This window comes from Gossypium hirsutum, chromosome A10, assembly GCF_007990345.1.
Source record: "Gossypium hirsutum isolate 1008001.06 chromosome A10, Gossypium_hirsutum_v2.1, whole genome shotgun sequence".
NCBI classification, from domain to species: Eukaryota; Viridiplantae; Streptophyta; class Magnoliopsida; order Malvales; family Malvaceae; genus Gossypium; species Gossypium hirsutum.
In genome coordinates, this window is record NC_053433.1 from 96,203,750 (window position 1) to 96,347,928 (window position 144,179).

Genomic DNA, 144,179 nt, shown 5'->3' on the forward strand with positions numbered 1-144,179 from the left:
GATCATGCGAAGGTGGTTGCTCCTATTTCAAACCATAAGCAAGACTAGCATGTAGTACATTTCAACCCGACTTTTGAAGAAAGCTCACTGGTTAATGTGGCGGTTAAGGAAGAAGTCTTGGAGGCTAAAAATCATTCTGTAATAGTGTTCAAGAATAATAACATACGGGAGTCGACTAGCGAGAGGCTAGGGGGCAGTGTCTGTTCAACTAAAATTTCTTCACCTAGAGGGGTCCCCATTGGTCTTATAAATTCTAAAGCATCTAGCTCTAAAGGTGGATGGAAACTCAACAAAACCTTAAAATGTCTGAGTAATCATTTTAAGAATACTGAAAATACTCAAATTCATTTTGCTGATTCTATGAAGAAGATAGCAGAGCTTATTGCATCAGAACTTGTTGGAAAGTCTGTTGATGAAGATTCGCGAAAGACTGGAGAGCGAGTGGAGCTCGACTCTATTGGTCAACGCTAAGATAAGTTTTTTTCTGTTGTTTTTTTAATTTTATTGTGATGAATATGTCTATTTTTTCTTGGAATGTGCAGGGATGTGCGTCTGCTAATTTTTTATGAGCTTTTCGTGAATATAATAATCAATACAAACCTGATGTAGTCAGCCTTCTAGAGCCTAGATTTAGTGGGTTTAAAGCTGACTCTATTATTGCTAAACTGGGCTGGGAAAAGTCGTATCGAGTAGAAGCAGATGGGTTTTCTAGAAAAATATGGATTGGATGGAAGAATTCAATTGACTTGGAGGTGTCAGTAATTATCTTCAATTCATTCTGACTCGTATCTCTTCCAATTTACATCCTTATCCGATATTTGTCGCTTTTGTGTATGGGAGTCCTGACAAACAGAAAAGGAGAATTTTGTGGAATGCTTTAAGTCATACTGTGCCTCGAAAATATATTCCTTGGATGGCCATTGGAGACTTTAATGCCATTCTATCCTCAGATGATAAAAAAGGCGGACATGCTAAAGGCCGAAGATGTCGGTTCTTTGGTAACTTTATGGATAGCACTCTTCTGCATGACCTGGGTTTTCAAATACCCTCGTTTACATGGCATCGAGGGTTTCCTTCTGAAAGACTGGACAGGGCCGTGGGAAATGATGCTTGGGTGGAAGCATTCCCTAATTGCCTCATTACTCACCTCCCTAGGATTAAATTGGATCATCGGCCTTTGCTCATGAAATTTTGCTACACTGACACTTGTGTTCCTAATCGGCCTTTTCGATTTCTTGCGGGCTGGCTTCATCACCAGAATTTTCCTGAATTTGTTAAGCATAATTGGAGGTTCAATGGTAACTTGGTAAGTACTATGGAGGAGCTTACGAATAAGCTCCAAGAATGGAATAAAGGTGTTTATGGTCATATCACTCATCGTAAAAGAAAACTTCTTCATAAGCTTGCCAGGATACAACATGCCTTGGATTTCTCAGGGTCCAACTCTCTTTCTCAGCAAGAAGCACTAGTTCGCGATGAGCTTGAAGATATTCTGCATCATGAGGAGATACTTTGGAAGCAAAAGTCTAGATGTGAGTGGCTAAACTTTGGAGATCGTAATACTAGCTACTTCTATAGACGTACGATTATGAGAAAGAAATTTAATAAGATTACCGCTTTACGTAATGCTGAGGGGGATTGAATTTTTGATTCTGAGGTCCTTAAGAAGGAAGTGGTTAACTTTTTCCAGAATCTTTATGGGAAATGTCCAGATCCGTCAAGGTCTTTACCTTCTAATGTTTTTCTAAGGCTCAGTTTTGAGGATGTTGCTTCTCTTGGGAAAGGTGTCACAAATGAAGAGATTAAGTCTGCACTGTTTGATATGGCGCCATGGAAAGCTCTGGGTAGTGATGGGTTTCAAGCTGGCTTTTTTCAAAACCAATGGGATATTTTAGGGGAAGCTATTTGTGAGTGGGTTAAGAAGGTTTTTGAGGAGGGCACTATTGATCCAGAGTTCAATAACACACTCATTGTGTTAATTCTTAAAGTTAAAACTCCTGAGAACTTTGCGCAGTTTCGCCCTATCAGCCTCTGCTCTGTGCTCTATAAGCTAGTTATGAAGATCATTGCAAATAGATTTAAGAGTATCTTCCCGAAGATCATTGGTCAAGAACAAGCAGGCTTCATTGCAGGACGGAGTATTATTGATAATGTTATCATAAGGTAAATTCTAGGAAAACTAATATTTTCTTCTCCTCGGGGATCACTGAGTCCGTAAAGAATGAGATCTTAGTCAGACTTGGTTTTCAAGAAGTTGATGACCTGGGTCATTATCTTGGTGTTCCACTTTTTCATAAAAGGGTCACTAATGGTATGCTTAACTTTTTGGTGGAAAGAGTTCATCGTCAACTTTCTAGTTGGGACGCGAAACAACTCTCTTTTGCTGGGAGAGTCACTTTAGCTCACTCCGTCCTGTTGGCCATCCCAAGTTACATCATGCAGTCTACTTTAGTCCCCAAAGGGATTTGTGACTCTATTGAAAAATTAGTTAGACAATTCATTTGGGGAGCTATGGAAGGGGGAAAGAAATTGGCCTTGGTAGGGTGGAATAACATCTGCCAACCTAAAATTCATGGAGGCCTTGGACTTCGACGATTAGAGGATCAAAATAAAGCTTTCTTGCTGAAAATTGGTTATAGTCTTATTACTAAGATTGAAGCCCTATGGGTTCAGGTCCTTAGAGCTAAGTATGGTTTTCATGAGGTTCTGCCAGTTTCTATCATGAGGAGTAGGTGCTCTTATATGTGGAAAGTAGTCGCTAAAACCTGGCTTTTACTGTACAAGAATATAATCTGGTCTATCGGTAATGGGAGGTCTGTTCGTTGTTGGGAGGATAATTGGGTTCCAACTGTCGGTCCTCTCAATCAGTATGTTCTTGATCAAGGTATTATTATTTCGCAAAGTAAAGTTAATGAGATGGTTTTAGATAATGGCGTATGGAACATTGATCTTTTTAGATCGTGGTTGCCAGAAGATGTGGTCAATCGTATCATTAGTATTCCTCCCCCTTCCGAGTCAACTGGGCCTGATACTCTTTCCTGTGCTAGAACAACATCTGGTGTTTTCTCAGTGAAAAGTGTCTACTTTATGCTCAGGAAGGACTCTTGGAACTCGAAGGACGCAAATTGGAACTTTGTTTGGAAAATTCCAGGGCCACAACGTGTTAGACAATTTATCTGGTTAGTCCTCAAGTAGCGACTTTTAACTAATTCAGAAAGGGTTAGAAGGGGTGTTGCGCAGGATGTTTTGTGTCAGCTCTGTGGTCATTCTATAGAGGATATCCTTCATACCCTTAGGGATTGCTCTTTTGCAAGGGAAATTTGGAACCAAGTTATTCCTCCCAATCATTCTGATAGATTCTTTGCTAGTAACATTTCAGAGTGGTTGTTCTCAAATTTGCTCCTCTCCTTCACTTAGCACAAGGGATTCAGCTTAGACCTGTCTTTTTGGGATCCTCCTTTAGCGTATTTGGAAGAATCAGAATACATTCATTTTTCAAGGGCATTCTATGAGTCCTAATGACATTATTAATATCTCTTATAGTTGGGCAAATCATTTTTTCTCTACTTTTAAAGTAGTGACAGAGCATCGTCCAAATCAGTCAACTACCTCTCAGAACTCAAGTATGTGTTTTTACCTTAATACCGATGGTGCTACTCACTCTGTATCTGGTTTCTCTGCTGTAGGGGGAGTAATATATGATGGTAAAGGATAATGGATCTTAAGATATAATCGGCATTTGGGGAAATGTAGAGCAGTGGTTGTTGAGCTGTAGGGAATTTTGGATGGGCTTATGCTCCTTCAGAAACAAGGATATCCTGAGGTCATAATACAATCTGATTGCCTTGAAAATGTTCTTTCTCTTCACGACAGCAAGCTTGATGGTCCAAGAAGTTCCCTAATAAAAAGGTTTCACTAAATCTTAGCCTATGAAGAGAAGTGGTCCTTAAATTATATTCCAAGAGAGTCTAATCAAGTAGCAGATACTTTGGCTAAAATGGCCTTAAAGATGAACGGGACTTTGCGGATCTTTGAAAAACCCCCTTTGGAAATCCAAGTGCTTTGGAAGGATGAATGTCGTTTTGCTAATGTGACTAGGAATTAATTTGTTAGTTCTTTGATGAATGTCGTTTTGCTAATGTGACTAGGAATTAATTTGTTAGTTCTTTGTTTTACTTACCAAAAAAAAAATTAACTGTACCTTATGGATTGCAACTGCTAGTAGTAAGAAACCTTGATTTTCAAAAGAAACAAATGATTTTCAGAAATGCCCGATTGTTTAAACTATTTTAAAGCTTTCGCAATGAATAACATTTTGAAACTATCGACTAAATGAGTAACACGATTTTGGAACTAATAAGATATTAAGATAAGTAATTCAATAAAAATGGTTTTATCGCGATGGCACGGTTTTCAAACACCCTATCATGTAACATTGATAGATCCGGCCATAACGTCTAAGTTAGGTTTGGGTTGTTACAAGATTTTTCTAATGAAAGAGAACTATAGGATGAAGCATGCAAGAGGGTTAAAGACTCTATGCCAACACCTGAGAGTTCTTCCGCGCATCAAGATAATATTGCATTAGAAAACAAGGTGTATACAAAAGTGTTCGGCCCTGACAAGGATGGAAAAATATAAACATGTTGAGCAAATATAAACAATTCAAGTCAAATAAGCAGTTTGAGAGAAAACTCTACTCGAAGAAGCAAAAACTCGATTCCCTAGAAAGTCGCAGAGCGAGAAGCTAGTTTGATAATTGAGGCAAAAGAAAGATTTATAAAATTAACTGAAATTCGAGAGGCAAAGTTCATGGATATGATGGATGCTCGTGAGAAGAAGTATAGGGCTCTCCTCAACGAGAATATGGGAAAGGGAATGTCAAGTAAGTATAAGGCTTTTCATAGTAAGCATAGTAAGGTGACTATTTTATAACTAGATTGTCAATAAGTTTGTTAATGATTTAATAGACATTGATTGTTGTAACTGAATGGTAGGTTCTTATTTGATGTCTTCATTGTTTACTCAACTAATAATTAGTGGATGTATTGATGAAAATTATTTATTTAGCTTCAATTTATGGGTCTTTGGCTAATACTAAAATATTCTTCCCATGTGTTCATGTTGTTTCTCATCTAACTCGTATAAATAGAAAATGTATATTGCTATTTTTACAGTTGAATTTTAGAGTAGCGGACTGATGATAAAGCCTTCAGTTCAGATGATGATGAATGAGGCTTACTGCATATTATGTATTATATATATGTTATAGTGGTTGATAAATGCAGTTGTCCCATAATTTTTTGTTATTATGGGAAACATGTTGACTACTTCTATTAGGATTTGTATAATTTTTTTTATGTCAAGTGAAACAGGTTGACAACATGTTTGTAGCTTATTGATGCTTCTATTAAGATTTTGTATATAAATTACTAACTGCATTATTTAATGGTAATTTTGTATTTATATGATCATTTTATGTTAATTAATTGTTCAATTAATATTGTCTCAAACTTTTCCAAACCCAATACATACAAATTTGCTCATATTTCGCCAAAATAGGCTCTTTTAAAAATCAGGGAAAAATGTCGTAAAAAAACATTAGACATGAGATAAAAGATCTATCCCAACCTTTCTAAGTTTGCCTTAGATGGGTTTACCCCCTAACCTTTTTAAGGTTGCCTTAGACGAGTTTATCCCAACTTGTTTTAAGTTGCCTTGGAAAAAAGTCTATCCCAACCTTTTTAAAGTTGCTTTAAACGAGTCTATCCCAACATTTTTAAGGTTGTCTTAGACATGTCAATCCCAACCTTTTTTAAAAGTTTCCTTGGACAAGGCCTATCCCAACCTTTTTAAGGTTACCTTAGACAAATCTATCCCAACCTTTTTAAGGTTGCCTTAGACAAATCTATCCCAACCTTTTTAAGGTTGCCATAGACAAGTCTATCCCAACCTTTTTTTAAGGTTGCCTTAAACAAGGTCTATCCCAACATTTTTAAAAGGTTGCCTTAGACAAGTCTATCCCAACCTTTTTTAAAGGTTGCCTTAGACAAGGTCTATCCCAATTTTTTTAAAAGGTTGCCTTAGACTGGTCTATCCCAACCTTTTTTAGAGGTTTCCTTAGACAAGGTCTATACCAACCTTTTTAAGGTTGCCTTAGACGATTCTATCCTAATCTTTTTTAAAGGTTTCCTTAGACAAGATCTATCCCAACTTTTTTTAAAGGTTTCCTTAGACAAGTTCTATCCCAACTTTTTTTAAAAGGTTATATTAGACTAGTCTATCCCTACCTTTTTAAGGTTGCCTTAGACGAGTCTATCCCAACCTTTTTCAAAGGTTGGCCTTGACTAGGTCTTTCCCAACCCTTCAATAAGGGTCTGCTTATGTTGACTTATGCCGACTCTTTTTCAAAAGTGTCGTGGAGTGTAACACCCCTAACCCGTATCCGTCATCGGAATAGGATTACGAGGCATTACTGAAAAAATCACATAAATATTACATACTTTAAACATTCATGGTCATAATTATGAAAACACAATCATATTGTCCCTTACGAGACTCTTTAAGGCCTTAGAACATGCTTAGAAGTGGTTCGGGATTAAACTGATAACATTTGCAAACTTTGTGAAACTTATAAAGTTTTCAAACAATTTAGGGTCACACGCCCGTGTGAACAGGCCGTGTGCCTCACACGGTCACCAGACATGCCGTGTCACAGACCGTGTGAAAACAGGGCATACATTCTGACTTGCACCACACAGCCGAGGACACGCCCGTGTGCCATGGTCGTGGGAAATCTGGAGAGGTTACTGACTTAGGTCACACGACTGGCCACACGCCCATGTGCCAGCCCGTGTCTCACACACGGCCAATAGACATGCCCGTGTGTCTAGATCGTGTCAAACATGTAGGGTATTCTGACTTAAAATCGAAGGGCTACCCCAGGAGACATACGGTCGTGTAGTATGACCGTGTGTCGCACACGGCTGAGACATATCCCGTGTCTCTTCCCTTGTAGACAAAAATAGGCTATTTGCATAACCATTTTGCCATCCTATTTCACAAGCATACACAAGTAATTTGTATCAATAATTCAACCCAATTCACAGCCACTTCATAACAATTTGTACACATATCATGCCATTTCATCTTCAACCATTTCACTACTCAATTCAATACATTTGTACATTCAAACACATACTAACTAGCATGATTCATTCCTCATTATTTACCTATTCAATCATATACCAAAGTACATATCATACTCCTCAATACAACCTATTTCAATATGTGTTTTTACTGCCATCAATCACACACAAAGCTTGACTCATAAATCATCTATTAACCATTCATTTATTAAGTCCAAATTCATGCTTCTCATAAGTAAATACTCAACATATACCAGATAGCCAAATGATCATCTTAAACCATCACCAACCATACCAAATTATGCCATTACACAAGGCAAATTACACATCAAACATAAGTCATTAATAAGCCATATAAAATGGCCAAATACATCACCAAAACCTTTATCAAAAAGACTCAAGCCTCTACATGTCATATAACTAAGTCACAAGTGTGTAAATCCCGAAGTCAAAAACCAGATAGTGTGATGCAATCTCCACCGACTTCCAACTCGAGTGAACGTCCGAAACACTATAAAACATAGAAAAATAACACAAAGTAAGCTATAAAGCTTAGTAAGCTCGTATGGTAATAAACTCATATTGTTAAATAACTGCATTCAAAACCATTATTCAAAACATGATATAATTCATATGATTGCACCATTCTATCTCGAATTCATGCACATAGTTAATCAAGATTTTCATGAGTTTATTCATTCAAAACACATATGGTTTGAATACTTCTTATCAATTCATTCACATCTTCATATGTATAAGCAATTGCATATATAAACTTTATTCAATTCAATTACCATCACCTTTTCTTTAGCCAAGTGAATTATGTGAGATATCATCAAATAACGGTATTCCGCATACTATGTGCCATATGTATATTTAGTTAAAACAACTATAACTCATATCTCACATATCATTCAATTCATACCTCATTATAGCCAAATAAACACATTTTTGCATGGAACATACTTATACATAAATCTTTCTCATTTCATATACATAATACACTAAAAACTTACCAAATTACCTTCATTTGATTATCATATAAGTTCTGTACGATCCTATATTACGTAATTCAATTATACTTTCCTTCTCGTCTTGACTATGCCCATTGAACCATTTGGAATCATTAAGCATACTCGGAAATCACATAAAGCTCATACAATGCCACATCTTAGATATGGTCTTACATGTTATCACATATCGATGCCACTATCCTAGAGAGGGTCTTACACGAAATCATATAACGATGCTAATGTCCCAGACATGGTCTTACACGTAATCACAATACAATGCCAATGTCCCAGACATGGTCTTACATGTAATCACATCTCGGTAATTCTAATGTCATGACATTTGTATCCTATATTATTCCTAGGGTTCGTACGAGACTTTCGGATGTCGTAACTTTGTCGATTTTTGCTCGTATTTACTCGTTCAACATTTGTGACAATTCAATGATAATGAAACATATATAGTTCAATTCAATTCAATAATAAATAAGCATTTATAACACAATTTAAATATGTTTATTAACAGACGAACTTACCCTGTTCGCTGTAACGATGAATTAAATCGACTAATTCGATACTTTGTTTCCCCCGTTCTATATCTGAATCTCATTTTTCTCAATCTATATGATAAAAAAATTTACTCATTTAATCATTAATTCATTCAATTTAACACAATTTACATATTTTGACAAAATTACACTTTTCCCCTATTATTCCATATTTTTTCAATTTAGTCCTTATTACATAAAATCACAATTTCATGAAATTAAGCACAAACCCAAGCTAGCCGAATTTTACCCAATCATATAACAGCCCATATTTTCACTTTATTCATACTTTTAACCACATAATGTCATAATTTCACAAATTAGTCCACAATTTGCATTTTCACTCAAAATGACTTTGTAAAATATGTAAAACTGTCATCTAACTTTCATATTTCATCATCAATCATCAAAAATCATGAATATTTTTCAATGGAATCTCACAAAATCTATAACAATTTCGAAAACGGAGATACGGGCTAACTAGATTAAGCTGCAACGAGCTCAAAAACATAGAAATTATTAAAAACGAGACAAAAACCGCACCTTGATTGACAGACGAAGCTTGGCCGAATGTTTAGCCCTAAAAATGACTGATTTTTCTTTCTCAAATTCGGCTAAGATGATGAATGAATAGGAAAAATGTGTTTGTTTTATTCTAATTATAACATAATAACTAAATTACAAAATTAACCTTTAACTAACACTAAAAATCTACCTTATACATATCCAAAGTTGTCCACTCATTATAAAATGGTATATTTACCATGCAAGTACCCATCATTTCATTTCATTAGCTAATTGATTCATTTCACTTTTAGAATTCATCTTTTATGCTTTATGCGATTTAGTCCTTTTTACTGAATTAACCACTCAAACGGTAAAATTTATTTACGACATTTTCACAAGAACATTCTATCATACTGTAAACCTTAATAAAATAATAAAATAAATATTTTTACTTTGGATTGTGGTCACGAAATCATTGTTCCAATTAACCCTAAAAACGGGCTATTACATAGAGCCTATGCCAACTGTACTATAGATAACCTTTTTGGAAGTGTCGGGAGAAGCGTCGTGAAACCTATGCCAACCTTTTTTGCGTCGTATTAGGTCAAAAAAAGTTTCACGGTAGGCTTGTTTTGTTGTAGTGTGACAACGAAAGTGAGCAGTTTAGATGACATTGTATAAAACACTAAAAATAGGGGACAAGAAATTGTTTATACAGTTTGGTTTTCCTACGTTTGTGAACCCTAGCTCAGTGAGTAAATCCATTATAATTAATCCCAATACAAGAAGTGATTTAAGTCTTATCGTACCCTGGTATAGCAACCTTACTTTTGCACATAAAGATCCAAATCATTCACCTCTAAGTTCTCTCCTAATTGTAAAACCAAGTAACAAACTTGTTTACACTCTTAAAAAAAATTCCTTACTATACAGATAAGTTTTCTCAACTCTACACCTTTCTAACTTACATAAGCCTTTAATATATAAAAGTTGAAGGCTTGCTAAGATAAAAATCAATTAGAACAATTTTCCACTAAAATAGCCTCATAAAAAGGCTTTACAAATATTCTCATAGAGTTCTTGTAAAATCAAATATCTACAAAATAAGTATTCAAATAAGTTAAGTCAATCTCTACAAAACAAGGGATCTAATTTGCTTGATTTGAATTAATTCAATCTTTAAAGATTTGTTGCTCCATAATATTGGATCTTCAAATATGAGCCAACACACGTTCACAAAATCATCTAAGTCGTTGCCCAATTGATTTGTTGAAAAGATTGCCAAGTTAAAAAATGGTAAGTTATGTTTCCTGTCGCAGTGTCAGTCGTAATGACCATTTCCGTTGGCACTTCGAGAGCCACTTAAAAAACTTGTTTTAATAATAAAACATCTATCAATGTTCAAAAAGCCTTTCATATTTGGAGCACGAATCCATCTTCACAAAGTAATCTTTAATCCATCTTGATCTGCCTAACTCTCATTAAATCAATTATCATTAATACTACGAAGGATCATAGAATCAACCCATATCTTCTTGGATTGCATATCTCAGTTTATAAGATAAGTAGATCACATAAGAATCATTGGAAAGTATTTTGCTTGATCCAATCTCTTCTCCAATAATAAACACAAGATTGACTGCACAAAATCCTCGAAAAGAAGCAAGCAAATAATTAAAATATTTTGATAAAAAACCAACAAATAAAAGCAAGTTACGTGTCTAGTACAATAATAATCATAATGGTAACTTTCGTTAACACATAAACAATAACTTCAAAAATTTACCTCAACAGTTTTTTATCATACAGTTTTTGTTAATAAAAATAGCTAACACTTTTTTATTTTTTCTTATTTGTTGAACAATAATACAAAGACTAAATTGAGTTACTTATTTTGAGAGGTATTAAATTGTTAATGGAATTGTCCTTATTTTTCACTTTCAAATAGTATAGTCCCATTTATTTTAAAGTGACTAAATTTCTTTTAACCATATACTACATGGATCTTTTGAGTATTTTTCCAAAGTTTTATTTTATATCCATTAAATAACCATACATTAGCATAATATGTGTAAATTTATATTTTAGATTTTTTTTAAATGTAAAATATTATCCACTTATGATATATTTATAAACTTTAAGATTATTGAAATAAAAATATTTTTAGGATAAAAAAATCATTTTTATGAAATTTTAAAATTCTATTTTGTTTAAAAGTTAATCTTTTTTAAATGTTGAAAATGAATTAGATAAACTACACAATTGATCATTTAATTTTCATAATTTTTTTTATTTTAAGTACAAATTTTTTTTTACAAAATAGATACTAATATTATATAATATATTCATTTTGATTACTCCCGTTAAAATAGATAACAAAAATCTCCATAGACTCGTATCCATTATCAAGAAAACCAAGTTTCAACTCTCACCCACTCTATAATTTTTTCCCTCACTGAAACAGAGTTACTTTTTTTCACCTACATTTGAAAAATTACTTGATATGACTTTACTTTTTAATTATTATTAAAAAAATAACATTAAGCATTTAACTAATATACAAATTTACTTAAAAAATTAAATAACAGTAAAAGAATCCACGTCACCACTTTAGTGTGCCATCCATTTGGAAATACTAGTACCAAATTATATCAAATTAGAATAGAGAACTAAATCTCAAACTTCAACATAATTGAGGGACAAAAACCATAATTAGGCCATAAATAAATAAACGGAGTCTGCTCTATCGTCTCTCTAATGAAACAGCTAAAGCTAAATACCCTCGTTCATTCTCTCACCAGGTGGCGGCTTTCTAAAGCTATCTCTCTCGTCTTACCTTTTTTTTTTATTTTGTGTTCCTTCTTTGATAAAAACCCTAATTTGAAAATGGCTTAGATTTAATAAATATCTCTTTCTCTTTTCTGGCTTTGTTTAATATAATAACAATAATGGACGATTCATCTGGGCTAAAACCCAAAGAATTGGAGTTCACTTTGGCGGCAGTTTCTCAGTTTTCTTCTTCATCGCTTTCTTCGTCTTCGTCTTCTTCTTCTTCGGTGATTGCTCGTTTCAGCGCTGATTCTGGAGTTGCGGAGCTGCGGTTTCACCGAGATTCGGAATTTATTGATGGCTTCAATGTCGATATTGGAACCTCGCAGGTAAGATAAAAGAGTGTTGTTTGGTTCTTGAGAAAACAGACATGCGATGCGAAGGTAAATAAAGGGTAACTTTGAGCAGATGTTTGTTTCTTCAAAAAAAAAAAAAACTCTTTTTTCGGGGTTACTTAAGGACTATGTTTTTCCATTGGCATTGAAGAGGTTTCTTTTTTTTTTTCTTGATTTTCCACTTTGGGTTTGTTTAAAAATTGCTACTTTTTCGTATAATTTGGGTGTTGGGGAAGCATACTGAAATGAGAATCGATTTGGGTAATTAAAGTTAACTACTTTTGTAGCCAAGCTTGTAGTTAATGACAGCTAGAGATAGACATAGTGTAACATGGTTGAGGTTCCTTTTTTTGTTGTTTTCAGCTCTTCAAGCTGGGACCGGTTCAATCGCTTTGTGTTTCAGAGATTTCTGGTGCCGGTAAAGAGGTATCGTCTTTACTTTTGCCTCATACATATATGTATATTCATATGTGTATGTATGTATGCATATGAAAATGTTAGAATAAAGAATACATATGTTTTTCTTTCTCTTCGAACTCGACTTCTTTTCTGCTGTTTTTCGGGTTTGATTACATACAATACCCTTTGTTTTGCCCATGGTAAAATTCTGGTTAGTAGTGACTGGTGGCGACTTCTTTCTGTTTATATCTTGGAATGCTGCAATTTACAGTATACATCCTTCAAAAATATATTTTGGTGAAAATTACAATACTTACTGTTGATAAGTATGAATTTACTTGATGATTTCAAAACTTTTAAACCACTGTTAAATGTTACCTTTTTTTTCACATTATTACTTTTGAATCAGAAATCATATTCACGGGCAGTGACCATCCAGTTTAGAAACGAGGATGAGAGCAGGGACTTCCATTCCGCATTTGAGCAATGGCAGAAGGATGTTATTCAAGGTGCTACTTTGAAAACCTGCTTATGATCTTGCAGAAAATTGACGGCTATATATGCTTTTGTTTGATCAGTATTTTTTTTTCCCATTTAAAGCAGGAATTCATTTACCAAATGGGGCCATTGCTGCTTCTAAGAGCAAGTTTGATTATAAAATTGAGCCATCTTCTGCTAAAATGTATTTCCACTATTATGGACAATTGCTACATCAGCAAAATATGTTACAGGATTATGTGAGAACAGGTTATATCACGGAGCTGTCTTTCATTATTCCTTTTGATTTTGTGTTATAAGTTCACTTTGAATTTCTGTGGACAACACTAACAAAGCCCACAGCTTTGAGATAGTATACCACTTTTAATTATAATTCAGGTATTTTAGATGCTGATAATTGATTAAGTACTTTTTTTCCAGGAACCTATTATGCTGCTGTTATCGAGAACCGTGTTGATTTTACAGGTCGTGTGGTGGTTGATGTTGGAGCTGGAAGTGGTATTTTGTCGTTATTTGCTGCGCAGGTATTCCTAACCTTTTTGTCCATTATGACTATGCATATGTGCTATTCCTTTTCTTGTGGTTTATAGATTGATGCTCAATTCCTTTCTTCTTCCTATTAGGCTGGTGCAAAGCATGTTTATGCTGTTGAAGCTTCAGAAATGGCAGAATATGCTCGCAAACTTATTGCTGGGAACCGTGCATTAGCTCAACGGATTACTGTATGTGCTTGTCATGTCATGTAAATGTTCTTGGTTGTATCCTGATTGATACAGTCTCTCATAGTTACAATGGCATGTAAAATATAGGTAATAAAAGGTAAAGTTGAGGAAGTGGAGTTGGCTGAGAAAGCAGATATTCTGATCTCTGAACCGATGGGTACGTTGGTGTGTGATGCTTTGCTTTGTCGTTATATGTGATGATGAAAATCTCATGACACTGATGCTTTGCTTTTGTCCCTATTTCCATGCTTTATTTCCATGGAGATGAAGGTTTTCATTGTTTTGTATTATTTTTCCAGTCAGAATATGAAAAAAAATAGAACTTCTCAGAACATGTGGTGGAATTATTTGTGAATCTTTAACTTTGTTGCTTAGTTTTTGTTGAAGCAAGATTCTTTAGTTGATTTTTTTTGTCACTTGCAGGCACCTTATTAGTTAATGAGAGAATGTTAGAGTCCTACATAATTGCAAGAGATCGGTTTCTTGTCCCTAATGCGAAAATGTTTCCATCAATTGGAAGGTAAAGTTACTATTTTGAATCTGTTTGTTTCTCTCAAGCGGCAGTTGATAAATGATTCTGATTTGCTGATATATCATCACACTTATTTTAGGATTTTCACTTTAATAATAACATGCATTTTACTCACTTGGCCTGTTGCTCATACCCTCATGCTAAACTGGTTGAGATTATAACTAGATTTATGATTGCTTTCATGCCTTAATCCTATGATACCTCTTGGTTAATATATACTTATTTCAGATGGTTTTTTTGGCTTTAACTTAACAGATCTATTGTGATCTGTTGTTGATTTCATTGATTTATATTTTGGCCATCAAGATGTAAAATTCTTAACATCTTTTCCTTTGAGTTAGTTTCATGCCATCTTAATATTGTAGGATACATATGGCGCCTTTCAGTGATGAATATTTATTTGTTGAAATTGCAAATAAGGTATGTATTTGACATTGTTTTACCAGATGCGTATTGCATTTATATCCATGCCTGTGTAAATTTATGCATCTTAGACAGAAATTAATCAAAAACGTCTCATGACTTGTTGGCGTGAATCTTTTACCTCCTTCAGTCATTAATTTACATAGAAAGTTGTCTGTATAAACTGTTTTATACCGTTCCTATTTCCCTTTGTATGATTCATGGCAGAAATTGCAAGTGTATTCTTTCCTCTTCACCCATGTTAATGTGTTATAAAAGAACCTTGTAGATTTCACAAGGTTTCAAGGTGGTGACTTATAAAATTTGGAAAAGAAAGTAAAGATGCTTATATTTTCAAGCTTTTCTTTATCAGGAGACCTTCCCTTGTTAGCTGTTTTATCAAATTACAGGGTTTGGTACCCGAAACTCACTTGAAACATGTTATTTATATATGCAAAATAATGCTGTCAATCCCAATGTTAGTGCTATCAGCCACAGAGTTCTCTTTTCATCACGCGCTCATAAATTATACGGGTTGTACGGTTGATTTTGCATTGTATGTACCTTTTCTATTCCTCCCCCTTACCCGGAAGAAATTGCAGGCTCTTTTTTGGCAGCAACAGAACTATTATGGTGTAGATCTCACCCCATTGTATGGGTCTGCATTCCAAGGGTACTTCTCTCAGGTTTGTTTTATGCATCTCTAGAGTGAAAATGCCGCTTCTATAGATTCATTCTCAAAATGCAAGGTTTACATTGGGTTTTCTTGATACTTATGTATAATATTTCTTTAGAAGTTGCAATACTGATCTTTCTTCATGTACTTATGGTTTCACGGTTTCTCCATAAATGTTGCATTCTGATGTCGTCTGCTTTCATACAGCCAGTGGTGGATGCTTTTGATCCAAGATTATTGGTATCTCCACCCTTGTGCCATGTTATTGACTTCAATGAAATAAAGGTACCAGTGAGTCATTATAAGTCATGCCTCTCTCGTACTAAACTTCATGTTGCATTCTTCAAATCTAAATGTTGTATCTTGTATTTGCATTTCTAATTTTCAACCTTAAAATGATTTTCCAAGACAAGGAATTTTTTATTTTTCCAACTGGCATCATATTTTATTCCATCCATTATTGGTCTGTGTTTTGATTCCTGGTTGCTTCATGGAACTCTTACATGGCAAAGGATTTTTGAGCTCTTGGCTTGTTGCCGACTTGTAGGTTGACTTGAACGTCTATGGGAGTATGGGACACTAAGACCATTTTTCCAAGTGATGCAATATTTTTCACTTAATCATAGCTGTTTGATTAACTTCCTTTCTCTGACTACGTTTGATGGTTATATGTAAAATGTGTAGTTGATACATTGTTCATTCTTTTGCAGGAAGAGGACTTGTTCGAAATAGATATTCCATTGAAATTCATAGCATCTGTGGGAACTCGAGTGCATGGGTTGGCCTGTTGGTTTGATGTTCTGTTTAATGGGAGGTAATAGATAATCTATTCAAATTTGCATTTTTCTTTAGATTTGCAGTTTCAAGCAATCAAACTGCCATTGAACCGCTTTTGTTAACAGTGCTGTGCAAAGATGGCTTACCACTGCCCCTGGTGCGCCTACAACCCACTGGTACCAAATACGATGTGTTCTTTCTCAGCCAATTTATGTTATGGCTGGGCAAGAAATAACTGGCCGACTTCACATGATTGCCCATAATGCTCAAAGTTACACCATGTATCTATCATTGTCAGGTTGGTTTTGAACTTGTCGTGTTCCTAATTTGCTGTTTTGTTTCTTTTTCTAATGAGATATGTATCGACTCTTACAGCGAAAATGTGGGGGCCTGGGGCAGTACAAGGAGGAATTCTTCAGACCGCTTCAGGGAAACTTGATCTCAAGGAGCCTTATTACAGAATGTCACAGCCACAATCCTACACGATGGCACAAGACCAGCAACCACAGCAGCTGCTACAGGCACAGGTACAGCTTATATTGATTCATCTCATACTCGAATTTTTTAGATTCATCTAAGATGGGCATTACATGCATGTCAAACCTTGCTATTCATAAAATAATCGGTTTGCTATCTAACAGGCTATTCCAATCCACACTGAAGATTTGGATGAAGCGGAGTTGCTGCAGCAACCATCGGAAAATACAGGTCCTCAGCTCCAATAAGTAACTGATGCAATGTATTCAAGTTTCATTGAGGAGGATTTCAAACGATTATGTGTGTGTAACATAAACTATATTATGTTAGTTGCGTTTTTAGCACCTCTGGTTAACTGTGCCATTTGATTTTGATCCCTGTAAATTAAAATGGGATCTTGTACGATTTTATGATGATTTTAGCAGTTAAATAATCAGATCGTGTTTAGTAAACTCAGTAGGTGCTGAAATATTTAGAGTTTAAGATTTTTCACATTTACCCTAAAATCATGCACCCCTTATTTAACCAAAGGGTTCCTATGGGTACTGAAAACGTCAGACAGATCATAAGTTGAAATCATGAAGCAGCAGCAGGGATTCCAAACTTCTGCTGGTTCACCACAACAATTTTGATTATCCCCTGTATAATGAAAACAGACTTTTTAAACTGCATACAAGGATAATATCCAATGTTTAATGGGGGGGGGGGGGAGCGTCCGGGTGATCGGTGGCTCTTAAGTAAGATTTTGATTTTGGTTCTTGTCATTGAAGAAAATAGGTGGATTTGTATTCAAGTAAGTTTGATGTTTTATTAGTTGTGGCTTAAAATTAGTTATAATTCTTCTCTAAAAGATAATTTTTTAAATAGAAAGGTTGTGTATTAAAATTTAGTTGCATGTTTTTTAAGTAATAATGTTTTTATTTTTGATGTAATAATTAATTTTACTTTCATATAATGATACTATAATTAATTTGTATTATTATATTATGTAATATTATAGTGTGTATATTATATTATAGGCGTATTTGTAAATTTCGCCCCTAACATTTTGATGTTTTTGCAATTAAGACTTAATGCTTTTTTTTTCAATTGCACTCTTGGATGAAACCGTTAAATTGATAATGGTTAGAAGGCATTGCTGATTGGGTGTGCCACTTGGCACTTTGTAGGATGCCATGTAGGATAATGATGTGGATTTTAAAAAATTGTTTTAAAAATTTACTAACCCATTATTATTTAATTTTATTTTAAAACTCTCAATTTTACTAAACCTATTTCACTGCAAAGTCTCTAATCTCATCCTCGTAAATGTTCTCCCCTTAATCCCCAAATTGTAGACTTTCAAATCTCTATGGTAGGTTTTCGATTAAGTCTTAACTCGATTAGCATAGGCATTATGGCTTTAAGCGTGATGAAACGCATTATCTTCCTATTAACGGGTTGGGAGGGGTTATAAATAATTCAAAGTATTATACAGATACAATCAAAATTTATAATGAGATTATTAAAAAACGGAGGTTTTGAGTTGATCATAAAAGGAGCATGTTTACGAGGTTGAAGCCATAACACGCTTCCGCAAGAAATTGACACCAAGAGAAACTTCGTGGAGTGATTCAATCTCCGGTCAAAGGTTTTATGGGTGCTCCAATTTCTAGGTAAGTTCAAGATTAAGCTTAATGTTTCAAATATGTTGTGTTTACAATTGAGGGAAAATTACAGTTCTTAAGAGGGAGCTGAAGCATTGGGTATAGGGTTCGAAGTCTGGAAAATTTTTAACGGGTAAAAGCTTGAATTTTGAATATACACATTGGGTTTAGGTATATCTAATCTTCAATTTAACATATCGGGTCTCAAGGCTCGTAATGAAACAGTTGTGAAAGTGTACAGGGATGTAGTAACAATATTTGTATTATAAATGAATTGATTATGTAACAATTTGATTTCGTAAATGTTAAAAAATTTAGTTTAAGATTGAATTTTTTAAATTAAGTCATTCAAAATTTCAAATCGAGAAATTAATGAGTCAAATATGAAATTAATAAATAGAATTAAATAGTATTTAAATATATCAGATTGTTTATAAATAGTAGAGAGATCAAATTGTGAAATAATTGGAAAGGAAGAATGTAATTTGTAATTACTCTATGTCCTTATTAAGCTATTAAGGTAAGCACCAAAGAGCTAATAGCCCATTAGTAACATGTAGTGCTCATGAATGATCATAACCATCAAATGCCATTATCTATTATCATATTAAATAATATCCATTGATTTAATTTTAATAAATATGTATATATGACTTAGTGGAAAAAACAAAACTTATCATCTCTTCCTTACATTCGTCTTTACCAAAGAAAGAAATAAAATAGATTTTCCTTAGCCTTTCTTCCATTGCTGTAAGCTACCAAGGTCTTTGGGTAAGCTTTTCTTTTAAATTTTGGTTGCATTATTAGTTAATTATCTTAGATATTAAAGACCTAAGTATTGGATTTCTTGATTATTGAGTTTTAAATAAGTTGCCAGTAAAGGATGTTAATGAATTTGGCTTGGATAGAGATGGTTCTTGAATAATGAGTTTAAATTGAGTTAGGACTGAGTTAAAAAGTGGAGAAATGTGTTGATTCAAGTTGAAATTTTGTTTAAGAATTTAGTTAACTTTATGTAATAGGGACTCAATTGTAACGAATATAAACTTTGGGATTTGATAATAAATAATGGTTGTAGGAGGTCCCTATCCTATATTTATGAGGTTGATTTTATATTTGATCGAGTATATCACGAGATATGAGTGTTGCAAGCATTAGGGATTTAAAGGACTAAATTCGGTCAATGCATTCATGTTTTATTTTTGTCAAATTTGTTTTGAATTGTGTGAATAACGATGTTTCTATAATTGTATTATCAGATGTAGCCAAAAAAAAATGTTGGACCGTTAAAAGATAAAGGAAAGGCGAAAATCATAAAAAAAACTAATTATTTCGATTTGTATTATCATAATTTGCTTTCCTTTTTGTGAATTTAATTAGGTAACAACATTGTTAAATTGCTAGTGATATGTGATTACAACTATAATTATGCGTGTTGTATTAAATGTTTACTAAATCAGTAAGTTGTATTTGTAGTGAGATTTATTATGATATTAAAATGATTAACTACTTTGTTGATATAATGAAATATATGTGATCACACATGTATTGCTATTGTTAAACTATGAACTGGCCCTATTAAACGATATTAGACATAGTTAGTGTATAGTTGGCATGCCATAGGATTCATATATGTTTTGGAGGAAGCATTATGTCATTTTAGTGCAATTCATTTTGCCATTATAGTGCAATTCATTCTGGCACTTCGATGCATTACATTTTGTGGAGTGTTAGGGGGATCAATGCATTAATGATTGATCAACACTTTGGTGCTTATTGTGGAGTCTTAGGAGATAAATCCACCTACTTGTACTTATGTCTACATCCAGTTAATAGGAACTATAAGTAAATATTTATTATGTCATTCTAATTCTGAAAAGGATACGTCATTCTAAATTGTGGATAAACATCATTCTCAATGTGATAAACGAGCATCATTTTAATTCTAATTATAGCAAGTTATTCTGAATATGATTTGTTTTAATGTAATAAGTATATTCTTGTTATTTTAATTATTTTTATGTTTAACTTTAAATTATGTTAGTACCCTAAGTAAAAAATACTCAATGTACAAATTTTTTTATTACTGTGAGTAGGTATCGTAGGCTTTTGAGGCGATTGTGAGTTGTCAACATCCAAACGATCAACACTCAACTCAATAATCCATTGTAAAGTTTTAATTATGCTTAATTTAGTATGGCTTGTACCTAAATCATTTGGAAGTATTTTAGAGTTCTTATGATATATATTTTTGTATATATATGCTCATGTTTTAGTATACTTGGTAAGGTGACCTACAAGGTTTTCAAGGTTGACTTTCAAGCTTTGTCTTGTAGCTAATTATGTATGGTTGTACAAGTTTGAATATGTTAGTTGATAAGTTTTGTCTAATTGTATTGGACTGTATGCTTGGATGATATTTGATTGTGATTACATGTGTTGAATTGATGGTTTATTGCGTTGTCACACCCTGAAAAATTAACATATCTGAAAAGATGGGTAAGGTAGGTATATAGATTGTTGGGCACGTTGTGGTAACATAATTTGCCACTCTATTAGCCTAATGGCGACTTGGAGTATTGATGCATACTAGCGTTAAAGCATCTGTCCGTTGGAGGTATCTAAGGAATTGATCGCAGGATGTTTCCAAAAGAAGAAAGATTTCATCTAAGAAAGCGTGCGTCTATGAAGGAGTACGCCTCAGAGTTTTTTTTGAACATTAAGAGCCTATCAAGTATATGAAGAAGTTGTAGGAGACTTAATTGTCTGTAAGACTACACCAAACATGAGTCTCCATCGAGATATAGTAAACCCGATTTGCATGAGTATTATTTAATTGGATCTTGTATTGGGTTTGGTTGGGAGTTGTTGGGACCTTGCAGTAACAGAAGCTGAAATCAAAGTAAAGAGCAAGATGTATGAAAGACTACTTGTACACTAAAACAAGCCAACTAAACAAATCATCACAAGTAGCATGGTTAGTCATTTTTCAATATGACTTAATTAGATTGATTTAACCCTCCTCGTGACTGGTCAACAGTAAGATAAACCTTCACCGAATTTTTTTGTACCTACCTTAGATTTGGTAGGGAAATCAGGGGGATTGAGAGTATATTTATGAGAAATGGACATTTCATATGATTTTTCTATCTGCTTAATGTTCAGATTCTTCTTTCTAACCTCAACATTCTCTTCTTCTTCTAAGTTAAAGATCAGACTAGGATCTCGTTTAATGAGTAGATAAATTTTCCTTTTGGTAAGTCTTACGCTTTGTACATTACGATTATAGAAGGGAAAAGTGTTACAAAAAAGTCCAGCATGGGGGTCGCATGTAGTTGAAGACTTAGTAAAATGCATGTAATGGGGATTCTAATGAAAATTTTATGATCTTTTAAATAGTTGCTACTATTGGATTAGGAAAGACAATTGAAATAGAAACTCCAGGTCGAAGTAAAGGTAAGTCTCTCGTGAGTCTCTAAACATGACTCATGCATGTCATGTAATTATATATATGTGTTTTTTATGGGAGGTATTTACAAATACGTAAATGAGGTAAACAATATGCAACATGATATGACATTGTGTGATATAATATGTTATTACTGGCCTAATACTTTCCTGTTATATGATTTCAATATCGAACAAATCTGAGTTATGTAAAAAGGTGAGAAAGATATAACCTACGATAGGGCAGGTATATTGTTGACCAGACAAACAGATCACTCTGAAAATGAATATTTATTGTGTAGCCTTCAGTGAGATAGCTATAGTGCTAACCGGACTAGTAGATCACTGAATAAATCTAAGAAAAGTCCATGGCCATGGAATTATATGATAATACGCCAAGAGGACGTGAAGGTATAAGACCATGTGGGAGAAACCCCATGACATCCACAAAGATGGTCTGCTAGGACAATAAACATGAATTACATGGAAAGCTTTTTTGGCATGTTATCTGGGAAATATGTAGAGTGAATTCTATAGTGATCAAGTGGTGAGATGTTAGTCTGCCTTGCATGAGATTTGGGTATGTTTGTGTGGTATTTTTTGATAGAATTCGCGATAAGAGTAAACAACTGATGAATCCGCCTTAGTGATCTGCTATGACAAGAACCTTATATATTAGAATATGGGGTAGTGTAAGTGCCCACCAAACTTGGAATTTCTTAGGTCCTGTATTGAAGTTATCTAGGATTCTATTGTTTGAATTAAAACGTTGTATTCTTCTAGGTAAGTTTGTGACTGGACTAATTTAAAGATATGATGTAACTGGTGTTCTGATAATCGTTGGGTTCTATAAAGGAATCTGTCAAGAGCAGTATCCATTAAGTATCGTTCTGAGAATTGTATCTAACTACAAACTGCAAAAAAATTATGTAATAAGATTTAAGTATGGTGTAAAGTTTGAGATCTAACAGTTGGGTGAGATGAGTATAATACGGTTAAGTGTAGAGAGTGACGTGTGGTTATCCACCAATCAAGAACCAGAAGGTATTCTCCAAGGTTTGAGAGGGGATTCAAACCTTTGAGTCTAGAAATTCTACAACACTGCTGAAAGGTAATAATAAGTGAGGCTCACTAAGTTCCTTTAAAATTATATGTGTCTTTTGGTATGCAGGTATGGGAATTAAACCAGTGCACAGGAAGGGACTAAGCCAGGGAAACACTATGGTGGTAGACCAAGGGCGATATTATGCATATAGAGGGGCACTTATAGAAATATGTTTTTCAAATGAAAAATAGTAATACATGCTACGAATATGTTGATTTTATCCAACATTTTATTGTAAAATTTTATTCTACCATTGAAAGTTTGTAGCAAACAATAAATATATTGTTCAAACCTATTGTCTTAGAAAATATTTTAAATAAATAAGAGGCACATTCAATATGATTTTTCGTAGATTGAAAATTTTAGTTAAGTATGTAAGTATTGTGACATCTTATATTCGGATCCGATAAATCAGGTCAGGTATAGGATGTTATAGTTATTGCATTGGTGCTATGTTTAAGCATGCTTAAGTATAACTTGATATGGTTGGAATGCTTGAAAATATACATTTTTGGTCATTTTTCCATTTAGTCTCAAGACATGTTTTTCCGGTCTTGAGACTATTTGAATAAATTTTACCTTATTGTTCAAGCAAAGTTTTAATGCCTTGAGACATTTCATGTTTGTCTTTAGATAAAATGGCTTTTGTCTCAAGAAAAGGGTAAATTGAAGCTAGACTAGTTTTGCCCTGTTCTAGGTCTTGAGACAAGAATTCTTTGTCTTGAGACATCAAAACTAAAATAGCAAAACAAGAGAGGTCTATCTTGAGACTTGAGAAACCATGTCTTGAGACATGAATTTCAATGTGTTGAGACATATCATCATTGAAGCAAAATTTTTAGAAATAAATTATAGACGTCTCGAGACAGGTCTCGAGACATCATGCTAAAATTTTATGAATAGAGTTTGAATTCAAATTTTAACTTCGTTTTTTTATCAAACGCAAACCTGTAACTCTATTTATAGAATCATATAACATTGAATCGTCATGTTTATGTTGATAATTGTGATTGAATGTGATTGTTAAGAATTAATGTCAAATTGTTTGATTAAATTTGTGATATCCTGAATTAGGGCCTAATCGGAATAGTGGTTTTGGGACCAAAAATACGAGATAGAAATAATTATTTTATGATTATTTTGAGGTCTATGATATGATTGCATGATTGTGTGAAAATTTTGTGAAGAAATTCTATGCATAAAGTGCTTAATTTGAAGTTAGGGACTAAATCGAATAAGTTACAAAACTTACATTCTAGAAGTTTCTAGTATGAAATTGCTTTCAAATATTAATTAGGAGGTCTTAAATAATAATTTTACCAATTTATAAGTTTATAGACAAAAATTGGACATGTATGAAATTTTTGAAAATTTAGTAAGGAAGGGCATTTTGGTCATTTGGATATTAAATGAAATTAAATGGGAAAAATAACACAAAAATGATCATCTTATCCATAAGTTGCTGCCAAATTTTTCTCTCCACCATAGCTAGGATTTCAACACTTTAAAGCCTTAATTGTAAGTGATTTCTATGCATGTTTTTAATGTTATTTACATTTTTGAAATCCTCGTAGCTCGGTTTACCTATTTCTACCAATATTTTGAGCTAGGGTTTATATTTAAAAATTTACCCATGAATGATATGCATGAATTTTGATGTTTTATGGTAGAATATGAAGCTTGAGATTGTGTTAAACAACTTTTGCTAAGTGATTTTACGTAAAAACGACTAAAATGACATAATCGGTAAAAATATCTAATGTTCATAAGTACATGTTAGAGTGAGAATTGGATGTTGCTATAGAAGGGAAAAATGATCAGCATATCATAAAACATAAGAAAATAGGATGAATTTTAATTTACGAGATTTGGGGAAAAAGTGTAAATATGTGAAAGTTTAGGGGCAAAATTGTAATTTTTCAAAAATATGATTTTGGGTTGATTTGAATAATATGAGTCCTAATTAGGCTATATTTGAAATGATAGAGCAAGGAAAATTGAAATTCGGGCTAAAATCGGCAAAATACCAAGTTGTGGACAAAATGGTAAAAATGACCATTTTTGCATACGAGGTAAGTTCATATGTAAATATTGTAATATAACCGTTATTTTAAATCATTTAATGCTATTTATATGATATTATGACTGTTATCATGCAATTCTATGCTTTGTGGTCATTGTTGGACAACATGCAAAAATTTTATGAATTATGTGAAAAATGTGAAAGACTACCGAAGTATCGTCATTGGTATTCCAAGGAGAATGGTCAAGGAGTACGAACGAGGAAAGTCCCGTTGAACCTTAGGAATAGATTAGGATATTTGGGCATCTAAGCTCGTTGAGTCAAGTCCGAGTTCACTTATGGATGCAAATGTCCAAGCTCGTTGAGTTGAGTCCTAGTTCGTGAAATACTAGGCATCCGAACTCGTTGAGTTGAGTCCGAGCTCACTTATGGATGCGAACACCTGAGCTCATTGAGTTGAGTCCGATTTCGCTTATGGGGCGGGTTACATGGTAGCTTGGCTACATATGTGGCACTTATGTGCAAACTTTCCATGTATCCGAGTTATATTCCAATGTGTTCAACGGGTAAAATTCTAATGAAATGGAAGAATACTCAAGATGCAAATGACATATTGGTAAGTGTTGTGGAATGGGCACTTTGGACAGGTATGTACTTAACCCTCGGGTTGAGACTTGATACGACAACAATAATATGGTAAGATGATGAATGATGAATAGAAATGTGATACATGTTTTGGAGATATTATGCTAATGTTGGTTGGTATAATTGCTTTGTTAAGTTATTTGTTATTTGCATGTGAACTTACTAAGCATTTATGCTTACTCCCTTCCTTCCATTCCTTGTAGTTTTGACAAGCCGGTTTGGAGATCAGGATGGTCGGAGGCACGCTCACACTATCAACGGACCATCTCGGTATAGTGGCTTGCATGTTATATTTTGGGAATATGGCATGTATAGCATTATAATCCTTTTGTGTATATAATCTTATGATATGGTGAATAAGTTATGTGGAAATGCTTGTTGATGATTAGCTATTAGAATGGCTAATCAAAATTTATATTTAGTGTTATGTATGCTTAATGTATTATCTAATCCATGGAAAACCATAAAATGGTGAAATTGGCTATAGAACAGTGTCATACAGCAGCAGTGACGTGAATTTGAAAAATCACTAAAAATATTAGAAATAGAATTAGATGATGAATAAAATATGTAATCAAATCTTGATGAGTCTATTTTCATATGGAGAAACGAAACAAGTAAATGAGATATATTTTATGAGATATTTAATTTTTGGTGAAATAGGGTCAGAGCGATCTCTGAATCCCCTGTTCTGAATTTAAAAAATTTACCATAAATTATACAAAAACAATTAGGAGTTTTACCTTACATGTATGAAATCCTAGTTTTATTAGAAACAAACGGCATAGTCATTGAAACTCTATACACGGAGATATCTAATCATAATACACAGCAGTCAGAGTAGCCGAACCCTAAAATAGGGGAGAATTTAACTAATAAACTGTACTTAATTGGCCCAACCAAAAATTCCAAAAAAAAATTTAATAAGTAGATATATGAGTCTATTTTCAGGAAAAATTTACGGAATTGGATTTCGAGTTTCATAACTCAAGATATGAATTTTTAAGCGACTGTGACGTAGTTAGTCAGCTTGTCCGGAAATTTTAAAAATAAATTGTTTGAGCTGTTTAATTAATGAATTAAGTTCGTTAACACCTCGTGTCGACTCTAGCAACGGTCTCGGGTACGGGGGCGTTACAAAATTACTTGAAAGTTTAATTTTCTTTGGCAATATAATGTGAGGTCACGCATTTGAATCTGGCGATCGGATTGGGTGTGGGGTGTCACAATTTAAGCTTAACTTTTTTGTTTTCTACCTAACCAATTGTATAAGATGGATGTTGTAGATTTTTCCAATGGTATGATGATTAAATGTGTAATAGCACGAATAAGTTACTATAAGAATTTTGGGATAGAGAACGAAAATATGACACTTCGAAAGGAGCTTAGTTACTATCATGGAAAAATGAGGAGTTATCATTTTATAATTATAACACCCTTAACCCATATCTGTCACTGAAATAGGGTTATAGAGCATTACTGTGAAAACGTAACCTAAAATAATCATTTCCAAACATTACCATAATCATAGCATAATCCAATCATACACATGTACATTGTCCCTTAATCGAGCCCTTGAGGCCTTAGAATCACTTTGGAAACGATTCAAGACTAAATCAAGAACATTTGAAACATTGAGAAAAAAGTTAGAAAAATTCAAACTGTAGGGGTCACATGGCTGTGTGGCTAGGCTGTGTAAGTCACACGGCTGAGACACCCACCCGTGCCTCAGGCCGTGTAACATTCGAAATAGAGACACACGGTTGTGTCTTAGCCCGTGTCCGTTCTCATGTAACTCTCTGACTTGGGTCACATGGCCAAACCACAAGCCCATGTGCTATGTTGTGTAACTTTAAAAATGGCCTCACACGCTCGTGTGCCAGGCTGTGTGCTAGGCCGTGTAACTGTCTGACTTGTAACCTTTGAAACCTATAGGGGACACATGGTCGTGTGTCACACACGGCTGAGATACACGCTCGTGCCTTATACCGCGTGGACAAGAAATTGGCCAAAATCAAACCATTTCTTTCACCCACCTCAAGCATGAACCTAATCATATTTGCACAACCAAGGCATCAATCCTACCCAAAACATGCACAAAAATGACCAAATCACTATACCATTAATCCATACAACCAATATGCCAATAAGACACTTCAATCACAAATCATCAAACATACCAAAACATGTACATATTTGGCCATTCATCAACCATTCACATCTAACTTATTTCCATACCAAAGTTATCATAATTGACCACATTGAAACTACATCAACACATACCAAGGTAGTCATTCAAAACATGCATCAACCTAGTCATACTAACATCAACCATCAAGGCGTCAAACTACCATAAATACATCAACCATAAAAGTATCAAACCACCATAAATACATCAACTATAATAACACTTATACATGCCAAAACAACTAGATCATTAAACACAAGTCCACCTATACATGCCATTATAACCTTGACTAAAACATCAAAATCTACCGATATAATTTTTGGATAGTGTGATAGGTCTTCGACGAGCTTTCAAACTGATCGAGCTTCTAATAATCTATAAGACATGGGAAGGAAAACTATGTAAGCACATTATGCTTAGTATGTTCGTATAACATGAACATAACTCACCATTTCAAATGCATAACCTTAAATCTAAACATGATACAATCCAACCAATACTTAGCATAAGCTGAAGCATCATCAACAACAACTATTAGTGCCTTAACACATAACTCAATAGATTCATCACATGGTAAGATAGTTTACATGAACATAAAGCCATGGAATTCATACTTTCCATAAACATAGTTATAAATGGGTATGCTCATATAAACCTTTCCAAATTTTCATAACACAATCGATTGGAACACTTACCGTTCTTTCCCTTTACATGCCCTTTGAACCACTTAGAATAATATCAGATACGCGGGAAGCTCACACAAAGTGTGCTAAACATATGGTCGAAATGATTCCTTTTCCTTTTCCTTTACATCATTGCGCACTCGAGCCATAAATGGGTATGCTTACACAAGCTGACGGTCGGAATGTAGCCACACAATGCTACTCACACAAGCTGACGAGTATCTGTAATAAGTGTCGAAACTTAGCCATCGGTAGGACATTCAGAACCAGTACCCGAAACATGGTAACCCTAATGACATGTCATTTGTATCCTATTTATTCCTAAGGTTCAAATCGGGCTCGATAGTTGTCGTACGTCGCTAGATTTCCATTGTTTCTTAACATGATATATAGCACAATACATAAATATCAAAATAACATTACAACGTTATTTAACATACGAACTTACCTCGATTACAAAGATGCAAGAACATGATCACTAATCCGAGGCTTTAGATTTTCCTCAATCTAGATCAGTACGAGGTTTATCTTGATCTAAATAAACAAATTCAGTTCATTTAATACTCATACTATTTAATTTAGGTTTATCTTGATATAAATAAACAAATTCAGTTCATTAATACTCATACTATTTAATTTAGTCTTTTTTTACGAATTTAAGAATGCAAACGACAAAATTTCTTAACAAAATTTTTATACAACACTATTAACGTACCGTAGACATTAAATTAATAATAAAATAAATATTTTCATGTCGGATTTGTGGCCCTAAAACCAATGTTCCAATTTTACTGAAAACGGGTTGTTACACTAATAGTGAAAGTGTAGGAAGCGAGAATCAATGGTCAAAAGCATATGTTGAAGATGATGACGTGTTAAGGAAAAACATGAAGATTTTAAAGAAAAATATCTAAATTACTTAAGAGGGTTTAAGAATTATACAAGAGAATGTTAATATGTTGTATTATATTTTTTTGCTTGTATTATAGTTGGTTGTTTTGTTGGCAATAGTGGGAAAATAGTATACCAACTGCTAGTTTAACACTTTAAACTATATGAAATTTATGTTTGTTTTACTTGGTACAATTAGCTTGAGAACAAAGCATATCAATTATCATGTGTCAATAATACAATATTATGTTTATTCAAAATGATTATTTGACATAATTTTCAAATGTAGTTAGTAAGTATTAATAGCTTAACAATTTGATAATTAACAATAAATTCCATAAGATTTACCATAAGTATTGACATTGAAATTAGCTAAATTTCATAAGTAATGATAAGTGTTAAAATTGAAAATGAAAGTGTAGTTGCCCAAATTTCCATAAGATTTTCAATTGATAATTAACCATTAGTTCAATATTGTAAATGTTATACAACCATCCTAAATCATAGGAAGTGAACAAAATATTTATAAGCATACTATGAAATCATTAGTAAGCTAGCAACATATACAAGTTTAACCATTAGCCTATGCAATATTAACCATATAGTAATGTTGGCTATATAAATTAAACTTATTACCAAAAAACACCAAACAACTTAAATGAATATAAACCATCATTCTATACCAAATTAACTAGTTACCTATTCCAAATTTGTGACACATACCAAAAATGTCACTATATCAAAAAAAAAAGATCAGATGACTATACCAAGTGTTTATACCAAAATAATTATACCCCAAAACAATATAACATAAAAAATCAACAAAATACTGCATAATCTAATGCAGGAATCACTTCTTAGGTGCAATAGATTCTTGAGTTCCAACCTCATCTCTAATTGCCTTTCTCTTCTTTTTTGAGGATAAAGTCTTGACTGAGTACTCTATAGCAAATAAACTACTAGCACCATAAGTGCCTTTCCTTATGGTGATACTAAACAGTAATAGAAAAAGAAAAATCTCATACATAAATTTTGAGTTACAAGTTAGTGTAATTAGGTTTTAATGCTCGCATGGAATTTGCTATCTGATACTCAAATTGGTGTAGAGACCAATGCCTTCAAATGTACTTGGAATCCTTCCCCTTATAGGTTTGGCTACAGTTGTAGGCAACTTTCCATTTTATCTCAAGCTTGTTTAAGGGTATAGGTTGAATAAGTAGTTGGAAAAATAATGTAACACCCCAAACTCGGCCTAGAGGTTATGGTTGAATTCAGGAGTGTTACGAATAAGAATTTTGAAACCCATGATACTTCAAAAAACAATGTTTAGTTGTTTGATAAAACGATCAATTTTTTATAAAACATATTCTTTTATATATATTACCGAAACCGTTACATGTTGTTCTTTAAAGTTAACCAATTATTTCGTAGCAGAAGTTTAAAACAAAACCACGCTCGTGATTTCAAAAATAACATTTATTCGTGTAAAATTGGTATTTTGTCGAATCATCGTAGTTTAGAAATCATAACGCAATCAAACCCAAAAATTCAAACCAAACAGTCCAAAAAGTCCATAGAGTCCAAAAATTATAAAACTCTCACGAAAACCAGAAATATCAGTAAAACCTTTAAATAATAATAATGAAAATATTTTTCGTCAAGTAGTCACCGTTAAGCCTCCATCGTACTGACCCGCCTATATCTTTGGATTACCTGAACAAAACAGACAAATAGATGTGAGTTTTTGTAAACTCAGTGCGTAACCCAACAAAGATAGTCATGAAACATACCCAGAATTTCATATACAGTCAGATACAAATACGGAACTAAGTCCATAACAGAAACAGATATTAGAATCAGATAAGAAATCAGACGTACAGAATCCTACCCCCATCCTCTACACACCATCTCTGTTCATCCCATCACACCATGTGGGGTTAAAAACAACCACCCATCCTTATGCACCATATAGTGTCGATGCGACACATAACAAATTATATGCAGTCGAGCTGTCAGAATATAGGCGAAAGGTTGCCATACAGTTCATGTAATGGCCCAAAATTTATGATTAATGGAAAGTGTATTATCGGGTCTCCGTTTTTGGAAAACGAATTCGTAATTATTTATTAAAAATATTTACAAAGTTAATTGAGTGGTTAATTAGAGTTTAATTAAGGTTAATTAGGTATAAGGATTAAATTGGATAAAGAGTGAAGGTTTAATTATAGATTAAAATAAAATAAAGGGGATTAAATAGACAATTATGCCTATTTCATTAGGTGAGGCGGCAAAATGGGAAGAAAAATCTAAGATTTTTCTTAAATTATATATTATATATAATAATTATAATAATTATTAATTATTATTATGGTTTTATATTAAATTATTATTAAATAAATTAAAATAGTGACAAATGTATGATAATGATAATAAGCATGTGTAAAATACATGAAAATTACACTTGTAATATATTTGTATATTTTCTTAAGTAATAAGTAAACGATACTTATTAATTATTATTATATTAAGAAATAAAATAAATTGTGACAAATGGATGGTGATGATGATATACAAATGCAGTAATATATAAGTGTACATTTGTAATATATCTATTTGTTTACTAAATAGATATTTATTATAATAATTATTATATTAAATTATTATGACACTAACTAATTAAATAAAGAAACAAAAAAGAAACAAGGAGCATTTCGAAGGTAGAAAGGAAAGAAAGAAAAAAAGGGAAATTAGGGATTTTAAAGTTTCAAGTTCAATTGGTAAGTCAATTTAGTCCATTTTCTTGTAATTTTTGAGTTTTTAGAATCCTAGAACAAAGTACTACTTGATTTAAGTGGAAATTTTGAAAGTTAGTGGATTTTCAAATGTTGTTCATGTTGAATTAATTGAAGAATTAGGGGCTAAATTGATAGAATTTCAAGTTAGAATTAAGAAAAGGATTGAATTGTGAAATATATTAAGAGTTTTGAGTAGTAAAGACTAAATTGAGACAATTTTGAAATTAAGGATTTATGGTTAAATAGTTGAAATTAGACTAAAATGGAAATTAAATAAAAATATTGAGCTAAATGTGAAGAATAAAAGTTAGTCTCGGTTTAGGGACTAAATTGGAATTTAGACAAAAATTGAATTAAAATTGAAATATTCAATGTGAAATTGAATGATAGTGTATTGATAATTTTTAATTGTTTTAATTTCCGTAGCTAACGTTGTTCCGGAAAACCTTGGCTAAGGAAGAAAAAAAGCAAAGTCAACGAGGGTTAGCTCAGAAATTACGGTTTGTATTTCTATAATATGAAATTAATATTTAATTGTTGAAATTCTTATTTAATATGTATGATAAGTGCATTGAGATGATTATTTGAATTGGAGCGAACATTGGTTGAAATTGAAAAGTGAATTTAATTATTAATTGTTGTATTTTGATTAAATGTTACGCTAAGTAATTAAGGTGAGAATTTTTTGTATTGTGTTTTACAATTGAAATGAATTGATTTGGTATGTGATAAATTTATTGAATTTATATGAATATGTGACTATTGTGGAATTTGAATGTATGTTAATGAAATGTAAATTGAATTGTATTGAAATATTAATTTATGTGATTAATTGAAATGTGTATTGATTGGAAACTGAAAATTTATTAAAACCCTATTAACTGTATCGGGTTAAGTTGGATATAGTTGGCATGCCATAGGATTGGAAGTGTTCAGGGATACTTCGACCTTGAGTCAATGAGGCACTATAAGTATCATACTGTTACTTCGACTTCGAGTCGATGAGGCACCATGTGTGTCGTACTGCTACTGTTACATCGGTTTAGTCCGATGAGGTACTGAGTACCGTACTGTTACTGTTTACTTCGGTAAAGCCAATGAGGCACTGAGTGTCGTACTGGTGTGTTGGTTGGATCCGTGTATCCGTCAATGTCCAAGTCATGTTAATAAGGGTAAACAAAGGTACTGAATGACTGATTTCTCTAATGATTGATTGTTACTGAATAATAAAGATCAATTGATTGTTACCGAAAAATACTAACTGTTATTGAAATGGATAAGTACAGAATACTGATTGAAAAGTGAATAGTTGAATATTATTTATTGATATTGAACAATGAACTAAGTATGAGTGAGACATATGAATTATGTATCTCTGAACTAGATATGAATGGAAAATATTATTATTCAAATGATTTGTAAAACTATTTTGGAAAGCTAATCGGGTTAGTAGATGAGAAAAATTGAGTGAGTTATAAAGGATTTATCTTTATAGTGAACAAATATATAATTGTGATTGTCATATGATTTTAAGTGTATGTTATATTATTAAGTGTTCGAATTATAGAAATACGATTGAGTTCATATTCAGCGTACGGTTTGTTTTCGTGCACAGGTTAGGTACGAAAGTGATTAACGACTTAGCATCCCAGCCAATCCCGAACTCAAAGTGAAGAACTCTCCGTTTTGGTAAATGGCATGTACCTTGGATGTTAAAAGTGGTTATTTTGGAATGTTATTATAAATATTGTTATAAATGATAATGGTTGATTATATAACATGTTAAAAGTTTAGAAATGGAGTTGCTTGTGGATTAAGATTTGCAGGGCTGGTAAACTTGATTTGTAAGGCTCATCTTGAGTCCACACAGCCTGGCTCACGGGCGCGTGACCAGACCTGTGAGACACATGGCTTATACAAGGGCATGTGTCATGGCCGTGTGAAAAATACACTAGATTCAAATTGAAAATAAATCCACACGGGCTAAGCACACGGGCGTGTGTCTTGGCCGTGTGAAATTAATTTGTTCATAAGTAATAAGTCATAGAGTTACATGGGTAAAGGACACGGGCGTGTCCTGGTCGTGTGAATCACACGATATGTCAATATGTGCATAACATGGAGAGATACGGGCGTGTCCCCTAGTCCACACGGGTGTGTGGGTACTATTCATAAGAAAATTTTAAAAATTTTACAAAAAATTTTATGAGCTTCCGATCGAGTCTCATTTTGTTTCTAACTTCTATTATGGGGTTCGAGGGCCCATTAAAGGGACACTAAGACAAATTACTGAACTACATAATAAATATTCTTGTATTATTAGTGTTTGAACTGTAGTGATCGGTAATGCTCCGTAATAAATATTCTTGTATTATTAGTGTTTGAACTGTAGTGATCGGTAATGCTTCGTAATCCTGTTCTGGTGTCAGAAAAAGGGTTAGTGGGTGTTACAATTCACTTCCTCCACATATACAAATCCCACCCCAAACACAGATACAGAATACAGATGCAAAAATAATAGAATAAACTTGCTTAACATGCTCGTATACAAATAAATGCATACTTAACAGTACAATCAGACATACATATCAGTACTTAACAGTACAATCAGACATACATATCAGTTTCCTACTTAGATCAAACTATCAGAGTATCTGATCACATGAAATAGGGTTTGGGTAGCCCTTACCAACCCTACAGTAGGCCCATAGTCGATCGAAACGACCCATGCGACCCTAGGGAAATTTTTAGAATTTTTGGCCCATATGCCCGTGTGGCCCCACACGCCCAGATTGGCCTTGCCCATGTGGCCTACACGGCTTGACCTCAAACCCACATTCTTGTGTGCCATGTCCATATGGGCCCACACGCCCAACCTGGCCTAACCCGTGTGGCCTACAAAGCCACACATTCACCATCACACGGCCATGTCTCATACACAGCCACACCTACGTCATTCACACGGTCATGTCTCGCACACAGCCAGCCACATGGCCTGGCACACACTCGTGTGGCATTGACAGTGCCCTTTTTCAGCTTTCTCCGAACATTAATTTTTCGTGTTTAAGATACACACCTGGTACGATTTTGATGCGAAAGCAATCTCGAGCCCTTCCAAACCTAAAAATCAATATCCCAAACATCGATTAGTAACTAGAATACAAATTCACGACAAAATTCCAACAATGCCCAAGAACTTACCGCCAATGATAAACCCTCGCTAACACGTATTAAGCCGTTGAAGTGAAATTCTCAGCCCCACCACCTTCACCTAAACACAGATTCCATCAATTAATGGCTACGATTAAACATCGCTAACATTTCCAAAAACTAAATGTTAATGATGAGCAAAACTCTACTTACCAAGTCAAAATAGAGAACCCGAAATCCTAGCAACAAAGATTGAACGAAGAATTCACCACCGAAACCAAAAAGAGTTAAAAGAAAATAGTAGAAGTAAGAGGGATATGTCCAAAAGGAATAGAAGCTGAAAAGAGAAGAAGAAAGAAACGTAAGAAGTTTGCGAAAGAGTAAAAAAATAAAATAAAGAAAATAAAAATTGAATTTAGATAAATCCCACTACATCCACATCCACTAACCACCCAACTAACTCAGAATCCCACTTCCACCGAACCTCTTTCACACAATCAGAGAAAAATTATCACATTCGCTCATGCAAGGATTTGAACACAAGACCTCTAACAAGCTAACTCCTTACCACTCAAACCAGCAAGCTTATTATGATATGGATTTATAGACAATTTTATATCAGTCCACTCAACAAGGATAAGGCTTTGATAAAAAATAACAAAATTTCCAAATGTAAGAATTGAGCCCAAACCTCATACACACACCCAGAACACTTAACCACCGAAGCAGATACACATTTGGGTCAGATTTCACAAAAAAAAACTTAAATTATTTAGGGCGTTACAACTCTACCCTTAAAAAGAAATTTTGGCCTCGAAATTTACCTAGTCCAAACAGATGAGGATATTGTTGTCACATCGAATCCTTAGGTTCCCATGTGGCTTCCTCAATGTCATGATTCTGCCACAGAACCTTAACCAATGGTATAGACTTCCACCTCAGAACTTTAATATCTCGATCCAAAATCTGAACCAATTCCTCCTCAAAAGTCAAGTCCAGTCTAACCTCAATCTTCTCAGCAGAAACAATGTAAGATGGATTAGACCGATACCGTTCCAACATTGAGACGTGAAACACATCGTGGATTTGATCCAACTCTAGAGGTAGCACTAAATGATAAGTAACCGGTCCCACACGCTTCAGAATCTGATATGACCCAATGAACCTAAGGCTTAACTTGCCCTTACGACCGAACAGCAGAACCTTTTTCCACGGAGATACCTTAAGAAATACAAACTCCCTCATGGGGTACTCGATATCTCTCCTTTTTAAATCTACATAAGACTTTTGTCTATTAAAAACTGCCTACAGATGATCCTAAATCAGTCTAACCTTATCTTCAGTCTCGGAAACCAACTTAGGACCCAAAACCCATCGCTCGCCCAACTCAGTCCAACATAGTATAGTACGACACTTACGACTATACAGAACCTCGTGAGGTGACATCTGGATGCTAGACTGGAAATTGTTATTGTAGACGAACTCAGCTAATGGCAGAAAATCCTCCCAACTACCTCAAAAATAAATCACACAGCTCCGAAGCATATCCTCCAGTATCTGAATCACCCTTTCAGACCCTCTCAGACTGACCATCGATCTGAGGATGGAACGCAATACTGAAGTCCAATCTCGAACCCAGTACTTCGAGAAGTTTCTTCTAGAACCGAGAAGTGAAGTGCGAACCCCTATCAAAAATTATCAAAATCAAAACCCCATGCAGTCTTACAATCTTAGAAATGTAGAGCTTCGCTAACCTTTGCAGAGAGTAGTCTGTCTGAACCAGAATAAAATGGGCGGACTTAGTTAATCAATCCACGATGACCCAAATAAAATCCTTCTTATTGGGCATCAAAGGCAACCCACTGAAAAAGTCCATCGTCACTCGTTCCCATTTCCGCAAGGGAATCTTAACAGGTTGTAGCAAACCCGAAGGAAACTGGCGTTCAGCCTTAACTTGATGGCATGTCAGACAACGAGCAACAAAATTTGTTACCTCATGTTTCAATCTCGGCCACTAGTACAGCTCATGAAAATCCCCATACATTTTATTACCACCGTGATGCATAGCATAAAGCCTACTATGTGCTTCCCTCAGAATCGGTTGTTTCAAATTAGAATCGTTCGGTACACAAACCCGTCTTTGAAAAAACAAAACTCTATCCTTATTTACTCCAAAATCAGAAGTACTGTTACTCTCAACCTGACGAAACCGCAGACCCAAAGACTCATCCCCTAACTATTTTTCCCGATTTTGCCAAATCCAAGTTAACTTAACCTATAACTCGGCTAACAAACCCCTATCATCGAACAAACTGAGGCAAGCGACCATTTCTCTCAAATCAATCATTGCTCTACAACTGAGAGCATCAGCCACTATGTTATTCTTACCAAGATGATACTCTATCGTACAGTCATAATCTTTAAACAGCTTAATCCATCGACACTGCCTAAGATTCAACTTCTTTTGAGTAAGGAGGTACTTGGGGCTCTTGTGAACGATGCAGATGATACACCTCTCACCATACAGATAGTGCCTCCAGAACTTTAACGCGAATACCACTACAGCTAACTCGAGATCATGTGTCAAATAATTCCCCTTGTGTGACTTAAGCTGTCAGGACAAATAAGCCACAGCCTTACCACCTTACATCAAATACACATCAAAAATTGACGTGCGACGCATCACTATATACCACAAACTCTTTACCAGATTCAGGCTGTATCAGAATAGGATCCTGAGTCAGAACAGACTTGAGCTTTTCGAAGCTCGATTGTTGCAAATCAGTCCAGGTAAAAGGAACATTATTGCATAAAAACTTAGTCAAAGGAGCTGCAATCAATGAGAACCCCTCAACAAACCTCTGATAATAACTCACAAGTTCTAGAAAACTGTGGATCTCAGATACATTTTTATGTTGTTTCCAATCAAGCACAGCCTCAATTTTTCTAGGATCAACTCAGATCCCCTCAGCAGAAACCACGTACCCCAGAAATGTTACCTCTCACAACCAAAATTCACATTTGCTCAACTTAGCGTAGAGTTGTTTCTCTCGGAGTATCTGAAGCACTACTCTAAGATTCTCATCATGCTCATCCTCAGTATTAGAGTACACCAGAATATGATCAATAAAGACTACAATGAACTGACCCAGATACGACTGAAAAAATCAGTTCATCAGATCCATGAATGCAGCTAGAGCATTCCTCAAACCAAATGGCATAACTAGGAACTCGTAGTGCCCATAAAAAATCCTAAAAGCTGTCTTATGAATATCAACTTCTTTAACCCTAAGCTGATGATACCCAGAACGAAGATCTATTTTCAAGAATACCGCAGCCCCATGAAACTGATTAAATAGGTCATTGAACCTCGGAAGTGGGTATCTATTTTTCACAGTTAGCTTATTCAGTTTCTAGTAGTCGATGTACATCCTCATGGTACCGTCCTTTTTCTTCATAAATAGAACCAATGCCCCCACGAAGACACTCTAGGATGAATGAAACCACGATTCATAAGCTCCTGAAGTTGAGCCTTAAGCTCTGTAAGCTCCTTCGGTGCCATATGGTACGAAGCAATAGACACCAGAGCTATACTCGCAGAAGCTCTATGCCAAACTCAACTTCTCGATTTGGAGGTTAACCTTGTAACTCTTCAGAAAAACATCCAGAAATTCTCTCATAGGTCTGATATCCCCAACAGAAGAGTCCCCAAAAACTGAAACACTGACGTAGGCCAACATGCCTTACACCCTTTTGGAACTAATTTCTCAGCCACTAGGGCAGAGATTACATTAGACAGGTAATCTCGTCGCTCGCCAATCACAACCACCTCCTTATCATCCTCGATCCTCAGAATAACCCTCTTAGTCATGCAGTCTAAACTAACTCAGTGATCAACTAAGTAGTTCATACCCATAATTAAGTTAAACTTCCCAAACAGTAACTCCATGAAATTTGTCAGAAACACAGCCCATTGTACCTTTAATGGAACATTCCTATATAGTCTACTAACCCGAATAGGTTGCCCCAACAGACTCAGTACAGTAATCTTAACAAAAGTACACTCAACAGAAATCCCAAGTTCTCAGAAACAAAACTAGCTACATAAGAGTGCGTATAACCTATGTCTATCAAAGAAGCATAGAGAGCATCAAAAATAAAGAACGTACCCGTGATCACATCAGAGGTGCCTTTGTATTTTCGGCGTCGAGTAGCATAAACTAGTGCAGGCTGCCTCACCTCAGTTTGATTAGCACCTCTGTTCGATGCTTTCTGTCCTCGACCCATACCATTACCACCCCTAGCTGGTCTACAGCCCCTAGGTGGTTGCTATACTGCCCTCTAAGGCTGAACAAAACTCGGCCCTAAAACTTGCATCTGATCAGCACAATGTGGACACTTTCTAATCTAATACCCTAATGACCCACATCGCAAATAAGCCCCATCAACACCTGCCCAGATGGCACCTACCACAGTCACTACAAGGCTGAATCCCAGTAGGAGTAACGTGAACTCCCACCCTAACAAGTCCATCAGGTCTGGCCCATTTCTTAGGCCTCTGAATAGAAGTAGAGGGCTCTAAATCCCTCTTATTCTTGCCTCTCTCTCGGTCTATGTTCTGACACTCCACGCGCTTAACCTCTTCGGCGATCTTCGCTTTATCTACTAAAACGAAAAACTCTTGCTCCCTCTGTGGAGCAATCAATACCCTCAGACCATCCCTCAAACCGTCTTTAAAACAGATACATTTCTCACACTCTGATGCCACTATGCCTCGAGAGTAGCGGCTCAATTTCAAAAACTCAGCCTCATACTCGACCATAGACTTATCATCTTGCGTAAGATTCATGAACTCACGTCTACGAGACTCCACATAGCTCGCGCCCACGTACTTCCCCTAGAAGGCGGTCTTAAAGTAATCCCAGTTCAAACAATCTGATTGAGTACCCTCCTCAACTGACAACCACCACTGATAAGCTTCGTCGCGAAGTAAGAGACTACACCCTTCAGTTTCTACTCAGGAGTGTAGTCAATATCGTTCATTATCCTCTCGGTGGCTTCTAACCAATACTCGGCCATAGTAGGGGTGACTCTAGTTACGCCTCTAAACAACTCAGCTCCATTGGACCAGAGTCGTTCAAGTACTGACCCATGGCCCCCAGATCTAGAATAGGGTCCAGTGACCATCTCCAACACTCTCAACATGACTTGGGATAGTGTGTTGTCCCTAGCAGAGTGGCTTTAAGACCCAGTCTCAGTATTAGGTGAAACCGGTATCTCACTCGTATCCAAATTTGGTATACTGCCCAGAGAAGAAGTAGCTTAAGCCCCCCTACGACGCCCGCCGTGCCCACGAATACCATGACTGTGAGTTCCACGAGCGCTCATTGTATTTTCAGTTTTATCTACATTATAAAATTTTATGCATCAGTTCCAGTGTTTTTTAACAGATATTTTATGCTCAAATTATTCAAAGGTTTTAGTCTCTAACTAACTGAGTACAATTTTAGGAAGTACTAACTAAAGTCTTTTCTAAATTCAGAGATACTTACAAGATCGACACCAGAAACTCATTGTACCACATACTTACTCAAAATGATCCAAATTATTTGAAAACCAGTCCTTTTTCAAAACACAATTTTGGAACCCAAAATTCACCGATCGAGTTTTGCAACTTGGCTCTAATACTACTAAATGTAACACCCCAAACTCAACCTAGACGTTATCGCCGAATCTAGGAGTGTTACGAAAAAGGGTTTTAAAATCGATGATACTTCAAAAAAATAGTATTTAGTTGTTTAATAAAACAACCAAGTTTTATAAAACATATTCATTTATATATATTACTGAAACTGTTACATGTTGTTCTTTAAAGTTAACCAATTATTTCGCAGCGGAAGTTGAAAAAAATTTTAATACAAAACCACGCTCGTGTTTTCAAAAATAACATTTTTTCGTGTAAAATCGATTTTTGTCAAATCATTACAGTTTAGAAAGCATAATGCAATCAAACCTAAAAATTCAATCCAAAAATTCCAGAGAGTCCAAAAATTATAAAACTCTCACGAAAACCAGAAATTTTAGTAAAATCGTTAAATAATAAAAATAATGAAAATAGTTTCTGTTAAGTGGTCATTGTTGAGCCTCTGTCGCACTGTCCTGCCTCTGTCTGTGGATTACCTAAAAAGGCCAGACAAACAGATATGAGTTTTCGTAAACTCAGTGCATAACCCAACAAAGATAGTCATGCAACATACACAAAATTTTATATATAGTCAGATACAGATTCGGACCTAAGTCCATAACAAAAACAAATATCAGAATTAGATAACAAATCAGACGTACAGAATCCTACCCCCATCCTCTACACACCATCTCCGTCCATCCCATCACACCATATGGGGTTAAAAACACCCACTTATCCCTACACACCATTTAGTGTCAATGTGACACATAACAAACAATTTGCAGTCGAGCTACCAGAATATAGGCAAAAGGTCGTCATACAGTTCACTTCCTCCACATATACAAATCCCACCCCAAACACAGATACTGTAATAGCCTGATTTTCAGTGGTGTCAAAAACAATGGTTCGAGGCCACCAAATCTAGCAAGTAAGCTCGTAAATTTTATTATTTAACATTTACAAGTCAAATATGGTTTTAAAAAGATTTTTGAATGGGTAATTTATGTTTTATAATGAATTACTAGGCTCGAGTGGTAAAATCCTAGGTCAAGTGGTTTTAGAAAGTGAGGTATCAAAACCTTGTTTCTATAAACCGAGCCATAAATATTTTTATAAATATTTATGGAGTGCCATTAAGGTGGTATTAAAGTTTTATTCAAAACTTTTAACGTTTCGATAGTTAATTAATTCAAAAAGTACTAAATTGTAAAATATGTAAAATTTAATCACTATTTAATTAAATGGGTAATTGATAAAGGAAAAGGGACTTAAATTGTAATTAAACCATGGTAAAAGTTTCCAAGCGGTGGTGTTCTGATTGATTCCACTAGCTTTTGGATTAATTGTTCTTTTAGTCCTAATAAGTGTGGGATTAAATTGTAATTAAGTTTATTTAGTTAGAATTTAATTAAATTGAAGGAAAAATTGTGAAATTAAACCTTTTTTTATGGTAATTGTGCCATATATTTATGTGATGGAAAAATATGGGCATAGATTTAGTGTTTTAAATTAATTATTAACTAAGGGTAATATGGTAATTTAATGGATTAAATCAAATTAAAATAAAAACATAAGAAAAAAAGGTGTGGTTATCATCTTCTTTCCCAATTACAACCAAAAGCTTCCATGAAAATAGAGCTAGGGTTTGGCCAAGCTTTAAAATTCAATCGGTAAGTGATTTTTGTCTTGTTTTTCATAATTTCTATGTTTTTGAGATCGTTGTAACTAGATGCAGCTAGCCTATACCTTCGATTTTGAAACTTTTAAAGATTTTGAAAGTATCCATTGATGAACCTTGTGATTTTTTATATTAAATGATGAATTTAAGATATTAATTGTTATTTAAAAGTATTTTATTAAGTGATTTTTGATTAATTTTTCGGTTAGGGACTAAATTATTGAAATAATATAAATACAAGGGTTTGTTGTGAAATAATTGCAAAAATGGGCTATATTGAATTTCATGAATATTTGGCTAACTTGGATTTGTATTAAAAATGGTTTATTTGCATGTTTTGGGTTCAGGGACTAAATTGATAAAAGTAAAACTTTAGAGGCAGTTTTATAAAAATGTAAAAATGACTAAATTACATGAAATGAATTATTTTATTGTATAAATTAATATATTGAATAAAATTATTAATTCAAATCAATATCAGGTGGAAAATCGAGGAAAATAAAAAATGACCAAAATGCCCCTAAATCTTGGTATTTCTACAATTTATCTAGGTAAGTCCCTACGGTTAAAAATTAATATTTTTATTAATTTGATAAATGGTATTATGTAATTATTTTATTGTTGAAAATGAATTATTTTTGGAATTATAAAATTGAATTGAATATTCGGGTTGAATGGAATGTAGGATTTGAGTACATTCGTTATTTGGCGTATGACACTATTGAAGAAAGATATCAACAAATTACCCAAGTAAACCGGGGTTCAGCATTTGTTGTGAACTCTCATGTTTTATTTTCTGTTTAGCTCTTTCGAGCTTCTGTTCAACTCTTATGAGTTTTTGTCCAGCTCTTATGAGCTTCTATTCAGCTTTCAAGCTTCTGCTGGCGTATATGGAAGGCCCAGCTCTTATGAGCTTCTATTAACGATGCACTCTTATTCGTAAGTCATTCTTCGATTTGGGAAAGTTTTGGTAAAGTGATTTATTTAATGAATTTTAAAGTTATCCAACGATATTCTAAATGGTTCAATGAGCAATGTTTTGTTACGAGACAATATGAGTTTGATATGAACGAATACAGGTATATACATGAAATACGTGGAAATGATGGCACATGATATATTGATATATTGATATATTGAAATTGATGATATATGTATATGAAGAAATGGTAAGAGAATGATATGTATCATGACATGAACATATACGAATATCTTTGATATGTTGATACATGAAAATTATGTAAGTTGAGACGGGTAATAAACTCAAGTGTGACATATTGAGATAATAAGGTTATCGATGTTGAATTTATATGAACTATGTTCAAGTATGCTAACAAGTGTTGTTGTTTAATGCTTAGGCAAATGCCAAGCTATTGGTTGAATGGTAATATGTTTAATTATAAGTTGTATTGAAATGGTAAGTGTTCAAATGAAAATATATTTGAGCTCATGAAAGAGTGGTAAGGTTTAAAGTTATTTAAAATCCTACTATGCTTGGAATGATATGTATAAGTGATGCTGTGGATTTATTCACCTTATGAGTTGTTGAATATAGCTTCATGAATCTTGCAGTACCAATATTGGATTATTCTTGATATGTATAAATTTCATATTTGAAATGAATTGACATGATTAAAGTTTATATGAGCTTACTAAGCATTCATTACTTACGTATTTATTTTTCTTTACTTTTCAGACTATCAGAAGCTTAATTGGGTTGGAAGATTGTCGGAGTTATATCACACTATCCATCATTTTTTTTTGTACGTTTGGATGTTTTGATTTTGGTAATAATGGCATGTATAGGTTATTTTGGCTAAATGTTGGCCTATATGTATTTTGTGGAGATTAGCCACTTAGTTGGCTTGTGTTTTGGCACATTTTGGTTTGTGCATATTTTCCTTATGTGGTTGATGTGTTGTTTAGTTTATGGTTGTATAGTGAAAAGGTAAAGTGTTAGCTAAATGTGCATTTATATACATGTGTTTTAGTATGCGATGAGTTGATCATAAATCGGTACCTTGATATGTAAGGTATATATAACTAAATATGCTACTATTTGAAATAAATTTTGGCATCAAATGGTATGTTTTGGCATGTAAGTGACTTAGTTTGAAATAATGTAAATTTTTTTCGTAAACCTCGGGTACAAATATGCATATAAGTTAGTTATACATATGAATATATTAAATACTTGAGTACGCATGTTATAATCTGTCACCTGAGGTGCCTAAAGGCATATTGGTTGTATGTGAAGATATTATAGTGAAAAGCTTGATTTTGGTTTGTTTTAGTGCCTAATTTTGGTTTATTATATGCATAATGTTAACTGAAGGTACATGGCTTTTTGGGTGAGAAAAATGACTTATAAAATAGCCTATTTCCGTCCACAAGGGCAGAGACACAGCATGTGTCTTAGCCGTATGTGACACACGGCCAGGTAACACGGCTCTGTGTCCCCTGTATCTTTTAAAAAGAATGCAAGTCAGCGAGTTACACGACCTTAGACACGGGCATGTCTCTTGGCTATGTGAGTCACATGGTTGTGTTACCCTTGCAGTATTGAAAATATTAAATGTTTCCGAAAAATTTTCTGAGTTTTTAATTTAGTCTCGATTTGTTTCTAATGTGTATTTTAGGCCTCAATGGGTCGTATAAAGGACAATATGTTTGATTTTGATTGGTTTCTGACATGTATATTACGTGATGTGAAATGTTTGAAATTTCTGTCTATTTGTTCTGTAAACTCCAGTAATGTTCTGTAACCTTGTTTTGGCCACGGACACGGGTTAGGGTGTTACATTTATTGATATCAGAGGTACGGTCTAGTCGGTTATCAGACTAAACATATCATATGTGAAGTCTAGAAATACATGGCATTATATAACCAGTGATAGTGTGATATCTCCCGACTCTGATGAGATTTGTTTTACTGATAGACAGAGATGTTTTCCAATCGAGCTAATTCCGATAATGCTGAAAGCGATACTCAAGTATTTGATTAGAAAGTTTCGTATGATAAATAAAGATGGAACTTATAAATTTATGAATAAATGTTTATAATGATTATGTTAATGATAAATATTATGTTATACTTGTGTATATATATATAAGAGTCAATTTTGAGGCTTTACGACCTTCACCCCCTCACCTGTACGTCTTATATAATGGAATTCACAAGATTTATATTAATTAAGTTCACAAGTGTGAAACTGAAAAGTTCAGTGGCTGAATGATTAATAATGTGGTCAGAGCTGAGAATGGGTTAGTAAGTAAAGACGATTTTAGAAGAGATATCAAATTTTTCTGAAGATCATTCAGATTACACAATATCGCTTAAAGAAGAAGTTAATCTTGACTAATCAATTTATTCATGTATGGTATTTAAAGCATGGGTTAACCAAAAATTCTTCTGAATTGATTTCTTTAGTGATCGAGATAATATGGGATCATTGGTGACTGTAGTAGCCAGTGGGATAGTGTTGAAATTGCAAAGATATATGAATGCAGCAGTTATAGTTGAGTATTTTACGGTGATCTCCTCTGGGTATTCTATATGTTCTGTTATTTTTAGAGATATATGTAATTGTTCATTTTTAGATGTGATACTTATCATATACAAAAGCTGGCTAATCATAATATTAGATGGAATTCTTGTAAGTCTGGTTGATTCATGATCGAAATTGTTCTATCTTTCTTTGGTTTTGTAATCCATTATGTTTAATAGAAGACTTGATGATAAGATTCATATGATGTTATTTTCTACTTCTACTGGTTGATGCTCTGAATTACATATATGCAATTTACATTGTCTCAATCACAATTGTTTCTAGTGCGTATGAGCGATATTATTCTTCTGGACTTTCTCTGGGATATCATCAAACTTTTTATCATTCAATTTGGTTTTTATTATCTAAAATTTAGTATAGCTTCACATCTTGGATTTCATTATCTCAGTTTTCTTATCATTCGTATGGTCTAATCTTATCTATCAAACATGGTTCACCTGTAAAAGATATTTTTTGGCTCGAGATAATTATATTTATTACTATAATAAATCCTAGTTCGATCAGGGGACCTATCATCAATGTAGAAAATGACTACTCGAGAGTGCATCAAAATTTTTATGGTCAAGCTTTGTTTGCTTATCTTTTATACATAAAGGAAATTCTTTGTTAGAACAGTTCAACGTATTTCTAGTGATGCTTAAAGGTTGCGAATAGAAGAGACAAGGATAGGTAGAGAAAGAAACTTTTCTTCATTTTAAAGATATGATGACATAAAAGTTATATTAAGGGAAAGTCATTGGGCCTTGGAAGGAGGATTGTTCATTTTTAACAAATAGAGACCCAACTCGCCATTTAAGGAACTTCATCTTGTTACATCTCTGATTTGGATGCTAGTATGGGGATACCAGTAGAGTTAATGTCTTTAAGGAAGGTTAGCTAAAATCAAGGGAGATATTGATGACATAGATTAGAGACTCATCTTCCCTTGTAATTTGAGGTATTTAAGAGTAAGGGTTTCGTTGATACCTGAAGGCTTTTGATGGCAGGCTGCTACGTGTTACGTGACAACTTTTGGAAGAAGAAATCAAAGAAAACAGAGAAGAATGAGAGAAAGAAAAGAGAGAAATTTGAGAGAGATGATTTAAAAGAGAAAGAAACTGATATTGCTTCTCATTTTTCATAACTACCTTGCCCCTTCCAATTGGTGTTAAACGAGGCAGAATAACGGACTATGACAACTGGCAAAATAACAGTTGCTCAAACCATACCATTTCATTAAACGGTGTTTCCCCCAAAACTGAATCAATTAAGCAAGTGTTAGGCCCTTAAGTCAAAACGTACCGTTCTACTAAAAAAAGTAATAAAACGCAACGTTTCTTCAGTCTGATTTACAATTAAAAGAAATAACAAAAACATGAAATGATAGTTGCATATTCGTTCCATAAAAAATACCCCTCCCCTCGAACAAGATCCTTGTACCCAAAGATAAAAAAACAAGAAACCTTTGTTGGATCTCCTTCATATTTTCCCAAGCAGTATCTTCAAGAAATGTGTCAGCTTACTTGATCAAGATCTCTGTGACAGCTTGGTTCCTTTTTCTTATCATTAGTCTATCTAACACTCGAATTGGTTCTTTAAGGATTGCACCATTAGACCCTACTGGTGGCAATACTGAGGAACTCACTGTTGACTAAATCTGCTTCTCCAGTTGTGAAACTTGGAAAGTAGGGTGGATATGAGAAATTGGTGGTAGACTCAACCTTTAAGCAACTTGTCCCACTCTTGCCTCTACTAGAAAAGGGTAAGTAAACCAAGTCTTCCATTGTAAAATCCCTATTAGACCTTATTCTATTGGCCATTTGCTTCATCCTTTCTTGAGCTCGTTTTGAGTGAAACTGAAGCACCTTTCACATGGCCTCCCTATGCTACAAGTTCTATCCACTGTTGCTACTTGAGAAGCCCTAATTAAGTAAGGTAAATGAGTAAAAGGGTACTAACCATAAAGAGCTTCATAAGGGGTGGTCTTAATGGTTGAGTGGTAGGTTGTGTTGTACTACCACTATGCCAGTGGCAAACAAGTAACCCAGTCAGAAGGTTTTTCACCAATCATGCACCTTAAGCAACCTTCTAAACACTTGTTTAAGATTTCTATCTGTCTATCCGTTTAAGGGTGATAGGCAGTAGACATTTGGAGTTTGGTGCTCAAGTGCTTAAAGATCTCTTGCCAAAAGTTGCTAAGAAACAACCTATTTTTGTCAGATACAATCGATTCTGGTATACCATGGATTTTTAGTCTATTTCCATTTAGTATCCTTCTTCAACACTCCATAACCTCTTATGAACCTTCTATAATAACTTGATAGTCTAAGGAACCTTCGCAACTCCTTCACAGACTGCGGAAGGGGCCAATTGAGAACACTCTACACTTTTTCCTTATCCATGCTAACTAACCCCTAGAAATGATGTGTACCAGATATTCAACTTGAGTTGCTCCAAAAGTACATTTATTCCTCTTAACATAAAGCTGGTTCAACCTCAACAATTGCAACACTTCCTTAGATGAGTCAAATGATCTGACCAAGTGTTGGAGTACACAAGTATATCATCAAAGAAGGATACGACTAACCTCCTCAATAACCATCAAAATATCAAATTCATTAGTGCCTAAAAGCTAGAGGGAGCATTTGTCAAGCCAAAGGGCATGACCAAAAATTCATAGTGCCACTCATGTGTTTTAAAAGTTGTTTTGTGTACATCCTTATCCCACATCCTTATTTGATGATAGCTCGATCTCAGGTCCAGCTTAGATAAAAAATTTGTTTGGCCCAATTTATCAAGCAGTTCTTCAATGACAGGTATAGGGAACCTATTCTTGATGGTTAGTTGGTTAAGCTACCTATAGTCAATGAACATCTTCTAACTATCATCTTTTTTCTTTACCATCACCATAGGACAAGCAAAGGGACTACTTCTATTACAGATTATACCATCTTGCAACATTTCTTGTATGAGCCTTTCAATCTTTGTCTTTTGCACTGTAGGATATCTGTAGGGCCTCATTTTTACCACCTTAGTTTCATCTACCAATTGGATTCTATGATCCTATAACCAAGGATAAGATAATCCTTTTGGAGTTTGGAACACATCCTCAAACTCATTGAGCAGGTTTAGTAAATCTTGAGAGCTGAGCTTATGGTACAGTGAGTGTGGTCTGGTCACATGAAGTCAACAACATTAGGTATGGGTCATGTAACCCCTAACCCGAATCCATCACCAGAACATGGTTATGGAGCATTACTGGAGTATACGAATTAATTATCAAACATTTCATTAAATCAATATTTCATGTATCATCATTTTCATGAATTTCGTGTATATTTATTCCAGAACAATTCATAATCATGAATATACACAATTATTAGGCAAGTCGAAGACTCTGAAAATTTTTCAAAAAATATTTAAAGCTTTCAACACTGCAGGGGTCACACGGCCGTGTGGCCAGGCCTTGTGACTCACATGGTTTGAAGGCACGCCCATGTCTCACGTCCTGTGGTCATTTGAAATAGAGACCACAATACTCATGAAGCTATATTTAATAGCTTACTAAGTGAATAAATCATTCGAAATAGAGACCACAATACTCATGAAGTTATATTTAACAACTCACTAACTGAATAAATCTACGGTATCCCTTATATATATTATTCCTAACATAGTAGGAATTTTAAACAACTTTAACTCTTCCAAAATTTCTTTATTTTCATTTGCGTTTCTTTACTTTCCACACTCATTCCATATGCATAACGTATCAGTTATAAGCATATCATTCAACAATAACTACAAGCTAGTGCATTTAAACATAGACTTTTTTTCGAATTAATCACATGATAACTCATTTCATAAGAAATTGCATAGCTTATACCTTACCACTTTTTCATGAGCACAAGCATATTTTCATTTGAGCACTTACCATTTCAATGCACCTTATAATTAAACATATTACCATTCAACCAGTAATTTGGCATTTGCTTAGGCATCAAACAGCAACACTTGTTAGCGTATTTGAACATATTTCATATAATTTCAACATCAGTAACCTTATTATCTCAACATGTCACACTTGAATTTATTACTCGTCTCAACTTACATAATTTTCATGTATCAACATATCAATATATTAATATATATATATATATTTCATGATACATATCATCTTTTACTGTTTCTTCATATATCATCCAATACAACTCCTGGTAACTTACCATTCAAGGAATGACTTGCGGATATGAGTACATCGTTTACTTGATGCCATAGTCCAACTATGGTCTTACACGTATTCTACCATGGCCCTACCATGGTCTTACACTCATAGTGCCATAACCTAGTTATTATCTTATCATCAGGATGACATAGCCAACTATGGTTTTACACGTATATTGTCATGGCCCTGCCAAGGTCTTGCACTCGTAATGTGATAACTCAGTTACAGTCTTATCATTAGGATGCCATAACCCTGCTATGGTTTTACACGTATACACATATATTACCATGGTCCAACCATGGTCTTATGTTCACGATGCCATAACTCAGTTATGGTCTTTTTACTGAAATTCAATAGCCCAGCTATGGTCTTACGTTTAACACTTTGCTATGGTCCAACCATGGTTTTATCCGTCAATTCATCTTGTGTCACGGAATGACCGTACTCAATCCTGAGTTCTACTTAATTTGAACTTTCAATTTGATTTTTATATTATACAATAATCATAATTCAATAACAAAAATATGAAATAATACATTGTATCATTCCTAAATTAACAATTAATACAAAAGTTTAACCATATGAACTTACCTGAATTGAATTGAAATATTTGCAGAAGTTTAGGGACTATTCTGTTATTTTTCTTTTTTCACGAGTATCTTCAGAATCCTATTCTAAAATATAAATTTTCGTACTCATTAGCATATATTTCAGTTCCAATTCATTTCACAATTTATACCATTCAATTGTTTTCAAATTTACACAATTACCCCAACTTTTATAACTTTTATAATTTAGTCCCTCAGCTAGTTAATCTATCAAATCAATTAATTTTTCTCGATTAATAATTTATCCAAATAATCTAGGCTATATACAGCCCACAATAAAAATAGAAATTTACTACTAAACCCTAATATTTTAATTATTTTCACAATTTGAAACTAACATCAATATTTAACAAAATCATTTTATATTGTCACCATATAACAAAATTCATGCTCTAAAACCCACTTAATATTAATAATTTCTTTCAATACATTAATTTAGACAAACAAAAAATTCATTTCATGCAATTTTGGTCATTTTTGACATTTTTATGAAATTGCCCTTAAAATTTTACTTTTATTCAATTTAGTCCCTAAGCCTAAAACATGCAAATTAGCCATTTTTAATGTAAACCCATGCTAGTTGAATATTCTTATATTTTCCTCCTCTTCTTCATTCCACATCCTTAATTTATATATATAATTCCACTATTTACTTGTATGTTTATATCAAAGTTGTCCACTTGAGTCATAGTCGCTAACTTATTTATATCTTGAGCTAAAGAATTCTAAATTAAGATCCGCTTGATGTGTAAGAAACTAGACTCAAATATATTTCTACCATAAAAATTTCAGAATTTATAATTTACCCAATAAGTACAGTAAAATCTTCAAATTATCCCTGTTCCGCTGTTTGACAGCTTCAACATTTCTTTACTAAAAATTAATTATCTCTTAGTACGGGGTTTGGATGATGTTCCCATTTGTTTCTATTGAAAATAGACTCATTAATAATTTAAACATATAAATTTAAACCCCTTTTCTCACAAAATTTACTACATCTCATAATTTACAATTCTCTTGCTTACATCGTTTCTTCTATGAAAAACTAGACTCAATCAACTTTAATTTAATATATTATTCAACCTCTAATTCAATTTCCACAATTTTTGGTGATTCTTCAAAATTAAACTACTGCTGCTGTCCAAAACTGTTTTAGTGTAAAATGTTGATTACCAAGTTTATAACACCCTTATTTCCTTTCTCTACAATATTTCACATCACTTTCTCTTATTTCCCTTCACTAATATATCAAGAGCATAGAACCTTATATAAGAAAACTCTACTTTGACATCATTTTCATGTTTTTTCAATAATATCAAACTTAAAAATATATTGAAATCTTGATGTTCTTACCTTGTCCTATTGATTTCAATCTTTAGCTTAATTTTCTATCTCCTCCAGCTTCTATTTCTTGAATCTAACTTGATATTCTAGCTCCCCATAGTCTCCTTGTTATTTTTCTCTCTTGGTAGTTATGGAAATTCTTTTGGTTTCTAAGTGAAAATGGTAGATTTTTGGTAAAATGGTCAAATTGTAAAGAAAAGAAAATTTTCTTTCTTTCTTTCTTTCTTCTTCTTCTCACGTTGGTGCATGGGAAAGATAAACAGAATTCTTCATCAAATTCTTCATCTTTCTCTCCTTATATATTAAATAAAATTATAATAAACTTATAATAAAATATCTTATTAAAATATTAATAAACTAATATTTATTTATTTAATCTAAAATATCACCAACATCATCATTGCCTTCTAGATTTCTTTCTCTTCTAATTGACCATTTTGCCCTTTATGATCTTTTAAAATTTCATCATTGAGTCATCACTTAATTTGGTAAAATTACGATTTAATCCTACAAAATTCTTTACATTTTCAATTTGGTCCTAATTTATCCATTTTCCTTAGTTTCTAGACTATTCCACCCTTAAAATATTTACACTATTGGGCCTTCAACTTTTCATATTTATACTTAACCCCTCAAGTTTTGAGTATTTACTCTTGGGCAACAAAACTTTTTCTCACTTTTACAATTTAGTCTATTCTCAAATTAATATATCATAATATAGTTTCCAATGTTGTCATAACTCAAAATTTCTCTTTTTGTCACTTTATTTCCTTATTTTGCTATATCAAGGATAATATCTTACTTTCTTATTGTAGAAATTTTTGGGGTATTACAAGTCATACCCTATCATACTCAAACATTTAGATAGTTAGTTGTTAGGAACAATCTATAAAGAGCCTGGTATAATACCTTGAAGAATACAATTCTGCCCATGTGATCAAATTCCATGGTTAGAGAAGAGAAATTCCAAATAATGGGGCCAAGGGAAAAGAGCCACTAGATTCCCAAGATCAGGTCACACCCTTTCACTGGTAGAATCATGAAATCATTTAAGAAACTATAACCCTGCTCTTTCCATTAGACATCTCTACATAGCCCTTGAGATGATAATCAAACACCATTAGCCACCATCACTCTCAATGTGTTTGCCTTCTCTACAGGCAAATTCAACCTCTTAGCTATTTTAGAGTCCACAAAACTGTATGTACTCCTTGAGTCCACCAAAATAATCAACTTAGTCTAGTCAATGAAGACTGAAAATCTCATAGTATTGTGTCCTTATGATCCTTCAAGAGCATGCAGAGATAATACTGGAGCAGGGTTTTCAGTTACTTGATCTACTGCTTCTAATCGGTCAGGGCAATATTGGAACTCCTCTAAAGTTAGGGTCTTAGCATCAATGTCCTGGTCAACCTATGGTTAAATGATAAGATAATATAGCTAAGATTTGGAACATTTGTGCCCTGGCGTGTATTTGGAACCACTCAAAAAATAGAGCCCTTTCTTTTCCTTTTGTCCTCTATTTCAACTTTATAAAGGAATTTAGTAGGAGTTCGTTACCCAGAGTTATTTGTTCCTAGAAGGCCCCCTACTGGTAAAGAGCCATAAGTGCTATGATGCACTCTTGGAGTAAGAAACAAAGGTTTCAGAGGAACTGTTCTACTACTTACAAGTAACCTCTTCCTTGAAAGACCCAACACAATGATTTCAACCTGTCTAGCCAAAGTATAACCCTCAACCAAGGTTTGTGGCTTAAACAACCGAAGGTACTACCCTATCTTAGGATTCAAATTTCTTTTAAAGATTCTTAATGCATATGCTTCAGGCAAATAGAGCTGGTTTAATAAACTTACAAAACCTTCATGAAATTGATCAACCAAGCCTTGTTGTTTGAGAGATACAAGTTCAACCATAGGATCGAGGAAGGAGTCAGATCCAAAATGCTCCTTCAGACCCTTAGCATACAAACCCCAGGTCAACTGATGCAACCCTCCTTGTCTCTGAACAAAGAAATGATGTCAATCTAAAGCCTTCCCTTTCAAGTGTAGCATAACCACTCGAACTTTGGCATGATCTCCCACCCCCTCAGCTTTGAAGTACTATTTGAGCTTAGACCACCAACCTCTAAAATTACTCTTATCAAAATGAGGACAATCCACTTGAAAAAAGTACTCCCAGCGTCCACGCTGCCTGTTCTAGAAAACGCTCTAGTATGTCTCAGATCTGACATGGGAGACAAAACTAGATGCTTCTTAGTGGAAATCCTAAAGGAGATTCTCACAAAATTCCTTTCTCCTTATTAGAGACTAGTCCAGTAACAGCAATTAGAGGAGTTTGCCCAAAATACTGTTCAAACAAATAGTGGAGCTCAGAACGAAGCTCAGATCGTACCCTAAAATGGACCTCAGTCTTGATTTCTTCTTAAAAGTCCTTTAAACGTGCATCAATCCTTGAATCCAAGTAAATGAACTCTGTTTGCCGCTGGGTAAGCCCATTCTAGACCACCCCCATATCTTTCTACGACCTGGTGGTAACGTCCTCCATGGCCATGAGAACCGGCTAAGCTCTAATACCTTTGTTGCGTGATAGCTTTTGAAAAAAGAAATTGAATAAAACAGAGAAGAAGAAAAGAAAGAAAAGTGAGAAATTCTTCGAGAAAAAATTTAAAAGAGAAAGAAATTGATATTGCTTCTCATTTCATAACTACCTTGCCCCTCCTATTTGGTGTTAAAAGAGGCAGAATAATGGACTATGACAACTAGTAGACTAATAGTTGCTCAAACTGCATCGTTTCATTAAATGGTGTTTCCCCAAAAATGAATCGTTTAAACAAGTGTTAGTCCCCTAAGTCAATATGCACCGTTCTACTAAAACAAGCAATAAAATGTAACGTTTCTTCAATCTGGTTTACAGTTAAAAGAAATAACAAGCAAATAACAGAAATATGAAATGACCATTGCATATTTGTTCCATAACACTACGTTAGAACCGAAGGACTTCGTGTATGGGTAAATTTAAGATATGAGAGGGTTTTTAAGTATTGCAGGCAATGTGGAAGAATGAGTCACACTTACTCACATTGTATGAGCATTAATCTAGAAAAAAATCAATTTTTTTAATATCTTTAGAATCTAGTATAAAGGTATTTGCCCCAAAGTAAAAAAAAAAGGAATTCCATGATCATTTGAATGGGAAGTTCGATGAGAATATGAAGAATGGTACGGATATTTCAGTGAGGGAGGAGGGCAGCCTTTTGAATGCTGAACCAGTAGATGCTTTAACTCTTAATTCAGTACAGGAGTACCAGCCATCAGAGGAAGGTGAAAAGCTTCATCAAATCAACTTAATACTCCGATATAAAAGAAAATGGGACTAATCAGGAATTAACATTCCCAATAGGCGAGGGGGTGCAGTCTACATGACAGGAAATAAGATTTGTTACCTATGAGAATGGTATTCATTTCCTAACTAATGTTTTCTTTGTTAATAATGAAGCAAGAGATGGTGCAGAAAGTAGCACTAGAGGGGCTAAGAGCCCAACTAAAAGCAGCTAATGGCTAGAGATGACCTCAAAATAACATTACTTCCAATTTGATATTCTCCATGATGACGATGAGGTGATCATTGAACAAGTGGGTGAAGGCACAAAGAATGAAGGAATGATCCCAATAAATGATAAAAGAACATGGAACATGTTTGACACGGTAGAGTATCAGAATATAAATGATGCAAAAGCATTTGAGAGATTCAAAATCTTATGTATGGAAAGTTATGGAAAAGTTCTCCAGTTCACATTGTAGAAAAAAATTAGTGTAGTTGGGTAAGCTCAGTATAAGCATGCACAAATAAGTATTATCGAAACTAATATTGATATCATACGGGATGATTATATAGTGGATGGAATTGGGGGTGGATCAATTAGAGTCTTTGAAGATGGTCCAAGTTGAACCAATAGGTCTCGTTAGCTCAACTTATGAAATTCAGAACATCTAGTTGGTGCCACTTTAAAATTATCCAAGATCTACTACTTTAGAAATAATGGGTGAGTGGGATTCCAAAATGGGTTATAAAGAGGGTGAGGATTTTAGTGGATCTTTCTTAGAAGATATCCAATAGTTAACTACTAGCCCAATTAATATGGAAAAATCGTAGCTGATGTTATAATATCTAATTTATTTGCGTATGAGCCTTTAAACAACAACTCATAAAAGGTTTAAAAATTGGGGGTATTGAAAATGCCATGCATGATGAGTTGGTGCAGGGAGATTGTTTCGAAAGAAATAATGGTGAAGCCATGATAGACTGGACTGTAGATGACCATTTGGAGTAGTAGGTTACAAAACAAGTTGACCCTATCTTTCTAGAAAATCCAATACGATTGAAAAATACTCAAAATCAGGTTTCATTGTTGCAAAACATTCTTGTGGATGTTGATATGGAGGAGACTGATGTGGTACTAAACATGACAAACCAAATCGAGGTTGGGCTAGAGATTAACAATAGAGAATTTTCAACTCAGATGCAATCGAAATCAAATGACCATTCTCTTCATTCAGAAGTGATACATGTACTTCAAGGAAATGATGATCACTGTAACTTGACACCAGTGAACTCGGGCATAATTTGAGTCGAGGTTTATGCTACTAGTCTTCCTAATGATATGACTAGGTCTTTGGAGATAAGGGATAGAGTGATTCAGGGGGATCATTAAGATGGGAAAGCAAATAATTTTGATGCAGTCCATGAATAAATGGTTTAACAAAAAATCAGTTGGACAATATTATACCAATGCAAGGAAATTGTTGGTGTTATGAACAATGAGCAAGCAAGTTTCAATTGAGACTTGAGCAATAAAGCTCGATACTTGCAGAAGAAACAAACAGAATTCAAGATCAGAATTGAAAACAAAGGCAAAGAAAAATGGAGAGTATATAGAAAGAAATCTGATGAAATTTCATTCAAAAATGAATAATGGCTTAATGCTAATACATAAATCAAGCATTCAGCTTGTTAAAATCAATATATGGTCACCTAATCAATACCTACTACCACTAATACATTGAAACTTGGTAAACCAAGCTTGTACACATGAAAAAAGCTAAGTTAACAGCTCAATCACTATCAAATTACATCAAATATCAAACTAACATAGTTCAAATGAACTAAATTATATTACATCAAACTAAGGTTACAAAATGAACCAAAAATCAACAGCTGCACTTGCTTCAGCAACTCTTGCATGGCTTGAACTACATGGCCTACTTCTTGGCTGCTCCTGGTGCTACATGCTAACCAAACTTCAACACTCCTCCTTGGTTAGCATGTTGTAAACTCCCATTTCAGCTCTCAAGTGTAAGAATCTTAACACACTAAGGGCTTTTGTCAAAATGTCAGCTAGCTGCTCTTCAAAACTGTAATGACCTAGTTTCACTTCTTGTGCTTGTTCCATTTCCTTAACAACATGAAGTTTAATGTTGAAGTGTTTTGTCCTTCCATAGAAAATTGGATTCTTTGCAATTGCAATAGTAGATTGATTGTCACACATTATCTCTGTTGCTTCACTTTGGTGAAGATTCAAATCAACCAATATCTTCCTTAGCCAAATGGCTTGGTTAACAGCTGCAGCTGCCACATATTCTGCCTCAGCAGTTGACTAAGCAACAATATTTTGCTTCTTCGAACTCTAACTAAAGATGGTTGAACCAAGGGTGAAAATATACCCTGAGGTGCTCTTCATGTCATCCATCGAACCAGCCCAGTCACTTTCAGTATAGCCAACAAATTTCAAGCTTTCAGCCTTGCTAAACAACATTCCATAGCTCAGAGTACCTTTGATGTACCTGAAAACTCTCTTTGCAACTTTGAAGTGACTTGCATTACCACAATGCATATATCTTGAGAGTAAACTCACAGCAAACATTATGTCTGGCCTAGTGGCAATCAAGTATAGCAAACAACCAACTAGGCTCCTATAGGTCGACTCACATACCTTCTCAAAAACACTTTGGCTCGATAGCTTCTCTCCAACAGCAATTGATGTGCTTGTTGCTTTACAATTCTGCATTGAGAATTTTTTTTAAGATCTTCATGGCAAAAGCCCTCTGACTTAGAAAAATTCCTTCCTGAGTTTGTGTTACTTCCATGCCTAAGAAGTAATTCATTTGTCCCAAGTCAGACATCTCGAACACTTGTTGTATTCTAGCTTAAAATCAACCAACATTGCTTGGTCTCCTCCTATCACTAGCAGGTTATCAACATATAGAGACACTATCAATTGTGTTTCAGCACCTTTCCTCTTAACATACAAAGTAGGTTTACTGCTGCTTCTTTCAAATCCTAGGCTAGCAAGGTAGCCATTGATCCTGCTATACCAGGCCCTTGGTGCCTGTTTCAAGCCATACAAGGATTTCTTTAATCTACAAACCATTTCTTCCTTATCAGCCACTTTGAAACCTTGAGGTTGCTCAACATATATCTCTTCTTCAAGGAATCCATTTAAAAAAGTTGATTTCACATCAAGATGGTGGATTTTCCATTTCATTTGAGCTGCTAAGGCAACTAGCAGCCTAATGGTGTCAAGCCTAGCTACTGGTGCAAAGGTCTCCAGGTAGTCTATGCCATACTTTTGGCTAAACCCCTTCACAACTAGCCTTGCTTTTAACTTGTTCAAACTTCCATCAGTATTCTGTTTGGCTCGATAAACCCATTTCACTCCAATAATCTTCTTGTTGGCTGGTATTTCAACTAGTTCCCAAGTCTGATTCTTCTCAATCATACTGATTTCATCAGCCATTGCCTATTTCTAGACTTGCTGAGCTTCAGCCTCTTCAAAAAAGCTTGGTTCCACTATAGCTACTTGAGCTCTTTCATAAATCTCAGCCAATGGTCTAGTGCCCTTGACTGGTTTATCATCAATGTCCATTTCAAGACCATTCTGATCAGATTCAGTCTGATCTGCTACAAGGTCTTCAGAAACTGCCTCTAGCTCATTCTTCTCCTAATTTCAGCTTGAATTCTCATCAAACACCACATACTTACTCACAAGCACCCTGCTTGCTAAAGGATCCAAGATCCTATAGCCTTTTTTGATTGTGCTGTAGCCCACCAAAATGCCAGGTTGAGCCTTTTTGGCCAGTTTGTCCCTTTTCACAGATGAGACATGTGCATAGCATATGCAACCAAAAACCCTCAGGTGAGCCAATGATGGCTTGAACCTAAACCAGGCCTCAAATAAAGTCTTCTGAGCCAATTCCTTGGTTGGGAGCCTGTTTTGGAGGTACACAACAGTGTTTACTGCCTCAGCCCACAAGGTTTTGGGCAAATTCTTCTCAAACATCAGGCATCTGACCATATCCATCAAGCTTCTATTCTTTCTTTCACTAACACCATTTTCTTGAGGTGTATAGGTATTGGTGAGCTAGTTTTTTATGCCTACTTCATCACAAAAGACTTGAAACTGAGCTAAGGTGTACTCAGCTCTATTTTTAGACCTTAAAGTTTTGAGCTTGCAACATGTTTCAGTCTCTGCAGCAACCTTTAACTTCCAGAAGACTGAGACCACCTCTAATTTGTGGTTCAAGAAGTAAATCCAACAAAATCTCGAGAGATCATCAATAAATAGAATGAAATACCTACTGCTATTCAATGACTGAGTCTTCATGGGACTACACACATCAGTGTGCACAAGCTGCAGCCTTTCTGAGGCTCTCTAAGCCTTGTTTGAAAGAAATGGCAGCCTCGCTTGCTGTCCTAGCTGACATAACTCACAAACCTCCTCCTTTTTAACTGAGTTGGTGAAGTTCTCAACTAGATCTTCTTTGGTTAGCTGGTCCATCAATCTGTAGTTGGCATGACCAAGCCTTTGGTGCCAAAGCTTGGATTCATTTAATGAGGCTATGTAGGCTGAGTCTGAGTCATTTATCCAGTCAACAACAAAACTTTTATCAGCCATAGTGACTGATATGAGCCTGGATCCACTTGGATCACTAATTTGGTACTCTTTGCCTTTGAACACAATAGAATAGCCTTTTTCTAGCAGCTGAGCTATTTCTGAGTAGATTTCTGTCAATCTCAAGCACCAACAACACATTTGAAACAAGCTTGTTACCTGTGGGAGTGCTTATTAGCACATCTCCTTTGCCTTCTGCTTTGATGAAGTGGTCATTACCTACTTTTACCTTTGTTTTGAAGCTTCTATCAATTAACTTGAAGATGGCAGTATTTGGTGTCATATGGTTAGTGCAACCACTGTCTATGAGCCATCCCTCTGTGGCCTTTTTTTTAGCAGCTGAGCATGAAACTAAAAAACTTGTTCTTCATGTTCACTGCCTTCTTCTACTACTCGAGCTTCAGCTTTTGGCTGTTGTGGTTGATTCTGCCTTGGTCTGCCTTTGCTTTTGTAAACCTTTTCAACATGGCCCATCTTTTTGTAGTATTGGCACTGCACCCTAAACTAGCAACTGGCTTCTGGATGACCAGGCCTTTTGCAATGCCTGCAGGGTTAATCCCTACTTCTTGCAACATCTGACTTAGGCTTATCTCTCCAAGTCTTTTTTCCTTTGTAGCAAAGGTGCTCAAGGCAGGTTTAGTTTTGGCTTGGAAGGCACCTTCTTGGTGCTCCTCCAATCTGCTGGCTCTTCTTTGCTCTTGTGCATAAAGATCAGTGATCAGCTCTGTCAATGAGATGTTGGTCAGGTCCCTTGAGTCTTTGAGGGAAGATATTTTTGCCTCATACCTCTCAAGTAAGGTTGAGATCACCTTCTCCACTATTTTTGTTTCACTGAACTGCTCTCCAAGGAGCCTTATGTTGTTTACCACAGCCACAATCCTATCTAAATACTACTTGACAGTTTCTTCTTCCTTCATCTTTAAGTTCTCAAAATCCTTTTTCAAATTCAGTAGTTGTTGCTGCCTTATTCTCTCTGTTCCTTGGAATTCCTATTTTAATCTATCACAGGCTTGCTTTAGTGTCTCACAGGCCATAATCCTTGTGAAGATCACATCTGACACATGATTTTGGATGCAAGACATGGCTTTATGCCTCTTTGTCCTTTCATCAGCATGCTGTCTGATTTGAGCCACTGTTGGATTGGCTCTAAAAGGTGCTGGCTCAACATCTGAGTTGACCACCTCCCATAGATCGAATGTCTGTAAGTAGGTCTTCATTTTGACCACCCAAATGTGATAACCCTCTCCATTGAAGACTGGTGGTGCAGCTAGTGAGAAGCCTAATGAAGCCATCATTTTGAAGTTAAAAATGTAACAGGTCCACTAAGATTATAGTCTGATACCAATTGTTGCTATTATGAACAAGGACTTGAGCAACAAGGCTCGAGACTTGCAGAAGAAATAAACAGAATTCAAGATCAGAATTGAAAACAAAAACAAAGAAAAATGGAGAGTATATGGAAGGAAATCTGATGAAATTTCATTCAAAAATGAATAATGGCATAATGCCAATACATAAGCCAAGCATTCAGCCTGTCAAAATCAGTATATGGTCACCTAATCAATACCTACTACCACTAATAGATTGAAACGTGGTAAACCAAGCTTGTACATATGAACAAAGCTGAGTTAACAGCTCAATCACTATCAAATTACATCAAATATCAAACTAACATAGTTCAAAATGAACCAAATTACATTACATCAAACTAAGGTTACAAAATGAATAAAAAATCAACAGTTGCACTTGCTTTAGTAGCTCCTGCATGGCTCGGACTACATGGCCTACTTCTTGACTGCTCCCGGTGCTACATGCTGACCAAAATTCAACAGAAAAAAAGAGGGAGTCAAAGTCCAGTGATGATAAGGAAGGTGGGCACACAAGGAAAACCCATAGGCAAACTTGGAAGATATTTACTGTTCGCGAGGGTGACAATAGCATGTACTCATGGGGGCTTACGGACTAGCCTAGAAAAGCCTCAGCTAGAGCCATGATAATTGTCAGTTGGAAGACAAGGAGGTTGGATCGCCCCCTTCTTGCTCACTGCATTCAACAAATGACCTATCGTTTAAAACTAAACGTGTTATTACCGATGGAAATAAAGAGTTCGACTGAAGATATTGGAAAGTGGGCTAAGCTATGGGGTTTTGATGATTTTGTGGGTTGTTCCTATGGAAAAAGTAGCCGGGGTTATGGTTATGTCTCGAGTATACATAAAAATATGATTCACTTTTCTGTTTATGATTATTGTAACTTATTTTCATGGATGACATGTGTGTATGGTGACCAAAAATTAAATAAAAGGGACAAAGTATTGCAACAAGTAAAAAGGGATAGTCAGGTCATTTTGGGTGACTTTAAACAAGTTTTAAATAATGAAGATAAATTTACACCTAGACACACAAATATCAATGGATGTGAGCTACTAAATGAATGCCTTGATGGATGTAGTTTGATGGAAACTAATCCAAATAGGCAATTATTCACATGGACCAACAATAAGGAGGTTGAAAAAGTACTTTGGGAGAGACTTGACTGTGCTTTTTGTAATCAGAAATGGCTCCAACACCATCTTAAGGCTAGCTTGATAAATAAACCAACCATTCAGTATGGCCATGGCCTAATGGTGCTAAGTACCAGTATTAGACGGCCTTTCATGTGAAGATCTTATCTTTTCGAGGCAATTTGGTTGGAACATCCAAGGTGTAAAGAAATAAATGGTCAAATAATGTTAAGGGTACCTTGTCTTACTCCTTTTTACCCAAATTAAAAATTACGAAGCAAGCATTGAAGCTTTGGAAAAGGGAGGAGTTCGTGAACATAATGTTCAAGAAAAATATTATAAGATAAGCTAATGGTGGTGCAACAAAAAATTATGTGACTAGACATGGTTGAAAAGGAAAAGGAGATGAGGGCAAGTCTTGAAGGGGTTTTAAATATGAACAAGTTTTATGGTTTCAGAAATCCAGAGCAGAGTGGATAATGGAAGGAGAGAGGAATACTAGTGAATAAGAGAAGATAGAGAATTGGGATTTTAACGATTAAAGATGATAATGGTCAAGTTGCGGAAGATCATAGTAAGGTTAAGAAGGTATTACTAATCATTTCAAAAATATTTATGGAAAGGAAGATTCAACTAGTGATGAGGAGACAAGGAATAACCTTCAATCCATTCACTTGAAGAGAATTACACAAGCTCATTTGAATGAACTAAAGAAAATCATTGTTAGAAATAGGGATTAAAGAAGCCTTGAATCAAATCAGTCCCCTGAAGGCACTGGGACCCGAATAAGAATCTTGCTATCTTGTTTTAGCAAAACATGGACACGGTAGGTAATGGTGTTTGGAGAGGGATGCTTGACTTCCTGAAAATGGTAGGATGCTCAAAGAATTTAATACAACAACTTATTGCATTGATGCCAAAAAGCAAGTTCCCTTAATTGGTAAATGACTACACACATCATTCTTTGCATTGTAGTTTATAACATCATTGCAAAAATTATTGTTCAAACCATGATAACACCCCCTCAAAATGTGTTTTCTCAAAATAGGTAAGTATGTGATAATGTCAGTATTGGTGCAAAGATTCAAAAAAGGAGGACAACCAAAGGTATGATCAGAGCTTTGAATATCAACATGAATAAAGCCTATGATAGGATTAGTTGAAATGTCATCAAAAATATCTTTTGCTTTCTAAGCTTCAGTGTGAAATGGGTCAAATCTTATCATGTCATGCTTCTTAATAGTGAGATCAAAATGACTATATTATGCCGAAGAGGGGATCAAGACAAGTTGATCCTCTGTCTTTGTATTGATTAACCTATTGAATAAGCAAGTAGTTGAAGAAAGAAGGCAAGGAGTTGTACAAGGAAGAAAGATTGAATAGAGAAATAATGAGTGGAAGATTCTATGGAAGTTGAATTTGTTGTACAAAATTGTGATCTTCTTGTAGAAAATATGCTCTAATTGTATCCTATATCAGTTGGAGCTCGGCAGACATATATCATCCATAGATACATGTTGCCCTATGTATCATGAGGACCATTTATTCATCAAATGACCCTTTAAAAAACCAAGTGGTCTAGCTCTATTGTGGATTAATAGCTTTGATAATAAAGATAAATAGGATCCAAAGAATGCTATCAAAGCTGGGAATACGAGGACATCGAATCATTATAGAGAATGCTTGGTAGCTTCACTGAAAATTGTTAAAGGGAAGATGGAGATTGGAAGAGGCGCATGCTTGATGGACAATGACAAACGGTTGATTTATAAATGTGCAACAAGTTGGAATAAAGATGATAAAATTGGTCTAAAGCTGGGAGCTCTTACTTAAAGCAAAGGAACTGAATAGGATGATCAAATCATCCAGAAATGTAATAGATATTTCCTCTATATTGTTTGATCTTTAGCCCCCAAGTACTTTGATATTTTAGACATTGCTAGATGTTATAGGTCGAGTTACAAGGAACGCTATGGTCATTTACTATTTTACGATAGGAACTAATTATGCTTGCTTTGATAAATTTTTAATATAATTATATAAATATGTTTCTATAAATTAAAAAATTTTCATTTTTATTTTAAATACTATCATATAATTGTATTAATTATTAATGTATATTTAGTCATATATTTAGGGTTTTCTCGAGTTTTGAATCAAATTTATTTCAAGCTCAAGCTCAGATCATTACAAGCTTAAGTTCAGATCAATCTGAAGCTTGAACTTGGGCTTCCTCGGGTTTAGATTAATTTGAACTTGAATTTTTTCAAGCTCAAGCTTTCTCAAGATCTCGAGCTTATTTTGTTTAATGGGAGATTTTTTTCTGTTTAGGGTCATTATGCAATAATTGAATTCTGAATTCTGATATGAATATGTCAGGTTTTAGATAATTTATAATAAATAAAGGAGGCTTGAAAATAGCAAATAAGTATGTTATGTTTCATTGAAACCTAGTACAAAATAAATTGACATTGGTAAGACTAGATAAAATTTAGCATCATTCTAAGCGTGTTACTGGCCTCCAATCATGAAAATGCTTAGCATTTAGAACTTTCTTATATCAGAGCCAGGATAGATCATCCGAAATATGGAGACTGCAATTGGAATTAAAGAAGCAAATGTCATGTATAATTGTTCTGAGCTGCTTACTTTGAGAGTGATTTGCCCACAAAACTTGTGTTTCAATTCCCCATGAACAGCCACTGAAGAACTGCATCCAATAGAGAATTGAGATTGTAGGTTATCCATTAGAGCTGGATCATGCCTCCACTTCACAAAAGACAGTCCAAGTATGGTCTGGATTTGCTCAACAGGAACATTATCCTTTAATCGGATCTCAATGTTGGCTCCATATGCTACTTGACCTTGACATGCCACTGCCCCAGCATTTCCAGCCAAAACCAACCTTTTTCCTATTGAAATCCGATCCTCGATCTTAACTCCCGTAGCCATATTTCCGCCAAAGAAAGTACCTGATAAACCTACAGTTGTTCCGTTTATGTTGAAATTTCTTAATCTTGTTTCGGTCCTTAAGACGTATGCAAGCTGTTTTCCAACAGTTTGGATATCGAATCCCAGCACTGTTGATCCATTCCCTCTGTGTTTTGAATGGACTGAAGAATCCAAATGGACATTGAACTCTCTTTTATCCTTGGTGATTTGAACAGCAAATGCCCCTGGTAAGTAACCAGCTATAGCAAGACTTCTTTCAAGGCTAACACCATCATATCCAATATCATGATCCCAAACCTGTGAGTCCAAAACTGGCCTCGTGAGAAGCTGAGATGCAGATTCTGAAAATCGATACAGGTATGCCGGGTTATCCCCATTAAAGGAAGGAGGAAGGACCATTTCAGGCAAGGGGACCGATATAGTAGTTGGATCCACTTCTTCAACGTTTGCATTATCTCCAACATCATCATCATTACCATCACCATATTTCTCTTTCTTCTTAGTTTCCATCAATATTTTCACATCATTTCTCCATTGTTTCTTTTGAAGTAGCTTCACATGATAATCATTCTCTTCAAAGTAAGGTTTTCTCTGCTCTTTGCAAAGTTTATCAACCTGAGACCTTCTTAGAGACTTGAAGGGTGGAGGCTTGTCATATTCATCATAATTTGATGAGTCTCCCAATTCAATCTCTAAGATGGCATCCTCATCACCCTGATTGTTAGGTAGTTTTGGATGAGGACGAGATCGCAATAGAGAAGACAAGAAGTAAGGTAGAGGCGGGGAATGAATTTGCGAGCTAAAAAGCTTATGGTGATCCAAAGGATCTTGTGGTTTCGACAAACAACTTGCTTCGGATAAGATCTTCACTGAATAACATAAGAGTAGCAACTGTGATCTCCAAGTTTTCCCATTTGGAAGCAAGAATTCTCCATTTCTGTCTCCCTGACACAATAGATGGTTCTCAACAAGAGCCACAAGTTGAATCATACTTGGATTCATTAGCCGCAGATCTCCAACTGCTTGGCTGATACCTCGATGAACCACATTAGACCTTTGAGATACAAAGGCCTCAAAGCTTAAGGGTTCCCCCACTGGTCCCTCGGGGCAAGCAGATGCAGCATGAGTAAGAGTTACAATGGCTTTTTCCCATATTGATGAACCTAGAGAATCAGTAACTGACTTTAGTAATAGAAAGTCCGTAAGATCTCTGTCATATGTGTCTAAACGATCGACATAGAGGACAACATCTGGCGGGAACTTCCTTATAGACCTCTTTATGGATGCCAATAGTTTGCAATTAGTAGCTTCTTCCGTCACAGGAGATCTAAGACCAGGCGTATCAAAGATTTTGATCTTAACTCCATCAAATGTTCCAACAATCTCCTTTACTGTGGTTGTGGCTGGTTCGAACGCATCAATCATGGATTTTTGCTCACAGAAAATGGAATTAATGCTTGCACTCTTTCCCACTCCAGTTTTTCCAAGAACCAAAAGAGTCAAAGAAAAGTCCAATTCATCTTTACCTTCTGCTTCAAGTTGCATAGCTGTTTTCATGGAAGATTCAAGGATGAATTCTTGACAGAAAGGGTTACCTGAAGCTAGTCTGTACAGTACTTGAGCCACCATGGGATCATTGGGAGAATGACCTAGTCTATGAACAAGTCTCAAGAATTTCACTCTTATTAGTTGTAACCTCTCAAACAGCTTATCTTCATCACTTAGATTCTCCTCGAAGGCAATGTTATCCATATTTGATGGAGCAACTTTCAGAGAATGGAATGAAGAACCTGAATGAGCAGCGCAGTCTAGCGAGAATACTCTAGAACCACAAGGGGAAGTGACTGTGAGGCCACCACCATCCGTTTCAACGTCTGTCGGATCTTCTGAAAGAGTAGCCAATGCAGCAGAATTGAACAGTTCCTTAGCTTCATGCTTCATCTTTGCTTCCGCTTCATCAGAATCCATTACAATCTGCTGATTTGCTATCCATATTTGATCCTCAAAAGCTACCTTTGAAAGAGATGTGGAGGTTGTTTCAGAGCTTCTACATATCATTTGAACAACACTTTCATCATAAAGGCAAACATTATCCGCAATATGCTTATCTATGGCTTCTACTTCTGGTTCAATTTCTTGGTCTAGACCTAATAATGAAGCTGGAAATTTGAAGGGATCAGAATTAGTATCACCATCAGCAGTTTTAAACAAGCTTACATTCCCAGTATTTACAATTATAATATCACCATTGTTGCCCTCTGTACTTTGGCAACTCATTGGCTCTCCTACCTCCACCCTTGTTTCCTCAACTTTGAATACCTCCATATCAGACACAACAATCTTGTCAACAGGTTTCGATTCGATCCTCTCATCCTCCGGATTTTGCAGTGGTATGCCCTCATCAAATTTAGAAACATCCAAACTAAGGCCTTTACCTTTAGCTATAAAATCTTCCAAATCACTTTCAACCTGAATCGCGCCAGAAAACTCTCCATCTTCAACATCAGTCACCATTTTCTCATCATCAGTAAACATTTCAGAAAACCCTTCATTATCCCTTGACAATTGAGCAATAGGAACAATCAAGTTTGAGATAAAACTCCCCATGAAACCAATGCTAACCCCACTATTTTCCTCATCTACCGATGAATTCTCTAAGCTATCAGTATCATTATCCTCATCTAAGCCAAGCCTCCACCTCTCAGAACTAGCGTCAAACTCCTCATCCCCACTAAAAAACTCCTTAATTCCCAACTCCAACTCACTATCGTCATTGTTGTTGTTGTTCTCAAAACTATTTACAGTACTCCCACCACTAGTGCTTTCAGTTTCATTACTGTTGGATCCATAATCAAAATCAGAATCAGTAGTTAAAGGAGCTCGGATAAGTAAAGAACCTGATGAAGATTGGGTCTCTTCTGCTGCAGAAAAAGAGACATGGCGCTTTGAGTCCATGGACTTTACCTCAAAAAAAAAAAAAGTGGATCCCAAGAGATAACCAATCAAAAAAAATCCATGGGTGCCTTTAATTTCTTTCCCTTCTTTATTGTCTTGGGTTGTCTTAATATACGATCAGGCGGTGGATTTTAGGGCAAGGCACGGCTTTGTCTTTATGTTCTTGTTTCAGTTGTCGACAATGTTTAAGGTTGTTGCAGGGAGTCAGGCTTTAAGGTTTAGTTTGAAGAACAACAGAGTGGGACAACAATCTGCTAAGTAAGAGCCATACAAGAATTGTAAAGATTAAAAAGCGGTTGGGGATCAACGAACTACAAGATAAAACAATAAAAACCTGCTTTCTACTTTTGTCTTATCTGATTTGATTCGATTGTCATTACTATTATTTTATTTGTTATTAAAAATGTGTGAGAAATTATAGTTACATCCTTGTGTTTGGCAAGAATTTGATGATAGGTCAAGGTTGTTGTTTCACAAACAGCATAAGTTCCATCATTTGAGGGATGACAGTTTATGTGATGAAGCATCTATTGGAATTAAAAATTTTAATAATTTATTAAATTAGGAACCAAAAGAATCAAATAAGTTCTAAAAAACTAAAAAAAGAAATCAAAATCTTGGAATAAGAATCCATACAAAAACCAAAATGATACAATATTAGTAGTACCATATCGATTATTATTATCTTTTCTTTTTCCAAATTGTTACATTCGATATCGAAAATCCTGGTTTTTGGTTGTGTTATTCCAAAATAGAGAACTGTAAAAGATAAAAATTTAGAAGTGATATGTCTTCTCAGTTGCTGTTGTCTTTGTTTTTTTCACAATGGGTTTTTTGAGAGAGCTCCTACATTATACCAATAGAATGTAACCAAGAATATTGTGCATTATAACAAGGAATAAAGATAATACGTACTTATGTATGTACGTATGTATGTATACTGTGAATGGGTTCACATCAATTACTAAAATGAAAAATGTTGGAACAAAAAGTTTAGAAATAGTGGTTTTCCCAACTATCCTTTTTCTAGCTATGTCAATGTCCCTCCATAACTCTTCCCATCAGATTGAAGATTGAGGAAAAATACCTTAGCTTAAGCTCATCAATAGAGGTGAGTTGCTAGTTATGTTGTAAGGTTTAGCATTGCATCTTTCTTCATCTACTCAAAGATCTTCAATGCCTCCTCCACTCGATCACAGTTGAATCAACCCGTTTGCCTTTCATCATTCTAGTCTAGTAAACTACACGCTTCATCAAACTTTCCTGCAGTGCCATAACATATAACCATGTGCTAGTATAATGCTATGTAAGTGAGTAGCCTCCTTCCTGTCACATAAAAGAATTTCGATGCCAGACACTGTAAAGAGTTACTCTTCATCTCATCTAACAGGGACATAACAGCATTAACCTGGCCTTCCTCGAGTAAACGAATGGACAACGACTTCATAACCTGGTTCCTACATTTGCTGACAAGACCAGGTTCAAAGACATTATCAGATAAAGAAGCAATCAAAGAGTGTTATTGTTAGACGGGTCAAACCTTGCAACACTCATTTCACCAACAACACGTTCCAACCAGGCTATCAAATTGATTAAACCAGGTAGGGGTTTCTCATTGAACCCATACAAAGAATATTCAATGGCAGGTCCCCAAGGACCACTTTCCAATATACAACACACACCATCCACTTCTCTTCTTACCCCTTCAATTTTACTTGGCTGTTTTTCAGGAACATTGAAGATATGACAACAATTAGTACGAATAAAAAAATATTCCTTAAGCACTCAAAAAGAGAAGTTAGAAAATTTGGGATGTTCATGAAAATGGGAAGGAAAATGAAATGAACTCAAGTACAAGAGATTATTCCGGGATATAGAACTCAAAAAATCTACTTCTTTAAAGTAATTTACCTGGATTTCTAAGATCATCTTCATGTAGACATTTGTAATTTCCAAATCCCAATCCATTTTTTTAAAATAATCAAAGAGGAATTAATCAAAATAAATTGGAATAATATAGGGTTTGTGAAGAATTTTAAACCAAGAAGAATGGCGGGAGAAAATGACGACTGAGTAGCCATTGTTTGACCAAAAAGAAAGCTTCTGCAAATTATGAAAACGAACTGTGTCGCCCTTTTTCCTTGGAACGCACCGTTTCATTAATTTTCCCAAATCTTCTTCATTATCAAATCTACACTAAATGACAAACTTTCGTTTCACTTCTTGTACTTGTAGTGATAACAATGGCTTCCTCTTATTCATGATCTTAAAAGACAAACTTTCTTGAACAACGAATGGAATCGCAAATCTCGAAGCTCCGCTCCTACGGACCGCCGTCGCACCACCAAGAGCAGCAGCAATTGAAAATGACGGAGTTTATCATATCTGAGCTGTGGACTTGGAATTGCTTAGCACATCAGGTTTGTAGATATAATTTCAGTCTCTTTTTATCTCCACCCCATTTTTGGGTGTAAATTTAGGTATTTGCTGAGAGTGGTATAGATGGAATTGAAAGAGATAAAGCCGTTTTTAGCAATGATGTTATGATAAACTGTAGAGGAACTAACAAGAAGCGGAGAGAAATGAAGCCTGGAATTCTTGTGTAAATTAAGGGTCAATGTTTTTGTAAAACCTCAACATTCATCTTGTGGTATCCAAAAATGATTGAATTTTTCTCTAAAACAAAATCACAAAACCAGATCAATTATGAAGTAAAAACTTGCCGTGCATTCACCTCTCCAATTTTTACTTTTAGTAGGTCGTCAATTTTCATTTCTACTTTTTGTTTCACCAAATCTTTGGTTTTACTTTTTCTTTATACTTAATTATATGTAAATCTAAGTTAAAAGATATAAAATTTTCGACATTCTTTTTAACTTATAAGTTTTCTTTTTCAGAGCGCAAGATGTTATTAAATTTATCGCGGCTTTACATTTGGCATAATTTGTTTCACCACGCACTCCGTTTTATTATTAGTGTATAATTTTAAAATCTACTATTATCTCCGTAGAAGTTAGATACATTCATTTTTACTTAATTTTGCTTCACTTCAATTTAAGTTTTATTATTTATCTTTAATATTGTCAATATTTTTAAGTTTTATTATTTATCTTTAATATTGTCAATATTTTTAAGGTTAAAATAAATATTTAAATATAATTTTTATAAAAAATATTTGAACATAAAATATATATATGAATTTTTCTATATTATATTATTATATTTTTACATTTTTAATAGTTTTATATATAAAAGTAAAATAATAATTTTATATAATAGAATCATACGAGTTAGAACAAACAATTACCATAATTGTATAATATCCGCTGATTCAAAATAAAAAAAAACCACCCTACTCTATCTCCATTTTTCAAAAAACAAAATGTAAGATTTAAGTTTTATCACCCTACTTTTATTCCCTCATGTCTTATTTTAGAGTTGATAAATATTTAAAAGTTCAAAACAAAATGCAAAATTAGGAGAGGCGAGGACTAAAGTTGAAATCTATAATTGAAAACATTACAAAATTTTCAGGTTTATACAATTATTTTAAAATGAACAATTCTGATATTTGAATTTAAGATATTGTTTGTTTTAAGTTAAATATGATGTTAGCTTTTATGTTTGAATAAAATTTGATATTTAGTCATTATACTTTATAATTTTTTATTTTTTTTTACATTTTTAATTTAAAAAGCCTAGTTTAATTATTATCATCATTAGTAGTTTCTGTCAAATTTTATCAATTTAATATGTTAATTTTTTTTGTCAATTGTATGTCACTTCATATGTTGATAGCCTAATAAAATTTCCAAATTAATAAATTTTGTTAGAAATTATTTAATTGAGATTTTTAAATTAAAAAAAATATTAACTTTTAAACTACAATTGACTAAATCAAACGACATATTTTAACCTTTATTTTAAATGTAATTTAATCCAACTCATTAATTAGTTTTTCCTCTTTCATCTCTTTTCTTTTATTTTTACTAATATCTTATTTCCTCAAACAAATAAAACTTTTCTTTTTTGGGAAAATGAAAAGAAAAAGAAAATCTATTTAAAAGTGAATCATTTAATTACTCTCCTAATCGGTATACTCTTTATATATTTAAAATTTAGGATAAATTACACCAACAGTCACCCAACTTTGGGGTAACTGACAAAACAGTCACCTAAATTTTATTTCAGTCACTTAACTTTCAAAAAGTAACAAAACGGTCCTTTTTGCCGTTTTCCGTCACAAACGTCACAATAAAGTGACGTGGCAGGTGACGGAGTCCTTGCTGTCAACCTTAAGTCTAGCTGGCCGGTTACTAACACTTTAACAATAGTACCAGCACCATTTTAAGGTTTGAGAAAAAGAAAAAGAAGAAGAAGAAGAGGAGGAAGAGAAGAAAAAGAAGGAGAAGAGAAAAAATGGATATGCCTCAAGTGATTCCGGTGTGCTACTGTGGAAACCCAGCCAAATTAAACACGTCTTGGTCCAATGACAACCCAAGTAGGAGGTGTTTTGGGTGTAAGAAATTCGGCAGTGGATTTCGAAAACCATGTCGGTTTTTCAGCTGATTTGATCCAACATTGACTCCCCGTTTAAGAGTTGTGTTGTTGGGTCTGCTGAAAAAAGTGAAGACATTAGAGGATGCAAGGAAGAGGGAGAGAAGAACCTGGTTTTTGGTGCTTGTAATTGTTATTGTTTTGCTGTTTTCAAAACCTTAAAAAATCATTCTATGTTAATTGAAAACGAGCTTATGTTTTGTAATTTTGTTGTTGGTAAATTGTTGCTTATGTTGGTATAGATGGCTGCTGTTATACATGGCTAACCATCTCATATTGTTTACAAACACTTGAATGAAATGGAAATTTTTTGTTGATTACAAATTGTGTTGGAATATTTTTGTTGCTTAACATGTGTTAAAAATGCCTGCTAGTATACATAGCTAACCAGCTCATGTTGTTGTTTACAAATTGCTTAACACTTGGTATACATGGCTGCTGGTTAGAAAAGATAACAATTGATATACAAATTGCTTAACAGTTGGTATACATGGCTTGTAACACCCCTTACCCGTATCCGTCGCCAGAACAGGGTACGAGGTATTAACAAATTATAGTATATGTTATTAAATAAAACTCAACAAAAATATGGCGTGCAATTTGATCATTATAACATATGCCATTAACAATACAAATCAACTTCAAAGGCTTCGTACAAAATGATTAGTTTGATACTATAAGTAGTAATTTGAACCTAGACAATTATGACATGTAACAAATAACTAAGTCTGCTATACATACCATATTTCAAAATGTTGAGTTCAGATGCCAAGAGTATTGATAGTGCGGGCGGATCTTCTACGATCTCTGACTCTTGTGCTAGCTGAATGACACTATAAGACAAAGGAGAGAGAAGAAAGTAAGCTTATAGCTTAGTAAGTAAGTATATAAATAACAAATAAGAAATCTAATATGTTTACAACATAACTCAATTATGTCATATTTTTAATTTTAATTGTTTACTCCAATTTGATCAAGCTGTCCCTCCTGCGTCATGATCACTAAATAAATCATAACTCGAGTTACGAAACTCGAAATTCAAATCCGTAAAATTTCCCTGAATCAAGACTCATAAACTTCTTACTAATTTTTTTCTAGAATTTTTGGTTCAGCCAATTAGTACAGTTTATTAGTTAAATTTTCCCCTGTTACACAGCTCAACTGATCTGACCCCTGTTCACTACGAATTAAATTTCTCTCAGTATACAATTCAAATAACCATGAAACCTGTTTCATTTAAACCTAGACTCAATAAGGAATTTAGGCATATAAACCATATTTCTTAATTTGTTTTGTACAATTTGTAATGATTTTTCAAAGTTGAAACAGGGGATTACATAGTCATCCTGAGCAAGTCTCACACAATTGTAAATATCTCAAAATATAGAATTCCTTTTCTTGCTCTGTTTCTTTTATATGAAAATAGACTCATTAAGATTTAATTTGATATCTCATTCAGTCTCTGATTAAATTCCTTCTATTTTTGGTGAATTTTCAAAATCACGTCACTGCTACTGTCCAAAACAGTTTCAATGCTAATTTCATTCTTTCACACATTCTTTATACTAACCTCATTTTAACTTACATATATATATACCACAAATCATTTTCACCACATTTCATACATCACAAGTGTAGGTCCATGACTACAATGTTTCCACAAAAACCATCCCGTTGAATAATTCGGATTAATCCTCGATACTTGATGGTTTCAGCACACAGCCCCACCATCATATTTCATTTAATTCGGCTCTCTTGTACACATGGTGAACACTTAGTACCACTCATGTGACCTAGCCAATTTGTCTCGTAGCTCTCTTGTCTACATGGTGTCCTTCACTTGGAATCACGCATGCGACCTAGCTACATTTATCTCTCACGTAGCTCTCTTGTCTACATGGGATACATCCCGTATCACACATGTGACCTAGCTACTACATAGTATCTCGTAGCTTTCTTGTACACATGATGTGCACTCGTCATCATACATGTGACCTAGCTACGCTCCCTCTATTTTATTCGATTTTTCCGAATGTTCAACCGGGAACTCTCTCTATTATTTATTTCCATTCTTCCAATAGTTGATTTATACTTCAACATCAGCTAGTATATACATATAATAGGCTGAAATATAAGAATGTAAATGAAATTAATGTATTATTTACATACAAACTTACCTCGGTGCAAAATATGGAAATTTTGCAATTTAGTCCAAAACTTTCTCCTTTCCCCGTTCGAGGTCGATTCCACGCCTTTCTTGATCTATAACAACATATTTAGCTCATTTAAGACTCAAACTATTTATTTTAATCCAAAAAATCACATTATACAAAAATTACATTTTTGCCCCCTAACTTTTACAAAATTACGATTTTGCCTCAAGGCTCGAAAATTTAATTTCAGCCCTTATTCTTATGTTTAATGACCTACTGATCATTTTTCTCTTCTATGGAAACATCAAATTCTCACTCTAACACATAGTTATGAACAATAGGTATTTTTATCGATTATGCCGTTTTGTTCGTTTTCGTTAAAAATCGCTTAGAAAATATCGTTCCCCTAAATTCAAACATTCATATTCTACCATCAAACAACAAAATACATGCCTATCATTCACGGGTAAATTTTTAAACATAAACCCTAACTCGAACTAATGGTAGAAATAAGTAAATCGAGCTACAATGATTTCAAAAATATGAAGAACATTAAAAACGGGGCTTGAATTCACTTACTATGAAGCTTGAAAGTTGAAGAAACCCTATCTATGGAGGAGAGCAATTTTCGGCAGCAACTAATGAGGATGATAACCAATTTTGTGTTATTTTTCCCATTTTATTTCATTTAATATACAAATGACCAAAATGCCCTTACTACTAAACTTTCAAAAAAAATTCCCTCCATGTCCAACTTTTGTCCATAACTTAAGAATGGGTCAAATTGCTATTTAAGACCTCCTAATTAATATCCCAAAGCAATTTCATACTAAAAACTTCTAAAACACAAGTTTTACAATTTATTCGATTTAGTCCCTATTCTCAACTTAAGCGCGAAATGCACAGAATTTCATCACGAAATTTTCATGAAATCATAAAATCATATCATAAACCCCAAAATAATTATAAAACGATTATTTTTATCTCGGATTTGTGGTCACGAAACCACTATTCCGATTAGGCCCTAATTCGGGTTGTCACATGGCTGCTAGTTAGAAAAGATAACAGTTGGTATACAAATTGCTTAACAGTTAGATAACAAATAGCATGGATAAATTGCTCATATATTAATGCCAAAATGCCAAACTGTTTACAAAAGGAATGAGGGGTAAAATATTGCCAAATTTTCCTACAATTCATTACAATTGAACAGATGTGAATTGTAGGGAAATTTACAAAAAAAAAATTCAGTGACAATGCCTAAGTTTATCAACAGTAGCAATCATAGGCAAATTTCTCAAAAAATTATCTACCTAAGTTAATAATCAATAGCAGGCAAATTTACACTGCTTTAAAAGGTTAACAAAATGCAGTCTTTTCACATCATCATCAATGGTCTGTCATGGATGACTCTTGAGTAGAAGGCATCCATCTAACAGTGGTTGTAGTTGATTTTCTCTTTAATGGGAGCTTTTGTCTTAAGGCAGCTTCTTGATGAGTTGGGGCAGTAGGTATCTGAGTTGAGGCAGTGGGTAACTGAATTGGGGCACCTTGTTGAGCTTGCTGACTTGGGGTAGCCTGTTGTTGGGTTCGAACACCAACTTGATGTCTTTTAACCTACAAGAATAAAAGAAATGTGAAAAACAAACAAATTCATAGATAGAAGTATACTATAAGTTAAGGCAAATTACTTACTGGAATGTTTTGGCCAACTTCCCATTTGCAACTCCTCTTATTGTGGCCTATTATTTTGCATTTACTGTACCTCATCTCCACCCCTCTCTTGCTCAACCTTTCTGTTGTTTGTAATTCATCGGGTTCTTTCCTTCTCACTTTAGTAGGTCTGCCAGGTGGCCTTCTTAGTGGAGGAGGTAGTATTAGTAGCATGTTTGACAAAGAGGCCCATTGTTTAGGACCCTTTACTGGACTTACAAAGTTGGAGTAAATTTGAAGCTGGGTTTGCTTGGTGTACCAGGTTTGTACATAGGTCTCTGGGAACTCATTTTTTACATGAATGACAGCTAATGCATGCATGCAAGGGATGCCAGTGAGATCCCAATTCCTACAAGAGCAGGAATTCTAAACTAAGTCCACCACATGCTGGCTGCCTGGACCACATTCAACCTGATACTTGTCCCCACCAGCATGTGATGGAACACACCTAAAAAACAATGAGAATGCTTGGTTAAAACATACAATGACACACACACCCCTTAAAAAAGCAGTCACTACATGCATATTATAAAAAAAAATCATTGCATGCGTATTAAAAAATAGGCAACACACCAACAATCATTGCATGCATATTAAAAAATAGTCAACAGCTTTCCAACAATCATTACATGCATATTAAAAAATAGTCAACAGCTTTCCAACAATCATTGCATACATATTAAAAAAAGTCAATAGCTTTCCAACAATCAGTGCATGTGATCGGCAACATTAAGTCAGAATATAGGCATTAGAAAGAATCTTTACCTTAATGAATCTTTTATATTTACATCTAGCTTTTTCTTGATCTTTGGACACAAAATTCCTTTCCATTTGCCAGCTTCTTCTTTCTTCTTGACAATAAGTAACATAATCTTGGTCTTTACTGTTTCCATCATGGTTAGAATAGGTTTACCTCTTGCTTCCAGTATCACCTGTCCATAAACCACATAAATGATTAGTGAATTGCTAATGATCAGTAAGAAACATAAAACATAGGGATTTACCTTGTTAAATGATTCAGATAGATTATCCACCAACATGTCAGAATGGCTCTTGACTGAGAAGTGAGACCTTGACCAGTGAGTAGGGTTCTTCTTCTTCAACCAGTTATAATCATGCTGATTGGTTTTTCTCAGTTCATCCATGGTATCATCGAACTCCCTTGTAGTGCTTGCTCTGGCAGCTTTCCAAAGCAAATATTTCAACTCCTTTGTTCAGAAACCAGTATTCTTAAAATTGGAATGTAGGTGTCTAACACAGTGTCTTGTTTCTGCATTAGGAAACAACATACATATTGCTTCCAAAAGTCCCTGCAATTAGGAAAAAAATAGTTTAATTCTTTGACAAACCCTAAATATAAACAACATAAATATATATATAAATAGAGTTTTACCTTTTGTTTTTTAGACATGAAAGAAATCTGGTACAAGCTCACAATTTCCAAGTCTATTGCAAGCAACTCCAAGAACCAAAGCCATGATGCTTGGTTTTAACTTTCGACAGCAACATATGCAAGTGGATAGATGCCATTATTTGCATCTATCCCAACAGTTGCAAGCAAGTAGCCACCATAGTAGCCCTTTAAGAAACATCCATCTAAACCTACTATCCTCCTACAACCAATCCTATAGCCATCTTTGCATGCCTGCAAACAGACATACATCCTTTAAAACAATCTGTTGTCCAAATAAAAGATTGTTGTTGTTCCCTCATTTTGGGTCCTAACCTCCAACAAGTACTCATAAATCTTCTCATATTGAGCTTTATGAGCTCCTTCAATTAATTCCAATGCCCTAAGTTTAGCCCTCCTACATTTGGCTTGTGAGACCAAGCAACAAAAATCTCTTTTGACATCTTGCTGTAATGATTTCAGAGAATAATCAGGATCAGCAATGAATTTTTCTTTATATTGTTCACCTATCCAAGATGAAGTTACATTCCTATTTTTATAGACTTTAGAACAAGTATGGTTAGGGTTTGAACTCCTAATTTGGCAAGTCTGGTCAGTAGGGTCATTAGGGTTTAGCTTAGAAGCCCATATGAACCAAGAACATTTTTCATTGCAGACTGCTTTTAACCTTCTTAAATCATTTTTTGGAAACTTAATCAAATAACTATTCAACCTACCATACTGCTTGGCAGCTTCTTTTAAACTATCTTTAGACTTAAATAACATTCCAACCTTAAGTCTAGGATTACTCATGTCATTTTCTAAGTTAAACTCAGGCCAATTTTGGCCATCTGAGTTAGATTCATGTGCACTATCTAACCTTACAGAATCATCTCTATCACACAATTCATCTACTTCTATACCATCCATGTCTAAACCATCTAAACTAACTCTTTCAGATACATCACTATCACTACCAGACACATCACTACCAGACACATCACTACCAGACATGTTTTCTTCATTCTCATTAAAATTTTCATCAATTAAACTTGCCAAACAAAATACTCATCAATAAAGGCAGACAATATAGGAAAACACTTTAACGATTTATGTCAGACAATAACCAATACAAAATGCCCAATAATTTAATACAAACACTTTTGTCATGCACATGGCAGACAACAAGCAATACAAAAAATAATATAATGGCAGACAACAAACACAACCATTTTTTTCATGCACATGGCAGGTAATAACAGGCAATAACCAGTTTGCTAATGGTAGATATACACAATATACAAAATAAACATCATGGCAGATATACACAATAAACATCAGCTTGATAATGCATTCATACAATGGCAGATATACGCAATACACATCAATTTGATAATGGCATTCATACAATGGAAGAAACAAACAATAAACATCATGCATATGGCATACAATACAAAATCGAAATAACCCTAAATCGAAATCCAGATCGAAATCAAAATCAAAATCAGTGAGTGTTTTAGAATCGAAATCAAAATCGAAATCAGAATCGAAATTAAAATTGAAATAGAAATAACCCTAAATCAAAATAGCAGCATTGAAATCCAAAAAATTTAAAACTAAATGCAACAACTTACCCGTTAAAGTAGATGTAACACCACTGGTAGCTTATTTTCTATTGCCCATTGTCGCTGGCAATAAAAAAATTAAATGGTTTCTGGTCCGTCTTCTTTTCTCCCCAAACAAAATAGACAATCGTACCCTAAACCTTATACCCTGTTAATGGATTATTGAACGAGTTTCTAACCCTAAACCCTTCTTAATCGATTCCCAATTCAGTTTAAACCCTAAAAAACCCTAAATCAGGATTAAAATTTCTCAAATTGATTTTCCTTTTTCTCCCCCCCAAATCCCCTTCCCTAATTTGTTTCTAACCCTAAAACATTACATTAACTCATAACCCTTACCCATTTTTTCCCTAAACCTGCCCCAATCAGCCGTTTCGCCAATGTGGCAAGTTAACTTGCCACGTCAGCAATCCCGTTAAAACCCTAAGGACAATCGTTAACCGGTGACTATTTTGTCACTTTTTAATAACGTTGGTGACCGTTTTGTTACTTTTTGAAAGTTAAGTGACTGAAATGAAACCTAGGTGACTGTTTTGTCAGTTACCCTAAAGTTGGGTGACTGTTGGTGTAATTTACCTTAAAATTTATTTCCTCTACTTTTAATTACAAAAATATATCTCTTTACTCTTTTAATTTAATAATTAAAGTTCAATAGATAACATTCTCAAAAGATTTATGTGAAATTGGATCATGAGGTATTTTTGAAAAATAAAAAAATTTGGCAATCTTGAAAATTAAAAAAAATTCGATCATGTCATCAATATAGAGTAATGTTATTTGAACCGGACCGGTCAGTTAGATTGGAATACTGGTTCGAAAGGTGCTTTTACATTGGTTAAATCGAAAACCGATACAAATCAGCTAAAAATCGATTAAATTAGTGGTAGAATTGGAGATTTTTATTTCTAATAATTTTTTAATCAGATTGGTCAGACCGATAAACTAATGACCTAACCGGTTTGATATGAATTCGATTTAAAAAACATTAATTGAAAGTTGTGTGAAAATCATGTAGCCAAAATAAAATTATCAAATCTCACATTGTTTCTTTATAACATTTTTATTTACTTTATTTATTTATTTATTTATTTATTTATTTTGTGTATGTAAGATTGAACAAAATTATTTAATTTTAAAGTGTTATATAATCAAATTTTTTATCAATATTATTGTTGGACTTTAATTATTAAATAAAATTTTTTTGAAGATTTAAATATAAAATTGACTCTCAAGCTATATCAATTTTCCAACTTAGATATCTAAAGTTTTTTTTTTCAAAAGTGATGACCAAACTATAAAATTTGTATAATTCTGCCTTTTGAATATAATGAGACAAAATACAACTTTGGTATTTAAGTGAGAAAAAGGGTATAGTTTGGTGGTAAATTTTATAGTTAGCCAATTTTTTAGATTAAAAGTAAAGAGACTAAATTTGAGATACAGAAAATGTGCAGGGACTGAGAAAAAATTGATGAAAGTGAAAACATCCGCTGGCGGAAACATAAACCTAAAAAACGCAGCGTTCAAAAAAGCTGATTCTTTTTGTGCCGCGAAAGCAGTTGCGAAATTTCCAAAATCCTTTTTCCAATTCAATTCCTTTTTAACAACTCTTTCAAATCTGATATTAAGATCCAAATTACAGCGCCAGTAGCTGTAACGGTTAATTCCTTGAAATTTCCCTCAAATTTTCTTCAATTTTCCTCCCCCCCTTATTTTCTGGAAATTTCTTGGATTGTTTTAGTTTTAAGAAAAATCCGATCCTTTTTTTGTGTTTTGAAATATTCCGGGTTTTTCAAATTCTGGGTTTTCAGGGTTCTTTTGAAAGCATGTATCCTTTAGGGTTTTTAAAAACCCTAGCCTCTCAAATCTGTTTCCATGGTTTTCTATAAATGGGTATTGTGGTTTTAGGGTTTAAAGTTCGCAAATTTCATCAATGGGAGCTTTAGCAAGTAATCGTAAACGCTATGGTGATGAGTGCTTCAATTCCAATTTCTGTCACAAAAAGAAATCCCCATATTCAAATTCCCCAGAATTCCAACTTTCTAAAAAGCGCAGGCTTTCTTTGATGAATGAAAGCCCAGAAAAAGCAAATTTATCTTCCAACAGCACCGTCTTGAGAATCTCCCGTTACCCAGAATCTAAGTTTTCTTTCCCTAGAGAAGTCCACGCCCCTGTCAGACGCCTTAAATTTTGGTTGTCAGCTTCAAAGCCTGGTCAGGATTCGGTTGAAAGCTACATGGGAAATTTTTTGAGTAGCAGATTAAGTGATGCTAAAAGGCAAGCATGGGGTGCTTTGAGGCACTTTAAGAAGGAAAAAGAAGTTATCTTTGTGGAGGATGATGAGGAGAAAGAAAAAGGGTTGGTTTCAGATGATGTTAGTGTTGAAGAAGTTGAGCTTATTGAGAAAGGAAAGAATAATGTGAAGGAAGAGAGGCATTTTCAGCCATCGTCTTCCTCTGCTGTTACTGAGTTGAATAATGGGAGTTTAAGAATGGAGAGTTCATTGGATATGTTATCATTAAGGGAGGTTTCTAATGGGTATGATTTAGAAGCTTATAGGAAGTTGATTGAGAGTGCAGAGAGGAGAAGTTCCAAGTTGAAAGATTTGGGTTTTCAAATTGAGTTGAACGAGAAGCGTATAGCTGGGCTTCAGGCATTGCGACCTGAGAAGAAACCGGAGGAGGAGCAACACGAGGTGAAATTCTATTGCTTGCCTTCTTTTAATTAAGCTGCATTATTAGAATGATTGGCATTAATGTTATGTTCTTTTTGATTTATCGAATTCCAGGTGTTACCTACCGAACCTTTTATTCCTCTTACAGAAGAAGAGATGGCTTTGGTTTCTAGAGCTTTATCTGCGAAAAACTGGTATGTAATACTGCTTGTGTTAGTATTTGATTATTTGCTAGGATGTCACTTGTGCTATAACATCATTGTTTATGCTTGCTTTTGTAGGAGAAAGGTATTAGTCTCTCATGAAAACTCGAGCATTGATATTAGAGGAGAAATTTTGCAATGTCTGAAACCAGGCGCATGGTTGAATGATGAGGTTGTTTTTCATTTCGTTCATGATTATATCGTGTTGTATATCTTCAGAAAGTAACCACTGCAAGGATTTGTTAGTTTTGTCCACATTCAATTAGGATCTACTGGAATTAAGTGTGCTGGTAATCCAGTTTTAACACAAATCCAATTTCTCTTTTCCAGGTCATTAATCTGTATCTCGAATTACTGAAAGAACGGGAAAACAGGGAGCCGAAGAAGTTTCTGAAGTGCCATTTCTTCAATACCTTCTTCTATAAAAAGGTAGTTTCTTGCTTCTACCTTCAGTTTTCCCATTCTTTACTTTGCTTGTTCATGTAAGTCTTTGTAACTATCATTTTCTAAACTAATTTTTCGTTTCTAAATTATGATGCTCAGTTAGTAAATCCAGAGAGTGGCTATAATTATAGAGCTGTCAAAAGATGGACTTCACAAAGGAAGCTGGGTTACTGCCTATTGGACTGTGATAAAGTAAGTATTTATCTTAACACTTTGAATCAATAATTTGTTTTGCATGATATATTTATTCTTCCTTGTATCGGTTATTCCATTTTGCTCAGATATTTGTCCCCATACACAAAGACATACATTGGTGCTTGGCAGTTATCAATAAGAAATATCAGAAGTTCCAATATCTTGATTCACTAAAAGGAAGAGATCCTAATGTGCTGAGAGCACTGGTATGATCTTTTTCTTTCTCTTTAGATGTCATATTATTTCGATGCATTTAATTGATTGATCCAAAGGTCATTACACGTAGTTTAAATGTTAGAATATTTGGAATTAAAGATCCTGTTAGGTACTAGACTCATTTTTCCACTACCTTATGCTGTAAATATTTCTTATCTTATTCAAATAATAGTTTCCTTAGCTTGAAGCCCACCGTTCCCATTCTTAACCTCTATAAGAAATATCATCCTAAACAAAGTTCATATGATATTTTTTTGGCACTTCTGCTGAACTTTTTTAATATTGGTTGCAATGTGCCAGGCAAAATACTTCGTTGAAGAAGTGAAGGACAAGAGTGGGAAGGACATTGATATAAGTTCTTGGGAACAAGAATTTGTTGAAGATCTTCCTGCACAGGAGAATGGGTGCGTATTCTAGTATCTGTTGCAATACACTTTAGGGAGCAGTACTCGAAGTACTTGTTCTTCATAAGCTTATTGCTTAAACAAAATAACTTATATTGTGTAGTAATTGATTGTGAGGTAGCTTTATAGGTATCTGAGTCTTTTTATACTAACTATTTATTGCAATTGGTTTCAAATATTTGGTGAATTCAATTATTAATTTGCACTGCTAGTTTCGTGGTGTCATATGCCTTTTGTGTTAGAATTTGAATTGTTCCCCCTAAACAATTTTCTCTATGTACAGGTTTGATTGTGGCATGTTTATGTTAAAATATATCGACTTCTATAGCAGAGGCTTAAGTCTTTGTTTCGAGCAGGTAAGTCCATGGAACAATTTTTTATCCTTGTAGTTCATGTTTTATTTTGATTTTTCTGTGATTAAACTCTAGTACTCAGGGCAGTAGTTGTTGGGATGTAAAATCTGTTTTCCATCTGCCTAAATATATGACAAATGGCAGAAGTACATATTGGAGATATTCTCACATGCACATTCATTCGTTTGAAACACGATATCTGGTTATTTGTCTTTGAACTGAGTTGGATTTTTCCATGCTAATGTAGGAACACATGCCCTATTTTCGTTTAAGGACCACCAAGGAAATTCTGAAACTGAAAGCTGATTGATCGGATGTGTATGCCGGCTTTCATCAACTACTTTCGAAGGCCTTACTAGGAATTGAAATAGTGTGCAAAGAGATTGCTTCTTCTGATCTGATTTTTCGATATAAATACTGGACAAAGTATGGATATTTCGTACAAAAGGTGAAAGCAGTTAAGTATAAAATGCCAGCCATGAGATTGCGGGGCAGCAGACCATTATGAAAAAAGGGTTGTGTTTGACTGGAAGTAATAGGTGTTTTTGTTTATATATTTTCCATATTAGTAACCATAAGAATGTCTCTTTTCTTTCTTCTAACATCTTCATTTCACTTTTTGTATATCAGTTCTGCCTGGTTTTTGTTGTGGCTTTTTAAGATTTTCCCATTCTTCTCTTCTTTTTATTGGTCTGTTGAAGAGTTATTCACCTTCTTTGGTAAAATGGAAGATGCTTTAATATGTTTCCTTGGGTGGGTTAGAATAAAAGGAAGTGATAGTTGTTTTTGTGTTTATGGTCTCCAATGACAAAAATGAGATTACTAAATGGTTTGTTGAGAATGATTGTGATGTAGTTCATTGTTTTGTGTTCAGTTTCGGATTCATCTCACCTTAGAATTTAAATCATTGAATCATTAGGGTTATCTCAAGTTTGAATCATTGAATTTAACGCAGTTGAAAATGAAATTGCATGATTTTATCATCAAGCTTAGGGCATTCAGTGATAACCAGGAGGTTTGCTTAAAGCTAGAACCTGTTCGTAAATAGCTCAAAGATCCAGCGCTCTTACATGAGTGAATGTAAATGTTTTGGCCTTAGCGGGGAAGCACTCGCATGGGCAGGAGTAGACCAATGCCCCCAAAACCCCAAGTGTTTCTCCGCAAGTTTATACATGTGCTGCCTAATATGCTTGTTCAAATTTGGTCTGATCTAGAACATGAGCTTAAAATTTTATCCATTCATGTTCATTTTAGGTCTAGAAAATTTTAAATATATATTATTTTAATTTAATATTTAATTATTTTATATATTTTTATTTATTAAAATTTTATATATAATTATCTTAATACTTTTTAATGTTTACATTATAATAATATTATTCCGTAGATTTAGTTCTTATAAGTTATAAATTGCATAACATATATAAAAATAACGGCATAAAATATTTCAAACTTGAAAACGGGTTGAAGTCAAGCCTTAAATATTTAAACTCAAGCTCAACTTATATTTTAAACGAATTTATTTTTTTAATCCAAATATATTTTTCATGTTTAATATTTTCATCTGAAATCTTCCAAATTTCGAACAGGTTTTAAAAACGGGCCCGGCCCTTAGACAGGTCAAGTGCATGCAGTTTTTATGGATAATTTAAATCAGCAAAATTTTTAAAATAAATAAATAAATAAAACAACCTTAAATTCAAATATCTCCGACTCACAGAATGGTTAAGATCAATCAATTTACATTACATTTAAAAATGTTTAAAACGTTAATTTTTCTTAAACTAGAACATTACATGAAGGAGGAGGTGCTTTTGAGGTGAGAAAGCAAAATATGCTTCCATGGGTAGGAATCAACCCATTATAAATGAAAAGAAATGAACAAAAAACCACTGTGTTCAATTTTCTTCTTTCCTTGTGAAAACATTCCCTGTCACCATTAAACAACAGATGACCATAAAAAAACCCATATCAATTCCCAACATGAAAACATCATATTCTTCTAACCAAATACAATTTCGAGAAGGCAACCATCATTACAAGGGAGCCATTCAAATGTATTACTAGTTAACATGTAACCCATGAACGTCCCAGATGTGTTCACTGCTGAATTTCCTCTCGAGACCCTAAAACAAGTTCCCCAGACATTGACTGCCAGAAACGAGATCATTAGTTTAAGAGACAACCTCATCGGTTGATATCTGTATTTAAAATGTATAAATGTCCACCAGGATGAACAGTACCGAAACAGTCTACATGCGAGGACATTAGAGGTCTGGGTCTGATGCTGTGATGACAGGAGAGACCTGCGCTAATGAGGAACTCTCTTCCGACTCAGTATCTCCTGCTCTTTCAGACGATGCTGGAACCTGGCGAGGCGAGCTTGAAGGCTCACCAGACCAGCAGCCTTGCGTGAAAGCACAAAGCTCAACTGGGTCACATAGTTGTCTATGCGGCTGCCCGGTTGGTCCACCTCTGCCAAAAGCTTCATTTCCTGTAATATAGATGCAAAACAAGATCAGTGGTTTAATTGGTGTGCAAGTATTTGAGATACAGAAGCAAAGCTTCATTTCCTCCAGCTTATTGACTCAGGTTTGGTATAACAAAAACTACTTACTTCACGAACAATCTCCAGTGTATCCTCGATTTCTTTTCTGTGAGCTGCAATTAGAGCCTCTTCTTCCTGCAACAAACAAAAAGAATAAATTGGATGAAGAAAATGCTTAAAGCCCCTAATATAATAAAACACAACAAAACAAACCATCTCGATGGTCTACCTCAAGTATTGCATTGATATTCCCATCGGTAGGAGGCTCAAGATTATATTGTCGATGTCCAACATCATTTGTTCTGTTGTGATTATTAGAATTTGACTGCATAGAGTTTCGAGTTGACAAATCAGATCCTCCTCCATCTTTCTTGGTCCAGTTCCCCATCTTCTCCGGTTTTTCTTCTCTGGTCACTTTTCTACGGGGTGGTGACACCTTCTGCACTCTCTTCCATATCAGCTGAGTTTTGAGAATTTGATGAGTAAACTCTTTGACTTCTAGAACCACCATAAGAATTATTTACTTTCAATTTTTTCCCTATCTGTTGGGCCAGAAGCCATTCCACTTTCCTCCCTTCCATTGGAAGTTGAAGGCTGTTTGTCGAAGTCAACAGTATAAACATCTTTCTCTAATGGCCTTCGACCTGTATCAACAACTTTTACTTCTGGTTGTCGCCCATACACATCTTCTACGTCTGCAGTAGCTAACAGAGACAAGGATGAAACATCCCTGTTACATGGTGGTAAAGAATTTACGGTCTGATCTTTTTTGGGATTGCCACTTCTCGAAAGACTTTTAACCCTGCTCATTTCAATAACAGTAATCTATATTTAGTCAACAAGAACACCATCACAATCTAGTGCATCAAAGGAAGTCCATTTTTGTGGAGGCCAGTATAGAAACAAGAATACCTATCAGCATATCTCAGAGTATTGAGAGTGTGTTCACATGAACCTGCATTAGGAGAAATACATGAGATCATAACTGTCCTTGAATTGCCAACAAAAGAGTCACGGAGCACTTCGGTGAGTTTGCTCCCACGAAATGGTATATGAATCTGGTCATTGTCCAGAGCACGAATGCACTCCTTAAGAGCCAAAAGGCTTTTATTAATTTCAGCACCCTCAATCCTGGAAAGAATTCAAACCTGTTATATCAGAATAAGCCAAAAATAAACAAGGTGAAAGAAAAAAAAAATACATGTTAAACCAGATAAAAAGCTGAGAGACAAAGCAACCCATACATAGACCTTTGAAATGGGTTTCTACACCATTCTTTTTCGACGGAAAGTTTCAAACATACCTAGTTTGCCGGTCATTGTCAGTAGTATCTGCACCTCTTTCACTGCCAGCAAGATCAATAAAAGAAATCTTTCCCACAACCTTCCCAGCTTTAGACTCATTCACATCATTGTTCTGCTTGGACTCCTTTATCTCAGGGTGCCTCTTGACGACAAGTTGTAAAATTGCATGTGACCTTGAAGATTCCTCGTTTGCACCAGTAGAGCCGGTGCTTCTAGCAGAGTTTCCCCTCTCAATATATTCCTTCACAACTTGCACGTCTGACACCTCAAATTCTTGCAGTCCAACAATGCAGACTTGTTGTCTCCCATCTTCTCTCATACAAAGTTTCCTATTGAACATTTGGATTGTTCAGTGATCTAATTATTATTAATACATATGCATCTACATTCCAGTGTATACCAGAGATACACAATGAAGAGAAAATCTGCGCTTGGCATAGGACACAAATTGAGCTTGTTCTAATAGAGTCAGACCAGCTGACATTTCAGTCATTACAGCACATCATAAATGAATCAGATATGTCTTGAAGAAAGGGGAAAAAGAAAAAAGAATAAAAGGGAAGATAAATCAGAACACACATACACATAAGTAAGTAAGCAAGGAAAGAAAGGAAAGAGAAATACTTTCTATCACTCAAAAGGTCGAAGAGTTTTCCACCATATATCTCAAAATAGCTAAGCCACAATTTAAATCTCTGATTGCGGTAAATTGGCTGATGCAAGAATCTAACAAGGTCTTGTGCAGCTCTGAGAGGTAATGGTTGCATCGTGAATGTCTTACCACTACCTAAAATCAAAAACATATATCATCAATTATTAATGCAGAAAATAGCAACAATGCAGGATAACCATGAACTGGAAAGACAAGAAATGTGGAGCAAGAATAAGGACAAGGAAAATGAGAAAATGAACAATCATGTCTTAGGTTTATGTGATTTAGTTCAGAACAGAGTGCTTCTTCTCTTTTTCCAGCACTAGTTGTTCTCCTAGCAGTAATTCATTAATCTAATCAAACCTTGTGATATCTAAATTCCAAAGCCTAATCATATGCATTAATTAAAGCATACAAAGTAGAATGCAAAAATATAGCACATGGCCCATTCGGGAAGAATGCAGAGACTATATGCACCTGTTTGCCCATATGCAAAGCAAGTGGCTTTTGTTCGCTGGAAAATGATTGGAATAATTGGCTCAACAGTAGCACGATAAACCTGTACAAGTAAATAAGAGAAGAGCTCAAACTTTTGCTCTAACAAATAATAAACAAAGAGAAGATGAATTTTGGTCATAGTAAACTCAACATTATTCAGAAACCATGTTAGACTGGCAACAAAGCAAAATAGCTCAACCGAGTACTACCTGGTCATTGTTAACATGCTCATCCAGAACAGCATCAAAACAGAACTCATGCTTCTCGACATACGCTGTCAAGTCCACCTTTAACATAACAATAAAAGCAGATAAAAGAAAATGAAAATAATATATCAAACAAGCACAAATAGTTCTAAAATAGTCATCTCAGAAACATATAATGAGGTCGCAAGAACTTCTGTGGATAATAGACAAACCTTTAGCTTTGGTTCATGGACAGTTAAAGCATTCTCACTCACAATTACTATATCGTCCTCCTTTCGAGAAATCTCCTTCTTGTTTAATGGTCTTTTACGTACCTTATCCCACATGTAAGACAAAAATTAGCTTTCCAGGAAATCTAAAAAGCAAGGTAAATGCATCAACTGCAGCCACCCAGAAAAATAATCAAGCACAAAGGCAGTTAAAAAACTGGACAAATGTATAGTTTTTTAACCTTAGGAAGGACAGAAAGATGTGTCCTTATCTCCATAGAGGATGAGAAAGCATAGAGAAATGAAGCATTGACATACCACAACTTTAATCTTGGCAACATTACTTTCCCTTGTGCTGCTGATCTCTTTTTCATTGGCAGAAAATAATGAAGCAGAGGCATCTGCATCACTTTGCTCTTTTTGCTGCCAGTTAGTTGTCGCATTAAAGTCATTTTCAAATGCTTTGTTCACACCAGGTATGAATGGTGATGGCTCAAAAGGTTCTGAGGTAACATGCTGCAAATGAATCAAATCAATATTTATTTCCAGAGGAAAAAGAAACAACGCTAACCATCATGGTAGTTTCCTAGAATGCTAGAATCATACCTCAGACAGAAGCTCTGTATCATCCATAGCATGAAGATCCAAAAGCCCAGCTCCAAAATCCCCCCTGAACTCTGGAGAATAAAACCCATCAGATGCAGCAGGCCCTCCTGAATTTTGAGCAGTTTGTGTGTATGGCTCCAACCCAGTTTCCCCATTAATATTGAGGTCCCTCATTAATTTGAATAGCCTCTGCTTCTCTTCTGTAGATTGTGCTCCATAACCCTTCAATAGTGCAATAGTAACTTCTCATTATCTCAGAATGTGTAAATTGTAAAACCCGGTTAAACACATTTAAGATTATATTACTAAAAGATTTATGTAAAAATCAAATGTGGCTTTGGTTGAAATGGTAAAATTAAGGTTTTAAATATCATGGTGTCTTGGGTTTTAAAGATCACATAAATAAAGTAGCTATTTTATAGATTTTATATAAAAATATAACTCATGACAACTCCTTCGTAAGAGTTAAGTATAGATACAAATAGATAGAGTAACTGCCCGAGAAAATATTTAAAATACAAATATTTCATTGAAAGGGAATAAAAGCATGGTAGTCTGTACTATACTGGTACCTACCATCGGTCCTAAACCAGTACTGAATTGCCTATGTTCAGTTTCGGTTAAAATTCCAGTGTATTTAGGTCATTTTGGTGTATTTCGGCCAGTTTGGTCAATACTGGCTTGTACCAGCCCGTACCAGTTGATAAAAAATTTTAGCATTTAAATCAATATTTAAAATTTTTCTCTTAACCATTTTCAATTTCCAAAATTGCATTTAAAATGAAAAGTTATTAAATTGAATTATTCAACCTAATTAATAATTTTAAAACTTATATTTAGATATAAATATATTTATATGGATATAATTGAAATATATTTGCATGTTAATATAATACATAATTTATTCTCTAACCAAAATAAATATAATTTAGGAAGAAACTAAAAATTAGACTACAAATATATATATGCCAGAAAATATTTAAAAACATCAATAAACCCAAAACAATACACCAAAACAAGCTGGTACCGGTACGTAGAAATACCAAAACAAAAATGGTACGCCCGTCGATAAAGATAAAGCACTGACTACCTTGAATAAAAGCAAAGGGAAAAAAACCTCATGAGAAACAATACGAAAAAACATCAGAATGATCAATTAATCCTGAACTCCAACTTTCTTAAAAAGCCCATCAACCTAATTGTCAATACTAAAAGCGAATTTCATAACTTCAAGCAAATGAAAAAGTACGCACCCCCATCCACTCGGCATGGAGTATAAATGGCAAAAAGGACACATCAAGAACAATGTACAGATGTCAACAACATTTCCGTTGAAAACGCAAAGGCTATTTCACTAAATAATTCATTAAAATGAGTAAATTCACGGCAATTAAATATACAAATTAACCCAATTCAAATTGCATGAATCTGAATAGAGCAATGAAAAGTCAATAATCGAAAATAACAGAAGATATAAATAAATATACGGAAATCAAAAGCAAAGCCTCCGTTACCTGCATGAGGAGATTGGGAAGGAGGCGTTGGTCGATACCAGTAGAAGCCAGGGGAGAGGCCAAATGCTGCAATCCAGCAGACTGTAACCACCGCGCCATAACGGCATCACCAGCATCGCCGCCTGTGGGACCCGCATTGTGCAAGGACCCTACGCCGGCGTGATCGTAAAGCGCCGTCGCTGCAGCATTGCTTTGCTGCATCTGGCCACAAATGTGGCGCTGCGATCGCCTTTGAGGAGCCAATTTTAAGATCTATTTATCCACGCCAACTTCAAAAGAAGGAACCAAAAAAAAAAAAAACTAAACTCCAAAATCAATTTTCAAAAACAATAAAAAAAAGATAGAAGAAATCAAAATATATGTGTATAGCTGAATTTCACTTACAATTTGGAGAAAATCTGAGTTCGAAGAAAAACATGAAAGTGAATTTCTTCCAAAAAGAAAAGGCGAATTCCAATAATCCGTGAAATTTTTTTTACCCTATCCAAGAAGAAAAATTTTCAAAATTCACGCATTCAAATCCTTTCGAATCATTAAAACGAACAGAAAATAAAATAAATTACCAAAGAAAGAGGGAACAATGAAGAGAGAGTTTTCGGCGATTCGAGATCTACAATCAGATCTGCATGAGAAACGAAATTATAAAAACTGAAACCCGATATAATTTCAACGTACGGTGCCTCTTGTTTTTTATTCTTTATTCTTTATTTCTTCTTTTTTCTTTCCCTTTCTGTGAAGATATATGAAAAACTGCGATGAAGAAAAGATAGGGCGTAAGTTTTTGTTTTTTTTTTTCAAATTTATTGAACGGCTAAGTTGAATTTATTTGAATGACTTATATACCCTTGTTACGGTTTGATTCTCTTGATGACGGAAATGCCCTTAACTACTGGTTTTATTTATGCTTTTATTTTTTTTTTTCTGGTAAAATAATAACGTATTATATAATTGGGAAAAAATGAGGAGAATAGGTGGATTTGAAAAAAAATAGGAGATTAGGCCATTTTTTTTTTTAAATTAGAGAAATAGATTGTTTTCGCGTTTTTACTTACGTGACAGGTATGCTCTACACAGACATTTAAAAAAAATAAATTTAAAAGGTAAATATGAACAATTGGACCACCAACTGTTAAAAATTGAAAAATAAAAATAAAAACACCCAACAATCCCAAACTCTAACCTTACGTAAATCCCTCCCCTTATCAGTTTTTTCATTCAATTTCATTAATCTTTTCTCTCAATTTTTTTCTCTTTATTTTTTATCCTAATCTCTCAATTTTCTCTCAAATTCTTCTTCTCTAAATTTTCTATCTAACAGTTAGTAATTTCTTAATTTTATTCGATTTTCATCATCTCAAATATTTTAAGTAAAATAAGTATTTTTTTAATTTGTTTATTTTTAATATGTTTAATGATATTTTTTATGTTAAATAAATTGTTAATTTAGTGGTAATTTAATAATAGTATATTTTTTTAGTTTATTTCATTGTCTAAATTAATTAATCTTATTTAATTTGATAAAGTTACAAATTTTAAAAATGTTAACATTTCAAATTTGTTTGAATCACAAGCACATATTCAACATCCAATTACAAATGATAAAAAAATATTATTATATATTTTTTATTTTAATTAATATCATTATTAAGTTGCTAATATTATTATATTTTTAATTTTTTATATTTATATAATCAGGATGAAGATTGAATTATTGAAACATATATACAAAATTTAAGTGCGAAAGCACCACATGTTATTGAACAATACTTGAAAGAGGCCACACTTATCAGTGCTTTGTTGGAGAGATGGAGACTCGAAACACACATCTTTCATCTTTCGTACGGTGAGTGTACGTTTACACTCGAGGATGTGGCATTACAACTCAGTCTATCGATTAATGGAGTAGTCGTTATAGGGGGGTAGTGCATGTTGGGGATTTGAAGGTAATTTGCCACCAGCTATTAGGCAAGTTGTCGAACAAGTTTAGTGGTAGTCGGATAGATATGAAATGATTAGAAGATAATTTCTCACATCTTAACAACTCTTTTAATGCAGTTTAAAGACAACAATTTGCTCGAAGATTCATACTAAGGTTGTTCGAGGTCTTCTAATATTAGATAAATTTTAAAATTCGGTACATTTAAGGTGGCTTCTACAACTAATGGGCTTAAAAGAAGTCGGGCGACTTAGTTGGGGATCAGCAGTCTTGGCTATGTCGAACAACTGAAGCATAAAAAAGTAAAATCAGTGGTTGTATACTCCTTCAATCGTGGGCATATTATCGCTTTCCATTTTTACGTCCCCAAGTAAACTTTCTTTATCAATTTTCACTCGTAATAAGGTAAGATTCATTTAATAAAATAATTATCATATTATTTTTTCATTATTATATTATTGAAATAACATATTATTTGAATTGATAAAACAATGACGCGAGTCATGTGGATATACCGAATGAGCTTGAAGATATCTGATTAATGTTAGATCAATGATTAGAAGGCGATGTTAGTTTTTGAATTTTTCAATTACATAATAATTACATAAGGATTTGAAATTTAATATTAAGTACATAAAGAAATTTATAATTTTGTACTGCAGTTTGAAAAGATGTCATACTTTGATCCGAGAATTGAAAAATGCATCTTATCCAATTTTTTTACGAATCGTAATATCTAGTACATCAAAGTGTCATTAATAGTTTTTGCAATAGTTGAGATGAATTAATCTGGTTAAGTGATGTACCAATTTGGCTTTGTGCAAAATATTCTACCCTTACCTTAAAACCTCAATAAACTTCACAATATTGACTTGCGGGGAAGAATCAATGAAGATTGGCCTAAATTTCATGCCGAGTATATCAACTTGTAAGAACATAGGTATGATTTTATATCTATACGTGAACAAATTTTCGAATCGGATTTGATTACATTTTCGAATTACATGACATGATTTAGACTTAATGGTGAGCCATATCTATTTCCAGAAAAGGAAAAGAGTAGACAAGTTCATTGTAGGATGCCAACACCACCCCATATAAGGTCGTGATTGGGAGTACATGCATTAATTTTATCATCATCAACTCTAACCTTGAATCCTATATTGATGGGTGCACCTCCCAAACAATATGATTTATATTTTTCTAGTGTATTTACTAACAACTAGATGTGCTCATGGGTTGGGTCGGGTTAGGCTTATGCAAGGTATTTAGACCAGTTTTTCAAGCCCAGGCCTAGGCTTAGCTTGAAAAATGGGCTTACTTTTTTGCTCAAGCCTAATCCAATTTAAGAAAGTAACTCGAGCCCGACCCGACCTACACATATTTGATTTTTTTAGATTAGTTTTTATTTAAAAATATTTTTTAAAAAAATGTAATGCACTAAAAATGCTAAAATAAAAATTTTCTAACACAATAAAAATAAATTTAAAAGCATTTATATTTAAAAAACACAAATAAATATAATAGATATTTTATTGTATAAAATATAATTTTTAAAATTTTATATTTTGGGTTGAGTTATTTAGTTGGGTAAGGTTTTTCTCTTAGGTTTTGGGTAATGGGTTTAATTATTATTGGGCTATTGATTTAATGTAAATATAAATATATAATTCTTATTTAACATATATAATTAATATAATATTTTTATAACATAATATATTCGGGTCAGGTCAGGTCGGGCTGAGCCCAGGCCAAAAAATCTTACCCAAGGCTCGGTCCATATAGAAAATAATCCTTAAATTTTATCCAAGCCCATTTTTCGAGTCTTATATTTGGTCCAAACCTTCTCATTTTTCGGGTGGGTCTTCAAGCTTGAATGGGTGGCTTAACCCATGAGTAGGTCTATTAGCAATCCCGTATTTTTCACACAAGCACCAAATTATGCACCATCATACCATGCATCAACATCTGCCCTAGGAATATTTTTTGCACTACCTCTATCTGCAGGAGCCTATTACAAGTCACTGCCATCAACAACAGCATTGTATCCAGGATACCTATAATTCCAACATTCTATGCACAATCTAGTTGTTCAACACCATATATTTCTCCATCGATAGTGTCACAAACACCACTAGAATAAATAAAATGAGATTTATAACTGTTAGTGGAGAAGGTAGCAAGAGATTGGAGAAAATTTAAAATATTAATGTATTGAGAAATATTAACTCGAGGTATAGACTAATTGTAAGGTTTCTTAATGTGTTGGGGTCAAAGTGAAAAACTAAAAGTATAAAAGGAGTAAATTGAATTAGTGGTGAAAATGTGAGGACATGGAGAGTAATTTTATTAAGATCAAATGGATAAGTATAAAGGATTTTTTTTTAGTTGTAATAATATTTTATTTTCATCATCGTTACTATTTTTATTATATTAAATTGAATTATTTTATTTTAGTTTATTAAAATATTAAAGATATTTTAGAAGAAGGATGAAAAGAGTTCTCCATCTTCTTCATTGTTCATGTTACACCATTGAAGAGGAAGATAACTTTTCTTTTTTTTACAATTTGGTCCACAATCTCTATTAAAGGCCTTTTCAAGCTCAAAACCATCAAATTTCCATAAAAACCTTAGCTAAATCAAGTTACCCACAACCTAGCAAGCTTAGTTTTCAAGTTGGAATTGGAGAGTACATGTTTGAAGAGAGAGAAAATCTAAAAATGCGAGAAACTAAAATTTTAAGGTAAGATCTTCATGATTTAGTAATAGTTTCATGTCTACTTTGATTATATGAGCATGAAAGTGTTTTGGATTAAGAATATTAATATCATATATTTTATGATAATGATATGAAATAAAGATAAATATAAAGAAGAAGCTACAATGAGTTTAGACAAAGGAAAGCAAGTAGACAAAGCTTGAAGGAAGTATAATTTAGCCAAATTTATAAGTACTTTAGAATTCTTCTTACTTAATTAGGTTTTTGAAATTTTATGCTAATAAAAGTGTTAATGTCATGAACTTCAATATTTGTGTAACTTAATAGATATGTGAATAATTCAAGGAAGTAGTAAATGAATGTGGTTATTGTTGATGTGAATATATGTGTGGAGAAAAGGACTAAATTGTAAAATATTAGAAAGTTATGTGTGACTACGAAATTATGAAACTTGATTGTGCTTCTGATGAATATTGGATCTATAATAATGTTAAAGCCCTTGTAGACAAGTTTTGAGCTTATGGGATATAGATGGCATGCTATTAGGAATTTTTTCAGTGTACTTATGTTCTAACATTACTGGTGTTTGTGATAACCTAGCACTTATGTGCTCATGTACTTCATGATTATATTTCGTATATCCTTCTTGTTCATTCAAGTCTACAATAGGAAAAGTGAGTGATTAATGAATGAAAACGTATGAAGAAAATGTTGTACATAAAATGATGCTATTTAACCTTGTTGCCCATATCAATATTTATCTTTAAGTAGTTTGTAGTAATCATGTTTATTATATTTATTATTTAAGTACTTATTTATTGATATACTATATTGAATAAAAAGTTAAGTTAGAATTCTAAGTACTTACTAAGCTTTCATAAGCTTAATGCGTTGTTTTGAACGTATAGGTAAAAATAGTTTTTAAGGCATCTTTTGAAGTGGCCATCCTGATCCTAATCCCATCATCAAGCAAGGATTGAAGTGTATGGAATTTAGATATTGGTGATAGAGTGGCATGTACATAAGTTAGAACCATATGAATATTTGTTGTAAAGTAATCAAGTGGTTCCAAAACTATGTCGTGCATGCCTAATATCATTTTGTACCTTGGGATAATCTCCCTTAGATGGATATACTTATGTGTTATATGAAGTTTTTTAATGATGATTTGACATATTTTAAGTTATAAAAGTGTTTAAAAATGTTACGAATGTTTGAATATAGTTTTGACTTAGTTTTAGGTGTTTAAGTTATGTTTTGGGCAATTTGTCTCTAATGTCGTAACATTGGAGTTAATAGAGTAATATGCTCTCGGTGCCACGACATCAGAAGATCAATGTCGCGACATGTCGAGTGATTTTTGATTTATGTGCAAGTTTACACTGTAGTGACAAGTAATAAGTAGTAAGTATATGAGTTATTGTCTCCACAAGGACTGTGTATATGAATTTTTTACAAAATTAATTATTAACAACTTGCTATGTGACAAAAGAAATTATTGATGTGAGATAATAATTTAACTATTTATACTAAGTATACAAACAAGGTAAACTAAACACACTACAAAGGATAACAACAGAAAACTCTAACACACGATTTAACAATAATAATATGAATATGTTAGGACAGTTACTTCTTTTTAACTAGTGATCATTGATAATTATGTTATAGAATGTTACAATAGATCGTGGTAATATGAAGACTCACTAAACCAACTTTTTAAACCACAAGCTCTTCTCAAAGTCCTACTTATGTCACTTAGCTACTTTGCATATATCTATGTCAAACTAACCTTAAGATCACCCACTCAGGCATCACATCGGTTTATGCATACAATATTCATCTCTCGATATTAACATGACATGCACCATTCAAGTCTTTTGTCTATTAAGTATTACCTCTTCTCAAATTAAACAGTTAACTTGATGACTTACCAAATTTGGCTATGCATTTATAAGTGTTAATGTCTACTTAAATGAATGAATAAACACTTGAACAAAACATTCTTAATATAGAATCAAGAATCACATGTCAAAAATTCATAATTATTCTAGCAAAAATAGAATTAATTCATAATCATTAAATTAAAAAACACAAAAATAAGTTACAATCATGTTTATCAACACAATAACAAAATAATGAATAAGAAAAAAGAAAGATGAAATGTCGAGGGGGTTATCCATGACTAGGGCATAACAAGAAGAGATAATAGACGAATGTAGTGGTTCTCCACAACTATTTTTGCTTGCTTCTCACAGTGGATTTCCTCCTCTCCTAGACGCCACTCTCACCTAAATGCTCTCAAGCTATTACTTTACTTTCTGCTCTCAATTTTCAGTAAGTGTCTAGCTTCTTTACTTGTGTCTTTTCCTCTCAAACGATTACCCCTATTTATACTAGTTTTCATTAGGCTAGATCTTTCGTCTCGTGATCCGTACGACCTTAGGCGATTCGTTTGTCCAAACTCACCTAAGTCATCCTTTACTCAAATGAGGACTCCTTTAGAAATCCTCCAAAGCACCAATTTGTGTAGTAGAAGCAATTTATGCCAAAAGAAGCAACAAAAGAACAACAGAAAGAACGCACACATGGTGTTTGAGTAAATGCTCTGAATATTCTCTTATTCACAAAGAATAATGAAACAATGAATGGAATCAGTACAAATGAGGGTGAGGCTCTCTATTTATAGTTGAGCTCCCCAAAAATCGACAGTCAAGATTACAATACACCGACAAACAAGATTCATCCTATCCCTTAAATCATGGGATTTACAAGATATGCCATATCAAATTTAATCTAATCTTTACAAGATATGATTCTATCAATCTTCTAAGATTAGTTACCAAAATAGTCTAAGTTGCTATATCTTCATTATCGGGCCAACTAGGCTTCAATCTGACAGGCTTTTCTAACAGCTTCCTAAATCAAGCCAGTTCTTGCAGGCCAAATGATCCCTATCTACACAATAGACCTCAACTGGATGCATTTGGTACGATGGTCACGGGCTTTGAATTGTGACCCGTGACACCATTGTCGTCGATGCCATTGCCAACATTATCTTCCTTATGTTCCTTTTCACATATGCCTCTTTTCCTCAGACTTGGAAGACCCAAGCTTGTTTTTCTCTAGACTAAGGTTGACCACGGATTCCGCTACCATCATGGCTTCCGACAGCTTTTGGACACTTTTTTGTTCCACCTCTTGTCTAACCCATGGCTTCAATCTATTCTGAAAAGCAAGCAATACTTCTTTCTCGGCCACATCTGAAACTTGGAGCATGAGTTCTTTGAACTCTCGAACATACTTCCCTACTGTTCCCTGTTGCGTTATCCCTTGAAAATTTGCCCGAGCTTCTTCCTCGACAAATTCTAGGTAAATTTATCCCTTCAAATCACATTGGAACTCTTTCCATATCCTAATCTCACCTTGTCTTTTATTTGTGGTCTTGCCTCGCCACCATAAAAGCGCAATATTAGTAAGAAACATTGAAGCAGTGTTTACCTTAACCGCATCATCGTGATGCCTTTGGCACGAAAGTAGTTTCCATCATCCACAAGAAATTGTCCATATCGCATGTAGGCTATCCTTACAAACTCTTTCGGCTTTGGGACATCCTTGTAATTGGGTACTGCACTCGACACTCATTCCCCCACGGCTGCTCAACATAAGGCCAGCTTTATCTCGAGCTCTTTTATTCTTGTGCTCAAAGCTATCATTGTGGCCATTGTTTCCTCCTTCAAAGCCATCGCCATGGCCTCGAGAGCATCGTTCCTCTCCGAAAACTTATCCCTGTGTGAATTAAACAACTCGTTTACCTTATCCTTTGTTATTTTTGATATCAACTTCTCCTTTATTTTTTCCATGTTGGTGTCATCCCCATGATCTCCTCAAGATTGATTTGGTTGTTCCTAAATTTAAAACATGTAGTTGAGGTAGGTGAAGAATAAGTCCCTTGGCTAATTTAAGCATGTGATGGGTAGTTTGGGCTTCCTTCTCTTCTAGTGACCGGCTTGGGCTCTTCTGGTCTGTCCAAGCTTGTTAATCCACTCTGTAGTTGGGTTGAGATGAACTTTGAAATCCAAGAAAGTTGGATTGGGACGTCTAAAGTTGTATATGTCTAAGCCCAATCTAACGGTCCTATATTGCAGCATAATTGTGCATTGCTATGGGATTTGCATCATGTGAACTTCTGCTCCATTTTCCCACTAAGTCCAATTACCTTCTCAAAAAGATGAAAAATCATGTGTTTAGCATAATAATTAGTTAAAATGACACATTTTCATAGTACTGCTTAATATAATGGAATTATGTGTAAAAACTAAAAAAGTGTTATCAACTACTCAGAATTTACATAATTTATATGTTAGAAAGTGCTAAAGATAACTCTATATTCTAGAGTTATCAGGACACCTATTTCTTAGTATTGCGATATTGATTTTGTCTACCTCATTTTAAACCATATAAAGCCAAATGGTCTCTATTTGTAACTAAACTTAAAAAAAAGAGCCTAAAAATGACGTGAATAACTTCAAAAGAGTCTATTTATTTTAAAGTAAAGTCTTGAAATTGATGTTCGAGTTAAGTTAGCCTTAGCGGCCAAATGTGACATCCCTTACTCTTGAGGTATTAGTTCTTTTCGGGTAAAGGGTGTTACATTTATACCATATCGCTTCATTGCAGCAACAACATCATCTTTGGAGGAAAACTTCATTCTAACCTGTAAATCACCGAAATTTGTAAAAGAACTCCCATGACTCGATCTTCTATAAAGAAGTTTTGGAAATTGTAACTCATCTTGAGCATCAATATTGACATTAAGAATGTGGGGTGGATGTTCATACAACATAAAATCTGGTTAGGTTCCACCAACATTGTTCGGATCTTCACCATCAGAACCACTCCCCTTCAATTCAGTAGGAGCAACATTTGGTTTTAAAAATAATACAATTTTTGAACCATTAAGCACAAACTCTCGGTTTGAATCATCATCAATTTCAACTTCCTCTTTATTATCAACCCTAATTGCAGTTTCATGTACCAGATTAGATACCCATTTGATGGTGCAGGTTGTAGGGAGAACATCATTTGTTCTCATCAACCCTACGTTAAAACCAATATTACTCACGGATGCACACCCATGTAATTTGATAACATACTTGCATTAGTGTTTCTAGCATAAGACATCGACGTTCCGAAGCTGAAATCAAAGGTGCTCACAGAACGTCGAGTCAGGGCCTTCATGTTCGGGTTACCAACTAACCTTGACTATACACCAAAGTAGAAATCGAAGGCTGAAACTAAGGAATGCCTTCCTATTGATGATTTTGACATTCCCTGATATGAGTTTCGCAACATCGTCATGAAACTACCACACAACCGTGTGGTTGGGCTTTCTACTTTCTATTCTTGAAACAAATCAACTGGAATTGTTGCCGAACTCGGACCACCTTCCTCCACATGACAAACTGGACATATAACTCTAGTATAGCATTTCTATTTGAGAAATGTGTATCAAGCATTAACTCGATATCCATGTTGCCTTTGAACTCAAATGTATCATATCTAATAGGGTTCATTGATGTTAGACATCTATATTTCAAGCTTGAAATTCTCATCTGACTTGAAATTGAGACTTTTCTTCTAATTCTTGACAGAAGCTCATTCAGTTTGATGCTTCGGTTGAAAGTCAATTCTATAGATTGGGTTGATACAAAAATGACCTCAATTTTGATGTCTCAAATTTGAACGTCGTAATAAATAATGACTTTAATTTGTTTACTCATCTTTACATTTAATTTGTTTACGCATCTTCGCATTTAATTTGTTTACTCATATTCGCCAAAAAAACCCGTTTCACTTGTTTAATATAAAATTAAAACGAAAATATTATACAAAAAAATAAATACTCATTAACCAAATTCAAACAACAACACCAAGTTTACTTGAACTAATTTACTTTGTTGGGTTGATTTTTCAACTTCAGGTTTTCAACATCAACAATCTTCTCGTCAACATGCAAACCTTCTGCTAGAAATTTAATTGTGAAAGCATCTCCATATCAATCTTTATTTTATAGGAAACTCTACTACTGAATTTTGAAACATTTTTCAAAATGTTGGAAAAGACATGACTCACAAATCCAAAGTTTTTCTTTCCCAAGATTCATATTCTTTTGACGAAATTCTGCCACAAAAAGATGAGATAAATTGTAAATTTTATCTCGAGATTCTTAAGTTTTCAAAAAATTATTAAACTTTTCTCAATTTTTCAAATTTCAATCCAAAGGCTAACTTTTCTTTTATTTTTATTTTAAGTTTTAATTGAACATCTATTTTATTTTCTATCCACCAATATGCAAGCCATAAATTAAACAAGCCATAAATTTTCTCTTGTTAGTGAAATAATATTTTCAAATAGAATTTTGAATTTACTAAATCTATGAAAAATCTATATTAATATTTAAATTCCGGGTCGAGTTGGTGCCAAGAGTCAATTGAGTACTAATTCTTTTAGAAAATTAAGGGAATGTCCTTTTATAATTTAAATAAGCAATATTATTTGAAGATATTAATATGTGTGATTAATTTGTGTGGGATTCAAACCCACACCACCTTTTAATTTACCACTCAACTAAATTTTGTATCAATATTTATAATTACACTGCTACTATAGAATATTATTACTATAAAATAAAAAATATTGTGTTCTACAACATCAAAATCATAATTTATTGATATAAAAATATAGAGAAAAAATCAAGTGGATAGATAGAGTAATTGTATTTAAAAAAATATATAAAATAACATGTACTAAATACTAAACCATAATACATATATGATTAAAAACTTTTTAATTATTATTTTAATAATTTTTTAAAATTTAAAAATGTATATTAAATGTAACCTAAAATAATTAAAGGTGACTATTTTAATAATTTATCTAATTAAGTAATTATAAACAAAAAGAACTGCAATCATAATTTAAAAAAGTAAACAAGCGTCGTATATGAATGTGGTATTTTGATATGAGTTAGGGTTGGTCCATGATTAAAACAGCCAAAGTGCTTGGACGGCATCCAAGTTGGATGAAATTAGCATTTAATTAATCATGATTAGCATTAAACCTAATTGTTTACTTATTTAGGTACCAACACATGTTTTTGTTTCTAAGCAAAGTCATTATTATTTAACGTTCAACTAATTTATTACCATTGTAATGTCAATCTTCCTTTTTTTTTTTTTCTATCCACCAATATGCAAGCCATAAATTCACAAAGACCATGTATTTATTAATTATTAATTTAAAAAAAAGAGTGGGTGAGAAACTCTAATTTTTTAAGCTGCAAATTAAAATATTTTACGAAGAAAAATTGAAGTTAATATTTATTAGATTATATCATAGTTAAAAGTAAAATTATATTTATAAATAATTTATTCATCCATTCAGCTAATAAATTATAGGTGAAATGGTAAAATTTTTATATCTCATAATTGTATATATATTATTATATTGAATTGGTGTTAGGATTTTATATTATTATTATTATTATTATGAGATTGTAGTGTCAGAAATGAGTGAAGGTGTTTCACCGAGGTGGGGGCAAATTGCACGTGACATCCATGCCAATGCCCATTTGTCCCTCATCAATGTTAACACACACAAAACTATGTAAAGGATTTTGCTTCCCAATCTCATTGCATCTCTTCTACCAATTGAAGGATTCAGTTAATGAATACTTACAAAATATGGTCTATTTAATCAGTTCCCACAGTTATCAAATTAATGATTTTTTTTATTTGGTACAATATTTTACTGAATTCTAAGTAAAGCACTAATTACACTTTCTCATATTAATAGACACATATTAACATTTTCATATATTTATCAAAATTAATAATTTCTATTTTTAAAAAAGAAATATTTTTATATCTGTTTGATTTACAAGATATAAGATATAAGATCATAGGTTATGGTTTTAAATTTCGAAGCTGCATTTTCTTATTTGGAAAAAAAATTTACAATAATATGATTAAGGGAGACTATGAATTAATTTTAATCAAAAAATTGATATAATTGGTTTTTAAATTTTGGTTTAGTTGATTTTATGCTCCTACTTAATTAAACATTAATAAATTAACTGAATCTCAAAATTGAACTGATCGAAAAAAATTTGACTTGATATTATTTTATTTTTTAATTATTTAAAATGTTTTTATCCTTTATAATATATAATAAATATATTTATTTTTTAATTATTTAAAATTTGCATCGATTAACTAAAAAAATTGACCAAATCAATGTCGATTCGGTTTGGTCGTTCTTGACATTTTTTGAGCCCTAGGCGAAATAATAAATTGGGACTCCTTTTAAAAAAATTATAAAACACAATACAATAAAATAAAATCATATACTAGTAATAAAATAAAATAAAAATCGGAGCCCCTTTTATTTTATTTTTATCTGTAATGAAGTGTCGATTAGAAGACTTAAAATATTGAAGATTTTTTTCTTGTTAAAAGCTAAATAAATTTTGTTGGGACCCCTTCCAGTCCTAAACCTTGACCGGTCGCACTCCCAAACTAACCCAAAGGTCAGACTTAGTTCTATTTGATTGATTGAACCGACTGACTAAACCGATTATTCACCTCTAAATATGATGTTATTGATAAATATTGTTACCATTATGACAATTACTCTTTCCTTTTATCATTTTTTTTTCAGCTTTATTAACTTTATTTAATTATAAATTGTGTTAGCAGGAAATTATCATTCAAAATAAAGTATTAGGGATCAACAATACAAATGCAAAACAATGTATTGAGGAGTTATCTAGAATGTCTAATAATTTAGAATTTGTAAATACACTTTATTATTACTAATGGTATATTTAAAACTTAATTTAAAAATATAACTCAATTTAAATATAAGTAAAAAAATATTTTAAAATTTTAAAAATTAATTGAGAATTCAATATTTTTATATGATATAATAGAGATATCAGATTAATTAAAAAATTTACATAAATAATAAATATAATGATATTAATAATATCAATAATTGAATTTTTAAAATATTAATTGTAAAAAATAAGGAAAATGTATAAAATTATAATAGTTTTAGATTAATATATATTTTCTCTATATAAACAATGAGTTTGCTTTCTTTAAAAGAAGTTTGCTAAAGAGTAATAATTGACATCTTTATTCATTACTTATTGACCAAATTATTATATCTAGAAACCATAGGACACTTTTTAAAGTTAATTGATCTGTCCTTAATTTAATAATCCATAACTGTACTTGTTCACTAAATATTACTTTTAAGGAGTGAGTTAGGAGCATTTATTATGTAAAAAAACCAAAAGAGTTAATTGCATGACACATTTTAAATTAGTCTCTAAATTTTAATATATTTTAATTATATTTTTAAATTATCAATATTATAATAATTAAGTTATTTCATTATTAAAATCGTTAAATAAACAGTGAAATGACACGTCAAATCTTATGTAATTAAATTTAAAATAAAACTTTTAAAGAAATAGAATGTTGATGCCATTTGTTTGATGATAATTAAAAAGGAATATCGAAAATTCAAACGGCTAAAGCCGAAGCAGCTACTTTCGAAGCAATAGAAAGAAAAGTAACAATTGGAGTGGGAGAGTCAGAGTCGAAAAGAGGATTCCTCATTTCTTTCTCTAATTCAAAATCGTGCATAAGACTTTCATCTCGCATGATTCCTAAGTGATAAAAGTAAAGAACTTATCTTCTTTCTTTTCTTTTTTCCTTTTTTACCTTCCTCGCGTATGTATAAGATCGAACCTATTCAGTTTCTAAAATGGATTACTAGTTCTTAACTTTTCGAAGAATCCTTCATCAGTGATTGTGAATGACTAATTTTTCTCAATCAACTTTTAAAAGTAATAAAAAAAGCGGAAGAAAGAAAAAGAGTGAATGATTAAGCTTATGTAAAAACTTTGAAAATATGAAAACTAATATTTCTAAAACATCTATTTTTGAAATATTCATTTATTTCTTAAAATTTTTATTTTAAACTATGTCACATAAGATCTGGAATGTCATTAATAGTTAAATTAACGGATTTAGTAACAAAAGGACCTAATTGATAAAACCTCGATAATTTAAGATATAATTAGAATGATTTGAATATTAGTGACCAATTTAAAATGAGGGTCGTAGTTTAAGGATGTTTGGTGCAATTAACTAAAATTAAAATGTAAACAAATAAATATTTGTGTTTAATAAAGATGTTAAGAAAATAAAATTCTCCACTAAAAGAGTAATTTAAGAAGGTTTTTAATAGCATTTTTAGTTTTATTTGTTAAATAAAGTTGGAGTTTAATTTAGTTGATTTATGTGATATTTTTAATAGATGATACTAGAGTTTAAATTTTAGCATTTATAATTGTCTTTTTATATAATCACGAGTGTTTTCATCTATTTTATAATCTAAGACTAATTTCGTACTAGTGTAATATTCAAATAAAACCCTCTATGATTTCATGTTCTAATTCTTTTATATAGAAAAATAATTTTAAGGGTGTAACGAGTGCTTCAAATTTAAAAATATGGTAGAAATGATGATGACAACAATGTAAGAATAAAAAATGTATAATGACAAACTCAACTCTTATTCTTTATTTTTAGTCATTTTTGTCTTAATTCTCTCTCTTTTCTTATTACTTTATCCATCAATTTTTAAATTTGAGTTAAATTATTTTTTTGGGTAAAAAAATTAATTAAACTATTAAAAGTTTAATAAAATTGACGTAGAAATTCATGTGACATTTCATATGTATTTTATTGCTAAGGTGAATATTTTTTAAAAAACATGCTTATGAGCTTTTTTGGAAATTTAATATTTTTTTGAACTTTGAAAATTGAAGATTAAAGTGATCCAAATAAAGATATTAAGGCCAAAGCAACAAAAAAAGATAAAATGTTAGGGACTAAACTAATATTATGCAAGAAAAAAAAGGGTTATATTTTAGTAGGTGAACTATATTGCATATCTATATGGATTATTATTCTATCTATTATTGGACTTCATTTTTTAATTCTAAAAGTAGGATTAAATAAATGTCATCACAATGAAAAGTTATTGAAGTTATTATTATGTTTATAGCCAATTAGTTCTTTTAAGCATGGTAAAATAAAACTTGTCTAATTTCATTATTTTTTAATATCATATAAAGATATTTAAAAAATATATTTGTTAAATATATAATTCATTTCTACTATGAAAAATTAGTGTGGTTGATGAAATAATCAAATAGTTACACATGATGGTGACATATAAGGACCAATTTTTAACAATAAAAATAGATGTAATTTTTAACAAAATAACCAGTTTGCTATTTGATCTAACATACATATAATAATTTTCTCATTTTTTGAGTAAAGTGCAATCCAACTATTAATACAATGACTTCCATAATACTTTTACCATAGTTGAATAAGTTGATGATAACATGAATCCAAGTGATGTAAATTTTGTACAGTAATTATATATATTAAAGAAAATAAATTATTACTAGATTTTGTAGAGAGCCAAGGGATTTTTATGTAAATTTGTTAATCTTGTGTTCAATTATCAAATAATATTTTTCAGTTATTATATTTGAAGACTGTACAAAAGTGTAAAAAAATAAAAATATTCGTATAATAATATTAATTATCTTTTAAAATAAAATTATTTTATTAATTTTTCAAATTAAGTTTAACAAATCATGTTATAAAAATATAGATACTATTATAGATATCAAATAACATAACAATGACATTGATATATTTTTTCTTTTTTTATGTATTTTAATTTTGAAAAGAATTATTAACTTGTCTTAATGGTAATCCAATTTAACAAAAAATAAATTTTTTATAGAAATATTTTAATCTTTTAAAGTTATATTGCTGAGAACAAAAATTGAAAAAACTAAAATTTAATATGAATGGTTGCGTTATTTTCAAGATAAAGCCTTTTTTTTAATATTTACGAAAATGGGCCAACTTTTTTATTATTTATTGGAAAGGGCTGAATTCCCCGAAAGCGCGTCTAAGTTAGCGCGATTTCAGGTGACATGTCAGTAAAATGCGTCTCTGGGTGAGCGTTTTGCCCGTTTTACCCCCCAATGACTTTTTTTTACCGTTAGAACCCCCAACGGTAAAAAATATATATATTAAACCCCCATTTCATTTTTTTCACACTTCAATCTTTTCAATATTCTCTCAAATTCCTCTCAAAGTACTTTTTTATTTTTGCAAAAAAACTCTATTTAAATTTTTTCTGAAATTTTTTTTAAATAAAAAAATATTCGATCGTGTTAGCAATTGCCGGAGAATTAATTTGTCTTGATAATAAACACATCTCCGTCGAACAAATGAAAATGGTAAGTGTTAAATTTAATTTTTCAATATTATTTAAGATTTTTTTTATTTATGCAATTTTAATTAATTTTTATTTTATAATTTTTTATAAAAGTCTATAGATCGGGTGTTGCAATGCTATATTCGTAATATGTCTGGTCCTCCATCACCGTTGATAGAGAACTAGCTACAGGAAACGGGTTTTTGGCACGTGGCCACGATAGGCCAGGGGTGCAAGTTGAACCCGAAACTCATTAATGCGTTGATAGAGAGTTGGAGACCCGAGACACACACATTCCATGTTCCATGCGGAGAGTGTACTATCATTCTAGAAGACGTGCATTTGCAATTGGGATTGTCGGTAGATGGGTACGCAGTCACCAGGTCCGCTTAATCTACTGATTGGGGAGTCGTCTGCTATGAATTTTTGGGTGCTATTCCGAATAATATTAATGGAGATTGGATCGAGATGGGCTAGTTACGAGACACATTCCCGAAGCCGGATAATGATTCGACTAAACTAGAAAGAATACAATATGCTTGGGCATACATTCTTGAGATAATTGGAAGTTATCTGATGCCAGACTTGTCACAAAACCTCGTACATCTGAGATGACTGCTGAAACTCGTTGATTTTAGAACAACTGGTGAATTTAATTAGGGGTCTGCCATGTTGGCAACATTGTAACAGGAGATGTGCGGGGTGACACGGCTGAATAAAGCCAAAATCGGAGGTTGTTTATTACTACTGCAATCATAGGCACAGTTTTGTTTTCTATTTTTATGTCCACGAGTGGACCACCCATATACATTCCCACTCATAACGAGGTAAATTTTATATTAGATTTTACAATTATTACGTAGATTTAAAATATAATCGTATGCTAAAAATTTATTTAATAAGGTGGAACTGTTCAGCAAGTTATGTTGGATTACCTACCTCTTTTGAAGATATATGACTTCTATTAGACCAACGGTTGAAAGTACAAGTAAGTATTAAATAAAATAGATATACATAATAAAATAGTAGATTCGTATTCAGTATTTAGTATTATGTATATAACTAATATTTTTATCATGTTCATATAGTTTCAATAGACACCATACGAGGATCCGACAATTCAGGCAGTAATTTCGGATGAATACTTTCAAAATCTGAACATTTGGCATGTGAAGGTCCATTGGTCAACTATGCCATCGTGGAGTTGCACCAGTCAAATAGAGTATTGCGGCAATTTAGATTTCGACAACCGATTCCTGTAGCACCTAAAGTGCTCGATGATGAGCACGAAATCAACTTACGGTAGTTGCATACGGATTGGCCGAGATATTAGTCAGCATATATCGAAATGTGGGAAAATCGATATGATTACATACCTACTCAGGAACCGATCATCGTTCCAGAGTTAGCGTGCGTGCCGGAATACATGCCATGGTTTAGGATCTATGACAAGCCATATTTACCGTCGAAAGATGAGAGGCAACGACAAATTCGTGTCAAAAGGGAACGACGGGGCCCTTTAAATCCAAGAATAAGGGATGACGATGCGGGCTCATCAACAGCACCCACACAATTACCGGGCCCATCAAAGGGTCCATACAATCACCAGACCCATCAACAGCGCCCACATAGTTACCGGGCCCAACACTTCAACCGACGATACCCACATCACAGCCTTCTTAGATTATGCTAGGTGCGTATCCTAGCCCTTTTATGTATCTTAACCCTTATATGTTTCCTTTTTCCAGTCCTATGGCAGGTTGGAATGCATGGCCTAGTCCATCTCCATTCTCGATTACTCTAAGTAGACTGCCGATCTATATGCCACAGTCGCATGAGGGATCGCACGAGGCGTTGTTGGAGAGCTCTTCCTTTTACCAATCCTCATCGCCTTATGGAATTCAAACACTTTCGCCATGGGTGATGCAAACACCTCCGCATTCACTATTCTATCAAGGTGGGTCATCATCCCAACACCCACAACCAGATCCCCTGTCAGAGGAACCAGAATTCCTATCGGAGCAACCACAATCCCCGCCGAAAGTTGGACAAAAAAGGAATCCAACGCGTAACCATTGACAACCCCCATGTGGCACTGAATTTGGCCAACACCAACATTGATATTTTTTTAATATATTTGTACAAACTTTTGTATATTGTTTCATTTAATAAAATAAAAGTTGTTTTGAATAAAGTAATTGTAATTTACTTTTATATTTTTAATAAAATAAAAGTTCTTTTAAATAAGGAAATATTTTGAATATTTTTATATTTTTAATAAAATATAAATAATGCAACATAGTTTTATGACAACAACTATCAGTTATTTCGATTTAGACATGATCAACTTGTCTGGCCTTGGTTCCAATACCATTTGCACAACTTCTATTAGTTGGTTGTTTTTCGGATATCCATATTGTTACGTATTCTAGACGAGCAAGGTTGACCCTTTAATTTGCGACACAATTCTCTATCTAGTAACAACTTAAACGGAGCAAGCGATACAGACGACCACTTACGTTTATCTGGGACCGGTGGGAATACGTGTCTCCACACATTGTACATGTATTCTATTTTGTACACTTCGTCGACATAGCTCATGGGATCCAGATAGAGATTCTGACAAGCTGCAATTACATGAGCGCATGGATAACAAAGTGCGTCAAACCTCCCACAGTCGCAAGTCCTATTTCTCAAGTGTACATGATATTGCCCTCCAGTAATACCTTGGTGTGGTCTATCAAACTCTATCACACGAAACCATAGGTTGTCTCGATCGTGACACACTGTGTGCATGGTGTTTGCCCGCGCCTTCGCCTTGTTAATTTCTTGCAATACCTTCTTGCACCATACATGGCCTCCCTGCATTTGGCCTTCATAACTTGTTGCTTGCTTTGGAAATAGTGCCACTAAACAAAAATATGTCTCTCGCACAATCGATGTTATCGGCAAATGACGCGTTCCTTTTAGAACATAATTTATGCATTTAGCCAAGTTTGAGATCATATGACCATATCGTAGGTAGCCATCGTATGCTCGTGTCTAGTGTTTGAAAGGTATCTTACAAAGGTATTCCGCGCTTTCGTCGTTAACTGAATGCAAAACTTTCAACATCTCATTAAAACGGTCCTTACGTATCTCATACACTGTCAACATAAGTTCATAGCGAAAATTACATACCACTCTTCTATTTAAAATTAATTCAATAATACAAACGAAATTATATTAATAGAGATTGAAAACTCATTTTGGTCACTTGTCGTTTTTCACTTGTAGATCGAAATTACCCATAGTAGTTGGACGCAACATGCCTTAGGCAATACCGATAGTGTGTGTGATGCTATAGGCTTCTCCGTCGCTTAATTGCGGCTAGTATTCCAGTGCTCCGATCCGATATAACGCAGATATCAGGTTGGGGGAAGACATGCCTCCTTAACCTAGAAAGAAAGAAATCCCAGTCATCAGCTGACTCCCCCGGTGTTATTGCAAACGTAATTGAAAAAATTCTCCCACTGCCATCCTGTGTCACATCTAGCAATAGTCGATGGGTATATCTACCAAACATAAAGGTACCGTCAATTTGTACTAAAGGCTTGCAGTATAGAAATGCATCTTGGCATTACTTAAAACTCCAGAATAGACATTTGAACACTTCGTATCCACAGAGCAATCGGTTGTTGTAGTACGCAGGTGTCATTTCAAGGTCTATTATGTAACCTGAGATGTATCTCTTTAGCATTTGACACCACTGCCACATTTCATTAAATGAAGCCTCCACCCACTGTGTATCTTTTCCAACGCCTTCTGTTTAGCTATCTAAGCCTTGTAGTAAGAAGGTGTGTACCTCATTTGGCTATGAATATTGGTAATTAAGATCGGCACTGAAGTCCTAGGATTTGCCTTCATCGTCGGTAGTATTAAGCTAGCTAACATATCTGAATCCATCTTGGGATGATCTTGCGAAACACCTGTCAACGAAGTACGTTAAATAATGCAACATTACATAATAATAGTATTATTCAAAAACCTTAAATATTGTACCTCCAACACATGTATGTGGACATTTGTACTTTTATCTCCCAAAACCCTGTTTTTTTCCTCAACGAGGCGTAAATTTTCCATGAACATGTACCGTCTTGCACTGCACACTTCGCCTTAAACTTATCGAATTTGGATTTAACCACGTGGTAGTTAACCCTTTTCATGATACTATGTTGTTTCAATACACCAAGAAAATTATCCTTATTGAAAAACTAATTGCCAACTTCCAATTCACCCGAATCTAATAACGAACTTGTACGATCACGTGTTTTGTGTGGTAGATTTGGTAACTCCAACGCATCATCTGCAGATAGATCGTCATTATGCATGTGGGTTTGAGGCGAGTATGGTCTGAATCGTGGATCTTTTTCTTCATCTGAACCCCCTTCAACATCTTCATGTTCGGTTGGAATAGGCTCCGGTTCAGAAAATAATGTAATTTCTGCACCATCGACGTGTAGCTCTCGAGGTGGATCCACATCAAACTCATTATCTAACCCACCATCATCTACAATGTACGAGGTCCTCTCACTGGTGGATATCGTAAGGAGTACATCATCCTTTCTTCTGGGCATTTCACAATGTCCCCAATTAGATGTAGATTGCCAACCACTAGAAGTTGATGTCATTCCCTAATATGTATTTCTAGTGTCAAACATCGACCCACGGAGGTGCATGTCCCATCCACTGACGGAGTGTTGTGCAAGGGTTGTGTATTTTATACTGCTACTAAACACGGGCACTTCCATGTTTTGCAACCCACTAACGGATTGTAAAGCAGGGGTCGTGTATTTCTCTCGAACAATAGTAGATGTTGAAGTCACAAATGTATCATTTGACAATAAAAATTATACATATAACTCAATATGGAGTGATCCACTAGCGAGGTGAGTCTGCACCATTGCCTCTAAGCTACGAGCACCTTTGATGTCGAATGAGTCATATGTCACGGGATCAACAGAAGCACAAAATCAATACCTAATAGACAAAATTTTCATTGGCGTCGTTCCGAAGATTTTTCACCTAATTCTTTTACGAAATTCTGTCAAATCTATGTTCTGGTTAAAAATCAATTGCATTGTATTCTCTGATAAAAAAATAACACCGTTCTCGGTGTGACGGACCTCACCATCATAGTAAATAACAGTACTAATACGTTCACTCATCTCCAATATTTCTATTCTGCTTAGTGTCACTAATTTTTCTTGCTGTAACTTATGCAACCTGAGAATAAAATTTGGCTCATTTATAGCCTCAGGCCAAATAGGAATTGCTGTAGAAAAAGAGCGTCCACATGAGAGCTTTTTTAGTACTTTTGCTAACAGTGCATCTGGCTTGAAGTGTTTTTGACACTAGTTGTTTAGAAACATCTTCTCAAAATTATTTTTTCAAAAACAACTGTAGAAAAAGAGCGTCCACGTGGGAGCTTTTTTCAGTACTTTTGCTGACAGTGCATCCTGCTTGAAGCGTTTTTGACACTATTTGTTCAAAAACATCTTCTCAAAATTATTTTTCAGAAACTACTATTGAAAAAAAAAGTCCGCGTGGGAGCTTTTTTCAGTACTTTTGTTGACAGTACATCCTGCTTGAAGCGTTTTTGACACTATTTATTCAAAAATGTCTTCTCAAAATTATTTTTTCAAAAACTACTATAGAAAAAGTGCATCCATATGGGAGCTTTTTTCAGTGCTTTTGCTAACAGTGTATCCTACTTGAAGCGTTTTTTACACTATTTATTCAGAGGCCAAACCACCTGGGCGCTAGGTCTAATGTGAGTAGGATCGCTGAGCCATGCTTCATAATTGGAAAAATGAGCACCGTGGAAATACATGCCGCTCAGCCAAAGAAAGATGATGGAGAGTTGGCCGAAATGGGCACTAAATATTTTGCGAGAGATCTCCTCCAAATCACTGGTATGGCTATCGAAATCGTGAGCATCGGCATGTAGGTTCTAGATCCAAGTGGTAGTATCGGGTCTCTTAGCTATTGTTCTTGAGAAATGGCCCGGCCTAGCCCATTCCTCGAAAGAAGTTTTTACAGGATCCCTATCTACCAAAATTTTTACTTTTGGTTCCGGCAAATGAATAATCATTGAGTCCTCCTCTTTCCGGACAACACATACAAAGAGACCCGCAAACAGTCAGTAATTAGTGAACCTATGAGAGACGCTTATAATTAGTTTTTTTCTCTTCTATCTCTCATCTATCTATCTATTTTTTATCTATATATTTTTTCTTTAGTTATTCACTAGAGCAATTATGATCTGGAAGTCGATCCGGGGCAAGTGTTCGGATCTATTATGACATATCCATGAGGCGCTCAACGGACCTTTTTAATCTTATAAAACCTTTTTCGGACTTTACTTACATTGGTGCAAAACCCCCATCTTCTAAAAATTATTTTTTCAGAAACTACTATAGAAAAAAGTATCCACGTGAGAGCTTTTTTCAGTACTTTTACTGACAGTGCATCCTACTTGAAGCGTTTTTGACACTATTTGTTCAAAAACATCTTCTCAAAATTATTTTTCAGATACGTCTTCTCTAATTTATTTTTTCAAAAACTATTATAGAATTTTTTTTATTGCTAATATATTTTTTCCATAACCCTAAACACAAAATTATTAAAAAAACTATTCCATAATTTAATTAATTAACGCCCAACCCTAATCTAATTTATTTTTTAAATTAATAATTAATTTAATTAAGTAACCCAAAACTCTAATTTATTTGATTTTTTTCTTAAAAATCATAAATCCTGAACGTTAAAACCCTAACCCTAACCCTAAATGCAGAAAAATTCTGAAAACGCGTCCTTGAGGGAGCGTTTTACTGACACGTCAACTGACATTGCGCTGACGTGGACGCGCTTTCGGAGAATTTGGCCCTTTCCAATAAATAATAAAAAAGTTGGTCGATTTCCGTAAATATTAAAAAAAGGCTTTTTCTTGTAAATTGCCTTATTTTAATCTTTTAAAGTTATATTGCTGAGAAAAAAATCAAAAAAACTAAAATTTAATATGAATGGTTGTGTTATTTTCCCTAAAAGATCGAAAATAAATATTGACCCAAAAAACTAAAATTATCATTTTCTAGGGAAAATAAATATTTTAATTTTAACTTAGTGAAAGAAAATTAAAAATATTACTGGTAATATGTTTTTTAAAATGGAAAATAAATTGAATTCAACTAATTTGCTTTAATTATATTAGGATATGACACATTCATAATGTGGGTGAAAATAATCATCTAATATATTTATTAGGGATAATTATCAAGTTTATACATTAATTATGACTCAATGTGCAGTTTGATACATGAATTTTGATTTGGTACAATTATACACATGAAATTTGAATTGCGGTTTATGTGTACATGATAATTTGATTTTGATTTAAACACACTATATTAACGTAAAATGGTATTAATTTGATAACATTGCCAATGATTTATGAAAATTGAATCTAATCAAAATTTTATATATAAAATCGTACAAAATCAAAGTTCATGTATAACATTATACATTAGGTCAAAGTTCATTTATAGTTTTAATATTTATCCTTATTTATTAAGTATCGACATAAAAACCAAATATTACTTTGGTTTAAATGATAAAATTAGGAAGTATGTGTTAGACAAAATACGTTAGCGAACAAAATAATTAAATGAAAATAAACACATATAAAATAAAATATAAATAGAAGAATTTATATTTAATTTGTGAAAGATGAAAATCAAAGGAAAACCATAACAAGAGTTAAAATAAAAAGGAAGAATAGAGATTTTACGAAACATTGAGGCCTGTGAAACACAGTTTCCTTAAGACAGATTCGGCCGCTCCTACGGTACTTGGACAAACGTTGGTTGAATGTCTCCTAGGAAACAACAACAACAGTTATCAAAGTAGTACACCTCTACAACAATCAATGAACGAACATTGCCTTTTTCTATCACCGGAACGTTAAAAATTTGGAGAAGAAAATAAGAGTTTTGATAGCAACAGAAAATTGGTGTGAGAGAGTAGAAAAAATGAGTAAAGAATTCTGAAGAAATCTTAGCCTTTTATAGGTATTCAAAGTGGAGGGATTTATAGAAATATCCATGTATAAGAAGACAAAATCTACATTAAATGGGCAATTGAATCAATTTAATTAAAATCAAATCACATCGATTAACATCAAATAATTCAAGATATATACATCATTTTTTATATATTTGCTGAGGAAAAATTAAATTTTATATTCAGGATATATATATCATTTTATATATCACTTTGGACCCGATTGGTATGGACATTTTGCGTTGCTTACGTTGTGCGGGTGCGCCTCAACCTTGTCAAGTTTGGACTTGCACCCCCTTTGCACATGAGACAGGGTTCCAAGCTTAATCATTCAATCACCTTTTAAGAGAGTTCTCATATATAAACACATCTCACACTTGGTATTTAACCAAGGTAAGATCTAAGTTTTTCTTTTTCTCAACAAATATTCTCAAGTAGCTTACTATGTGCACCAATTTCTCATTCATCACTCAACCATTTTAAGCATATGATATACTGTTGTAAAGGTCTCATGGAGTAGAATAAGAAACCATAATTTTATGATTCAACTCTCCACCTTTACCTATTGAGAATATGCCTCAAAGTTCCATAAAAATGCAATTTTTCAAACAATATGTTCGGTGTCTTGAGTTCAAATCACACCACAAATATATATTATTTTTAAAAAATATATATATTGGATTTTAAATAAAAGACAAAAAAAAACCTAATAGTCTCTTTAGAAATTATGATTTTTGTAAAAAAATGGACATTGATTTGAAAATTCAAATTTTTTAATTGCATAACAAATAAAAAGTTTGATTTGAATTTGGGCAAATCTAGGGCTACAAATGAACCGAGCTTGAATGAATAAACTTTTATTCATGTTTGTTTGTTTATTTTTAAGCTTGTTCGTGTTTCGTTTATGTTTGTTAAGAATTTCAAATTTTTGTTCATGTTCGTTTATTTAAAATTATGTGTGTTCATGTTCTTTTATTTAATGTTCATGAACATGTTCATTTAACTTAATCGAAAATGTTCACGAATATTAAACAAACATGTTCATGAACAATGTTAATAAATAATAAACAAACAAACAAACAAACAAACAATAAATACATAAATACACATATATTGTTTAGATATAAAATAGTCAAATATAAATATTAATAATTATATTATAAATGAAAAAAATACAAACCAAGATAATTTTATTAATATATACTAATGAAATTTTTATAAGAAAATATCATTAATAAATTAACGAGCCAATAAACAAGATTTTAAACGAGCTTGTTCGTGAACATAAACGAACCAAACACACATCTGTTCATGTTTGTTTGTTTATTAAATGAACATAAAAAAAACTTTTCATACTCGTTTATTTAGCTTAATAAACGAACATAAACGAAGTTATACTAACGGTTCATAAACAATTCATCGAAAGTTTTGTTCATTTACACCCTTAGGCAAATCCAAATCCAATTTCATAATAGTTGAATTTTGGATTCCAAAAGACATTTTAAAACTTGAAAATTTCAAAATCCAAGATTAATTAAAGAAAAGCATAATGATAATTTTAACCCTTAAGGTTTACTCATTTTGACTATTATTCTCTTTTTTTGGGTCATTTTGGCCCTCAACCTTTAAATTTTAGTCAAATTGTTTGCTTTTGGATAGAAAAAACTTATTGAACTACTAAAATTTTAATGGCATTGACGTGGTAGCTCATATGGCATTTTACGTATGCTTCATTGCTAACATGGATAAATCTTCTAAAAGTTTTTATGAACTTCTTTGAATTTTGTTAATTTTTAAAATATTATTATTATTTCAATTTTTATGAATTATATGTGTATTTCCATGCGAGTGACTACATCAAAGCCGTTAAAATTTTAACAGTCAATCAATTTTCTGTCCAAAAACAAGCAATTTGACTAAAATTTAAAGGTTGAGGGCCAAAATGACCCCCTTAAAAAAAGGGCCAAAATGAAAAAAATGAGTAAACGTTAGGGGCTAAATTTATCATTATGCCTAAAAAATGAGAACTTTTTTGTTTTCTCTTCTTTCACACTTCCTTCAAAACTCAAACAATAAATAAATAATTTTACTTATAATATGTCATTAACAAAGCTCAAAGATTTTCAGAGTTGGACGGTAGGTGAACCAATCAAATTATTAGTTTCAATTTAACCGATTTGATCGATCTAACCAGTTTGATTGAATAAATTATTAAAGATAAATAAATATTTAAAAATAGATATAGCTGGTTCAATTGGTTCGATCATCGGTTCGATAGATTCACTAGTCAACCAATCTAACCCCTTATTCCGAACTGCTATTTCGCTCGATTTTCGATCCAATTAGTCTGATCGGTCGATTTGATTCGATTTTGAAAATAGTGATGAAGCTTTATTCATTTAATTTAATACAATATAAATATTCAAAAATTTCATTTATATCATAGTTTCCACAAATTTCATTTATAAACCCCTAACTTTTAATTTATAATTTTCATAATTAGGTTGCTAGTTTGCTGGTCCAATCGATTCGATTGGTTTGTTAAGTTTTATTAAATAAATTATTAAAAAATTCATAAGAATAAAAATATTTAAAAAATAAAGAAAAATGGTTCAACCAGCTCAACGACCTAATCAAGTAGTCCGTACCTATTCCCGGGTCAACTAGTCTAATGCCTATCTCCAAACTGGTACAATAACCAGTTCCTAGTCTGACCAATCAGTATATTCTGGTTCAAACAACAGTGTTCAAAAAGTTAGGGTTAACTAAATTTAAGGTCACTAAACTATTGGTAAGTTTACGTTTTGGTCACTCAACTTCAAAAAGTTACAAAACAGTTATTGTACTATTTGATAGTTTTCATTTAAGTCTAGGTTGTTAAAATCACCATTGTATGGCCTTCTCCATTCGCATCGTTAATACCAACCGAAAGCTCCCATTTCCTTCCTATTATTTAGCTTTGAATGCACAAACCTGCTAACTGAAATCCGAACAGCTTTATTCTTTAATCTTAGACACTATCTTTCAGATCAACTTGGATCTAAGGTATGTTCTAGTCATCAATAGGTAATGTTCCACCATAATGTTCGTCGAATCAACACTTGGAGCTCACCAGCTGGACTTTTTTTTTTAAAGAAAAGACTTAATAGTCCAATAACTTAAATGAAACCTTTAGAATAGTTCAATGACTATTTTTAAACTTTTTGAAGTTGGGTAACTAAATTGTAAACTTACTAATAATTTAATGACTTTGGGTGTAGTTTACCCTATTGTTTATATGGTTAATATATATGAATGTACCTGAATTTGACAACTTATACCTACTTGATACTTAAACTTTTTTTTGAATCTAATTAGTACCTAAACTTGGAAACCATAAGTCAACTTGGTACTCTTTTTAGGTACCTTACTAACACCATTAAAATATGCTATCGTGGCACTGATAACCAATAGCATCAATGGTGTATTTTAAGGGGCTGTCAAGGGCCCTGACCCCTCTAAAATGGAAAATTTTTCATTTAGGTTCTATAAATTTTTAAAATTTTAAATTAGTAAAAATAAAATTACACTTTGCCCCTTTAAAAAGATTAAAAAATTGATTTAATCCTTTAAAAATTATAAAAATATATGATATTCAAAAGGTGAAATTGCATTTTAACTATTATAAAAACTATAATTTACTTTCGGCCCCATAAAAAAATTTTCTCGCTTTGCCCTTGAGTAGCATGATGACATGTTGAAGCCTCAAATTTCAACATGGGAAAAATTTTAAAAAAATAAAAATAAAAATTTATAAAAAATTATATATTTTATTTTTGCCATGTTGAGATATAAAGCTATCACGTGTCATTATGATATTAATCGTCATTATCACATTAACATATTTTAATAATATTAATTATGTAAAAAATAAAAAATTAACTTAAAAGTTTTCAATTTAAATATCAATTAAAATTAAAAAAAATTAAATACCAAATATACATAAATTACCAAGTTTAAATCGCTGCCTATATATTAAGGAACGAAGAGGGTGTGTGATTTGGTTAAGGTTGGGGTACATGGAAAGAGATGATGGATGGTACTTGGATCTCAATGTGGGCCCCACAAAAAAGAAGACTTTATTCAGTTAACCGCTTGTTTTGAAATAAAATGCATTGCTTTAACTTACAGCATGTGGGGGTACGATTTAATTTTCTTTTTATACTAATAAGTTGTATATTTTCCAATAAAATGATCTAATGGTTTACATTGGTTGGACAAATTCCTCAATGGGGTCTTCTTAGGAGTGATTCATTATCTACAAAAAGGAGTATGTAAGCGCGTAGAGGAATACCACCCACCAAAAGGATTTCAAATCACTTTTCATAACTTAGGGATTGAATGCGAAACCTCAACTTTTCAGAGGTCCTTACCCATTTACTTCCACAACGTAAGGGATACTCTCTTTTTTCTTTTTCCTTTTTTAAACATTTTTTAAAAATTAAATATTATAGTATTTACTTTATTTTTTAATAAAAATATATTTACCAAATATTGGTATTCAACAAATAATTCAATTAATTGTATAGATAATAAATCATAAAAAGATTAGAGTTTTATAGAAATTTATAAATGTCTAATCCATAACATAAATCTAACATTTATCGTAATTATTTATGATTTTAGTTCTTTAATATTTTCTGTCAACTGATTACGGTGGAGTGTGTATATATGTATATATAAAACCATCGTAATTTAAATCTCTACCATTCAGTCAGCTAAGCTTCCAATTGTGGCCGCAAAGTCCGCTTATTACTGTTGAGAGTTTTAAGGTTGATTTCTAATATTATGGATGGGGAGAATTGGAATCGATTGGAAAAAAAATTAAAATTAAAATTTATATTTTATATTATTTAAATTGAATTGTTTAAGTTGTTTAATTTTTCAATAATTAAATTTTTACAACTTGATTGAATAAGTTTTCGCTTGATTGACATGAGTATTGTGGTCAATACATGAGGACGTGAGTTTAAATGCACGGAATTATATTATCCTCCTATTAATGGATTGAGGAGGGAGTATGAATAATTCTAAATATTTTGTTCAAAAAATAGATATAATCAGAACATATAATGAAATTATTCAAAAAGAAATTATGAATAAAGGAAAAATTGTATATCTAAAACCGCATGATTTTACATTTAGGGCAAGTTTAACATTGTTTTTCAGAAACATTTTTGAAACAAAAAGTACATTTGAGCAAAAACTAAAATTTCCTTTGGTCAAAAATTTGCAAAGTATTTTTTATCCCAAAAACATGTTTAGCCATACTTTTTGTAATAGCCAATTTTGATCTAAAAATCCAAACCAATAAAACAAAAAATAAACCCATCAAATAAATAATAAAAGTCCAAATTTACAGTCTATTTTTACAAATATCAGGGCCCAATTCACGAAACCAAATCCAAATAACCCAAACAATTAAAACCCAACAAGCCCAAACCAACCCTAGCCCACTAGATATCAACATTTTCAGCAAACACAAAAAAAAAAAAAAAACTAGCCACCGAGCCTTCAGTCGCCGCATGCTAGGCCAACCATTGGCCACCTCGCGCAGAACCTTCCCCGCATGCCACCACCGGCCTTCCATGCCTCTGACACCTGCAGAGAGTAATTAATACAAAGTAGCAGAGGAGTAAATAGCAAAAAAAAAAAACAAAGAAACCAACAGTTTGTAGATTGGCTTTAAAAGCCAAGATCTGTTCTTTGTAATCGTTTTTACGAACACTTACAAACAAGATTAATCCAAAACAAAACAGATTCTTCTGAAGGTGTTTTTTTTATATTCGCGTTTAAACTTCTATTTATTCTACTTTATTTTTTTATTATTTTATATACAATAATAAAAAGGGAAAAAGGGTACCTTTTTGTCGTCGAAACCCCTTTTTTCGGTGCCAAAATAGGGCTAAAAGGGGTCGTGGGACTGGTGGTTTCGACGTTCGTGGGGGTTTGAAGGTGGGAGCTTCAAATGCGCCTTGAAACGGGGCTAAAAGCCCATCTTCGCGCATCGTCGGCCACCGAGTACGGTGGTGGTACGACGGGTGGTGAGGGAATCCGATCGCTGAAGAAACAAAGGGGGGAGAGAGTGTTTTGTTTTTTTTTTCTTGGAAAACAAAAGAGGAAACGGCAGAATGAAAAAGAAGGAAATTTTTGGTTTTATTTCATCTTTGAAACGGCGTCGTTTGGTGGGGTGGGGGTCTATGCAATCTCCCTAAAGGGGAAATTTTTGCGATTAGTCCTTCTCCTTTGCAACTCCATTCAATCAGGCCCCATTTTCTGTTTTCTTTTGTTTTTTTTTAAATTTAATCCTCAAATTTCGTTTGGTTTTCGATTTGGTCCCTTGTGCTGTCAGGGTAAACGCGGGCGGAGCATCTAGGGGATATTTTTCCATCTAGTCCCCGCTAGTTTCTGAGCGTTTTTTATCCCTAATTAACTTTCCAGTATTTATAATTTTATACGCCGAATTTTAACTTGCTTTTAACCATGTCCTAAATCTATTTAATTCATTTATTAACTTTTTTTTTAAAAAAACGTTTCATTTATATGTTATTTCAAATATTTTATATGTTATTTATTTTACATCTATTCTAGCTTATTTTAATGTACTGTTTGTTCAAATTCTTATTATTTATTTTAACTTGCTTTATGTATATATATTATCTTAATCTATTTTATATGTATTATTTATTTTATATTCCTTACCTATTATCTATATGTATACATATAGTTTATTTCAAGCTTTTTATATATATTTATAATTCTTTTAAAAATCATTTTGTTATATATTTATTTCAAATTATTTTATATTGTTTATTTTAAAGTTATTGTACATTATGAATTTCAAATAACTCTTTTTTTATTACCTTTGAACTGTTATTATTATAAAATATATTTATATTGTCTATTTTTAATTCTTTTACATATTATATATTTTAAACTTGTTATATATTATTTTAAATTGACTTATATATTATTTATTTTAAAATTATTTTATATACCTTATTTTAAACCCTTTTTACTTATTTCAAATGATTTTATTATTTATTATTTTAGGTTTTTTTACATATTATTTTACACTTTTTATATATACATATTATCTATTTTAAAATTATTCATATATATATCATTTTTTTAATCTGCTTTGTGTATTATAGATTTTAAAATTCTTTTTTTACATTATTTATTTTAAACTCGTTTATTATCATTCTAAAATTTGTTTACATTTTATTTATTTTAATTTGTTTTATACCTTTTTTATCATTTAATTCATTGGTCTTTATTTATCGATGTTATTATTTAAATGTTGTGATTATCGCCATTGCGTGTACTTTAATTCGCTTATTCGTGTTCATATTATTGTCATTCGCTTGTGTAATATTTTATTCATGTATCATCGTTCCATGTCGCACTATACTTTTATTTCATATTATCGCCCCATGAATCAAGCCCTGTTACATTCATCCAATAAATCGTTTTATTTTTAATCCAAACGAATAACGTACTTTGTTAAACATTATACTCGCTATATTTCAAAAAGGAAATTTTCTAAATAAGGCAATATTTCGCGTTTTGAAATATCGAGGAATTGTGCCCTAACTTACGGGGTTTCGATTTTCTCGTTGATCCTAAATAGCCAAACATCCTTTCGAGTTCTAAAATACATTGAATTCTAATGAAAATTAAAGACAAACTTGCGCTTGGGAGTTCATGGTATTGTGTCCTAACTTACGGGATGTGATATTCCGATATCTTGAGACGAGGAAATCTTTAGCAATCATTTTGATCAAATTCAAGCTTTTTTAAATCGACGTTAATAAAAATGATCATATTTTAAATCCATTCCCGATTTCTAACTTTTGACATTAAGACACTAACTAATCAATTCAGTATCAATTTTGGGCATAACGAGGGTGCTAATCCTTCCTCGCACGTATTCGACTCTCGAACCCGTTCTCTCGAGTTTCATAGACCAAAAACACCGTTTTAGTAAACTAAAATGTTTTATTAAAACAAAGGTGATCCCATCACACCTAATAAAAATAGGTGGCGACCCCTATTTTAATTTTCACTTTCAAACAAAGTCGATTCCCATTTTTTAAAAAAAATGGTTTCGACATTTTATCTCCAAAGTGCTTTTTATCCTACAAATACTTCCAAGAAAATGTACTTTCAATTTTAATTCCTTACCCTCCCCCGACGTCATTTTAGAAAGTCTTTTATTACAGTTTTTCTAAAAAAAAATTCCTTCAATTGAAAGTTATTATTTTCTACCAAAATTTCTACCCATTCCCATTTTCCCCAAATTAAGAACCCTAGAAATTCTTTTCTGCCAAATTTTCTGCCTCCTCGCTGTTATTCCCCTCCGGTTCCGACGACAACTAGCAGTCTCACGCTCATGCTATCGCTCTTAAGGCCAAAGTTTATCGCCTCTTCACCAAGTCTTAAGCGCCAGAAAATGTACTCTTTCTGTTATTTTTGTCTGTTTGTTTGCTAAGAAAAGTTATAGGAAAAGGAAATCAAATGCTGTTATAATCTTATTTACCATATTTGTTCTTTCTCTTTCTGTTACTGTTGTCTGTTTGTTTGCTAAGAATACTTGTGGGAACTAGGAAAGAGAAAATCAAATGCTGTTATGATCTGATTTAGTTATATAGATTTAATAATTTAATTTCATTACTAGATTTTCAAACAATGAGTTTTAGGATTTGTTCATCAAATAAATATTAACAAATATATTCTTTATTTAAGCTGTAAAGCCGACTTGCTTATCTACACCCCATGTAGCTTGAGCTTTTCTACCACTCAATTAAAGCTTTGGCAATGACTATTCCTATGGTGTTTGATATTTTGTTTCCACTGACTTTAATCCATGATTCAGAGGCTTTGTTTGACAGAATATTAGCTACGTGGGTTTAACAGGTTTCCAATTAATAATTTATTTAACCTTGTTTGGAACTTTATGAATTATCAAACTTGTTATTTATTGAATTTGAATTTGATGTAATGAAGCAGTCATGGATTGAACTATAGAATAAATGTCAAGTGAAATTAATAAGGGCTTTAAATAATAATAATTATTATATGGTAGATAGATTTCAATGTAGAATGGCAACTTTTTTTTGTTGTTTGGTATAGGCTACTATGTTCATTTAAAGCTTTGTCATTTTGAATCCTTTGTTGGCTTGATAGTTAGGGTGTTCACTTCCTTAGGTGTAGCTTGAGTTCAAGTCACGTTAATTGCGTTGTTGTTAGGGTTTTATCCTCTTTTTGTAATTCACAAAAAAAAGAGCTTGTCATTTTTGGTAAACTATAGTGTTGAACCTAAACATTTGAGCTAACTAATGGTGTTATCCAGGGATTTAAATAGCGGTCCGATATCGGAATAGTGGCCACTATATAGCGGTAGCAGTGTCGTCCGAAACTACTACTACTGAAAATAGCAATGTGAAGCAGAGTGACATTGATAGCGGTGGATCGCGGCTGCAATTTAATGGGTAATGGCCAATTGCAGCAATAACGGGCCACTATTCCCGTTATTTTTCGTTACAGTAAATTAAAAAAAAATCCATCTCCTCTAAACAAAAATCAACAGAAACACTATAAAACAAAAGGGAATATATTTCCCTTCTTGCAAAATCAGAGAGTTTTCAATTTTAAAAGTAAAAAGAAGTCCAAATAAACAGAAAAAAACAATCAAAACTCAAAAGCAATAGAAAATATGAAATTCTATTTCTCATATTTCAATTTAGACCCTAAACTCCAAACCAAACGGCAAACAAAGCAAACCTTGATCACTTGCACATTTAGAGATTGATAGTTTTCAAGTAAGTACCTGAAAGTTTGTCTGGATTCTTGCTTGTTTTTGTCGTAAAATGCAAATATTGTTATAAGTTACAAACGAGTCTTGAATCTGCAGTGCAAATATGTTCTTTAGACTTCAGGTTAGGGATGAAGGGAGAAGGCACAACCAGTATATTCCAAGAATTTGATATGCAAAGTAGAGGATATTAGTTTTCAGAGGATGATAGAGTTTAGGCCTCTTTAGTTTTTCTTTCTAAGTTTTGTGTGTTTAGAGATTTAAGAACAAAGACGTTTCTACTGTTTCATTTCCTTTTTTCTTTATTTTTTCATTTTTATTTTCCTTTACACTTAGGTAAAACCGAGGCACCGTCTCTAGGCTACCAGTGTTCTCTTGACAGGTAGTAGGATAGCTGTTAGGATCAATTTGTTGATTAGTGTACTGATTACTAAATATCCTCTTTTAATGCATTCAGATTTTTATTTCAAAAAAAAATCACTAAAAAATTAGAGATTAATAAGTTAGAATTGTTTGGAGAGATTTTACTGAAAATGAAAATTACTTTGATGACAATCATATTATTATATTTTTTTAATATGAAAGCTTGATGATAATCATATTATTATATTTTTTAATATGAAAGCTTCAAAGCTTATTAGATTTGTAATTTTACTTTATATGTTATTTTTTAATTAATATTATAATTATAATTTATAATGATAATTATTTATTATTTATTATTTATTATTTATTATTTTAAAATTTCATAACTTTCATTACTCAAGGTTTGTTTAGGGTTACACACAAAATTAATAAAAAATTATAACCTCTGTTGTTTGGGTTTGCTTAAGGTTACACATAAAATTAACGAAAAAATTATAGCCTCCATCACTTATGACTTGTATTATGAAAGGTAAAAAATCAAGACAAATTAATTCATTGTGTTTTTCTTCATCAAATCCGATAGATGACTTCAATTCAACATTAGATAAATCTCTATTGATTTTAGTTTGCATAATATGAAAAACTTGAATTTTAAATTTGATCCAATTTGAATTTAAATTTTATTAAGATGGAACAAAACAAACTATTTATACCAAAAACTTTGGAACCAAGTAATAATGGGTTATGGTGTATTGTTGTTTTTAAAAAAATAAATAAATTATATATGGATTATGTAACAAATTTAAATTTTCCATGTTAATGATGGTTATTTTTTTTTGTATTATATTGTTAATAATATAAGTAATGAGTTGCTTATATTTCTAAATATAATTTTATGTTTCTTATATATAAATAAAAAAAAGCATGCCACCACGTGAATAGTTCCCGACTAAAGGATTGGAGGGTGCACCAAGTAATGATATAGGTTGACACTTTGGAACTCCAATGCCAAATACGAAAGAAAATATCATATGTAAATTTTGTGGTAAAGTTGTGAAAGGAGGAATAACACGATTTAAAGAGCACATTGCTCATAAAACAGGCAATGTTGCACCATGCCCTAATGTTATTGGTATGTGATACTTTATTATTATTTTTAAATATTATTGTAAATTTATCTATAAAGATTATATATAATTTATAATAATATAAAGTGTGAATTATTTTTATTTTATTAACAGGTGTCATTAGAGAAAGTATGATGAATATACTGAAAGAAAGCAACACAAAGAAAATAAAGAAAAAGAGGAGAAAATATGAATTCTTATCTCAATTAAGAGAAGAGGAGGATGAACACGAGGAATTCATTGATGAGGTTTCTGCTATAAGGAAAGGATGTAACGCCCCAAATCTTAGATATTTATTTATGTATGTTGTGATACATAATTACGTATCTGCTTCAGTGGTTAAGTGTTCTGGGAAGTGGCTGAGAAGTCTTGGGTTCAAGCCTTGCTTGTACAAAGTTTTTTTTTTAAGTAATAAACCCTTTCTGTTAGTTAGTAGGCTTATAAACTAATGTGAGTGTTGCATGACAGAAAAGGTCTGCTAGTCAAGGGGTAAGTGGCGTGTCATTCCTACTAAAGGTCTTGAGTTCGAGTCCTGTTGTGCACAATGTGTGTTTATTTTACTGCTCTGCCGTGTGGGAAGTTGAGGTTGACAATTCGGTGGTTGAGGAGATAATGGTAGAGTGATTTTAGGAGGATTATGTAGGATTTGAAAGTGGTAGAGTAGTGTCGAAATTGGCTAGTAGGTGCACAGAAATTTTTGCTAAATTAGCCATTTTATCAAGTGTCGATTTTGTCTATTCTTTCCATTTTGTGGTTTCTACCAAATAGTTCTCTATTTGTTAAGGTCGTATGTTGCTTGACCATTCAGGTATTCTTGTGTTGCGTTTTGTGCTTTTTTTTTTACGAAACACTACTTTCCTCCCTCCACAACCCATTACCGAATACCCTTGTTTCTTCTTCCTCTCCTAAAATCGGTTTGCTTTAGTTGAACCTCTTCTCTTCTTTTCTTCTTCCCCTCATTCGAGTCTTCTGTATTAGCTGGTCCCATTCTTTTCCACTCTATTACCTTGACCGATTGCTTCTTGCTCTTTTTCCCTCTCTTCATCTTAGTATTGTAGCCGAATACCTTGTTCTCTCCTTCTATACTTTCAGTTCTGGGCTATTGATATTCGACTAATCAGGTCTGAGGGTACGTGGTTATTCCTTTTCTCTCTCTTTTTCTCTTCTGTCACACTAATAGTTTCATCTAATATCTCTCTATGCTGCCGTTGTTTGAAAGGTACAAGTGTTCCATTATGCCTCTATCATTTGTGTATTTCTGGCTCTTGTGGGTATAGGCCGAATATTCTTTCCTTCTAGTCTGGACATTACATTTTCGATAAATGATTATTCAACTAGTTCAAATTGTTCTGTTGTTTGATGGTTGATAAGCTTTTTTTGGAGTGCAGGAAACCTCTAAGGCTTTGTGGTTAGATTTCTTACAATGGTTCTAGGGTGATCGATCAAAGCAAGTGATAGGTAATTCGTGAGCAAGGGTTGGCTAGGGTTCTTTTCAATTCATTTGATAAGTGTTTAACTGAAGTTCTGATTGTGATAGGTTTGGAATACTCGTGGGCCAGTAGCGTATTTTCGTAATCAAGTGTGTAATCACACTGCTATAAATGTAAATCAACAAAAGCTGGAATAGGTAATCGTTGACCCTACACGAACGTGCATTTGCTCATGTGGTAATTCGAATGTGCAATCATGGGCGTTAGATCGTAGAGGCCACCACGAGCGATTTCATAGGTTTAGGCCGCTTCGGCAATGTTGGGCCGAAATAGGCCGTGTAGGCCTTACGGGCTCGTGGGCCACACACGGGTAGACCACATAGACATGTGGAGATTTTTGGGCCAGGCTGTATAGTTTACACAACCAAGGCCATTTTTGGGTTTCGTGGGTTACACGAGCATGTGGTCCTACATGGGCCGCATTGTGGTCTTGGGCCCATTTTTCACTATTTGACTGTTAAGGTTGCACAGGTTGCCCGAGACGACTGTGGACCTACTGTTGGGTCAGTAAGTATACCTAGACCCTAATCTGATGAAATGGCTATTTTGCCCCTATGAGGTAAAATGACTGATATACCTCTATGATATGTATGATTGAATAGAGCATGGCCGTTTTATATATGTTGCATACATGCATGATATTATGATATGTTGCATGGGGATAGGTTATTATGATTGGAGGAAGTGTACTGTACTGGTAGCTCTACTGCAAATTTTATTTAGTGCCGCAACTGGTGCTAATTTCGGTATGTAGATGGGTTGGTTGATTTTATCCCCACATGGTGTGTAGGGCTGGACGGAGTGGTGTGTAGAGGCTGGTTGGGTAGAATGTCTGATTACATATCTGTACTGTGACTGCTACTGAATTGGGCTACAACCCACACTGATTCTGATACTGTAATGGACTAAGGCCCTAAGTGAGATTAAACTGTTACTGAAACGGGCTTAGGCCCAGACTGCAAATGCCTACTGTATGACTGACTGTTGTTAAGAGATTATACACTGATTTTTCATAAACTCACCCTTTCTGTTTTCTACACAGGTAATCTTTAGGCGGATCGGTGCCGTGAGGGATTCGAAGGTGGCTACACAACAGCATTTGCTTCCATTTTTAACTTTTAATTTATAAGTAATTTAATTTGGGTATTTGTTTTGTAATAAGTCCTCTTTCAGTTTTTATTTTAATTTGGGATTTATTTACTTTGATTTATATCTGTTAGTAGTAGGTCACAGATTTTCAAAATATAAACAAATATTTTTTTCTAAAACATCACGTTTACACAACATATTCTGAGAGCTTCCGCAACAACGCTGTTTTAAAGTGTAATAATAACCTAATATGATTAACGTTTTGCTGAAATGTCTTGAGTTTTAACAATGAACAAGATATCCTAAATTTTTGTTAAGATCCTAAAGAGGCTTAAATGTAGAACGGATTTTTCACGAAATTATGTTTTTCGAAAACCACTCCAATGTGACATCGCGGATTCGGCTATAACGTCTAGGCCGGGTTTGGGGTGTTATAAAAGAACTTGAGAAAGTATTTAATCACAACACGAGTGGTAGAGAAGGGAAGAATTCAAACAAAATACTGGTGGTTGGAATAACATTTATGAAGAAGGGATATCTTCTTATGGATCAGCTGGAGAATATCATAGAGAAAGAACAAATAAATCCATCCCAAGTGAGTCTGAGTTTACCTTAATGGGAGCTATACCTGAATTGGTTAGAAGCAAAAGTTCAAAACAACCAAAGGTCAATGACTCTTTTTAAAGAGTTTTCAAAGGAAAATAGGTGAAGCGGTATCTAAATTTTTTATATATTAAGGTTTCCTTTTCTCCATGGTTGTATAACTTAATTCAAAAGTCAACAGAAGTTGGATAAGGTGTAAAGCTCCCAACACCTTATGAGGTTTCAGATGTGTATTTGGAGTCAGAGTATCAATGAGTTCGTGATTGGGTAAATGGACTAAAGACTCATTGGAAAGAATTGGGTGCAACTCTAATGTGTGATGGTTGGACCAACATTTTGAATCAAATGCTCATAATTAATTTCCTTGTTTATTTCAATAAAGGAACCATTTTTTGGAAATCGGTAGATGTCCCAAGTGTTTGTAGTAGAGATGCTGGATTCTACTACAGTTTGTTAGATACAGTTGTAGAAGAAATTAGAGAAAATTACATTGTCCAAATAGTGACTTATAATGAGGCAGCAATGAAAGCTGCTGGAAAAAAATTAATATTGAAAAGAAAACATCTATATTAAACCTCATGTGCAGCTCACTGTTTAAATTTATGTCTTGAAGATATTAGGAAAAAGCCCAGTGTAGCAAAAGTGTTAGATGAGGCAAAGGGAGTGACTTGCTTTATATACAATCACATTTGGACTGTTGATTTGATGAAGAAGTATACACAAAGGAAACAAATACTTCGACCCGCTCTTACTCGATTTGCAACTCATTTCATTCAACTTGAATAGATAACAAGACAAAAGTAAGGTGTGAGAGAAATGTTTAATTCAAAGTTTAGTATTTTATAATTAGTTAATATAATTACTTAAATATAGCAACCTTTAATGATTTTATTAGTTCCAAATAATTTAAATTATATTATTTTAAAATTTCTCTTATGAATATATAGGAATTTAAAGAATCAAAATGGGGACAACAAAAGTCAGGGCCTAGTTATGAAGCCAAAAAAATTGTTTTGGGAAAAGATTTTTGGAAAAAAGCCAACGACCTTATAAAAGTTTACGAGCCCCTAGTAAAAGTATTGAGACTTGTGGATAGCGATGAAAAACCAAAAATGGGCTTTATTTATGAGGCTGTTGATGAGCTAAACGCGCAATTCAACAAGATTGTTGATATTTCACCGAGTACAAAAAGATTATTGACAATAGATGAAATTTTATACATTCCGACTTGTATTCAGCTGGTAAGATAAAATGTTTCATATAATTAAGAACTATTTTTATATTTTATTATTTTAAGCTTTAGATTATTATTACTTGATAATATTCTTATAAATTATACTTAGGTTATTTTCTCAATCTTCAATTTCAATTTGGGGTGGAGCATTCTGAGAATGTACTAATAGAAACATTAGAAGGTACACAATCAATAATTGAAAGATTAGAACCTTCTCTTAATACTCAAGTCAGAATGGTTAATCAAGTTAGATTCAAGTACTATTATTTGTAATTTAGTTACATAATTTGAAATAGAATTTTATTTATTTATTTTTACTCTGTCTTTTATTTATGCAGTTGTTACTATTTAGAGATAAAGATGAGACATTCAGTACTCCACAAGCACAAAGAACTTGGAAGCAAATGAATCCGGGTAAACAGTTAATTAAATTATTTAATTTAATTTATATTATTTAATTATATTGTACATTTTGAAGTTATTTTGAAATGTAAATAATATTATGCAGCTGAGTGGTGGATAATATACGGCACATGTGTTCCCAAATTACAAAAATTAGCAATTAAAGTGCTTAATCAAACAACTTCAGCATCAAATTGCGAACAAAATTGGAGCACATTTAGTTATATTCACATCAAGGCAAGAAATAGGTTAAAGTATAAAAAACTTGAGAAACTAGTGTTTATCTATTATAATATGAGGCTTCAAATAAGGCATAAAAAAGAATGAGTACTGATGATATAAACGTTAGTTTTAATCCTATCAGCCTTGATCATATTTTTGAAGATGTTGGTCCACTATCAGAATGGCTTTATGAGAAAGAGAATCCATTATTAGATGGTGAAACTGTCGGTTTGTTAAGAGAATCCATTATTAGATGGTGAAACTGTCGGTTTGTTGCATGTGGATACCTCTGATGATGAAATGGATGTTGATCAATCTCAACAATTGTCTCATTCAAGTTCTAGTTCAACGCCAAATCAGAGTGGCGATGGACCCGATGGTGGTGGTTTAAGTCTAATTGATGAGGATGACGGATATAGTAGTGATAGAGGTGAAATTAAGTCTTCTAGTCAGTATGGAGGAGAATATGGGGTTGGTACCACTAGTGGACATTTTCGTGATAGATCAGAGTTTGATGGAAATATGTTTCCTGAACCTAGGAGAGATAGAACTGAACCTAGAGCTCCATCAAAAGGAAAAGGCAAGAAGCATACTTCTATAGGCTCTTCATCTGATAAAAGATCGAGTTTTAGTAACCTTGGGTATAGTGATTCATCTACTAACACTCAAGTTTTTATCCATCAGAACAACCTTTATATTTTCAACCTTCACATGGTTCTCCACAACCATATGGTTATTATCCACCGTTTCCTAATTATGGTGTGCCATACCAGCCTTAAATGCATCCTCCACCACCAATGTATCACCCACCTCCACCTCTCATGTATCCTCCTCCTCAAATATGTCCTCTATATCAATTATATGAAAACCAATATCAAAATGCTACTTTTTTTTGGATATATTTTTGGACAAAGGCCAAAAGAATCAAGTCAAGAAAGCTCTCAAAGTGAAGGTGAAGGATTTGATCTTCCTCATCATTCCACTAATTGGTGAAAACTAAATCGTACCACTACCATTATTTGTAAAGTATGTTTTCTTTAAAGAAAACTTTTGCTAATGTTCTTAATTTTGATGATATTAAAACATTTAAAATATATCTTTAGATAAATGAATGGAGTATATTTTATGAAAAATAATTAAGAATCGAAGCATGTTAAACTATAAATGAAAGTAGAATGAGAATGAGAATAAGTGGTAGGAAATAGGAACAATTAATGAGAATCTATACATTTATCTATTCTTTTTTTTTCTTTTGCAGCATAGAATGTTTATATCTTTACCATCTTTAAAGCTGTCAAGAAACATTGAAGACATCTATCAGATATGAATTTTCAATTATTTTATTTATAAAAACTTTCAAACTTATTAAATATGATAAATGTTTAATATTTCCTTCTTCTTTTTTTACTTTGTTATTAATTAATATAACATTATTAGAAAATTTGCAAATAAATATAAGAATAATTAATGACTATAAAAGTTGTATTCTCATATCATATTAATAAAAGTTCATAAGTGTTAGAAAACACTCTAAAAATCATTAAAAGTGACTTTTTATAATTATAATTATAATTATTATGTTTTACAATAAATTGTGCGGATTTTTAAAAAATTCACTACCGCGGTACCCGCAATGACCGCAATAGCATCCGTTATGTCCGCAACCGTAATAAACGCAATGTGATCGGTCGCGACCACAATTTAAATTCCTGGTGTTATCTTTTTGTTATATGTTGAGACATTTGCTTCTTTAGATTATCCTACTCATACAAATTCAGTTTTGAGAAATTTTTTTATTTATGTATGTATATGTTTATTCAAAGAAGGGAATCTTTTTAACTCCTCCGTCTATGTCTTTATTGAGCATGTCATACACTTTTGATTATGATTATTTTACGAAAATAAAAAATTTTATAATTAATTTTGAATTTTTAATTTAACTTGAAAAAATATGTTCGATTCGGTTTGAATTTCATATAATTCGAAAAAAAATTTAAATTGAATGTGCTTGATAAAATAAGATTCGTCAACTCGACTAACTTAATTTTTTTTACTCAATTAACTTGACTCGATAAAATATTCACCCCTATTTAATATATTTTTTTAATTAAGCTTCTTATTCTTATAACGACCATTAGATTAGATATGTCTAAAGTTTTACCTATTTGTTTAGTTTGGGTTTATTTGAATTAATATTTTAGTAATAAAAGTATACTGTTTTATATAGGTTCAATCATATAAAAGGTAAATATATTAATACAAAATAATTTTAAAATTATGATATAAATAATAATTTTTAGACTAAGGAGTAACCAATTTATCTTCCCCTCTTGAATCTTGATAGTTTGATATCGCTATATCAATGGAAGATACTGCTGAAAGAGGGGCTGTCAGATTTGGCCAATTAAGTTTATTCTTCTAATGCACAAAAAATGTATATAATAATATTTTTAAACTATGGAGCTTATCTTAATTTAAGTTAATGATAAGACTTCCTTTGAATGGACCATAGCTGTGCTCGGAATTTTTTATTTCATAGTTATAATAATTAATTTTACTATTATCGTTATTTTTAATTTTATTAGAAATAAATATACCATTCATCCGTGGTTAAGGTCTAGGTTAAAAATTTTTCTTTTATTAGTTTTGAGAGCTTAAAAATAACAATAGTTATATTATTATTTTCGAATATATCAAATATTTATAATTTTTAAAAAAAATTAAAAAAATATAGTTAATGAGTCTTGATATAGTTACTAAAGACTTAGGTTTGAGTCTCATCGTCTGTAATTATAATATGTGGGTCTCACTCTCACTATATATGTATGCAATATGTGGATTTTACTTTATCTTTTGTATATTATAGTTGTATTGATTGATTGTTAGTATTTTTATTAAATGAATAATATATATATAAATATAAAATACTATCAAATATTTAATGCTGCACTTGACAAGGATATTAAAATAAATAAATTCAAAGACTATATTGAATTAAATAATTAATAAAGCAACTAATTATTATAAATACATTTAAAAGAACCGGTGAAAGATCATATACACATAAATTGGAGATAAAATGAACAACATTGTGGGCTTGGGTCTTAAAATCTGATGGGGTCATAAATAAATGTGGAATTAAATTAATGTAATTACAGGATGGATCGATGAGAAACTGATCTCAATTCACTGGTTTGAGACAAGATCACATAACGGTAATTATCCACTTTTCATGGTCTAAATTCTTCTATCGTGTAGAGGGATCCGAGAAACTTATTTCCTCATTTTCTTTCTGTTAACCCTTTAAAAATAGTAACACCTTAATTCGTTTAACATTTCCATTATCAATGGCCGAATGCCATTGCTGGAATATCTTTTTTTTGGATGCAAAGCCGATTGCTTTTTCGCATTGAAATGGTCATGAGTGAATTTTCTCCTTTTAATTTCAAATGGCCAAATGCCATTATCAATTTTCAATGGCCTTTACGCCATGAATGGCAACAGCTACTTTTCATTACAAAAAGGGCCACTGCCATTAAACTAAAATTGTTTTTTCTTCATTCCCGTATCTCTTTGTTTAGGAGGGTAAAGGATAAATCCGATTTTCATTATTCTATTTTTTAAATTTAATCATTTTAATTAAGATATTTATTCGAATTAGTTACAATCGTTAAAAATTTTATTAATCCATTAATAGATTGCTAACATGACACATTACCCTATTAAGTGATTGACACATGATTTTTTCTTTTTTTCTTTTTTTACTTTTGACTAAAGCTAGGGACCTCTATATAATTAATTCAAAAACTTTTTTCTTTCTCTTCTCACTGTCGTCCGGACATTCCTCAACACTCTGCTTCTTTTTCTTTCTTTCTTTTTTTTATTTGTTCTTCAAAAGGTAGCTAAGAAGTTTAAATTAAGTTGGAAAATAAGTTCTCAAACTCAAACAAAGCATTACAAATTGGGGAACAAAAAAGACAATATGCATTTGAGTATGAAGGATAAATCCAATGTTTTGGATCCTTAAAAGGTTCACTAGCTTCCTTCATAAGTTGCAAGTTGAACATCTTGATTTTCTAGTTTCTGCAAGTAAGTCAAAGGTATATTTCCTCTAAGATAAGAAAATACCCTTCTTATTCCTGATAATTGTTGGAAAAAAATTTGGTTTAAAAATGATTTTTTTACACAGCGGAAAATTAAAAATTTGAAAATCAATCCAGTTTGTGATATTTATAGCGATAAATCTTAGACCGAAATTGTATCTGTGTTTTTGGATTAGCAGATCCTTGATATTTTCTAACTTTCAACCAAACGATCTTCTTCACTATTCTCATACCATGAACTGCTTCAAGTGTGAGCTCAAACCAATTGAATCAAAATCTAAAACTAGAAAAAAATTTCTTTTCCTTTTAGGGTGAAAACGAAAATTCTCTCCTCTTTGATAGAAACCGGTAGAATTGTTATTCTAGAAAAATATATTTAATAGTTTGGAAAAAATTCTCTTTATTTTTCAACAAAGTAACAACTCTCAAAATTATGTTAATAGCCCTACTAGTGTCATTTATTTATAGGAAAAGAAGATAGAACCCTTTTTAAATTAGATACGTTTATTTAAACTAGAAATAAACTTCTTGTCTAATTAGGAGTATAGGTGGTGGCAACCCTAGTTAATATTAACTAGGGTTAGTCATCCACTCTGTTAACATAAGGGGATTTTGGGCTTGTTCCATATCAGATCCAATTACAAGTACTTTTCGGGCTTTTAAAAATGTACTTTATAGTTAGATCCAACCCAATATTTGTTTTTCTATTTCCCAAAAACAAATTATATTAAATAATTTCATCATCCTAATTTTAGCGCTGATAAAATTATGACGATTTTACCCCTAGTAAAGTTTCTGCGAAAATATATTTAATATTTCTCCATTTCAGAGAAAACCATAATTATTTCTGAATGTTTTCCGTTTCTTTATTTCTATTCATTTTGTTCATTTCGATTCAAACAAGCAATTTATTTCAAGTTTCAAGGAACTAGCGAGGGGACCGATTGGACATATGCAATTGAGGCTCAAATGATTTATAATTAAGTTCCAGCTTTTCGCCTATTAATTATAAACTCATTTAGTCACGAAGTCATTCCACTATAGTATCGTGACTGAGCTCTCCTCAACGACATACCATTACGAAAGCAGCTCGATTAGTGCTCGTCCAGTTACCTTGTCATAAGTGTGTTACCCTCATGGGATATCCTTAATCTCTTTGGGATAATATCTTTTCTCTCAATATGATCCTATTTTATCTCATGGTAACCAAATAGTGATTAAGTCATAAGTCACAATGATGAACAACCCGTGGGCGCATTTACTTTTTATCAACCATGTAATGCCAATAAAATGATATCATTTACTCATGTCTCGGGCTATAATTTACACTATTTTGAATGACGCTACATACTGCAAAAGTTGTACACCTAACGCACCAACTTTTGGTTCCTTATCTATTCGAACTTAGGCTTTTACTTACATCAAAGTGTACGAGCCACGCATACATAGTCTGTCATCCACTCAGGATTTAGATATGCCACACTATGAACATCACAAGTGAATAAGTCCATAAACGAATTCAAGATCTATTCATCTTGGGTCCTATCCAATATACTGTCAGTCTAGTCAGTCACATCTATATCTCTATCTTCTAGGAGTCATCTGCTTCGATGCTCAAGTCAAAGCATCTCCCCAATTGGACTTGATAGACGATATATTAGTACTTCAATCAATTTTCTCATTTCTAATTAGACTAAGGATATGTTTAGGTTCGTCTACTAATATAATATATCTTTCCATATTACAATCTGACCATGTAATATCGCTTAGTATTAGTTAAACTTTAGACAACCAATGAGTAACATTTGATTATATTTTTCTTTGCGTGCAAAAACCATATCAGGACAATTATACAAAGTATATTAATGTAGTCAATGAATTTATTTTATTAACCAATTTGTTCGAAAAATTACAAGTGTACATTGGCAAAAATATTACACTTAAGGCATCAAATCAAACAATAACATCAACTCCAAGAAAATATTCAATTGTCCTAAATCTTTCATTTAAAATTGAGTATGAAGAAATGATTTCAAAATAAAAATGATTGCAGTATCACTCTAGTAAAAACAATATCATTAACATAAACTACTAGTAAAATTATGCTTGCCTCTTAATGTTTATAGAAAACCGAGTGATCACAACTTCTCTTTTATAAGCCCAAATCTTGAATCACTTCAATAAAATATCCAAACCATGCTCGTCGGCTTTGTTTAATCAATATAGAGATTTCCAAAGATGACATACCTTCACATTCTCCTATTGAGCAACAAAACTTGGTGATTGCTTCATATAACTTTCCTCTTGTAGATCACAATACAAAAATGCATTTTTATATCAAGTTGGTGCAAAGGCCACCAATATGCAGTTGCCATAGAAATAAACAAGCAAACAGAAGCCATTTTAGCCATCGAAAGAAAGTGTCTAAGTAATAACCCCATAGCTTTGAGCATGTCCTTTACGAACAAGATGAACTTTTAGTCATGTAATTGATACATCAGGATTAACATTGACTATAGACACCCATTTTATATCTAATAGCCATTTTTCTAGTAGACAAATAAACTAATACCCAAGTACCATTACCATCCTCTATCATTGCATCTAGCCAACTAATATGGGACAAAGCCCCTCTAACAATTTTAGGAATTGAAATATCCAAGAAACAATGAATAAGCTACTCACAGGTGATAAATGATCATAAGAGACAAGAAAGGAGATGAGAAAAGTACATTTTCGGTTACCTTTTTAAAAGGCAATGAGAAGGTTAATATTAGGATTAGGTTAATTAGGAATAGAACCCTTTCGACGAAAAGACATGTGGTGGACATGTAGCTAAAGTATCTTGCCCTCTTGAATAAACATGAATGATTGGTTGTCGCGTTGTTGCCTATTCTAGTATACTTGTTTCAGAGGAGTTGACTGGACGATTTATAGTATATAAGAACAAATCATCATATTCTGGGGAAGTATTATAAATAGATGACACTAAGAAAAACAGTGTGTTTTCAGGAAAGGTAACATCAATGGATACAAGATATCATTTAAGATTAGGAAAGTAATACCTATAACCATTTTTAATCCAAAAATAACCAAGAAAAACACATTTAAGAGACTTTGGGTCCAGTTTTATGAGTTGGACGAAGATCACAAACAAAGCAAGTGCTACCAAATATATGAGCTTAATAGGAAATAATGGTTTTGAAGGAAATATGATATGGTAAGGAATTTCATCGTTAAGTATAAACGATGACATAAGATTAATAAGAAAAAAGACTATTAAAATGGCATCATCCTAAAAACATTTAAGAACACGTATTTGAAAAAAAAAATAGGGATCTAGCTACTTCAAGAAGATGTCTATTTTTTCTTTCAGTTATGCCATTACCAAAAGGAACATCAATACAAGAGGATTGATGAATAATACCATTTTAAGTCATATATAAGTTAAAAGTATTGAAAAAAATATTCTTTTGCATTATCGCTTCATAGATACAAACATGAGTATTAAATTGACTTTTTATTTCAGTACAAAAGGCACAAAAAATAGAAAATAAATCAGAATAGTTTTTCATTAAATATAACCAAGTTATGCGTGAATAATAATTTACAATAGTAATAAAATAACAAAACCCATATTTAAAGTAGTAGGACTTAGACCCTAAACATTAGAATGAGCTCATTCAAAATAAAGCTCGACTATTTTATTGACTCTAAGAACAGAGGGAAGACAGTGATGTTTATCAAATTAACATGACTCACAAGCTAACGATGACAAAATTTGAAACTGAGGACACAACTTCTTCAAAGAAGGCAATGAAGGATGACCCAACTGACAATGTACCTCAATGGGAGATTCCATACTAGTGTTACGAGGCTAGATCTTTTGTCTCGCTATCCGTTCGTCCTTAGGCGATCCGTTCGTCCAAACTCGCCTAAGTTAGCCTTTACTCAAGTGAGGATTCCTTAATAACTCTTCCAAGGCACCATTGTAGAATAGAAGTGATTTATGACAAAAGAAGCAATAAAAGAACAACAGAAAGAGCGCACACAAAGTTTTTGAGTAAATGCTCTCTATTATCTTATTGACAAAGAATAATGAAACAATGAATGGAGTGAGTACAAATGAGGGAGAGGCTCTCTATTTATAGTTGAGCTCCTCCAAAATTGACGGTCTAGATACATTTACACCAACGGACGAGATTAACCATATCCCTTAGTTTTAAGGATTTACAAGATATCTCATATCAAATCTAATCTAATCTTTACAAGATATGATTCCCTCAATATTCCAAGATTAGTTACCCAAAATAGTCTAAGTTGTCATATCTTCATTATCGGGCCAACCGAGCTTCAATCTAACAAGCTTCTCCAACAGTTCCTTGAATCAGGCCAATTCTCGTGGGCTAAATGATCCCTATCTTATTGACAGACCTTCATAGGGTGCATCTTGTACCATGGTCACGGGCTTTGCACTTTGGCCCCTAACATTCTCCCCCACCCATTCTTACAACGCCCTCGTTGCGACTTCCGAATGGCACTGATTTGGTTCACCTCGAATCCTTTTCGTTGCCTTGGCTTCCTCCTAACTTGCCTTGCAATCGGGTTATCCCTTCTTTCAAAACTTTTGCCTCAACTTCTGTCGCCTCTTAACTTGAATGGTTACACTTGTTTGTACATCTCGTTGGCAAGAAGTCTCTGCTCTAACTTGCCCTAATTTTGACTTGTTCCCTTTTGAATCGTCTTGATTCTCACACCTTGGCTTCGTATTGCCCACAGTCCCTTGGCCTCATTGCTTATGAACTTTAAAAGGGCTTTTACGACCTTGCACAACCCACCATCAAAGTGTTCATAATGTTTACTCACAGAATTTACTCGTCCCGACAGTTTCTGCATTGCTCCTTTTCCTTAGAAGCCCGATGCACAACCCACCTTTCCCAAAGGTGTCAGCTCCACTGTCGAATCTGCAGGCTTCATATTGATCTTTTGCACCACTAACACTTCCGAAAGGTTTTTCATAGTATTCCATTGTATCGAGTCAATATTTCTTCCATACAAAACATCCTCGACTAGTTGGATTGACGACAACACCTTTGTTCCAACCTTCATATCTCAATGCACTGGCAGAACAACTTTTGATAACAGACTGGTGACAATATGAATTTGATCGGCCCATGGATGTAGAGATGCCTGAACCTTGTCAAGGAAGTTTAAGCCAAGCGCATAATCGTAATCATCTAATTGGATTACCCCAAATTCTTTTTTGCCTTTCCATTCGTCGATTCGTAGCTCCACATTATGAACTATTGGCCTCCTCAGAATTTACCGTCTTGATCTTCCTATTCAATTTCTTAATCGAGTGACCAAGTTTCTTCGCAGCCTTTTCTGATATGAACAAGTTCGATGCTCCTGTATCGACAAAAGCACTCTTTTTTTTTACCTGCAATGTTGATGTCTACAAACAACAACCTTTCTCCACCATTCCTTTTCTTTGGAATGAGCATTATCAAATTGATAGTCGATGTCTTTTTCTCTATAGGCTTCTCCTCTTCTGACTCATCATTCCTCTCGATACCCGAAACTGAAGATACCTTTGGGCAGTCTCTCTTCATGTGTAATCCTTTATAAAAGTAACATCTTAGCTTTCCCCTCTTCTCTTTCAGGTTATTAGGTCTCCACTTTCCATTTTGTGGTTTCCCATTACCACTGTCGCTTCTACTACCACTTCCATAGTAGCTATGTCCCTCTTTATCTTCCTCGTGATACCCACCATGGCCCTTCCTGTTAGGTTTGGAAGATTCCAACCTGTCTCTTCTCGGAACAAGTTCCACTAAGGACTCTGCTACCATTATGGCATTGGTAAGTTCCTAAACTCCTTGACGTTGCAATTCTTGCTTCGTCCATGGTTTCAACCCATCCGTAAAGGAGAAAAATGCTTCATTTTCGTTCAACTCAGAAATCTTGTAACAGTCCAATTTCAATGAATTTGGAACAGTGGTTTCAGGACCACAAATCCGAGCCGAAAATAAAATTTATTTTAATTTTATTACATGGTCCGTATTATGTTAGAAATATCATGTAAAAATACTGATAAGAAAATTTTACCGATTATGTGTTTAATTACAGGAAGGACCAAATCGTATAAAATACAAAAGTTAAATTCTAGTAGCTAGAAGGATTAAATAGCTATGGAATTCAAAACTTC

General features: G+C 33.3%; 6 protein-coding genes, 3 long non-coding RNA genes and 1 pseudogene across 13 annotated transcripts; 5 read left to right on the forward strand and 5 right to left on the reverse strand.

Moving 5' to 3' along the window:
- Positions 1-913: 913 nt before the first annotated feature.
- LOC107895513 (uncharacterized) lies at positions 914-3,715 on the forward strand. Its single transcript, XM_016820779.2, has 4 exons — positions 914-1,532; positions 1,713-2,163; positions 2,301-3,179; positions 3,544-3,715. Exons 1-4 carry the CDS (start codon positions 914-916, stop codon positions 3,713-3,715), a joined length of 2,121 nt encoding a protein of 706 aa, XP_016676268.2.
- An 8,255-nt stretch (positions 3,716-11,970) lies between these two features.
- LOC107896681 (probable histone-arginine methyltransferase 1.3) lies at positions 11,971-17,312 on the forward strand. Of its 2 annotated transcripts, none has more exons than XM_016821909.2 (15): positions 11,971-12,371; positions 12,741-12,803; positions 13,186-13,285; positions 13,377-13,523; positions 13,695-13,798; positions 13,898-13,996; positions 14,084-14,153; positions 14,420-14,516; positions 14,894-14,948; positions 15,533-15,616; positions 15,814-15,891; positions 16,317-16,420; positions 16,509-16,681; positions 16,759-16,910; positions 17,025-17,312. In XM_016821909.2, the coding sequence occupies exons 1-15, from the start codon at positions 12,162-12,164 to the stop codon at positions 17,106-17,108; spliced, it is 1,620 nt and encodes a 539-aa protein (XP_016677398.1). In that variant the 5' UTR covers positions 11,971-12,161; the 3' UTR covers positions 17,109-17,312. The 2 variants fall into 2 exon arrangements, with proteins under 2 accessions (XP_016677398.1, XP_016677399.1); XM_016821910.2 differs by having other exon boundaries at positions 13,380-13,523.
- A 48,017-nt stretch (positions 17,313-65,329) lies between these two features.
- LOC107896682 (translocase of chloroplast 159, chloroplastic) lies at positions 65,330-69,231 on the reverse strand. Its single transcript, XM_041079077.1, has one exon. It carries the CDS (start codon positions 68,875-68,877, stop codon positions 65,515-65,517), a length of 3,363 nt encoding a protein of 1,120 aa, XP_040935011.1. The 5' UTR covers positions 68,878-69,231; the 3' UTR covers positions 65,330-65,514.
- A 471-nt stretch (positions 69,232-69,702) lies between these two features.
- On the reverse strand, positions 69,703-71,141 carry LOC121208446 (uncharacterized). The gene is made up of 3 exons (XM_041079078.1): positions 70,789-71,141; positions 70,418-70,596; positions 69,703-70,334 (listed from the first exon to the last, which is right to left on the reverse strand). The coding sequence occupies exons 1-3, from the start codon at positions 70,843-70,845 to the stop codon at positions 70,169-70,171; spliced, it is 402 nt and encodes a 133-aa protein (XP_040935012.1). The 5' UTR covers positions 70,846-71,141; the 3' UTR covers positions 69,703-70,168.
- A 17-nt stretch (positions 71,142-71,158) lies between these two features.
- Positions 71,159-73,639, forward strand: LOC121208447 (uncharacterized). Its single transcript, XR_005903489.1, has 2 exons — positions 71,159-71,297; positions 73,218-73,639. It is a non-coding gene; the product is annotated as an uncharacterized lncRNA (long non-coding RNA).
- A 3,337-nt stretch (positions 73,640-76,976) lies between these two features.
- On the reverse strand, positions 76,977-79,704 carry LOC107895514 (uncharacterized). Its single transcript, XM_016820780.1, has 6 exons — positions 79,027-79,704; positions 78,808-78,945; positions 78,305-78,508; positions 78,066-78,232; positions 77,283-77,649; positions 76,977-77,204 (listed from the first exon to the last, which is right to left on the reverse strand). The coding sequence occupies exons 1-6, from the start codon at positions 79,702-79,704 to the stop codon at positions 76,977-76,979; spliced, it is 1,782 nt and encodes a 593-aa protein (XP_016676269.1).
- A 2,057-nt stretch (positions 79,705-81,761) lies between these two features.
- On the forward strand, positions 81,762-85,597 carry LOC107896683 (ubiquitin-like-specific protease ESD4). Its single transcript, XM_016821911.2, has 9 exons — positions 81,762-83,010; positions 83,104-83,183; positions 83,271-83,364; positions 83,523-83,621; positions 83,736-83,828; positions 83,918-84,037; positions 84,348-84,451; positions 84,735-84,807; positions 85,052-85,597. The coding sequence occupies exons 1-9, from the start codon at positions 82,249-82,251 to the stop codon at positions 85,112-85,114; spliced, it is 1,488 nt and encodes a 495-aa protein (XP_016677400.1). The 5' UTR covers positions 81,762-82,248; the 3' UTR covers positions 85,115-85,597.
- Positions 85,598-86,526: 929 nt separating this feature from the next.
- LOC107896685 (kinesin-like protein KIN-13A) lies at positions 86,527-93,135 on the reverse strand (annotated as a pseudogene).
- A 29,697-nt stretch (positions 93,136-122,832) lies between these two features.
- LOC121208448 (uncharacterized) lies at positions 122,833-123,976 on the reverse strand. The gene is made up of 2 exons (XR_005903490.1): positions 123,385-123,976; positions 122,833-123,122 (listed from the first exon to the last, which is right to left on the reverse strand). It is a non-coding gene; the product is annotated as an uncharacterized lncRNA (long non-coding RNA).
- A 1,676-nt stretch (positions 123,977-125,652) lies between these two features.
- On the forward strand, positions 125,653-131,531 carry LOC107896686 (uncharacterized). 4 transcript variants are annotated; one of them, XR_005903493.1, is made up of 5 exons: positions 125,653-125,978; positions 126,877-128,836; positions 128,946-129,960; positions 130,220-130,289; positions 130,369-131,357. It is a non-coding gene; the product is annotated as an uncharacterized lncRNA (long non-coding RNA). The 4 variants fall into 4 exon arrangements; XR_001683820.2 differs by adding an exon at positions 131,364-131,531 and having other exon boundaries at positions 125,661-125,978; positions 126,877-127,015; positions 128,946-130,289; positions 130,369-130,458; XR_005903491.1 differs by having other exon boundaries at positions 128,946-130,289; positions 130,369-131,531.
- The last annotated feature ends 12,648 nt before the right edge of the window (positions 131,532-144,179 follow it).

Excerpts from the sequence above, each read along its gene's own strand:
- LOC107895513 (XM_016820779.2), top strand. The coding sequence starts at position 914 with ATGGCCATTGGAGACTTTAATGCCATTCTATCCTCAGATGATAAAAAA. Across the intron at positions 1,533-1,712 it reads TTGGAAGCAAAAGTCTAGAT|ATCCGTCAAGGTCTTTACCT; the intron begins GTGAGTGGCTAA and ends GGAAATGTCCAG. Across the intron at positions 2,164-2,300 it reads ATTGATAATGTTATCATAAG|GGTCACTAATGGTATGCTTA; the intron begins GTAAATTCTAGG and ends TTTTCATAAAAG.
- LOC107896681 (XM_016821909.2), top strand. The coding sequence starts at position 12,162 with ATGGACGATTCATCTGGGCTAAAACCCAAAGAATTGGAGTTCACTTTG. Across the intron at positions 13,524-13,694 it reads ACAGGATTATGTGAGAACAG|GAACCTATTATGCTGCTGTT; the intron begins GTTATATCACGG and ends CTTTTTTTCCAG. Across the intron at positions 14,949-15,532 it reads TTGTTGAAATTGCAAATAAG|GCTCTTTTTTGGCAGCAACA; the intron begins GTATGTATTTGA and ends AAGAAATTGCAG.
- LOC107896682 (XM_041079077.1), bottom strand. The coding sequence starts at position 68,877 with ATGGACTCAAAGCGCCATGTCTCTTTTTCTGCAGCAGAAGAGACCCAA.
- LOC121208446 (XM_041079078.1), bottom strand. The coding sequence starts at position 70,845 with ATGGATTGGGATTTGGAAATTACAAATGTCTACATGAAGATGATCTTA. Across the intron at positions 70,597-70,788 it reads AGATGATCTTAGAAATCCAG|CCAAGTAAAATTGAAGGGGT; the intron begins GTAAATTACTTT and ends CCTGAAAAACAG. Across the intron at positions 70,335-70,417 it reads GGTGAAATGAGTGTTGCAAG|GAACCAGGTTATGAAGTCGT; the intron begins GTTTGACCCGTC and ends CAGCAAATGTAG.
- LOC107895514 (XM_016820780.1), bottom strand. The coding sequence starts at position 79,704 with ATGTCTGGTAGTGATGTGTCTGGTAGTGATGTGTCTGGTAGTGATAGT. Across the intron at positions 77,650-78,065 it reads AATATAAAAGATTCATTAAG|GAATTGGGATCTCACTGGCA; the intron begins GTAAAGATTCTT and ends CTGCTCTTGTAG. Across the intron at positions 77,205-77,282 it reads AAGTTGGCCAAAACATTCCA|GTTAAAAGACATCAAGTTGG; the intron begins GTAAGTAATTTG and ends TTATTCTTGTAG.
- LOC107896683 (XM_016821911.2), top strand. The coding sequence starts at position 82,249 with ATGGGAGCTTTAGCAAGTAATCGTAAACGCTATGGTGATGAGTGCTTC. Across the intron at positions 83,622-83,735 it reads ATACCTTCTTCTATAAAAAG|TTAGTAAATCCAGAGAGTGG; the intron begins GTAGTTTCTTGC and ends TATGATGCTCAG. Across the intron at positions 84,808-85,051 it reads TAAGTCTTTGTTTCGAGCAG|GAACACATGCCCTATTTTCG; the intron begins GTAAGTCCATGG and ends ATGCTAATGTAG.